This window comes from Xenopus tropicalis, chromosome 2 (genome assembly GCF_000004195.4).
Source record: "Xenopus tropicalis strain Nigerian chromosome 2, UCB_Xtro_10.0, whole genome shotgun sequence".
NCBI lineage: Eukaryota > Metazoa > Chordata > Amphibia > Anura > Pipidae > Xenopus > Xenopus tropicalis.
In genome coordinates, this window is record NC_030678.2 from 55,746,701 (window position 1) to 55,858,202 (window position 111,502).

Here is a 111,502-nt window from a genome sequence, read left to right on the forward strand (position 1 = left end):
AAATACCTGGTTTGGGGACACTGAGAGAAACATCCATAGGGTTGCTCACAAGCTACTGGTTGGGGATCACTGCTCTATGAGATGCCCAACAATTCCCCTAATCCCCTAAACACAGGGTACCTTGTTGCATCACTGCTGTTTACGTTCCTTTGGTTCCCAAGGGACACCACAACAGCCCCCACAATGGAAGTTACTGGCAGGGGGATAAACCATCCTTCAACATTCTATTGCATGTACAGTGCTGTTCATAATTGGAATTGCTACACTCAAGGTCACTGTCTAACACCTGGCCACAAGTTCGTACTGTGGATATAACAGAGGTAGCTAAGTTCCAAATAGTATTTAACAATGACTGGTTGGATAGAACATGAAGCTTCCATACCTACAAAGCTGGAAATTAATACCATTAACATTCTTTGAATAGCACCTGGCTCCCACCTACCTACCATCCACCTGCCTTAACTTAGGTCTCTGGCGCACTGATCTGCCTGCCTACTCTCCCCCAACCCAAGGAGAAGAAAACGTTTTAGTGCTATTTCAGTCTGTGTGTATCTCTACATACAGTACTGAGCAGAAGGCGGGATTGGAAAGTCTGCAAGGGATTATATATACCCTTTGTGGAATCATATTCATTTAGAAATAACTGAAGAAACAATATATCAAATAGGAGAGAGGAAAGCACAACAGGAAAGAGAACAGATAATGTATATGTGGAATGTGAAACATTAGAGGCAAATGAGATGTGTGGGAGAGAAAGAAAAAAGAAAAAAATAAGAGAAGGAGTGAGAAAAGAAAAAATAAAGAATATGGTGGATGAGGGGGACAGAATTAGGCTTAGGGCACATGCTTTCTATGCAGAGAAAAGCAGATCCACTTACATTTGCTCCTTCGTGTAGCTTCACTGACATGCACGGTGTCAGCTTGTGTGCAGCAATGGAGTGGATTTGTCCCGGAAAAACAAAAATATGTATTTTAAATACACTTGGGTGTATTTATTAACACTGAAGACAAACATCACTGGTGATGTTGCCCATAGCAAAATTGTTTTGTCGTCCGCATCCAATTTGACGCAACCGTGCCCCATTTGACGAGCAACGAAAAGTTTTATATGCGCTGAATTTTTCCACGCCAAATTTTCACAGAAGTTTCGCTAAACAATTTGCCGATGGCGAAATGTGGAAATTCACTGCAAATCCATGCCTGGCAAAAAAATTTGCTGATCACTAGGTGAGAGGGGGGTAAATATAAAAGAATGAAAGTGTTTAAAAATGGAAAAATTAAGTGATGAAAAAGTAGATGCAAAGCAGACGTACTGGAAGAAAACATACAAAGGTGCAGTGAAGGAAAGCAGGAAGGAAAGACAAATGGAAAAGCAGAGAAAAGAAGGGAAAGCAGGAAAGCATGGAACAATTAAAGAGAAGGCAAGGTTCTTTGAATGTTATTTACATAACACAGTTGTAGACATAGCAGTGCACATCTAGACTGCACTACACTTTAGTGAAGGTTTTCTAAACATTTAAAATGCCATGAGTTCCATAGTGCTAAAGGTGAATGCTGTGAACAAAACATTCTATTATGTAAATATCTGCAGTGCCTCAACTAAAGAAGTTGTAACCAGAAGATTGCACTACCTGTTATCACCACTTTGGTTTAGCGTTTTGCATTTCTTACTATGCAGGAATTATATGGATCAAGATTTTTAAAAGTGATTTCTATGTATATATTGTATATATATATATATATATATATATATATATATTTATATATTAATATTGCTGAGTTAAGCTGCTCCCCATAGCTAGGTCTCTGATAGAGAGGGAAAATTGAATTTTATTGTGGTTATCAGTTTGGTGTTATCTAATTAGTTTGTGGCTATAGTTACTTGTATGTTACTTACAACAAGAGGTATATACATTAGCAAGAATAAATAGTTACGAAGTAGATAAGGATGAAAAAAGACACTTGGTTGTTTTCATTGATGTTTTATTGATTATATTATTCTATTTTGATAATACTGCTAGGGCTAGGGCTTATATATTAACTCTTTATCAGTGTGGAACAGGGAGTCCAGCTATTGAAGGACATTATTATTATTATTATTAAAGGCCTATTCTAAAGGTCCTTTTCATCTGTTATTTTAGTGGTTTCATGCCTATTCAATTGGTCAAAATCAGCTGCAATGTGAGACATGGAACAAGTTGCTCAGCATATGTCATAGGTTACATATTTAAAAACATGTTGATAATTTGGGATTTTTGATATCCTCTTCCATTGTCGTTACCAGGAATCTACAGTAGGGGGCTGTAATGGATCAGTAGAGAAGGAGACACTGCAAATAAAGAAGCTATACACAGATTATGTGTCACCTAGTGAGGATCATGCTGTCTTCTTCTTTGTCATCTGTCTTATTAAACCATCTAGGATCCAGTACAGGGCAGAATACTTGTTCATTTGGCCCCAGGCTGTACCCCAGCTCCAACTCAGTCTGCCCCCATCCATAGGCAAAGGGTAATTTTTTTGTTTGGGGAGGCTAAAGATGGGCCATACATAGACTGACCTACGGCTAATGTGAGACTTAGTAGGTCCGCTGCTAGCGTAAGAAATGAACCTCCCCAACTACCTCTTGCAGTTCCCCCTGACTTCCAGGGATACTGTGCAAAAGTGCGGGCAGGCATGCTTTTTTCACCCTAAAATGCTTAGGTGTAAAAGTATTCATACATGCACTTCTGTGAGGGGTTTTCCAACCATTTGTGATCAGTTAGCTTAAATGTGTTTTAGTTAGTTTTATAGTGAGAAAGGCAGTGGGTACTGACATCCCAGGCACATTATACAGTCAAATGCAGTCTGTATTTACAAAACAAGCACATTATATGCAGTGAGATGCAGTGGGTATTGATGGCAGATATTGTTTCTTAGCTATGCAGTCTCATGAGGGCTCCACTGTAACTAACTAGAAATGAACAAAACACTGACAAAAGTAAGAGAAAAAAGTAAGTGCAAAAAACAACAACAAAATATATAAAAGCACAATCAGCTTTTTCAGGAGGAAAGAGTTAATTTAGGACAGGAGCAAGGGTGATAGGGATATTATAGCCACGTGACCAAAAACTTTTCAATTCAGCTAGTGATTCAGCCTTTAGAACATACAGTATAGTACCCGTGGGAGTGGGATCATAGGCGGAGGGTGACTTTTTTGTTTGGGGAGGCTAAAGATGGCCCATACACAGACTGACCTACAGCTAATGTGACACTTAGTGGATTCGCTGCTGGTGTAAAAAATTAACCTCCCAACTACCTCTTGCCGTTCCCACTGACTCCCAGGGATACTGTGCAAAAGTGCGGGTGGGGGGGATTTTTTTAACCCTAAAATGCTTAGGATGTAAAAGCATTCATACGTGCACTTCTGTTAGGGGTTCTCTATACATTTGTGTTCAGTTAGGTTAAAGGGGTAGTTCACCTTTAAATTAAATTTTAATATGATGTAGACACTGATATTCTGAGACAATTTGCAATTGGTCCTCTTTTATTTTTAATGGTTTTTCGGTTATTTAGCTTTTTGTTCAGCAGCTCTCCATTTGGTATTTCAGCAGCTATCTGGTTGCTAGGGTCTTATATACCAGGTAGTGGTTTAAACAAGAGATGGGAATATGAATAGTTAAGGGGCCTGCATGGAAAAATAAAACTGTAGCTTCACAGAGCAATACTTTTTGGTCAGTGACCCTCATTTGAAAGCTGGAAAGAGGCAGAAGCAAAAGGCAAATTATTCAAAAACTATATAAAATTAGCTAGGAAGACCAATTGCAAAGTTGCTAGAAATAGGCCATTCTATAACATACTACAAGTTAACTTAAAAGTGAACCTCCCCATTAGATGTGTTTAAGTTAGCGTTATAGAAAGTGAGGCAGCAGGTACTGACATCCCAGGCACGTTATATACAGTGAGACGCAGACTTTATATACAAAACCAGCACATTATATGCCATGAGGAGCAGTGGGTACAGATGGCAGATATTCAGGCCCTGGCACTATAACACTTACACTGATACACAACATTGGCCCCACTGTAACTAACTATAAATGAAAAAAACAATGACAAACGTAAAAAAAAAATAGAATGTGCAAAAAACCATAACAAATATATAAAAGCACAATGAGCTTTGTCAGGGGGAAAAATTAACTTACCCTCCATCTGTTAGGGTAGGGGATATTATAAATGTCAGATGACAAAAAACAATTTAATTCCAGCTAGTGGGTCAGTCTTTAGAACATATACAGTATAGTACCTGTGGGATGAAAACTGCAGCAAAGTTCAAAGCTGGTTCATCAACTTACAGTCTGCAGATTCTTCTTTTTTAAGTCTTCATTTCTGCAGTTTGCAAAATTTCCCGATCCCTGTCTGCATCTGTGTCTTGATTGGTCAATTTTACTGTCTGTCAAGAAAGCTGTGCTCTGATTGGAGAATATACAAGAAGAAAGATCCAATCAGAGCACAGCTGATTAGAGCAGAACCTGGAGCTTGCAGGGACAGGAGTAGATTCGCAGGACAGCGCAGAAACAGAGCCAGGTTTTTTTATTTTATTTTTTTATTTTTAGGGTGCCAGAGCAGGTTTGGGGAGGCTTAGCGGATCTTCCCCCCGATATCCCCCAACTACGGGTGGGCGATATCGGGAGAATCCAGGCTAATTTGATCATTTGGCCCCAGGGCGGGTATAGGCAAAGTTGCTCCGGGATGCGGTCCCCGATCTGACTAGATTTGTTAACCTGCCCGATTGATTCATTGATTGCCTCAATTTTAGGCCAGATATCGGTCGGGCAGGCCCATCGGTAATGCCCATACATGGGCCGATTAGCTGCCGAATCGGTCTAAGGGACCGATGTCGGCAGCTAGAATCGGCCCGTGTATGGGGACCTTAAGGTAAAGTTTACAGCCCGCAGATCCTTCTTATCAGTCTTCATTCCAGCCTTCAGTTTATAATATCTCATCAAGAAAGCTGTGCTCTGCTTGGAGAAGCTACAAGAAGAAAAGATCCAATCAGAGCACAGCTGATTATAACAGAACCGGAGCTTGCAGGAATTCAATTTCCCAGATGTTAAAGGTTCTAGAGCATTGCAGAAATGTAGTGAGTTTTTTTTTTATGATGCCAAGCAGGTTTGAGGAGGCTTAGCCTATGCTCCCATCCTCCCCAGCCCTGCCCTGATCCAATACGTATAGAACACAAATAGGAAGCAGCATATCCTTAAACTGGTGTAGGGATCTCCAAGATTGGGCCCCTAGGATGGGTTCTCCTTTGACAGGCACTAGAGGGTGGCCTTAGGGAATTGGACACCTAAAGGTGGTCCTAGTTGTATTTGTGTTAAGAAAGGGAGTATCCCTGCAATTCAGGGTTATGGCCACAGGGTGGTGCACACAGTATATAAGGCTGTGCAGCCTTGTGCAGCCAGGTCTTCCTGCCTGGGACCCCTCTGGCAAGAGGCCAGCTACAGGCCAGGAGTAGTTAGTGAGCTAAAGGTTATAGGCCGCTCTAGGAGTGGTAGATAGGCTATTTAGCTGGGCAGCTTGGCCCCTACAGGAGATTTAATGAGATTAAGATCTCCCAGCACTGATTGCTGGAGTCAGGGAACCAAGTGGTAGTAATAGGTGATTTGCCTAATCCGGGGGATAGCCGGGTGATATTCCGGGGTGAGGTCTCAAGGGGGTGTCCGCTTGGCGGGAGTACCGGGAAGTGCCCTAGAGAGGGGCTTCTGGCGTGAAGTACCGGAGGGAATCCCAAAAGAGGGTCATCTGGCTGGAGTATTGACGGTATCCCAGGAGAGAGGGTCCCCTAAGGAAAAGAGTGTTCCGTGACGTGTTCTGTAACTCCTGCAAAGTCTATCTGTCAGTCATTCTGCAAATAAAGAAATCACTTAGTTCATCATACTATCTGAGTGCATTGTCTTACTATCTGGAGGATCCACACTGCCGGGTAAGCAACTACCCCAGGGAGGGGGCAAGGTGCCAGGAGTGCTGGGAGTCCCCAAAGCAGAAGTACAATATCAAGTTCTCAGGAGGGGAGTTATAGTTCAAGCTATCCCTATCCTGGGTGGAGGCACGCCAAATAGTACAGCAACATCTGTTCCCCATAGTAAGCGGGGCTCAGGATCCCTGTAAGCGCCACAAGATCTCAGCAGGTAGCAGCACATTCTCTAAAGTGGGCTACACTGGTAAAAGGAGATTCAGGATAAGGAAGAGGTGTCAGATCTTTAAAGCATAACATTGTGCCTGGTCTAGCAGTGTCTGAACTCATTTGACTTGAGATACAATCATTTTTAAACTTTCTTTCCTAAAGCTTTTGAAAACTCATGGCCATCCCCTTTAATTTTATCACTTGTCGGTCTCTTTTGATCAAGCCAATCTTCTCAATTTGATAATGCTGGGTTTCCAACATACAATTTTCATTATTACTGTCTAAAAGCTTGACTGTTTTTAGCACAATTATATATCATTAGTTTTGCTTGTCTCAGAAATGTTATAAAATGCTCTTCGTTCTCTTGGATTCCCTTACTTGGATCACCTAAAGTTAAGGCTGAATAGTGCTTTTATGTGAATCACATTTGCAACAAGCAATTACTGCTGCTGAATTTATCCCTGTGAAGAGTTAGTGAAGTCTACTGCTCATATATGGCAGATATGAACTTCATGGAAATGATATGCATTGTACTAAAATTCCACTTTGTGTCACAGAAGGATTAACAGACTTGCCATGGGTGCCATACATATGCAAATGTAAATTGTACATGGTTAGTAAATAGACAAATTCATAGTAAAATATGAATAAACCACATATTCACTGGTACAAAAAATAGATATAAAACTCGACAGAACTCCTCTCTCTTCCCAGAAACCACTTTGTCCTGATGAATTAATTCTCAGTTCACCAACATTTACAAAATCTTGAAACAAAACGATTTTTTAGTGTGAGTGAAATGTATAGCCCACTCCAGATACCTTGTGCTTCGGTTTAAACAAAAAACACTTAACTCTGGAGCGCCCTCCTCTGTCCAGACTTCCCAGATGAGGTCTTATGGGGTAAAATAAAATAAAAAAAACATATAGCGTAATACAGTAATATAATATTAATAATCACCCCTCTAAATGTGTTTGTATCTAAAACAAATCTTGTGAACACCACTACCAAATTTACTTCACTTTTCTGTGAAAACACATGAATACAATAAATTGTTTAAAGTTTGTGTCTATTTAAATAAGTGAATTTCCGTATTTCACAGTCTTCCGTGACTTCCTTTTATCCTTAACCAATTGTGCATATATTTACAGACCAACACTATGGTCTTGGAGCTTGTAACAAATTCCATCGTAATAGAACTAGAACTCCCAGATTCTCTTTTTTCACTTTCTCCTGCTGCTGGACATACAACGGACATGTGTAAAATCCTAAAACTTTATTCTAAAACATATTAAAAGTTTAAACTCACAAACGCCATAAAAATTGCGCCCATCGGGAGTCCTTTTATTAACAGCGTTGGATCCTTGCTTGCTTATCAGTCTCTTTATGCGATCTGCAGTACTCGCTTCAATCCTGGCTTGCAAATCTCTCCGTTCGCGTTCTCCCTTTGGCGTCTCTCTCCACCGCTGACGCTTTTCGCCGACTGGCTTCCTCTGAGCGATGATGTCATGTCCCTTGGTCCGTGTATTTAAGGGGTCCCACAGTTTAAAGTCTGGACAGAGGAGGGCGCTCCAGAGTTAAGTATTTACAATCTTGTTGTAATTCCCCCATCCCCACTAAATTTAGATTTTGAGTATTCTACAAGTCAGATTTGAAACTTTATCAAGAATGATAAAATGTTAAAAGAAAGATCCACCTTTACCATCTGCATGTACAGCATCATCCCCCAAAAATAAGCATCATCAACTATACTTTACCAGTATTTCATAATTTTATAGCAAATGAGACTAGTTATTCCTGCCTTCTAAACACATCAGTTAATAGAGCTGTTTCAGCAGAATCCTGCATTGAAATCCATTTTTCAAAAACGCAAACAGATTTTTTTATATTTAATTTCGAAATTTCACATGGGGCTAGCCATATTCTTCATTTCCCAGGGTGCCACAGCCATGTGAACTTCAGTACTCAATAGTAAGAAATCCAAGTCCTGCTTGGGACTCCTCCAGTTACATGGGAGTAGGAGAAACAATAGGTTACCTGAAAGCAGTTCTAATGTGCAGCGCTGTCTCTTTCTGAAAGCTCAGACTCAGGCACAATGCACTCAGATGGCTGTTGTTGGTTCAAAAATTAAATTTTAATTCAGCCAAAATGCCCAAAATCTTACCATGTTGCCTTCAGTTATGCATGATGAAAACTGTGGTTTAAAGGTGAATGTAGACTGTTCTGGTTCATGTTTTGATTATGCTCAAATGAACAGGAAGTAAAATATGAACCAGTTTAGTGCGAAAAATAACACAAACCATATTTCCTAAATAAGACAGCAGGCAAGAGGAATCACAGATTGACAACGTGTTGGGCTTCATTGATTGTATGAATATGCTTGTTGTACTTCGGAAATTGTAAGTGGAATTTGTATTCATTAAATTGTTAATCTTGGTTTTACACTATGGGAGTGCGCCCCTCTGTTCTTATGGACAATAAGTTTGTTTGGCCTTATTCATTGAACCCATATTTGAAAAATAGTGCACTGTCCCCTTAAAACTGATGCATTATTGTGCATTTTAATTCCTACTAGTAGCAATAAATATACCAGTGACACACTTGATACACTCCCCTTGGCATAATGCAATCTCTGGTTGCCCTAAACTCAAATATGAGCAATGATTTTAGTGTAGGGTGACCTGCACATAACACCTAGTGGCACATTAATCAAAGTGTAAAGTTAGAGTTCACTACAGAAAAAACTCACCCACTTTCTATTCATTCCTATGGGATTGTTAAAAGCATATTAATGCAAGATTGAGCAAGATTTCAGGATTAGTCCTAATCATTTGCCTGTCACAACAATCATGACATTAAAAGGAAAGCAAAACATTTAATTATACATGCTATTCTCATTTCTAGTAGCAACTCTCTGTATTTCTAGTAGCAAATCTCTGTATTTCTAGTAGCAAATCTCTGTATTTCTAGTAGCAACTCTCTGTATTTCTAGTAGCAAATCTCTGTTTAACAGACTGTAGATACCGACTAAATATAGTTTCTTGCTTAACTGATATTTGAAACATACTTGTTACTGAAGCTGGCGGGATGTATGGAGTTTCCCTTTTTATTTAGATTTCAACTAATTTAATTTCAATGGATTAATTCCCAACCAAACTGTATGACCACCAGTGTGTATGTGCCTCCTTAAAGTGATCTGATTGGCAGTTCTGCCTCAGAGACAACTGCAGTTAAAGGAACAGTAACACCAAAAAATGAAAGAGCTTTAAAGTAATAAAAATATAATGCACTGTTGCCCTGCACTGGTAAAACTGGTGTGTTTGCTACAGTAACACTACTATAATTTATATAATAAGCTGGGAAAAAGGAGAAAAGGCACAGGTTACATAGCAGATAACAGATAAGTTCTGTAGAATACAATAGTGTTTTATCTGTTATCTGCTATGTGCCTTTTCTCCTTTGAATGGCTGCCTCCATGGCTACATAGCAGCTTATTTATATAAATTATAGTAGACTTTCTGAAGTAAACACACAACTTTTACCAGTGCAGGGCAGCAGCACATTATATTTTAGTTACTTTTATACACTTTCATTTTTTGGTGTTACTGTTCCTTTAAGTTGACTATTGGCTTAGTTTAAAAAATTGGACCAACTGGTGAATTCATTCCATGTATGTATTTGTTTAGTAGATCTACATGACCCAGAACCTCCCTCTGCTTGATACTGAGGTGTAAAGCTGCATACACTGGCTGTGACTGCCTGAACTGGTTGATATTAGTGCAAATTGGCATATGTCACCAGTCCCACAGATCTGTCAGTGCCAGGTAGGGCATCAGATCCCTGGGGTATGGAGGGGGGGGGGGGGGGGGCTTCAGTGCCTAGTGCAACTCCAGTTTGACTAATAACCCAAAACTAGAGTGAAACCTACTCATCTGTTCATTGGTTTTTTTGTTTTGGCCAATGGATGTTAGTGCAGTTGTTCCAAAGAACTAATCATGCCACAGGGTCACACACACACACAACCATGGGCATAGAGTTTGAATGGAGATTGACAAAATTGAGGCATCACTTCAGCGTGCATACTATAATTATGCCATTTATTCTTGCCATTCTGACAAATTTGTTCAATTCATGTCTAGTAAATATTTTGATTGCTGTTTACATTAAATCTGCATGAAAGCCTTATGGTAATTGCCGAAGCAACTAATGAGCACAGGGAACAAGAAGTAATTAACATAATCTTTGAAGAAGCAAAGAGGGTGCATATTACATTTTCAGGTTGGCTTTCTTGATGAGACTAGCTGCTTAGTTAACAGCAATTAGCTGAAGATGAATCTGCAATTCAAATAGGGCTGAACAATGCGGTTATAAATGAGGGTGTTAAACATTCCAAATAAACAACATGAGGCATTAGCAACAATTAGCAACAAGATGATATTGCAAGATTGAGAGGCAGGATACCAAAATCCATTACTGCACAGATTGAAGAATCTCTCTATTCTAATATAAAATAGAAAGATATATTTAAAGAACACGGTATAATTATGCACTGAAATATAAATTAGTAGAATATATTAACTGTTTAAGTGCCAGCAGAATCTGCCATTGCATTTGCACTCTGTGCCAGATGGGTTTTTTTGTTGAACATGTGTGGCATTTCCTGGAAAATAGTCACTTTTAGTTTACCTACAAACTATACAGTTTTTTTTTCAGGACAACCTTTCTTTCTAAATCCCCTAAAAATGGCAACAAATATGGAAAAAATGTAAACATTTTAATGTTTTCATATTTTAGAAACATTTCATTTAGTGCACCACAAAGCTTTTAGTTTGCAGCATCTGATCTCCCTAGTCACTAGGTATCAATATAAAACTCTAAATATGAATGCAAGGTCTTCTGAGCAGTTTCATGCTCAGTGTGCATAGGATTACCAAACTTTGTGCCCCAGAAAGAAATGAGTGCATACAAATTGTGATGGAGGTTCATATTTATAGGACTTTGCAAGGGGTGGACATCCCCCATTAATACTGTACAACGCCCAAATTGCTGCCCTTTCCTGATGCTGAGTAGCATTACTTGCTACGGCTAAGTTTATTAGTAATAATAGACTGATAATATTAGAAAGAAGAGAGACGTCTCAAGGGCCTTATGTCATACATAGGTATTGCAAACACTTCAGTATTTTCCCACTTTTGTCTGACTTGCACCACATGCACCTACCTTAGCAGCACATTCACAAATTATAACCAAATACGTTAATGCTAATTTTATTTCCCTTTATGATTTAAATATGCATTCAGCTTTCTTCTAAAAGCTAAACTATAACATGTAATAAGACTATAATATTTGCTAGTTCCGCTATATACCAAGGAAAACGATTAAGCTTTAAATAAGAAAAATCAGCTACTCTGCACTGCGGCATGTTTGACTTTGTACCCTTGGGCATTTATAAGTTTCTGTGCTGTGCAGTTTTGCACGTTCCACAGCATGGGAACACCTTTTAATCCAACTCTGGATTGCCACTCTCTACCCACAGGGATAGTGATTAAAAGACTCATCTTGGAAAAATGCACTTACTACTGGCAAATACCTAGGTTGGTGGGGTATAGCTACAATACATAACTCATAAAAATGTGCACCTCAGAATCATCCCTCAGCTGATCTTTCATGTCTGCACAGACCCTGTGCTGGGGGGAGGTGGGTCAGTGCCCCCTATAAACACTACAGTTGCTTTTTTTATTTTCTTATATGCTGTGACACACAGTACTGGCAGCAGACTTAACTCCTATTGGCTGTGTCTCCCATCTGTCATAGGCACAGGATGCAATGTCAGACAAAGTGCTGCAAATCTAACATAATCTAACATCTAATATAATTGCCTATGTGATTGCAAGGGACATATTAACCAATGACCTTTCAACTTATGCAATTAGTTAGAGTGCACACGCAACCAATCAATTGGTCCAATAGGAAAAAAGTCAGGGCAAAGCCTGGACATCATGATTTCACCATATAGGAAATTCTCAGTGTGTCAGGTACAAAATAGGCCGCTTCCATTCCTTCAGAAAACTGATCAGAGACAGGACTAATTTAACAGGTATAAAATGTAGCTTTTACAGTGGCCTTTTTACTTTTTATGGAAAATACATTTTTTAACACACTGAGCATTGTTGGTGGTTTAATAAGGACACTGAAGGTGAACAACAAGGAGGACATAAGGAGAACAAAAAAAAAATCTGAAGCTGCCTATAATTTGAATAAGAATATGAAAAATGGAATTCAATAGAAAGGGTACATCATTTTTAGATCAAAATGGTACTATATTTACAAGTATTGACAGTTTTTATTTACTAGCTTGCCCAAAACACATACATTTAGGGGGGCATTTACTAAAGCACAATTTTTTGGGTTTGGGCTTTTTATCGATTAATTAAACCTCAATTTTGTTGCAGAAAAAAAAATCTTACATATGTCACAATTTATTATGCAACAAAAACACACTTCTGAAGGCTAAAATACGACAGCAAAAACCTTTTGAGATCACGTAGAAGTCAATGGCATATGTCCCTTTTACAGTTGGAAGAACTTGGTTTGAGAGGTTTTTGGGGATTTTCGACATTGAATTCATGCTTTTTCAATTTGGATTTTTGATAAATGACTGCCATTAGTGGAAATAAGTTTAGCTTAGATTTTAAAAACAATATCCAAATGTTAATAAATCTCCCTAAGATATAAGAGTGTAACTATATACTTTTTAATTATGTTGGTATGCAATTGGTACCAGATATTTATGCATGCCTTAATAGTTTATTGCATTTCCCTCAATCCCACCTGTGCGCCCAATAAAACACATGTGTGATTATTTTAATTACTGTATATACTCGAGTATAAGCCTAGTTTTTCAGCACCCAAAATGTCCTGAAAAACTCACCCTCGACATATACTCGAGTTGGGTGCCATGGGTCCCTCAAGACTAGCACCCTCTGTCTTTTGTGTGCTAATTAGGCCACCCGCAACCAGACCCTCCAGTGCCCTGGTCCACTCCCAAATTCATCTTCATCTACTGTTCTCACCTGTCCCATTCTGCACTAGACATTGCACTTTATATTCTATATATAGTTTTGAATGATTTTTAACTGTGTTTTAGCTTGGTTGCTGATTGAGCTAAGGGGGTAGTACTCTTAAGGTATCATTATTGATACCATATGGTTTTTGTTGACCCTCTTCTCCATTTACAGAGCTAATTTACTGTTTTTCTTTGAAATAAATATTTAAAAACATATACCCCATTGATGCCTCATTTAATGTAATTGTATTGGAATTTATTTTGATTATTGAAACTTAGCAATAGCCACTGCATTTCCCACCCTATAGGCTTATACTCGAGTCAATACGGTTTTCCAGTTTTCTTAGGTAAAATTAGGTACCTTGGCTTATATTCGGATCGGCTTATACTCGAGTATATACGGTATGCTCGGATTGTATTTTGGAGCTTTAGATATTGGTGCAAGATCATTTGCAACAGCTTTCATTGGCAGGATTTCTTAAGAGGACAGTATAATTCATGGTCAATATGAAGGAGATTTGTGCTGTTACCTGTATAAAGTCATCTAATTTTTTGTTGTGACTGTTTTGTAAGCAGAAGTCCATTATGCAGGGGGCAATCTGTTCACTTACAGATAATTATCTACTGTGCAAGGACTAAACATGAAGTAGCTACCAATTTTACATTTGCACTGTTTAGCCCATGAAATGGGTTTGTGATTAAAGTAGGCAAAAAAGTATGTTCAAGTCATTCCACGCATGTAAAACAAAATGACATACTGACTGACATGGCTCCTGAAAACAAGCCAATGTAAAAACAGACATAAGGAACATTAAAAAAAAAAAAAAAAAAAGATGGACAGCTTCTACTGGTAAAATGGAGCAATGGTTAGCACAGTTGCCTTCCATCACTGGTGCCCTAGGCTCCCCAATTCCATCTAGGGCAATGAGTTCAAATGTTCTTATGCATTTTGTTTGAGTTTCTCCCTGGTAGTTTAGTTTCCTCACATTAAAAAAGGATAACCATAGTGTTGATGAATGCAATAGAGCCCTTAGATTGTAAACTCCACTGGGGTAGACTGATGGGAATGATGTGTATAATCTCTGCAAAATATGTTGGTACTGTTTAAATAGTTTAAAAAAATGCACCTTATGTCTAGGAGACGTGTATTTTATTCTGCTATGAATTATGGATAGGTGGGTAAGAAATGATTAAACAAGAGATCATTTCCAAGCCCAAAAGTGGAGGATTAAAGATCTGAATACATTTTAAGTCTATCACGAAGCTACAAATGTGCAAATATTTCCACAATAGCAGGATCCAATTTACTGTATGGTCTGTGCATGACTAAATATACAAAGAACAATACAATATGTACAAAAGTACAGGGGTGTAGGGACAATAGGCTTCACAATAAATAGTACATAGTTACCTTGTGCTTGAAGGACTCTACAGAAATGTGCTTGTACATCTTTTACAATCCTCAAAACAAAGCTGGGACCATATAAGTTTACGTATGAACAGGGAATTTTTGGTATTATTGGTATTTAAACTGTGTATTGCACAATGTATAAACACTTATGTAAACAGTATAGCAGTGAGTATAACAACCTGGCTTAGGCTTTAAAAAATATATATTTATATTTTTATTTACAGTATATTTGATTACTGTCAATATGAATTTTATGATGTTCTGTACATTGTATTCTTGAGAAAAAGTGCTGGGCGCCTACAATTATTTGGAATATATTATGTTCTCGGAAATATATAGATTGTCCTCGGTCTTCTTGCAGTTTTAAAATGATTGATTTGGATTTTGAGAATTTTTTTTTTTTTTTAATCTTTTTCTGGAGGAACAAGTCTAAGATTCTCTTTAGATACAAACATAAACTTGTGCAGATTTAATGGACAGTCATATCTTTCCAGCAAAGCATAACAAATTATTTTTGTTTTATTGCATAATTACCATTTAACATAAAAAAAGGATAGAACAAATCTGAAGGACACCGCAGATCATGATCACGTACTATATATTTAAAAAAAAGGTTTTGTAAGCAATACTTACAGTAGACACCTCATATCTACTAGTGATATAGACCTTATATAAAATGTATTTCCCCCCAACACAATATTTGATACTTATATACATATATACACACACAAGTGTATATATAAATATAGATGCAAGTTAGATTTGAACATGAATAAAAGAGTAAATCACTGTACATAGATTTGGGTAAAACTCAAACAGGAAAACGCTTTAAACATTAAACAATTTTAATAAAAGTTTCTGTACAATGCTAAGCAGTTTTATTTACACATAGAAAATGTAACAGGAGTAGTGTTTCAAATGACAGAACTCCTTAAATTTCAATGGCAGGTAATCTGGAAAAAAATAACAGCATTCCATTCACAAATATTTTCAAGCAATAAATATGTATTTATAAATAGTGTAAATTTACATCAAGATTAGAAACAAAAATCACAAATCTGAAGTTTATTCCTTAGTCTATGTGCAACCCATTTATCTTTGTGACTTGGCTGTTAATTTTCTTTTTACAGTTTTTTTCCTTTAATATTTTGTTTTTCTAGGAAACATAAATTGTAACCGTCATGGTTTCCAAAACAAGACAGAAAACATAAAAACAGAATAAAGCAAAACTGAAAAACAGGGGAAAAATAAAGAATTCCTACTCTTCACATTAAAAAAATTGCCCAAAAGACATAAAACTTCTAACTACTTTACAGGTGGCCAACTAAATTAGTACTTAATGCAAATAAATCTGAAAAAGGGGTGTAAGGTGAAAAAAAGACATTTCAGCCCCAAAATGCAGGGATAAGGAAAGTGATTTTCAAGTCAGTAGTCTATATAATGTTGCCAGTTTTGTCAGATATATACAAAACATGGATTGTTTTAAGGAAAAGCTGGAACAGCATTATAAATAGTAAAGTCCTGGTTAGGAGGTATTTCTCCTGTCCAGCTGGTTGACACTCTGCACTTGGAAGGTTGCATAGACGCAGCATTCAGCCAGCAGCCTTGTGGAACAGCTATGTAACAAAAAAAGGAACAAAACAGAAAAAAATCTCCCCTAAAGAAATCAAAAGAAAACAGTGGCGCAGAACTGAGTCACTTCCTGAATATCAGAAATATTTTCATTTACTGTCCACAGAATAATGTCAGGATGATGGTGAAGGCATTGGAGGAGCCTGGAAGATAAAAACACACATTACATATGATGTATTAAAGGTTTGCAGACAAAAGGTTTGCCTTTGCCTGCCACCCCCCCCCTCCCAATCGCATACATAAGTTTAACCCTTTAACCATCAATGATGTAGGTACTATGTTGTCAACAGCGGAAATGACATATTTGTAATGTTGTATATATGTTTCCGGGTTGGAAACCCATTATGCAGAAAGTTACGAATTATGGAAAGGCCATTACCCATAGTATAATAATTCACATTTTTAAAAATGATTTCCTTTTTCTTTGTAATAAAACAGTACCTTGTACTTGATCCCAGCCTCTTATTGGAGGCAAAACAATCCAACTGGGTGCATTTTGTCCATAATATTAAATATTTTTCTGGTATAAATCACTATATCATAAAAAATAGCAATTTTTCTTTTTGGTATTTAGAGCTCCAAATCTTAATCCAGAAGTGTAAATTCATGAAAACTCAATATATGGATAAACAAACCCTGTTTTGCTTAAAGGGGAGGGCATTTCTTGGTAGCTTAATGCACAAAATGTCTTAATGTCCTATATATATATATATATATATATATATATATATATATATATATATATATATATATATATATATATATATATATATATATATATATATATATATATATATATATATATATATATATATATATATATATATATATATATATATATATATATTAATAATGGGTGAGTGCAGAGGACCTCTTTTGGTTGTCTATATGTATTTTGTGGTCACAACCTCATTGCACAGCTTTCCCTTTTTTGCTAAACAAAAACTCAGCAGATTTAGAAAGCTCAGGTTCTCAATGTATGTTTTTTCTAGGTGCACTAAAAATCCCTCCCAGGAAATGTCCATATATTAAGAGAGCGCAAAATGTTTAAAAAACATCATGTGTAAATGAAATGTGACATTCTGCTGGTACTTAAAGGGTTAAATTAAAAGACAACATTTTTTAAGTTACAGTACAGTATTATATTTGTTCCATTAATATGGGATTGTTCCAACATTGGCAATTTCTAGAAATAAATGTTTTTTGTATTTCCTTGCCTATGCATTCCTGAGGTTTGCCTACCTGATTAATATTAATATTTAACTATATTCAATGTCTATAACTGGTGAATAGAAAAAAATCTTTTATTAAAAAAAAAAAAAAAAAAATGATTTGGTTATAAACTAATCCCACATCAGATGTTAGATGCATTTGTTGTCACCTATTTGACAATCTAGGTTATCTCCTTAAGGGAGAAAAAAAGGTAAAATGTGATGGGATGTCAAAATGTTAGGCACAACCCCAGTGATTGTAATCGCTTACCTTACACCGCAGGTTGGTGCTCCTGTTAAGAGAAAACTGCACCAGCTCAGATAGCTGTGAATGAGCTCTTCCTTCTCTCGTCTATCTTTGGAATCCTGGGGCCGGCACACGCGCAGTACAGTGAAAAGGTCAGCTTTTTTTTATTCTACTGCACGCGTGCAAGCGGCATGAAGACAGAAGGAAGAAGATTGCTCTCTTGGGCTGGTGAGGTTTTCTCTTAACAGGAGCACCAGTCCAGAGTAAAAGGTAAGCAATTACAATCACTGGGAGTCACCCCCCAGTGATAGTACCTTTCCTTCTCCTTTAATAGGTATATTTATGGTAAATTTACTTCTTTATATACCTTTTCCATTCATTTTGTGTTGATATTGTTGTATTGCTTGTTTTAATTACTCAGACTATTGTCAAAAAAAACCAAAAAACAGAAAACCCAGTAATGTATATTTGATAAGTCAAAATTTAAAAATATATGACTTTTTATATACCAGTTCTTCTTTTCCTCCCACACTTTAAAAACGTACAGGCAGGTTAACTGAATTCTGATAACATTGACCACAGTGTGTGTGAATGTAATAGTAGGGACCTTATAATGTAAGCTTCACTGGGGCAGGGACTGATTAATAATTGGATGATCCCTGCGTAAAATATTTTGGTGTTAAATAAAGTTTTTTGCAGAAATGCAATCAGTGCTAAATACTTACTAATGTAAATAGGTCATAGATCTGCATCAGCTCCTCCATTTTGAACTGTTCTAGCACCACAAAATTTTCTAGGTTTGGGCATGATTTTCGTGAGCAGTCATGGCAATGAACAACATAGGTCTTCTGAGAATTGCTTTCTTTTGTCACAAAAAGTAAATTGAAGACTTCCACCTACCAAAAAAAAGGTAATTCAGAATAAAAAAGTTCTCTGTATCAAAAAAACAAACAAATTAAAATATTCTACGTTTCATTATATTAATCTCCGTATTAAAGTCTCTAAATTAAGGGGATTATAATATTATATATATATATATATATATATATATATATATATATATTATAATAGGAAGGCATAAATGTATGTATAGATTAGTATTCGTAGAAGATTCCAGGGGAAGTTCACCCTTTCATACACTTTGAATATGTTTCAGAAGGACCTATTCTAAACAGCTTTTTCATTGGTATTCATATTTAAATTTTTATTTTATGGCAGAGGTTCCTAAACTGACAGTCTGCCGAAAGCAGCCGCCTGATCAAAAATTTGGTTTTGGTTACTCGTGTTCTCTAGAAAACCAGACTGAAGGTCAATTAGGGGCACTTAAAAGAAATAGTCTTATTTCATTACAATATTGAAACTATAGCAGTATGACTTATACAAAAAGTGTTTTCATATACAAACTGCTGCTTGGTTGTTAATGACTCTGGTAACCAAAAACAGACTGAATGTGGTTTCAGTTGCATTGTTATTCTTGTTTTTTTTTATCATTCTATTCTGGACCTCAACTATTCATCTTCTATTATGCCTTCAAAGCGGATACCTGGTTGATGCTTGAATTTTTATTTTTGATAAACTGCAGAAGGCTATCTCCTATCTGGTAAGTATTGCCAGGATTATGTCCACTGTCCCAAAGTGGCATAAGTCAACTGAGAAGACCTCTGTATACTGAATTTCTTCAAGCCTAACAGGCTGCCACTGGTGTGGAGGGGACTGTGCTCATGCCAACAGAAAGTAGAATATGGCTTTACTGTCAAATTCAGAATTCACCATGTTTAAGGCACAAAATAACAAAAACACATGTATGTGTCCTAATCAAAACAATAGGCAAAAATGATATCCAGCAAAAGCCATTAACTGAACGATTGTTAAAAAAGAGGGCATAATGCCCCATTAGCTGGAAATACAGAGCTACCTCCTCATCTCCCATATTACATAGATTTTAAATTAGCACCTTTTAATTATGGAAAAAAGTTATCCCATAGCCATAAGTCATGAAAAAAAAGGTAAATGGCAAAATAGCAGCAAGCACACTCTTCCTTTAATTTGATAGCTTCTCTCATTGCTGTTGTAGAACTTAAATCTAGCCACACTGCAAGGTTTTCATGCACAAACTGCTTGCTTCGGCTTCATGTAGGCATTCAAATATTTATATGCTTGGTTCAGTCCAATTTGTAAGTAAAATAGTCATGTCATGTTATGCTGAATCATAGCAAAATGTATTTGTAGCAAAATGGAGAGACATGCTTCATATAAGCCCTGTCTAAAGCAGTATACAGCTGACAATGGTTGTTTTTTAAATTGTGTATATTTATTTTTTTTTAACTATACATGAAATATGAACTTCAAAATATTTCGTTACCTTTGTTAGGAGGTTACTCATGTGACAATAGTATCCAATTAAGGTAATGACATAACCAGCAATTCTGCTGGTATTGCTACTCTCAAGCTCTTTTCCAGGTTTGCAGAAATGTATTGCTAAATACACATTGCAAAAAACGTTTACATAATTATTCTGGTTTTACCCAGCAAAAACACCACAGATAACAAGTAGTGTGTTCTAAATCCATAATGATACCATGAATTCTGTTAATGGATTTCCTTAGTAGCAAAAAGTTTACTAACCTCACAGTTGCTACAGTAATGAGCAGGCTCATCTTTCGTTCTGCCATGCCACACAATTTCAATTCCAGAAGCATTAAGAACTTCTCTCAGTGCTTGACAGTGCTTCAAGGTCCTCAATAAGCAATATCTATTGCAGGAAAAAGTTTATGTAATTAAACAGACACCATGTGTATACAAATTAAACATGACACATGAAACATGTATTCATATACAGGTATTGGATCAATTATCTGAAAAACCCATAAGCAAGAAAGATCTAAAATACAAGAAAGCTATTCTTATTTTTATAATAATGACAGTATACATAAATTTACATTTTCTATTGCTTTTGAAGTAATTTGTAAATGTAATTGCAAGTGAAAACAGGATTTGTTTATCCTTATAGTATTTTTTGATCCCTTTCTGTTCTCTAGTTCCGATTAGCAGAACCAAGGCAAATGTCTATTTGTTTTCTGCTACATTATTTCAGTATATTTTTATTCACAGCCAGTAATTTGTTGAATGTAAACATTCATTTAGACACTACTTTCAGAAGCAATTACATTTACAAATAACTTTAGAAAAAGTGAGCATGCTTCATTAATTAATTCATTTTTTAGAGTTCCTTAGAAGCTTATAAAATATCAACAGAAGTACCCAAGACACTGACAGTGAATAGCCCAACTGCGGAGTAATATACAATGCTCCTAAAACAAGTGATACTGAAATGGTTAAAACGATTGGACCACAAAGTAGGCGAGAGAGAGGGCCACTTGTCTCCAGAACATCAATATGACAAAGAGAGGGCCTGATTATAGAGAAAAACAGCAAAAAAAAAAAAAAATCTTTCTGCAGCATAAATCTGCTTTAAATGTCAGCAACCAAAAAGCAATTTAAATTTTAGGTAAGACAGAAGAAAAAGGCATATAATTGAAAACAACAAAAATCAAATATAGGTATGGGATCAGCTATCTGGAAACCCCTTATCCAGATGGTTCAAAGTTATGGGAAGGCCATCTCCCACAGACTACATTATAAACAAATAATTCTTATTTTTAAAAATGATTTTCTTTTTCTCTGTAAAAATAAAACCGTACCTTGTACTTGATCCCAACTAAGATATTATTAATCCGTATAGGGGGCAAAACAATCCTTTTGGGTTTAATTAGTGTTTAAAAAAATAGTTTTTAGCAAAGGTATGGAAAACCGCAAGTCCCAAGCATTCTGAATAACAGATCCTATACCTGTACCAATACAGGTATGGTATCCATTGTCCAGAAAGCTCCAAATTACGGAAGGGCAGTCTCCAACCGGCTGCATATTCATAAAATAATTTAATACCCTTTTTTCTGAAATGATAAAATCGTACTGTGTACTTGATCTCAACTAATACATAAGCATTGCTGCAGGCAAAACAATCTTATCTATTTTATTTAATGTATAAATGATTTTTTAGTAGACTTAAGGTTTGGAGATCTAATTTACAGAAAGACCCTTAGCCAGAAAATATTGGCTACTGAGCATTTTGTATAACAGGTTCTATACCCATAGTACAATTGCCTCAGAACATCAATTTTTATTATTCTCACAATTTACTAAGCACAACATTATAATGGTAGTTCACCAGCCTTATAAAGACAGAGTAGACACCTTTGAATCTCATTATCTGCATCACCAGTATTAAAAGAATTAACTTTGCAGTGGTACAAATTATCTTTGCATTGGTGTAAATTCACCAGTCCAAAGAGAGAAAAGCACCATATAAATTATTCCCTTTCCTTTCTAAGTAAGTTTAACTTGCCATCCACAAATGCTTTGAAGAACTACAAGGACGCTGGATCAAGTGTATAAAAAAATTTCAGTCACTGTTGTGCATTCAGTACAATAAATAACAAATAGTACAGATATTTTTAAAACAACTTGACAATAGTTTGTTCCACAAGCCCTCTTGTTGAACAAACATCTATAAATACTTACTCTAACCTGCCTTAATGGATAAGGTAACCTTTTTACTAAAGAGCCTTAGCAACAATATCTTTCTTTTTTTTTTAATTAAAATTTTCTCTAGAATTAGCAGAAAGCCCTGCACAATAGCCCTGCAAATGACTCACATTATGTTGTGAGTTAACCAAACAAGGAAAGCAGTATGAGTAACAGGTGGACATATCCAGCATAACAAAAACAAAACAAAAATGGAAAATAAAAGTATTTAACTTACTTAATCATTTCAAAAAGCTTTGGATCTGAAACTTTGATATTCTTTGCCATATTCCAAGAGAGATGAACCATTGGCACAATAGACTTGACGCACTGCAATTTATTCCATTCGTACCGTTCCACTGCCAGTTTATACTGGAAGGCTAGAGTTAGGTGGGCAGAAGAATTATAAAAATGTTATTCTTGAATTGACTGTAACTTGATATTGTTTTTATGTGGATAATCATTACAGTATATTTATTCTGTTAGTTGTGAATGAGCATAAGACATTTCTTTACTCTGTATTTTGGGTACCATTGTCTGGAGCTTGCAGTTCTACATGTGGAGGACAACGTAATCTGAATCACTCTCACATCATCTGAAAGGCAAATCACCTCCAGGCAATTGTTGCGTGTTCTGAGTGACAAATGCCTGACACATGAGTTCCCCCACTACCGCATATGACTGATATTCAAATGCATGCATTTTATTGCCCACCCATTGAGCTATTAATTTCCTGGGCAACACTTAGAATATAAATATATCTGTGTGTTTAGGGATGCAAATAGCATGTGTGAGCATATAAGCATTTTATAACTGCAAGTCAGCTCTCCATGTCCCATAGTCACCCCAGATTGTATTTGAGGTAGAAGAATATTAGTTTGCTACACCACTTGTGAAATTATTTGACCCAGCATGCCGGCAGTCCGCTGTAAAATGCACCAGAAATTATTACATTTTGCAATGCAAAAACTACGTTTACTAGAGGAAGATTTTCTAAAGGATTGGCTTATTATATGAAAACTACTGCAGTACAAGGGCAGTTTTGAATATAAAATGTAGCAGAGGTAGACATGAGCTGCACTGCGAACAAGTATTTTTACCAAAAAGTACAGAATGACACACCAAATGCATTCATTGCTTATAGCTGCAGTACTTTCCTGCTGCACTGTGTACTGTTCCCACGCTTCAGATATTTACATAATGTAATACTGCTTTCTGCTGCTGGCCTATGACATCTTATAATATATATCCACTGACAGTCTATATAACCTAATGCAAGGCGGTGCAATTTGGAGGCCAGCAAATTGGGTGTGAGTTTTTTGTTTTTTAATCTTCCCCCAGCATGCCCTTGATCTTTACACACATTTATGTAGAACATCATTGTTGTACAAGTATCCAAGTCCCCCAATACATGAAAAAGCCAATCACTGGCCCCCAACATGGAATAGCTTGCACAGCATTGCTCTAATGCAGTGCTGTCCATCTTCTGTTGTACCGAGGGCCGGAATTTTTCCGACCTACGTGGTGGAGGGCCGATAATGGAAGCCAGTTTTGACCACTCCCCTTTTTGAAACCGCACCCACTTGAAACCACACCCATGTTATCACATGACCATACCCATATTAATGGTTGTAGTACAGCAAAAACCTGCCATACTCTGCCTGCCCTACCCTGCCTGTGTGCCATACTCAGCCTGCCCTACCCTGCCTTTGTGTGTGCCATACTCTGCCTTCCCTACCCTGCCTGTGTGTGCCATACTCTGCCTGCCCTACCCTGCGTGCCATACTTTCACTGTGTGTGCCATTCTTGGCTGGTTTGTGCCATACTTGGCCTGTGTGTGCCATACTCTGCCTGCCCTACCCTGCCTGTGTGTGCCATACTCTGCCTTGCCTACCCTGCCTGTGTGTGCCATACTCTGCCTTCCTTACCCTGCCTGCGTGTGCCATACTTTCACTGTGTGTGCCATTCTTGGCTGGTTTGTGCCATACTTGGCCTGTGTGTGCCATACTCTGCTTGCCCTACTCTGCCTGTGTGTGCCATACTCTGCCTTCCCTACCCTGCCTGTGTGTGCCATACTTTCACTGTGTGTGCCATTCTTGGCTGGTTTGTGCCAAACTTGGCCTGTGTGTGCCATACTCTGCCTGCCCTACTCTGCCTGTATGTGCCATACTCTGCTTGCCCTATGCTGCCTGTGTGTATGGCACACACAGGCAGCCTACAGTGACACAATGCTGGCACTGCTCCTACAGTCTGCACAATAACTATATATTAAAAAAACTTTTTAATTGCAGTACCACCTCAGAATATGTTCTTTTTGTAGTATGCAGTGATTATTTGTGGGTTTCTACTGCTCCTGAGGTGTGAACAGGGGAACAATGGGGGTGATTACAGCCTGAGCCTGAGGTGTGAACACTGCAGGGGGTGAACAATGCAGAGATTAAAAGGTGTGAACAGTACAGGGGATTACATATTCAAACAATACAGCCTGATTACAGCCTGAATCTGAGGTGAGAACCATGCAGGGGGGGGCAGTTAATCACAGTACTGATACCATTTAAAGCTTACACAAGAGTAAGCCATCAAAGCAGCCAGACAGATGGGGGGCCACACAGAGGGGGGTCGCGACCCTGCTCTAATGTATAACATAATAAGACTGAACATTTAAAATATTTACAGAGAACATTATAGACTATACTGTGATTTTGGGGGCAATTACATATCCCAACCTAGTTTACTAGGTATAGCTCATATGAAATACTTTTTTTATGCACATGCATCTGGCAACAGTCTATACATAAGAAGACCTACTTATTTGAAAGGTAGGCAATATCAATATTTATCAATTAATTTCATTCTATTTTGTAACTACAGTTGTCGACATTGTGTAACTACCTATGTCCACATAAAACACAGATATAAAGCCTAACATCAGAATACCTGTGAGAGGGCCAACATTCCATGCAATGTTGTTACACCAACCAATTGCTTGAACCCAATGCACTGTGCCAGCATTAATCCAAACTAAGTCGCCAGGCCTTTGAATAAACCTGTAGACTGGCACATTTGCTTCATATAGGTCTTCAAGATTGGGCCACCATGATCCCAAAAGGAAGTTTATATTATTCCTAGGGGAAAAATGATAAAGACAGATAAAAACCTTCACCAAAAACACACAAAAATTACCCCTTCATCAAGTTAACTGACACCCCTTAACACCTCAACATGAAATTTTAGAACACCTTTATTACTCTGATGAAGTGCTCTCCAATGCTTTATTCTATACATGCTATTAGAATAATTAACACACAGTAAGTTATTGTTTTAATAAAACAACTTAGTCCCAACACAAAAAAAACAGGAATAGTATTTATCAAATTTACTTTTCACAGAAGTCATGCATTACGCTCCAGTACGTCTCAGGTACCACAAACCATTCACAATCTCCCGGACCAATATTAATATTAACCGAACAGAAGTTGTTGTTCTCTTGATGGCCTAAAAACAAATAAATAGATCAATAAATAAAATAACATTGGCTTTTGCAATTCCTTAGTTCTGACTCCTAAGCTAAATGCTTGCAATTAGATCAGATTTTACACATAAATATAAGAAACCAAAAGGTCACGTTTTACACAATTTTTAAATGGAGCCACAAAAGGATTTTGTGTCAAGTAAAGTGATTCATATATAACGGACATGTTCAAAGACAGACATTTATCAAGTGTTTAATAGGTAGAAGGTGTCGGGTACAACAAATAGACTAATCAACAATTTAAATGGACAGGGTTTTAAAAAGTTAAAGGCGGCATAATTTTGAAACTTGAAAAGGAAAGCTGATTTTAGTCTTTTTTTTTTATTATTATTTGTGAATATTTTCTGAAAAAGAAAGCATAATGGGAGTTGACTTATTGGAGTGCCTGTCTTTCAAAGATTGACCTGGTTTCTTAGCTAAAGTATCAGTGATGATGCATATAGATTGTCCTTGTACATTGCTTTATTAAAGAATTGTCCCATAGAATCTTGTATACAAATATTTTTTGCCCAAGAGAAAAAAAATTGTCTTTTACAGGAAATGTATGCTTAACTATACATTATAAAAATCTATACAAACAAATCAAAAAGTCACTAAACAAAATCATTATGATCATACTGATAAGGATAAAAAATAGAAGTTCAGAGTAAAAAAAATCATCAAACCTGGTGTCCTACTGCCTGGAACCTTCATGTAGAGTTGAACGGTGTTCATTCCTAGTATAGTATGGCCAACATGACTCAGAAGATTTCCAGCTGACACAACACGTGCAAACGCAGGAAGTTTGGTCAGTTCATGAAGCTGTAGTTTCCACCTTTAAGTCAAAGGCATGTTGATGTTAAAGAAAGTAAATTCAAAGTTTTCAAAAACAAAAGGATTATAAAGTGTTATAAACACAAAATAAATGTTTCATCACTTATACTCAAATTATTATTGTAATCAACAACTTACTTTCTTTCATCAGACAAATCAATATTGGTCCCAAATTTAATGGTTTTAAAAGGGCCTTTACGTCTTCTACCAGAGCTGTTAAGGAAAGATTAAACAAAATAAAATTATGCCTAAAATATACAAACAAAACACACTTATGTTTATATTATATAGTGCTATCTGTATATAAATCTCTGTATATTTTTACAACACAGTAATAGTATGGACAGGTGAGAAACAGCCATAAATATATACCCAGTTACACAGTGCCAAATACGGAGACATGAAGGAAGCCCTTGACCTGTAGAGCTTTACTTATATTTAAGCATACTAGCAAAGGGAACGCATATCTCAAAATACATAAAAATATTTAATTCAAGTTGTTACTTACTTATCTGAAGATGTGGATTCACTATCTGAATGGTCTTTGTGTTGGCTTTTCTTCTCATTTTCCTCCTATTGAAAGGCAAAACATAACTTACTCACACAAATCAGACATTTTTCTGCCATCACATGCATACTATGACAGTTATGTGAAATGAGGATAAAGGGGTAATATGTAGCAGTAAAAATGACAACTATACAAACAAAAATACAAAAAAAAAAAGTTAACAGCTTCAGCTAATGATTGGATGAAAACTATAAACAAGATTGTTTTACCAATATATGCAATAAAAAAAAATATGCCAAACTAATTATAAACTGATAAAATGTTAAGATATGTCTTATTACATTTTTTAATACACATATGAGATCTTCTAGCCGGAAACAAGATACCCAAAAAGCTCCAAATTATGGGAGTCAATTTTAACTGAACAATTGCAATATTTCCTTTTTCTCTGTCATAAAAACAATATTTACTGTAGCTGATCTGTATAAATCTATAGTGGTGGCTATGTTAGCATGCTTCTTTAACGTTCATTTTTTATTTTTATTTTTTTGGTAGATTTATTGTATGGTGACCCATATTACAGAAAAAAAAGGCCCCAAGCATTCTGTATGGCTGTATGATCACAATCATCTTACTCTTAATGATTCTTGGAATGAAGCGGCCTGATACTGTGCATATTTTGCAATGGTGGTATGAGAACGACTGCTTTCACAGCGCCAGATTTTCTTTGTTCCAGTGGGGTCCCAGTTTTCGTCTGCAGGCTGTAATAACTGTGTCCTCACTTCAACTATATGTTCATTATTCGCTTCTACTAGTGTTTTTGTAGAAAATAGTCCTAGATCTTAACACAAATATGAACAGAATATTTAGTATAGATATGAACAGAAAACATACATATAAACTGATACAAATACTTGTCTAAAGCTGGGAATTCATTTAAGGCTAATGGCCCACAGAAAGATTTAGTCACACCTGATTGATATCGGGTGACTGACTGCTCCAAAATGAGATTCCCTTTGTGGCTGGTAGAAAGGCTTACACATCACTTTGGTTTTCTAAAGTAGCAAAGTTTCCTCTTACAGGCAACTTGGGAAAACCAAAACGATATGTAAAACTTTACACCGGCAATTCCCTTTGTTACCAGTAGAGCAATTGGTCACCCAAGGTAGCAGATATATTGTGGGCGACCTCTTGTCATTTGAGAAGGTTAAGAGGTAAAACCAAGGACAATCTAGTAAACAAATTTCTGTGCTTTTTTGGTATAGGACAGCCCCTGCTTTTCTGCTTTTTTTTTTTTTTTTTTTTTTACTAAATCTGGTAAAGATCAGTCTCCTGCTTCTTTTTTACATCAGGATGGCCATCGGGCCTCTAAGTTTCCAGGAGCTGTGACAAGAGCTCGTTTTAGGGGAACAGCATAAGATATAACAATATACAAAGACTTCTATGTAAAAAAGGTAAGGAGTTTTTTATGGGTTTATATTGCAAATGTATTTCATTTGGTCTAAATAACACATACAAGGATTTTTTACTTTTCATCCCCTTAAAAAATGAAAAGGTAAGAAAGATCCTGAAACAAATCATTTCAATACATTTTGTATATTTACCTAATTTAAGAGCTCCAGCAAGGCCTCGTATGACAGTAACAGGGTTGTTTGGATTTGTGCAGAACTGATGGAGTGGTGGGAAGAAAGCATCTCTCTTGTTTTCTAACTAAAAAAGAAAAGTTGATTAATAGTTAGATGTATTAGTTTCTTAATACATTTTTAAACAGACAATTTTGCCAGAAAGGGACAATCCTTAAAGGACAATGAAAGGTTAATATAAATTAAAAGTAAGTCTAAAGGCACTCTTTTTAAGTACTTACTGCATATCTAAATTCCCAGATCCCTGCTTGCTTCTCTGAGATATGGTGCTGGCAGCCTACAGCAGTGTGAAGCCTACAGTGACATCACTGAAATCTCTCTCCCCTTCCTGCAGGCTGCCAGTGGCAGCCTTCCTATTCTCTGAGCATGTGTGTAACTTGATCCTGTCTCCTGTTCTGAGCTACACATGCCCACCAGCCAATCAGAAGCGGATCTGGCAGAGGGGAGGGGGGGGGGGAATGAAACACATGTGCAGTATGAAGCAAGGAGGGAAAGGAAGGGAGAATACCTTTTTAGAGATGGCTGCCTGTTCTAGAAAATGTGAGTAAGTGTGACTGAGTAAATATTTGATTAGGTGAGCCAAAAGTGTGGCGTTTTTACTAAACAATAGGAGGACTATTGGGCAGTATGCTTTTTAAATTTTGACTTGCATTCTCCTTTAAAGAAAACTACATAATGCTCTCATGAATAGAAAAACAGTGCAGACATAAAAAATGAATACAACCAACAAACAGCCATTACAAATAACAAGACATATTAATGAAATTAAAAAGGGAGTGTCACTTGTTTTTTGACACTTTAATCAGTAGGTCATACTTACGTAAATGCTCGGTGTTGGAGGATTTAATTTATCTGTTGGTAAAGGTGGATAGGGTGGAGGCGGCGGCCTTGGTGGTGGGCACTTGTCCAGTAAAATACTACTGTTCGATAAACCATTTCTACCCAGATTTCTAGTGGTAAAGAAAGAAATCAATTAACAGCCCCACAGAGTATTCATAGGCACAAAAGAATACTTGCCACAGGAAATAAAAAAAAAAATCTGGACACATTTTCTAGATGCCATTTTCTCTGTATGATAAACGCAAAATACATTTTTTTTAATTTAACCATATAACACAAAAAAGTAATTAAAAAAAAAAGTGCCTGCTCTAAAATATTAGAATATTACAATCACATTGTGATGGTGTTGCGGTGTTTCAAAACCTATAAGAGTGGATGGCCTGCAGTTGTCTTGCACACTGTGCATTGCTAGTAAACATTATTATTAACATTTATTTATAAAGCGCCAACATATTCCACAACGCTGTACAATAAGTGGGTTTCATACATTGGACATACAGAGTAACATATAAAGCAATCAATAACCGATACAAGAGGTGAAGAGAGCCCTGCCCAAAAGAGCTTACAATCTACAACATGAGGTGTGGCACAGATTTACCTGAAAAATTAGACTGGGTAGAGTTACCAGCCAGTATGTCTGACAGCTGACGACTTAAGTGTTCCCCTTTTCATGCACCTAATTGCCAATTCAGTTGAATTTTTACAGAATAAAAATTAAGGACAAACTGGCCAGATTTAATTGTGAGAAGTGCTATAGTTTAACATGTTTAGCACCAGTCTGCCCCTAAGGGTGATAGCATGCTGGCACTTTGTTGCACATGTTACAATCTCTTTTCCTGCAGGTAACAAAGTGCCCAATAATAACAGTACACAAGAATAAATGCAAACATTGATAACTGCATAATTGCCAAGGTTGCTTTCAAAGTCAAATGCGGCGATTTTGTACTTTGTCCGAGGGCAACAAAATATTTGCAAATCAAAGTTTTTAAGTTAGGATTTATGAAATTGAATGTAACCTAGAAATTCACCAAACCCATGATTTAATTTGGCTAAATACTGCATCCTCCTTAAATGATCAGGCCAAATACTGACGTCAAACCCTACATCACTTTAGAAAAAAAAGTTTTTTTTACTAAATATCCACTAATATCAGTGGATATAAGGTTATTTGCAAATATAAATATTGAAAGCATAATCTGTCTGGATGTTGACATTCCCTGAACGTCTGGCTGTGACTCTTGAAACAAACGTAGCAGAAGCCAATTGATTAAAAGGCCTAAGGGCAAAGACACAGGTGGCAATTAATCACCGGTAATTTTAAAAAAGTTGTGGTGACTAATCGGCATGCCGCTAATGATGCGCAATTAGTCGCAGCGATTTGTATATTAATCTATGGCAGTTAAATTGCCATGATTAGTCATTGGTACAGAGTGGTAGTCACAGAGACTACCACTCCATGTGTCTTCTGATCTACTGGGAGATTAGCTGTCCGTGGTAAATCTCAGTTGCCAGTGGAAAGGCAAATGTGTTGCTTCATTTTCCAAAGGGAAGCAAAGTTTCCTCCTGCAGCTAAGTCGCCCGTGGTTACATCTCTGCTACAACGGGCGACTCAGGTCTAAAGGAGTACTAGTGTCTGCTGCATTTTCAAAAGAAAGAATCAGAACAAAAAGCAATAAATAATGCTTTTGTTTGCAAATACAGGTATTGCTCCTTATCCCGAAACCCATTATCCAGAAAGTTCAGAATTACGGAAAGTCCATCTCCCATAGACTCCATTATAAGCACATAATTCTAATTTTAAAAAAATGACTTCCTTTTTCTTTGTAATAATAAAACAGTACCTTGTACTTGATCCTAATCATTAATAATTTTTTGTGGATGTGTACATTATTTTTCAAAATATTGTCATACAACAGCACAAGATTTTGTGGGAATGTACAAAATCTGGTCCTCAATGCTGTATCAGGATCAGATTTTGCAAATTTTGTAATATAACCCTGTCAAGCATTCACCCATCCGTTCTTTACTGAAAACCACCAGCCTTTCTATGACGAGAGTTGTTAATAAACAATATGGAATCAATATTGCATGGTTTCCAGTGCTGTAAATGAAAGAGGCTGCAACATATTAAAATGTATGCCCCAAATAACAGTGATACCAACTGGGCAATATTTCCAAGGTATGTTTCAAGGTAATAAATCAAATATATTTCTTAGTGAAACTTTTTGTGAATCCAGTCTACAGAAAAATAGACCGCAGAATAAAATGCAATGCCATCTTCATATTTAATGCCCCCAGAACACCATGCAAAATAAAAGCAGTGTAATTAATTTTTAATGCCCATAGAACAACACCGCAAAAGCTTCATGTTTAAGTTAAGTTTCTGTTTAAGTCAACCTTTTAAATACATAATCAATAACAAAAACCAATAGTTACATCAGCCCTATCGTCATTTTGTTTTTTGGAACCTACCAATGACCGGTACCTCCGAGTCCAACTCTGTTCTGTTCTCCTATTTTTAATATTCGAATATATGTTCCATGTTGATTAAAAGAACACAACATACAAGGCATTTCATTACTGAAGAAGCTCAGCAATTGTAAAGCTATATGAAGCGTGTGCCTGCTTTGGGGAGCAAACCAAAGAACTACTGGCTAGGAAGTTGAGGAACTACCCTTATATGCCATCCAAGCCGGTCTCACTGCCAACATGAATGAGAATTCTGTTCAAGTTTGGGTCTAAATCTATAACTTAGCCTAAGTCATTGTGGCTTTTTATTTTATTGAATCAAGAAACTACAAACATTCCTTAACCCTTTTACTGGCGTACGTCGTTGCAGTAAAAGGCTTTATCTGCCAACAACGTGCGCCGTGCGTTGTTTGTCAGATAGATACTCTTTGCATACGCTGTATGTGCCACTTCTGCAGAGAGTTTTTAGCGATGACAGCCCCCTGGGCAACGAGCTTGGTCCCGCTTCCTGCTTCTCCCCCAGCGCTGGCCCACTGACTTCCTGCAACATGGAGGACCAGGACTGCAGCACCAGGACCAGGCAAGCTTCAGGACAGGTGATTTTTTTGCTTTTATCCACACTTACACTCACTTACATACATTAACAGACATACAGCACACAATTTTGCAGTTTTGTTTTTTAAATTTTGCACACTTATATACACACATGTATACACAAACACTTTTTTAAAAAATTTTTTACCACTTTGTTTTTAGTTTCTTTTCCCTAAAAACAGTTTATTTTGACAGCGTGACTATTGGATCAGATATTCTCAACACTAGTTACACTGTTGTGGGACTTATTTTGTCGTTTCACTAATTTGCACAATTTTTGTGGTTTTATTGCATTTTTATCCCTGTATTAGTATTCCTGATCTGTTTTTAGCATAGCTTTGCCTGTGTAACTTTGGTGTAGAAAAATAACTTTACCTATTTTGAATTCATCAGAATGTGTACTTTCCAAAAATATTTGGTTTTCTGGGGGTCTCTGTATAGTTAAGGGGGTGTTACTGCACATAATACGCTGTCAAGGGGCTCTGTGCAAAAGCTGAGTTGGCAGGCGAGAAATCCATATGTGCTTTTTTCATTTTGGGGTCAGTACACACCACAGACTTTGGTATATCTATGCATATTGGGCATCGAACTGGTAAGTAGACCTTAGGTGTTCCTATTTGGGGTGATTTGCCTCTGTATGCAAGAAACTGTGCGAGATAAATGCAGCAAAGGATGTAAATGTGTTGATTTTGCAGGAGTTGAAATGACAGATCATATGGGGGTATGTTCCCATCCAAAGTGCTTCATTTAGAAAAGATTTGCGGCTTGGTACTTTGGAGTAGAAAGACATGGGTACCCATTTTAGATCCGGGGGAATGTGTACTTTCCAAAAATATATAACTTTCTGGGGTGAGCGTACTTTATACTAGCTTTATTCCACATATAATGATGTAAATGTGTTGATTTTGCAGAAGCTGAAATGACTGATTGATCATATGAGGGTATGTTCACATTGACCTATAGCAGTGCTGTCCAACTGGCGGCCCGCGGGCCGACCCCCCTCTGTGTGGCCCCCCACCTGTCTGGCTGCTTTGATGGCTTACTCTTGTATAAGCTTTAAATGGTATCAGTACTGTGATTAACTGCCCCCCCTGCATGGTTCTCACCTCAGATTCAGGCTGTAATCCCCCTGTATTGTTTAAATATGTAATCCCCTGTGTTGTTCACACCTTTTAATCTCTGCATTGTTCACCCCCTGCAGTGTTCACACCTCAGGCTCAGGCTGTAATCACCAATATTGTTCCCCTGTTCACACCTCAGGAGCAGTAGAAACCCACAAATAATCCCTGCACACTACAAAAAGAACTGAGGTGGTACTGCAATTAAAAAGTTTTTTAATATATAGTTATTGTGCAGACTGTAGGAGCAGTGCCAGCATTGTGTCACTGTAGGCTGCCTGTGTGTGCCATACACACAGGCATCATAGGGCAAGCAGAGTATGGCACACACAGGCCAAGTATGGCACAAACCAGCCAAGAATGGCAAACACAGTGAAAGTATGGCACACGCAGGCAGGGTAGGGAAGGCAGAGTATGGCACACACAGGCAGGGTAGGGCAGGCAGAGTATGGCACACACAGGCCAAGTATGGCACAAACCAGCCAAGAATGGCACACACAGTGAAAGTATGGCACACAGGCAGGGTAGGGCAGGCAGAGTATGGCACACACAGGCAGGATAGGGAAGGCAGAGTATGGCACACACAGGCAGGGTAGGGAAGGCAGAGTATGGCACACACAGGCAGGGTAGGGCAGGCAGAGTATGGCAGGTTTCTGCTGTACTACAACCATTAATATGGGTATGGTCATGTGATAACATGGGTGTGGTTTCAAGTGGGTGCGGTTTCAAAAAGGGGAGCGGTCAAAACTGGCTTCCATTATCGGCCCTCCACCACATAGGTCGGAAAAATTCCGGCCCTCGGTACAACAGAAGTTGGACAGCACTGACCTATAGGATATAAGATACTATAGACTGGAAGCTTTGAAGTGATTTTTTTTAAAAATTTCACAAATTTTGATAAAAACCTATAACTTTAGGAAAACATTGCGACTTGATAGTTTGGAGTAGACAGACAGTTGTGCCTACTCTGGATTCCCCAGAATCTGTTCTTTCAAGAAATGTGTAATTTTCTGGGATAAACCTTCTGATAGTGGAATTTTTGGCCTTGAAATCTTAAGTTTGCTTTTCTGAAGCAGTGCTTTGGAAATTTGGTAGTGTACTGCTGGGAGTTTTTGACCTATACAAGTGAGAAATCTCCATAAAACTATATATATATTTGGTATTGGCACGTTAAGGAGACATGGGACTTTCCAAATCAGTTGTATTTTTGTGCATAAAATAATTTGTTTCTGGTATGTGTTTATATTATGGAAAATATTTTTTACATTTTTTTTTATACATTTAGAAGCCTATATCTTGTTACAGAATAGGAATTACACCAAAATTCTACCATATTTTGAAAGCTTAGGTTGTCCTGAAAAAAAACGATATATTGTTTTCCTGGGTAAACTAAAAGACCCCCCAAGGAAAGGCCCCTAAAGTGAAACAGTGCAAAATGTTCAAAAACTGTCTGGTAATACAAGTTCCACTTTGACCAAAACGGCTGGCAGTGAAAGGGTTAAACCTAAATTTAAACCTAAATCTCCCATAGACTCTTGTACTTGATCCCAACTAATATTTTCACGGTGAGGGCAGTGAGGTTGTGGAATGCCCTTCCTAGAGATGTGGTAATGGCAGATTCTGTTAATGCCTTTAAGAGGGGCCTGGATGAGTTCTTGAACAATCAGAATATCCAAGGCTATTGTGATACTAATATCTACAGTTAGTACTAGTGGTTGTATTTATAGTTTATGTATGTGAGTGTATAGATTGGTAGGTGTGGGTTGTGTGTGCTGGGTTTACTTGGATGGGTTGAACTTGATGGACTCTTTTCAACCCTATGTAACTAACTATGTAACTATGTAATATATAATTAATCCTTATTGGAGGCAAAACAATCCTATTGGGTTTATTCAATATTGAAATTATTTTTAGCAGATTTAAGTTATGGAGATCCAAATTACAGAAAGATCCCTTATTCAGAAAACCCCAGGTCCCGAGCATTCTGGATAACAGGGCCCATACCTGTACTACAACATATGCACAGCAGAAGTCCTGTATTTATGTACCCCTGAATTAATGGTCCATGCCATATATGTCAAATTATTATAATTAAGTTTTAATGTACATTTAATTGATTTGTAATGATGTTTGTTTAAACAAACTAATGCTGAATCAAAGTAAACAAAAATACAAACCTAAATTTGCTTTTTAATATAAATGTCTACAATATCCTAAAATGTATTGTTGATGAACTTCCCCTTTAATGGCAATAACATTTAGACTTCAAAGTAAAGGTTTTTAGGACAAAATAATGTTTGTGGGTTTGATGCAAGAGTAAGGCTGATGCCACACGAGGCGTAGGGCTGATATTTTCGGCAAGCGGAAAAACGCTTGCCGAAAAAATCAGCCCTACGCCACGTGTGGCATCAGCCATACATACATGTGACTGGATTACTACACCAATTAGAAGTGCATTAATGCCCATGTGTGGTCCATTACTGATGACTTTTTTTGTTCATCTAATAGGCAGCCATTTTTTGGCCCCGCATAAGAAAATTAGGTGTCTAAAATTGCCAAGTCAGAAACTAATGTCAGTTCCTGAATGGCCACCTCTAGCTATTAGAGTGATATCCAGCAAATCCACTAAACAATGACCTTTGTAAACATCACTACTAAATACAGATTTCTTTTGGCAAGCACGATTAAAATTATCAGCAAAAGCAACAAAGCTCAGAAATCATGAGGATTTTATCTGGAAACCCATTATCCAGAGAGTTCCAAATTATGGAAAGGTCATCTCCCATAGACTCCATTTTAATCTTTTTATCAAATAACTTACATTTTTAAAAATGATTTCCTTTTTCTCTCTAATAATAAAACAGTACCTTGTACTTGATCTCAGCTAAGATATAATGAATCCTTATTGGAGGCAAAACAATCCTATTGGGTTTAATAACTGTTTAAATTATTTTATTAGCAGACTTAAGGTAGGAGATCCGAATTACAGAAAGATCCCTTATCCGCAAAACCCCAGGTCCTGAGCATTCTGGATAATGGGTACTACAAAAGAACACAATGGATAACCCCTTCTGGTAATAGCAATTCTACTCCATTCTGTCACATGCAACACATATACAGACAGAGATGTATATGGTACATAATCTATATTCTTTGATAAAACAAGCAGGTCTGTGAGAAACTAACAAAATCACTAAAAGGGATTCTGTCATTTAAGAACATGTGTTTTAAAATGCATCAGTTAATATATTTAATTATGAAATCTGATTTGGGGCTAGACATGTTCTCGGTTTCCCAGGTGTCCACAGCCATGTGACTTGTGCTCTAATCAACTTTAGTCGCTTTCTACTGCTGCACAGCAAGTTGGAGTGATATCACCCCCCCCCCCCCCCCCCCCCAAGATATCAGCTCCCTGGCACCTGTTTTGCTAAAAATGCTTCCATGCCCTTAGTGGTAAACATCAAAATAGCACTCAATAGTAAAAACCCAGGTCCGGTCATGACCTGGTCTGGTTACTGTTACGAAAACTCTACTTATAAGTTTGGTATGTTTTCCCTTTGTTCTCTACTGGGAACTAAACCAATCCAGTTAATGCTTACAGGTATGAGATCCCTTATGCAGAAACCCCTTATCCAGAAAGTTCCGAATTACGGAAAGGCCATCTCCCATAGACTCCATTATAAGCAAATAATTCTAATTTTTAAAATGTATTTTCTTTTTCTCTGTAATGATAAAACAGTACCTTGTACTTGATCCCAACTAAAATATAATTAATCCTTATTGAAGGCAAAACAATCATATGGGGTTTATTCAATATTTAAATCAACAGACTTAAGCTACAAATTATGGAAAGATCCCTCATCCGGAAAACCCCAGGTCCCGAACATTCTGGATAACAGGTCCCATATCTGTAATGTCACACAAGATGAATTAAAACTATACACTGCCTGTTAACCCTCTATTAATCCTTACTAGTTTCTCACAAAACACCAGCAAACGACCTTAGCAAAAGGGTCTGCCTTAAAGAATATTAGAACTGCAATTATAAACACAGTTGTTCAGCATTCTCTGAAAAATCCTGCATGGTATCCAGCATTATATAAAGAATAGTAACAAATCTGCAGATTCATATATGATCCTGTTAAAACAAAAGTTTTGTTTGCATAAGGTAAGTCAGAAAAAATAAATAAATAAATATATATATATATATATATATATATATATAAATATATAATATATATATATATATATATATATATATATATATATATATATATATATAAATATATAATATATATATATAAATATATAAATAAAAGTACTTACCGACAAGCCTTTAAAACCTCTACTGAGCTAGGGTAAATGGATACAGACATGGATGGTATGGTCTGTGGACTTAATTTGTGGCTAGGTAAAGAGTGGTCCTTTTTTGTGGGGCTCTGAGAGTCCTCCGTTTGCTCTCCATTCACTTTATCATGTCCACTGAGAGGGCTTTTAAGGCTGACAACACTGTTGGTCATAGTCTGTTCGGTAGATTTTGGAGAAGGTGTTGCTGTGGAAATGGCTGAAGATGGAGAGGAGGCAACAGAATTCTCAGTTTTTGTATGAACAGCTGGATGAACATTGTTGACCTTGTCACAGGTTCCAGGACCTACATTGTTATTGGCTTTTCCCATCAACAAGGCAGAGAGCTGAGGATTGTCTGAACTAAGTAAACCTGGTGACTTTGAATCTCCATGGCTAGGGCTAGGAACAGTATCTGCCGTCACCTGATGGACATGATTAGGAAGTCCCTCTACACCGGCAGTGCTGTTAGGTGTCCCCTCAGAATGCCTGCTTGTTTCAGGCACTGATCCATTTCCTGAAGGCTTGCTCTCTTTGGTTAAAATAATGCCTTGTTGTCCACCTGAGGTAGCAGTGTGAGAGGAGAGGTGATTGAGAGCAGCCCCCTGTGTTACTGAATTGCTAGGCATGGTAGGATGTCCAACCTGATTTTGTATACCAGTGCCAGCTGCTTGGAGATGCTGGGAAGGCCCAGTGGAAGAAGGAGGTCGTTCACAATTAGGACCTGCCAAATGTGAACTCTGACCTTTATGAAGCCCCTATTAAAAAAAATGTAAATCAATGATAAATATAGTACAAATGTTTACATGACACCATTAAAGGCCACTATATTAGTTTTATTTTATATTACATTATTATTTTACATTTATTAATTTACATTTTCTTTTGCTTTATTTTTCCAAACTTGCATTAAGACATTACTTGCCTTACAAACCAATAGCTGGTTGATTAAAAGCCCCCTCATTTTCCACAGAGCTATTATTATTACTAATATTGTGTGTTCAGTCATATTTTACCTGTAGTCTAAACAAAGCCCCAGGTGAAATCAATATCTCTGTTCTGTGCCAGTTCCTTGGAAATTGTTAAACAGATTAAGGTAAAGAATAGATTATATCATACCATTGCTAACATCTGCATAACATTTTTCAGTGTTATTTTATATATGTATTTTTATAGAGTAAAAGAGCATCGTACTGCATAAGTTTTGCTATCTTTTTAACAGTGTTGTGTTCTCAGCTGTTCTACTGTGCATATGTGGTTTCAAACATCAACCTTTTATGATGTGTAAGCGGCCTATCAGTTTTTAGAACTAAGAAGAATATAACCTTGTTTAAATTAGGAATTAATTTTTATAACGTGGGACTTTTTTTTCATTGGGTTTTGCAACTGTCAACACACTGTTTTATTTGAGAAGTGTGAATTTGCAAGAACAAGGCACTAACAGTGTGATCATACTTGCACCAATGTTGTAATTAAAGTTTAACCAATGGTAGCATGTGCACAAATGCTACAACAATTATTTACATGTGTTTGAGCTGACATGTTATTAGTTCAATGACACAGTTATCACCTGAATATTAGTCAAATTTTTTTTTGTATTTGTTAGGGTTACATGGTATTTCAACAACACTTCTGTGCATAATATTAATAAGTACAGATAAAAACATACCACTTAGACTGATTCAGGGCACATTGGTTTATCTATAATATAAAGTTTTGTACTGTTTTCCCCACTGGGGTCTAAGGAAATACAGATTACCTGTGCAGCTAGACCTTAATAGTATTACCTAATTTTAAGCACATAACTGGTTTGCCCTCCATATCTTTAGTATTGTCTGAACAGTGTTAATTACACACGTGTATAAGTATTAGAAATATTTTTCCATAATCTCAAACAAAAAAAAATCTTGCGCACCAACAAATATGCAGTGAGGAAATGATTATATAGAACACACAATTCTCTCATAATAATTTATTGTCTGTAGACTGAAAAGCAAAAGTTAAAGGAACAGTTCAGTGTAAAAATTAAACTGGATAAAATGGATAGACTATGCAAAATAAAAAATATTTGTAATATAGTTAGGCAAAGACGCAATCTATAAAGGCTAGCGTGAGCAGATGTCTAACATAATGGGCAGAACTTTACATCTGCTTAATAATATACCACTGAAGCACTACATTAGAAATATTCTGAAAGCTTATTTCCTTGCAAGGTACAGAAAGCTCAAGATCTCTTACCTGAGTGGAGTTAGTTAGTTGGTTTTTCCACGGCTCCTCTGCGCTGCTGGTCAGGTTTGTGCGGTTATGAGGTAGTGCGAGTGCGTTTCGCTGCGGGTAAGGCACATTTCCATTACTTCCATTTCCCGTAATATGATTATTGCCTATCAACATAGTGTCTGCACTGCCCACTGGCCCTGTGGTACTGCAGGAAACTTGGCCTACTGGAAATGGTCCATTAGCCACAGGCTGCGCAGGGCAAGCCGGACGGATTCCAGGCTGAGCGGCATTAGGCATCCTGGTTAATGCAACCTGATGTTGCTGACCAGTGAGTGAGTTTGTAGGCAGTGTTGAGTCAGCAGTTGGCCCGTTAGCAATTCCAGTAGAACGTACCTGTGAAAGTCCAGTTTGTCTCATCTGTTAGAAAAAAATATAAAAAAATATGATGATGATCATTTAGGCAAATGGAAATAAATTCCTCTAATCAGTAAGTAAACCTAAAAGTCACTACTGAAATAAAGTGCTGTATGAGTGCAACACATTTGTAATCCTTTTAGTGATAACTGTGGTAAATAAATCTAATGGCTTAAATGCCAGTTTCGTATGGTTGAAATACTTAAGAATAATGGAATAAGTTAAGGATTAGATAAGGCAAAGGAAAATACTATTCTGTCAAATCCTAAAAATATATTTTATGCAATTATACATGGCATTGTAATTACAAAAAACTGTATAGACCTCCATTATAGATTTGCAAACTGTGGGGCTGGTCATTTAGGGTGCCAAAATTTTTGCCAAAATCCAGACTAAAATTAGACCTAGATCCTAAAGGCCTGACAGGGTGGAATATCGAGTAAACCCTTTAAATAGATACTGACAGCACTATAGCAGTATGACAAAACCACTTATATTTTCAAATATCTAACTTTGAGAGGAGTCAAGCAGGCACTAACTAAATGCTGGGCCTCAGAGGGACCAAGGTGTTGAATGCAAAAACTTTGGAAAATACAGCTGCAGTAGAAATCTGCAGATCTGCATTATTTGAGTACAGAAGCATCTACCTGCTGTTGCTGCTGCATTAAGACAAACTGAGCCTCCAACTGCTCCAACGCCGCTTTTTGTGCTGGATTCAGATTATTCCTGTTTGCTCGTAGCTGTTCCAATTGCTAAAATCAGATAAGTTAATTTTACATGGTGTAAGACACAAAATCTGCACGTGAAATGCTAATCTTTAAATCAATACTATATTGTAATATGTTTACTATAAGTATTCCATAAAAACTATTTTCAAACATCCTGAGGTCTAAAAGATCAACTGGTGTGAAGATAAGTTTAGATACACAGGGTAGTAAACATTGGTTTTAAGCATTATTTTTTTAGAATTTTAATAAAAAATGTGTTTGTGTTTTCAGGCTTTAAATGTAAACTGCTATTCGGTTGCTATTAGCTGAATTACCCTACCAATAAGACAGAAATATGATAGGGATTTAAATAAATTAATGAAATTGTAATCTCATACACATTACTTTTTGGTTGCTAGAATGCAGCGACCCTGACAGCAAATAGTGATGCACCCATAGATTTTTTTGCTTAAAAATATTTAGTTCTAGCTCTAACCCACCCATTTCTGTGTGCATACATTTTTTGTCCACACAGCCAAGAAATTAGGGGGAACTTCTGACTTATAACATCCTTATATTTTACAATAGAAAATACATTTACTACATATTTTGGCTCGTCTTCACTTCCTCATCTGACTGCAACAAAACACGGACTGGTCATCTGTAAGCCACAGGACCACAGGATTGTCTATAAAAGTTGACCCTTAAGCCGACATTCATGCTCAGATGGTCTTGCAGTTTATATCCCCCAAAAACTTTAACCAAAGCTGGAAATGTACCTCATCTAGCCTAATATAGCTTCAGTATACACTACATGCTTTTAAGTGCACTGTCAATACCCCATGCTCACCCCATGCTTGAGCACTTATTTAGAATGGATTTTAGCACAGTAATGCAAAAAAACAAAAAAAAAACAAAATGCACTTTTGTGCCAACACATATCTACACACCAGCAAAGAAAAAAACCTGTGTACAATTAGCCTTAACCCCTTGTATTGCTTATCAGTGTGTGACCAGTATGTTCAATATATACACCATTTTATTTTACAGCACTGAATAATATGTTGACATTTTATAATTACATTAAAATATGCCCACATTTCCACTTTAAAATTGCAAATATTTACAAGGATCTTACCATGACAATATAGGAGCAGAAAAGTGCTTATTGTAGGGCAAAGGTTAGGGCAAAGGTTACCTGGCATAATATAGAAACTTTGGTTTTGGGAGTGTCACTTTCAACCAATGCCTTCTCTAGTTTCTTGTTATGTAAACCCAAATGTAGGTCAGAAGATGATGCTAATGAAGATTGTTTGATTTTCATCAAAGCCAATAAAATATCTTAACCTCCCCCAAAAAACAAACAGTTGTTTGGATATTGCATTACTTTCAGTGCTTAATTCAAAACTAAAACAACCAAGAGAGAGACAGAAACAGCATAGGACTATTCATACCTGTACTTTGTGTGGCGGCAAACACCACGAATGTACTTGTTGCTGTCCTGGAGTATGTGACGCCAAATGGCCACTGCTCCAGGTATCAGAAGTATTCTATTGAAAAAAGAAATTATTGAGAACTCTTGATAATAGAACACTTTTAAACTGTATTCCAACTGCAATATGTTACAGGCAAAACAATCTATGTTCTTCAAATATTTGGTGCAATACTTAAGCACATTCATATGAAAAATTATTTGAGCGAACTTTCCTTCATTTTACATGTAATTAACTTAAATGAAGTGGATGGTTTAAAAAAAATAAATAAATAACAGCATGGGCCACATACATTTTTGGCATGTGAAATACCTTTGCTGGACTAGATGTTCTTTTCCTCTTGGCAGGACTTGACAGTTCATCTACCTGGCTAGAAGGAATCATGTGTAATGGCAAGGACTGCTGTGAAATTGGTGTTTGACTGAGGCCTAGTACAGATTCAGCATTCTGATGATGAGGTTTACAGGCCTAAGAATTGTAAGAAAGAAAATATGGTTCTGTGTAATATTTAATAGACACCCTACAAGGATAGGGTTTTGACATTCTCTGAGGAATAAGAATGATGTGGCTCCACATAAAAATTATACTGGTCCAAATGAATACCAGTATTAAAAAAAAATGAACTGATGAAAAAAATATGAGCTTGTTTAAGTAACAAAAGTAAAACAATTTAAAAAAGAGATCCACAAAGGTTCTTTATTGGTACCCAAAATGTAGGGATTTTATTTATTTATTTTTTTAAATCATCTCACTGTATTTATATTGTTGTACAAAAACATAAGAAAGTTTGGTGCTCAAGTAAGAGAATTTTGACACTTAATAGTGAAAATGAACTTTTATAAGCTGGGCATCTGTAGAACATAACCCAACTTCTCACCTGCTGTGCTGAGTTCATGGCACCCTGCCTGGAGGTAAGCTCTGCGGGGATTGGTAGGCTCCATGCCTCCTCAATACTAGGAAGCAATTTAGTTTTATTCTGTAGACTACCTTGTGGAAGGTTACACAACTGAGCCTAGGAAAAATTATGTAAGAAGGAAATTTAACACAGGCCTACTTTAGTAAGAGCATTATCACTACAACTTGCTGAGCTTTTGAAGCAAGAATTTATAATTTCCTCCATTTTAAAAAAAAATATAAAAGAGGGTAACCAGGATATAAACCTTTGTGATAAAAGATCAAGATCTGTGGAATATGAACAATTGCTTTGAAAACTTCAAACAATCGTTATAAACACAGTTGTTTGACTGTTTCCAATCAATACTGTAACTGCTGATGAAGCAAAGATGTTTACAAAAACATGTAACACAGAAAATGGGTGAAATGACTTTTTGGCCAGCTATTCATTCCACACACTTAAAAGCCATGAAACACATACAATGCATACAAAAAAAAATTATATATATATATATATATATATATATATATATATATACATATATATATATATATATACATATATATATACATATACACATATATAGTTATCATGGCATATACGCAAAAGACCTTTGTATTTCATATGTGTCTAACAATATTGTCATATATAGACATGTCAATGTAAGTGTGAAAAAATGTAGGTCTACCTGTAAGTATTTGATCCTTGCTGCAAGTGCAGAGGTATTGTTACAATTTTTGCTCCTTGTTGCATTTAGGTAGCATTTGATAGCATCCTGAGGCTGATTGCAGGATTCATATAATGTGCCCAAATCCATCCATGCTGCAGCATGACCATGGTCCAACTGAACAGCACATATGTAAGCCTGCAGAGCATCCATAGGTTGGTTTTGCTGCTGATAGAGCACACTAGAAAGAAAAAAGTGCCAATTTTTTTTTTAACTGTTTATCTGATTAAATAGATAAAAACTAAACTTTATTATTGCTTTAGCAATAAACTAGAGCACTAAAGCTAAACAAAAAAGAAGGGTCTGTAATCTAAAATGGTAACAAACAACTATACATGGGGTATATTTATCATGCTGTGTAAAAAGTGGAGTGAAGCGTTACCGGTGATGTTGCCCAGGGCAACCAATCAGCAATTAGATTTCAACAGTTAGAAAATCAAAGCAACGCATCTGATTGGCTGCTATGAGTAACATCACCGGTGATGTTTTACTCCACTTTTTACACAGCGTAATAAATATACCCCATAGTATCCTACAAGGTTTTTTTCAGATTATACTTGTCATAGTTTAACTGTAAAGCTCGAAAGCCATTGATGAAGCAGCCTTCCAGCATGGATTCTTTTGAGTATGCATGTACAACAAAATGATAGGTAAGAACCCTTAGTGCTCATACACTTGTACATTTCTTTTTGGTGCCGCTTTAATGTGTTCCATCACAAGGGTTATGTTCCAACTAAATTCTGGGCATGTGAGTACAATCAGAAATATACAGGACTGCATGCGTTTCCTTGTGGTGAAATGCACGAGAGCTTAAATGCAAGGAAACACACAAAAAAAGTCCTAATGCATTATTTGATACAAAGGATTCTGATCTTCTAAAGACAGTGATCACCAACCAGTAGCTCGTGAGCAACATGTTTGGATGTTGCTCCCAGTTGCCTCAAAGCAGGTGCTTATTTTTGAATTTCTGGTTAGGAGGCAAGTTTTGGCTGCATAAAAACCCAATGTAGTTGCCAAATAGAGCCTTCTGTATGCTTCCAGTTAATATAGCAATTATAGCTCTCATTGGCACCTCCAGGAACTTTTTCCATGTTTGCGTTGCTCTCCAAAACTTTTTCCATTTGGATTTGGCTCACGGGTATAAAAGGTTGGGAATCTCTGTTCTAAGAGAAGAAGCTTTTTGCTGTCAATCAGCGATTCAACTACTTGCTATTTAAAACAAACATCAGATGACTTTAAACCAAAGCTGCAGCAACCTGTCCCTCTCTTGGGAGTCTAATATCTCAAAAATATTAACAGGTAACTATTATACTATTATCACTATTATAAAAAGAGACTAAACTGGGGGTGTATGTTTAACTAAAATGTTTCACAAAAGTTTTCTTTTATTAGTTAACTAACTTTTTTCCAGGCTGTCACTGACTGATTTCAACTTATCTAACAGACTTATTCCAGCAAGTCAGCATTACTGGCAAACTGCACTGTCAAGCTATTTGCAATAGGAAAAAAAGATTGAAGAAGCATATTAACATTTTTTATAAAATTTAATAACTTATCGGCAATATTTTTGTAGATTTTTTTTAATAAAATCTGGTTGCACAGCCCCTTTAATAGTAAAATAACCTTCTTTAAGAAACTGTTTAGGAAACTATTCTTGTAGCAAACATACTAACCAAAATTACAGGTATAGTATCTGCATATAATTGCAGCCAAAAAACAACAGCCTAGAATTTGAGCCTTCACACTGATATATACACACACCAACTATTTTCTAAATATGCTGGCAAAATAGGTTATTTTGAACATGCATTTGATATTAGAGACCCACTTAAGACACATTGAGGATTCGGATGCATCATTACATGTACAGTAATCATTTTTGTCATTACAATCAAATCAGTTGTTCCAATAGTGTGAATGTTTGGTAAATGTTAAAATGCAGCAATACTTACCCTATAGAACACCAAGTATCTGCACTTGCCTCAGATTTATCAATAGACTGCCTATAGGATATGAAGGCATCCTGAACTTTGCCTATACTGGAATAGCACCTAAAAATAAGATGGGGAAACATTTGATAGAAAGGATTTAAATAGTTGCTTCGAGGGAAAAAAAAAAGTCTGACTGCTACTTAAGTAAAATAACCTATGCCAACATATTTCACTTTGTAATAACAAAACAAAATTTACACATTTGTAGGATGACCCTTCTATTACTACTAACCATGCTGTATTTCTAAACAGATGTATCAAATAAGAGCCTTGGACTTCAATGGACTTGTAAATCTTCAAACTTTTTGTTCAAAAGAAATGCACACAAATCACCTATCACTCTGAAGCAGCCTTTTCTATAGACATTATAATTAACTATGCCTGATGCATGGCACCATGAACTACAACAGCATGAAAGAATGACCATAATGTCCTGCCAGAACTTTGAGCAACACTAACAGTTTGTTCATAGCTTGTAATGAGAAATTATTAAAACTCTTACTGGGTTATGTATAGGAGTGGGGGTGTCAGCTGTTTGGTTTTAAACGGAGATCCGTTTTTAGTATGTGCTCTCCAGTTCTATAAGGGCTATCTATAGACTTGTTTAATGTGTTTGATAGTTAATTATGGGATTACAATCCCCAGGAATAATGATTCTTGTGTCATGGCTAGCCTCAGGCTGACTGTATACAGCATTACCACTATAGTACAATCTTTGGTACTGGTCCCTGGGGGTAGCAGTGAGTAGACACAGTTTTACTTAGAGATATATTATCTGGAAAGTCACTTGCAGTCTAATATACAATTTTGGTTATGCTTAAGTAGCCGCCCAGAAGGTAACCAATGTAAGCGTGAATTTAACATCTACATTTTACAATGTAGTAAAACACAAACTGAGGAAAAGCATTGTAATTAAGTATAAATACTTACAAAGAATAACCCCGTATGTAATAAAAGGCACTACATTTGCCCAGTAGTAATAACCCATAGCAACCAATAAGATGTTTCTTTTAACAGGTTAACAAAAAAAATCTACCCGTTAATTGGTTTCTAGAATTGGTTACTGCACCTGGGCACTAGCCTTTTATTACATAATCCCTTAAATGCCAAGTGGTAGGAGACAACAGTAAGGAGGTCCCTACCCAGTACAGCTTACAATCTAAGAAGGCAGAAAAATACAGGCACATAAATGAGTGACATGGTGCTACACTAAACACCTATCTTAGATGTATATTCTATCTATCAAGGAAAAATACAAATCTTACCTTCCAAGGAAATACCAGGATTGACCAGAGTTGGGATCTGCTTCTAAAGATTTCTGTAGATACTGAATAGCATAGCTTGCCTTTGTTGCTTTGTCTCCCAGCTGATCAACTGTGTGATGCATCCAACCTATTAAAAGTGAAAACTAATTTCACTGAGTAACTCCTAAATAGGCACAATGCACAACAGTCAATAGGTTATAAGTCACATATTCTGTAACACTGTGAGCTAACAAGGTTTCCAGCCTAATGCTGGCCCCCAAAGGTGTGCATGGACCAATAAAATGTCATAAAAATCATTGCTGCAGTTTTCAGCTATATATAAATTATGAGGGGAATTCAGAGCAATTTATTTTTGACCACAGGGCTGCTATTTAACTTAAAAGTATTTAAGTGATCTGCTAAGGTGAGAGATGTCACTACCAATTATCAATAAAGGTTAATAATGTTGAGACAAAAAAATTCATAGACCTACTTAGCTATACTCTTATACTTAATTTAAAGACAAATAAAGGTTACTATTGGCCATTAAGAAAACGTAAAAAAAATATTAGGTTATTAAAATGTAGTACAAACCTAACTGCTGTAAAACCGTAGCTTTAACTTGAGTTGGAAGGTTTTCGGTTTGCAAAAGTTGTTCATAAGCTTCTTTTGCAGAGTGATACTTTTTCTGTTTAAAAAATAAATACATAAATAAAACAAAATAAGCTATCAAGACAAAAAAGCTAGTATAGCACAGACTGTAACGCTTTCCAAAATTCAACTAAAAGACTTTGTTGAGTCATTTTTGTCATAGAAATTGGGCACTTATACACTTGAGCATTGTCACAGGAACCACAAGAAAATAATAAGTCTAAGCTTACCTGTGTTTCGTACAAGTGAGCAATATGAAACTGAACTGGAAAACAAAAGAAACAATGTGTTAGAAGCACTAAGGGAAATAAAAGGATAACTGTAACTGATACATAGTTCAGAAGTATGTTGCCTGGCCACTTAAACCTATGGCACAGAAAAAAATGAAGGTTTTGCCAGATATGTTTTTGTTTTTTTACAACACTTCAATTGTTTAAGCACTCATCTTTCTATTCAGGTCCTCATTCATTCTTCAGTCTCTAATTCAAACCACAGCCAGGTTGCTAGGCTAAATTTGACCCTAGCAACCAGATAGATGCTGAAATTCAAAATTGGAGAGCTGCTGAACAAAAAGCTAAAAAGTTTAAAAGTAACAAAATAAAAAAGGTAGACCAGCTGCAAATTGTCTCAGAACATCTCATTTAATTATTTGCTCCTGCTAATGCTGAGCCTGCAGAATTCTATCACTGGCCATTATGGTTGACCACATACCCTAGAGTTATTGTTAGAGGACTACAATCTAGATAAGGCAACAGGAAAATAATGTAGAAGCTGAATCACAGAGGTTTTTAGAAGTAAGAAAACAAGAGCTACTGCTTCTGGTTAGTGAATCATTTTCAATTGGTTAATTTTAAGAATTTTTGCCCTGCCACATCAAGCAAAAACAGACACTAAACTGCCTTCTCTTTCATTTCCCTTTATACAGACAGTAGAACAGTGCTATTAAAGCACCCTGATTTTCTGTAAACAATTCAGATTAATATGCTGGTGAAAGTGTTGTTAAAGATTCAGAGGAAAGGCTACTGTAATAAACTTCCTGGATGTCAGGAGCTAGCTATCAGAACCATTTTGAGGGCGTATTTCCATACTTTCTTTATATTTTCTGTAGAAAAGTATGCATAGTGTTAGAGCGCTTTAAACAGATCATAGTACATATATGGGACCCATTATCCAGAATGCTTGGGACCTGGGGTTTTCCAGTTAAGGGGTCTTTCCGTAATTTGGATCTCCTACCTTAAATCTACTAAAAAAAATTATTTAAACAGTAATTAAACCCAATAGGATGGTTTTGGCTCCAATAAGGATTAATTACATCTTCGTTGGGATGGAGTACATGGTACTGTTTTATTAATAGTCTATGGGAGATGGCCTTTCCGTAATTCGAAACTTTCTGGATAAGGGGTTTCCGGATAATGGGTCCGATACCTGTACATGATGCACTGCAAAGTTCAACAAAAAGTGGCTCATATAGCAGATGTATGAATATAGAAAGAGAAATAATAGAGAATTAATAGAGAAAGCCTAAGACGTTGACAGAATCCCATAATATATAATACCTGTCTGAATTTGAAAAATTAACATTTTAGATTTATAGATTTTTTTATTACAGACAGTACACTTCAGAGATACAATACATAAGAGCAGCAAAATGGTATTCCCAAATTGCACAAATATTGTTAGTACCCATCAAGCAAAAAGGATTGATGAGAAAAATAGATATGATGATGTATAGAGGCCCTGTTCTGCAAATGTTTGACTCACATTTCTAGCATGACATGACTTTCCTTATGATAACACCAAAATATGAACATGAATATAAAAGGTTAATCTTAGTTTTTAGAAAAATGAACACTGGCATCTTCCTTCCGGTGATGAGATGCCAGAAACAAAAGTGAGAAGATACCCTAAAGTGGTCCTTCTAGAAGACCAGAACAGCATTCTCTTGTCAGCAGTTCAGGATGCATTTCATTCTATTCCACATAGGCATATTCATGGAATGTGCAAGAAAAGAGTGTCAACAAACACTACTGAGTTGTGAAAGTCACTATTTTGTACATCACAGTGTTCAAAAATTTATGAAAGTTTGGTCGTTAACATTTTAAATTAACTCACTATAAAGCATTAAGCTTATAACACATAAATACTTACTCTCAGCTTTGGACAAAGTGCAGGGATTACAGTCAATCAAAGCCAGCTGAAAATGCTGTGAGAAAATGTAAGAGGGTTCATTATTTTTATTTGTATATGGATACTTTTATTTTTACTGTATAGTACTTAAATACTGTAGTGCTTACAATTTAAATGTTTGAAATTCTTCATGCTAGTAAGGCACTGAGAAAAATATTTGCACATGCTGTAACTTTTCCCTCTCAGTATCTATACTAAATTCATGTACATCATTAACATATTCTGTAATACTAATATATTCTTTAAGATTCTATAAGATTATTCAGTATGGACACCAGCCCCTGTCCCAATTGAAGCTTACAATCTAAGGTACCCATCACACACATACTAATCAATTAAACTGCCTGTATGTTTTTGATGTATGGAAGGAAACTCAGAGTGTCATGGGGAGAAAAAACATTAAAAGTACCTTATAACATAACCACATATTTAAGAATTTTCAACTTTGCTTAGCCCTATAAGAACCTTTCAACATAAATATACGGTTTCAAATGTGCGCTTTTCCTTGAAAATGAATCAGCATTAAATTAGGTCTTTTCCTCATCTCAAAATTGATATTCAAATCAAAATGCTAATAAATTCAGCAACAGAAAACAAAACTGTAATTCAGCATTCATACCTGTAAATTTCATTATCCTTTGTGTATTGATGCAGATAACTAGACTGGGTTGCTTTTGGGGCTGTTACCATAGCAATATTACTGAGGGAATTTGAAAAATCACTAAATATAAAGTAAATAATAGCACAAATGATGGGTGAACATTATTTAAATTCATCCAGAATAAAAGGCAGCAAGTCTACATATGAATAAAAAATTAACAAATAACATATCTGTTAATAGAAAAGCTTAGAAATAACGTGTTATCTTTTGCAACTCAATACTTTCATCCTGAGTGACCAAAAGAGGACAATATGGAACATTTATGTGTATACTAAAGCATTCAGCAAATAAAATTCAGTTAACACATATAAACTCATTAAAAATAAATTTAAGCAAAACCAAAATACAAGGGATTTGCTTAAGAAGAGCATCTAATTAAAATATATGAACAATGTACAAGAGACTAAAATCTAAGAAATTCCCTTTAAATGCTAGAAACAAAACAAAACATGATTTTCTCTAGGTTTTACTAACCAGAAAAAAACCTAAAACGGTATCAAGAAAACACAGCAATAGCAATAAAATGTTAGCTACAAATTACTAGGTGTAATCACAAACACTACTCACCAGCAAAGAAACACAAAAAGCCTTCTTAAATTCACATTTTGCAGTCTGCAACAAGCAGAAGCAGCTAGAAAACATCTGCACCTCATACAAATATTGCGGTACTGAAGCTGGCTACTGCTGTGTGAAATGGTTATTATGCAGGAGAGGCCACTGCAGTTCAGAAACGACACACAATACCTCAAGGCAGACAGCAGTCTATAGAAATTCAAATCCACTGTAAGAGGATTTACCTAGAAGGTGCTGCACTGAATGTTAAAAAGTAATTGTGCCTTGAGGGGGGGAAAAAACTGATAAGCTAAAATGGAGTAATTTGGACCGTGCGCTTTTTTTTCCAAACCAATATTTTTTTTATTTACTGCTGCAATCTAAAACATAGCTTACTGTATTTATAAATTTAGAGAACAATTTCAAAATAAGGATGGTTCATAGAACACTGTTTCAAGGACATCTGATGTTTAGAAAAAGCAATGTATAAACTAGCGACATTAAAAAATAAAGCAAATACAGAATGGACTGAATTGCTAAATTGCATAAATTGCAACTCATGTTCACCTGAACAATAAAAGTTAAATTTAATGACCGGAAGCAGTTTTAGCAGGTACAGGTATCGGACCCCTTATCCGGAAACCCGTTATCCAGAAAGCTTCGAATTACGGAAAGGCCGTCTCCCATAGACTCCATTTTAATCAAATAATTCAGAATTTTAAAACTGATTTCCTTTTTCTCTGTAATAAAACAGTACCTTGTAATTGATCCCAAGTAAGATATAAATAATCCTTATTGGATGCAAAACAATCCTATTGGGGTTAATTAATATTTTATTGATTTTTTAGCAGACTAAAGGTATGGAGATCCAAATTACAGAAAGACCCCTTATCCGGAATACCCTTGGTCCCGAGCATTCTGGATAATGGGTTCCATACCTGTATTCTCTAATAAAGCATTCAAAATACTAAGTGGTTTGCAGGATAGGGCAATTATTGGAGCAGGGTAGAATAGATTTTTTACTTAAAAATTTTTTAGTGTTACTTTTCCTTTAAGAGCCAAAATTCCAGCTAGCAAACTGAAATTTAGTCTCTCCTAGGGCAGAAAGCGCAACTGCGCTCTTTGCACTAGCAATGCGCTTGTCTCGATCCAACGCTGAATTTCTCAGCACTTTGGGGTAGGAGCGGCAGCATTGGGAAGGTCACCTCAGGGAAGCCTGGGGCCCAGAAATGCCAGTGTTCATCTGTATTGTTTATTATACATATGTATACATCCGCACTTTTCATCATCAGCCCCAAAACAGGCTTTCTGGACTGGTTACATTGATAAAACCTCTCTGCTAGTAGTTGACTATATAGGAATAGCAACATGCAAATCTGAGGGTTACACATACCCTGTGTGCCACAGTTCTCAATTAAGAACTGATGCTCTTAACAATAGAACACAGGGTGATTGGTGATACTTTCTGCAAACTTTAAGTACACCTGCTACCAGCAGGGCGAATTGCGATTTTTTTTAGTCACTGCCACATTTTTGTGCAAATGTGATTGGCGCCCTGTTGTGCTTCTCATTATGGCTATTGGGTCAATGCTTAGGTTTTTCTTGTCCAGATGCTTCTGTCGCCAGAAATAACGGGCACTTCTCACAGGCAACAAAAACAAATGCATGACTCTGCATAGCCAGGTTAGTGTACTTCTGCCACTGCTGAAGCCCCCACAGATTCATATACCAAAATGTTCAGTGAGCAGCTAAAAATGAAGGAGTATGAAAAGACAATATATTAAAAAAAAACTAAAAACTTTTTTTTTTTGAGTACTAATAAACCACTGAAATCAGCATTACAATAATTAATATATATGTAGATATTAAAATATATATGTAAACATAAAAACATAGTTCCAAAGGAGTAGTTCACACATCAAAAACTGTAAAAGCAGCTTGTATTACATTCAACAATCTACAGCCCTCTTAACTACTTGCAACAACATTAAGCACTAGTTTGCAGGTTTATGTTTTAATAAATAAGCATTTACCTTTAAACTTGACTCATAGTCAGTATTCACTTTAAACATCAGTCCAAGTCGTAAATGAATTTCCTTGGCGCGACAGAAGCTGGGTTCGACGTAAAGCACTTCCTGAAATGCTCTAATTGCCCTGAGGAAAAAAGTGTTATTGCATAGAAAAGTTGGTATGATAAAAAGCAAATGGAAAAAAAAAATTAACATTTAACTACTGGCACAATGGGCATTTGGTGCACTCAAGCTGTATGTAACAAATGAATGTTCGTTACCTGGCAAATCCTGAATAAACTCAAAAAAAAAAAAAAAAAATTATATATATATATATATATATATATATATATATATATATATATATATATAATGTATGATCTCTATTTGTTTTAACCACTATTTATTCACTTTTTAATCACGTTTTTTATTAATATGAGGGAAACGCTATGATAGATATGTATATAAATTAGCACTGTTATTTCCCCTTTAGATGGGAGGGCATGAATTTAGATATATTATCATGCTTAATTGGGTATGTATAATGATTGGTTGAATGCACTATTTAAACACCGTGGTCACTTCTGGGTATTATCCTGACGACGGTCCCTTGTGGATCGAAACGCGTCGATCTGAGTGTGGATATTTTAACAGGGGGTGTATTATTGATTAAGTCATTTGACAAATCTCTAAGCACCATCTATAAGAACATTATAAGGGAATATTATAGGGATATTCATGGCTCTTCTGCTTTATATACGGATATTAAGTGAGAAAAACCATGTATGCTTACCAGTGAAATGCATTGTAATGGAAGTAGACCAAACCAAGGCCATAAAGAAAGGCAGCATTCTGTAAAGTCAATATAAAACAAGGAACATTTTAAGCGTTAGTTTAAAACCAATAAGAAAAAAAACCTGTAGCATTAATGTTTCTTATGGGGAAGATTGAAAACATTCCCTATCACATTTTCTGCAAATTCTCAGCACGTCACAGATTCTACACAGACTTTATTATTTATTGACACTATTATATCTTACATAGCAATGATATTTTATGCAGTACTTTAAAGAAAGAAAAATGATTCTGACATGGACACTTCTCTTCAGGTAAAAAAAAAATAAAAAAAATCATCTACTCCCACTGGAACACAAAAGCATTTTTAAAGCACCACCACAGAAAGAATAAACAAAGTCAAAAAACATCCATATGAACTTAAAACATGTCGTCAAGTACTGTTGTGGGTTGGTCCTAAATCCAAAGGTTGGTTCATTTGAATCAGCACGTTACTTCTTTAGCGGGTCATGGGCCAAACTCTATGCACAGGCCCACCTTATCCACGTGTTTTTCCTTCCTGCTTTGGTTGCTTAATTATATTAGTGTGGCAGCATGTCAGGTTGGGCACCACTAATCTCAAAAAAAAAAAAACTAACATAAATGATTATGTTACCACATTTTTACCAAATGTGTCTTTTCCTGCACAAAAAGCCACATAAAAAAAAAAAATCTCAAAACTACATGGGTTTTCCTGTAAATTGGACCACCATACCGTAAGCCTACATAAAATAAATAAAATATAAACATTAAATAAACCCAAATAGCATATTTACAATAAAGGACAAGGTACTGTTTCACAATTGCAGAGGAAAAGTAAATACCTACAACACTCACAAAAAATTAAAAATGCTTTGTACACAAAACATTTTTGTAACATTTAATTTTTTAGTAGCAAAGCAATACTGACAGCGAATTAGGAAAAATTTAAGCAAAAGCAGTAGTGCTGTGACTAGGACCTAAAGTCCTGGGAATGGTGCTGTTTAATGGAAATCTTAGCCCAGAACACTGGTCTTAGAAACAGCACTACTGCATCAAGGGTGCTACTGCATTAAGGGCAAACTTTTTTACCTGAGTTAAAAGGGACATAGATTCATGAGGGATGGGGGGTCATTCTTCCACTTTAGAGAGCAATGTAAAGCTCTATCTATTCTAAATTAAATGCCATGCAGTTTTGGTCTCCAGTGCCCAAATGGGATATTACGGAATTCAAGAGTCCAAAGAAAGGCGACTAAGCCAGTAGGTCCTTCTGACAGACATGAAGCATCTATTCAGGTTAAAAGAAATGAGGGGAAGGTTTTTTTACGGTGAGGGCTGTGAAGATTTGGAATTCTCTCCCTGATGGTGTCCATACACACGTTAAGATCTGCTCGCTTGGCGAGGTCACCAAGCGAGTGGATCTTCTCCAAATATCCCCCACCTGCGGGTGGGCGATACAGGGGAAAATGTAGGCTAACGTTGAAATTATAATGGCGGCAATCGGTCGGGGACCACACCAACAAACCGATGTGGTCCCTGATCAGACTAAATCTTTTAACCTGCCCGCGTGATATCAGGCCAATCTCAGGCCAGATATCGGTCCGGCATGCCCCTCGTTCCTGCCCCTACATGGGCGATAAGCTGCAGAATCGATCCAAGGGACCGATATCAGCAGCTACAATCGGCCCGTGTATTGTCACTTTTAATCAGTGGTACTGGCAGATTCCTTAGATAGCTTTAAGAAGGGGTTGGATTGGCTTTTAAGCAAGTGGAAAAATATATTGTTAATAAAAATAGCACTTAGGCAGGTTTTATTTAGACAAAAAAGGTAGAACTTAATGGACGTGTTTTTTTTTTTTTCTTTTTCAACCTAAGTTACTGTGCTACTATCACATTCACTTAAAATTCTCATAGCTGGCTAAACCATTTTAAAGAGATACGGACACCTGAATTTTTTTTTTTTTAAATACATCATAGCATTGTCTTTGCATGAGCTTTATTATTTTGCTATAAAATATCTCTATGAGGGGACTGCCATATTTCTGCAGCAGTAGAAACTATAACTGACAGGTTGAGAAGCATGTCAGGTTGGCAAAAGAGTCAGGTTAAGTTAAATTACAAAAGCTGGCCTATCATGAAAAATGATCAGTAAGACCTATAGGTAACTTTTAATGTACACTAATATTTTGAAGAGTAGCATTTCAGTGTCAGAATCACTTGAAGGCATGGTGCTCCACAAAACATTCCCCATAACCAGAAGATTCCAAGCATTATGAATACTGGATCTCATATAAAAAAAAAACAGGCAAACAATAAATCCTGAGTTGGACAAGACTCTTCACAAGAACTTATGCTAGCTTAGTTAACCCCAAGAACAAAGCACTATATTACAGAGATAAAACAAATTGGTCAAAAATAAAGCAACTGGAGCCAGCTGCATTACCACTGTATTGATGCCTGTATTGACCACTGTATTTGATGCCTATTAAAATCTGTTGTCTTCACAGGAAATATGAAAACCTGGGAGGACACTTTGGGCAAAAATGAGGCAAGGTCACCAAGGAAGCAGGTCTTTGAGTATAATGCAGCTTAAGGACACTGGCACACATTTATTTTGGTTATTGTGTTGCCCCAGCAATTCTGAGAGTTACCATAGTCCCTGGAACAGTTTCCCATTGATTTGTTTGCACATCAAATGACTTGCTTAAAAATGTAGCCAGTATTTGTCAGAGGCAATCAAATGACACAAAACTGGTCTTAAATGTAAACACCTGTTGGACAAACCGAGCCCCCAACATACTATACTGATTATATTAGAAGCCTCTATGCCGACCTGTCAGGAAAGGACTGCATTTATGCAATTGCCCAATGCACCAAGATGATTAATAAACCTGCCAGATATCTGTTGGACAGGCCATAGGTTTTGAGTCTGCGGTCTAACACATAGAAACACTTGCATATGCAATGTTTACCTTAGCTGCTGCATTTTTTATGTGAATTGCCATTCACCTCATGTTGTTCTGCACAAAATCAATGATAAATAACTGAACAAAATATGTACCCAACTTAGGATATATAAAAAAATGTTAGACACATGTCTCTACACACACACACACCAAGCCAATCATCATTTAAACTGACCTATAAATGAATATTTCAAAAGATTTTTCTACCAAGGCTAATGTCACAAGTCTGGTTCTTAACAGCCATTTCAAGCAGATCTGCACCCATTTGTTCCTTGTACTGCACTGACCTGTGTGCACACACATGGAGCACCAAAAGTCACTCTGTGGGATCACAAAGGAAAACAGTGCACTTAAAACAAAGTGCACAAAAAAAAAACACGTATAAAATAATATCTGTACCTTCCACTAGATAAAATAAATGCCAAATAAAGTTTTTTAGAATAGAATATATTTATGTGATTTTTCTTGGAACATGATACATTTTTGTAAAATCTACATTATTCATCAATTCAAATATACTAAGTAATGCATACGTTTTTCCACTGGTGATTTATAATATTGCCTGTGGGAAAATATTTTTAGCTTAGTTGCTCATTGTAGAGGACATGCACATTCCCATACTTATCATGTGGATGCTGTAATAGCATCATTAAATGAGAAAACTTTAGTCATCCTTCTAAAGATTATTTGATAAGACTAAAAGACTTCGCTACCTGCACCACTACCGGTATCATCTACATGTTAAAATGCCTATGTGCAATCGAAATATATATATATAGGGGGGAGCAAAACACACGACATAAAAATAAAAGCACTTTTTTTGCAGAAATTTAGCATTTTGTCTCGTGCTCCCCCCAATATATATTTTTCGATTGGACATTGGCTGAGAGTGCGGCTCTATTGCTGGGGGTTTGATGCATGAAGTCTGGAAGGCTGAGCGCAGAGGATTTATCTATTCGAAAATGCCTATGTGGTAAGGCATATGTGGGCAAAACTAAAGGTGGCCATACACGCACCGATATTATCGTACGAAACCTCGTTTCGTACGATAATCGGTGCGTGTATGGCATGTCAGCGAGCCGACCGATATCGCAGGAAGCTGCTGATATCGGTCGACTCGCCGATCGGCCAGGTTAGAAAATTTTGATCGGGCGCCATAGAAGGCGCCTGACCAAAATTCTCCCTTCAGAGCTGAATCGGCAGAAGGAGGTAGAAATCCTATTGTTTCCACCTCCTTACCTGCCGATTCAGCCCTGAATGGTGTGTGGCGGATCTGACGATGTTTCGTGCGACCGACGGTCGTACGAAACATCGTGAGATCGCCACGTGTATGGCCAGCTTAAGAGAGATCAGGACCAGAATTGGCAAACACGGAAGAACAATTGATAACTGTGATCTAGAAAAAAAACGAAGTAACACCGGTGAGCAAACATAGGACATAATAGAACACAATTAAGATGGTTGGTCCTACAGGTGGCGAATAATCCCTCCTGAGGAGGTGATTACAATAGGGTGTTATTACAAAAGGAAATGTGGATTGACAAACTGGATACCATGGCTCCTATAGGCCTTAGTAAAAGTCAACATTTTTATTGCTTCTTCTAATATGTGTAACCTTTTCATTTGCATCTGGATATTTGTGATTTTTTATTTTGTTATTAGTGACATCTCTCTCCTTGTACAGCCACTACTGTATGTTCACGAATTGGAAATTTCTGTAAGAATGGACTATACCTGAATATTGGAAAATTCGAGCTATTTTTTCCTGCTTATAACATGTGTGTCACGCACAGGTATTTTTTCTTCACTATTATGCTAAAGCAGTGCCAATATGTTAATGTTTGGTTTGTAACAGCACCTAAGGAAGGGAAAGCATCCCCCAAAACATTGTGTGCAGAGATCTTATTAAACAAGAACATTTCTTAGCACATTTGCTGGATTTGAGTGCCATCTGTTACAGTTTTATGTTGTTGCTACGTATTGGGTCCTGGGCAAAAGAGCTTACAGACTTAAGCACCACTTCAAATCATTGAACATTTTTGCACAAGATTGGGAAGTATCAATTAAAATGGTATATACCTTCCAGTAGTCAGATTGTAAACTGTAGTACCTCTGGTATGCAGATAATGCTGTAAGAAAACACAACAACAAACCAGTTAAACAACAAATACTCTTAACTTACTATTTAAAGTAGTTCTTTATAGGCACCTATACAAAGACTGAAACCTATGAATTGATGCTTTGCCACTGAAATTATTCCAAAGACAGACAAAACGTGCTAAGATAATTAGAGCAGTGTTATAATGAAGTCATGCAAACTTTCCATAAGCACAGATTTTTTGTGTGTTTATCTTTCAGCTTCTAGCTAGCTGTACATTAAATTATGAGGCAGGATATAAATCCAGCAATTAGTGTTTTACTAACCTGCAGCATGGGTAGATAAAATAAGGGGAAACAATTATATGTAGTAAATGTTTACCATCATTAATTGCTGCATACACTATTAAAAAGCTTGGCATAAGTTATCTTTTTCAAAAGTTTTCTTAACTTTATTTAAAGGAGAAGGAAAGGCTACCTCACTGGGGGGTGCAAAAATGTTAGGCACCCCTAATGACTTTAACCGGTTATGTGAAACTACCGGGCAGGGCTCCTGGTAGGAGAAAACTGCACCGGCAGGGGTGTATGCGGGCAAAAACAGAGCGAAAACCTGCTTTTTCTCTCAACTTCGCATGCGTCGGATGCCTAACATTTGGCACACCCCAGTGATTTAGGCTCTCCTACTTTAAAATGCTCTGCCACATATGGGTGGGCAGAACTCTGCTCAAATAATACTCACTTGCATTCCTAAGAAGTATGCCTGTTACCATGTATCCTGCAGGCAATGCGTTCCTCATCATTTAATTATGTAACACCAGCAAGTTATGCAGCCTTTTACATGAATTTATAACAAATAGATGTCTTACAGAATAAAAATGGGATCAGATGACCCTGCTCATTAGTGCTTAGTCCATATATTATACAAATTGGGAATTGATGTAGAGAAAGTTTTTTGATAATAGTGAAGGTTACAGATGTTTTAACCAATTATCTTGAGAAAGCTTATTTCCGAACAATAAAAGCTATATAAAAATATTTTCATGACCGTTCCTCTTTAAGAAATGTTTGTTATTTATTAAACAGGACAGAGTGAAACTGAAAGCAGTTTCACTTCTCAACTTCCTGTGGTTCAGGCAAGTTGGAGAGGAGGAGAAAGTATATAAAGCAGGAGGATACAACTATGATAGCTTTGCTACAAACATAAACAGCACAATAAAGTACAAACACAAGTTGAACGTGTGGTAAAATGTATTCTGTCAAAATAGGGGAAAATAATACCATCCTATTTTGTCGTTAAAAACACAAATTATTTTTTTAAAAATGAAACTTAAAAGCCCACTGCTTTAACACAACAAACATATTTTGCATACATTTAAGAAAATGGGATTGACACATAATGCCATTCTGAACCCGGCACGTACCAGCCTGAATGTGTAAGCCTCAAGATGATCAGTTCGCTAACTTGAAATTTAAACTCTACTGTATATTACAAATCCATTCTCTCCCATGAAACTGCACATTACGGGTGAAGACATGAGGAGGTTAGTCGCCCACGATTAGTGGTGGCAACTTATCTCCTCAAATGCTTTCCTACCAGCGCAAATGTAAATTATCGGTAGGAAAACATGTCTGTGTATTCAGCTTTCCAAAGTTCCCTTGCAAGGAAACTTCGGGTGACATCAAAAAACCAAAGCAACACTTATGTTTTGCTATCTGTGATCTACATTCTCGAAGGTAGGAGAGCATTTGAGATGATAAAACCCTTGTGTCATCACCCTAGGTGGGTAGGCTTAAAGGTGGTGGGACTAAAAAATGTTGGTGCACATACCATTTCTCCACTACATACAAGTCACTTAAAAACTGGGGAATGTCTAAATAATAAACACTGAAGGCAGCTGTGTAAAAGTAGATAATTGATACACTATGTCACCTCAAAATACACTGTGAATCAAAGGCATTTAGAAAGTTATATAATGCATTTTGGCATATCACAAAATAGAACTGTTATTCAAGAGAGGCAGAGCTGTGGAGTCAGTACATAAATCCTTCAACACAGAGTCTGAGGTACTATAACCTAAGGAGTCAGACTCCTCTCTTTAATATACTAATGCTGTCCAACAAGCGGCCCACAAGCCCCCTCTGTGCGGCTCCTCACTTGTCTGGCTGCTGTGACTGCTTACCTTTGTGTAAGCTTTAAATGGTATCAGTACTAAAATTAACTGGCCCCCTGCATGGTTTACATCTCAGATTCAGGCTGTAAAACCCTGTATTGTTTAATCATGTAATCCACTGTACTGTTGAGAACTTTTAGTATCTGCATTGTTCACACCTCAGACTATTAACGCCCACATTGTTCACACCTCAAACAGTAAGAGCACTGTGTCACTGTATGTACTACCTTCCCTATGTTGCTTGTGTGTATGGCACACACAGGCAGCATAGGGCAGGCAGAGTATGGCACACACAGGCAGCATAGGGCAGGCAGAGTATAGCACACACAGGCAGGGTAGGGCAGGCCTCTGCCTGCCCTACCCATGCCCTGCTGCATGTAGGAGGTCAACCAGGCAGGGGTTTTGGGAGTTTGTTAGAATTTGAAAATAGTCATTATATAGTCCCTAAGGTGTTTAATTATGTTCTGGGGTTTGTTGTGCTATCCAGGAGGGGGGAGTGGGAGGCATATGGATTTAAAGGTATGTCTTAATATGACATAATATAATTTTCAAATATGAATGAAAGGTGATACCCCTACAGTGAGCACAAACCATTTGGATTTTTGCTGCACTATCACCATTAATGTGGGTTTGGTCTTAAAAGCTCTTGTGATAGCATGGTTTGAAGTGGGTGCAGTTTTAAAAAAGGGGGAGTGGTCAAAACTGTCTTCCATTACTGCCCCCCCCCCCCGACCATCTAGGCCAGAAAAATTCAGTCCCTCGGTACCACAGAAGTTGGACAGCACTGTATTTTCAACGTCGACTGAAAAAACACAACATACAAGGCATTACATTACTGTCAAAGCTCAGTAATTTTAAAGATATATGAAGATGGTGTCTGCTTTTTGGAACAAAATACTGGCTAGGAAGCTGAGGCATTACCCCTATTGGCAATCCAAGCCTGTCACTGCCAACATGAATGAGGATACTATTTAAGTTTGGGTCTAAATCTATAATGAAGCATGTTATTTTGACTTTTTATTTTAATTTAAAAAACTGCAAACATTCCTTAAATACAGTTTAAACAAAAGACAAAGAAACAACAGTAAAGGTATAATATCTTACCTGAAACAACTATGTACTAAGCTTTAATACAGCAGAGAAGTAATTATGACTATTATCTGTGAAATAGGTACCCAAAATTGCTTCCAACTCTGACTACATCTCTTAAGAAAAGCTGCATAAGTATGGTTCGCCACCACATTTTTTAAAAATATTTTTCACAGTGGAATTTTTGCTATGCCTTGTCCCATCGCCTACAGCAGGTCTGAGGTGGTTAATAAAAAGGCACATATATTCGGATGTTCTGGTGGTCTCAAACAACATACATGCATTTGCAAATACTAAAATTCCACACGCACTTTGGTAGTGATAAATGTAGCAGACAATAAGCACAACTCAGTGGTACCACTAAATTAGGGTGTACACAGCATTTTATGAGATATATGACCATGAGCCAATGGGGAGGTTAGTCACCCTCGGTTAAAATGAAGCACTGAGTATGCATTCACACCCACAATTAAATTTATTGCCAGTGAGAAGACATTTCAAGGAGATTAGTTGCCCACAGTAGCCGAGATCTAATCACGGGCAATTAATCTAACCATGGCATGGCCATATAATATAAAAATGATGAAAGTGACAAACTTACAATGGAAATGACTGCTGAATTTTGAAATATAATTAATCTGCACAGTAAAGGAAATGTAGTATGTGGGATCTCAACGGACAGTTATCAGTGGCTTTCACACATCAAACATCTAAATACTTGCATGGTCTGTGAAAGAAAGTAAAAAGACTATCCTAATTTTCCACAGCATGTAAGAGATACCACAATAAAAACCTATGCAATAAAAATGGAGAAAAAAAAATGTAAACTTCATATAAACGTAATCATGGGAAACTGCCTCGCTTCACAATTTCCCTCGATAAAAGCCAGATTGCTGTGAGTAATATGTTTCATTGCAGTGATCCCAACGCTGGCTACAAATCTCCAGCTGTAGTGGTTTTTTTGTTTTGTTTTTTTTACAGCTGGCTACAAATCTCCTTGTGTGTCATTGCTCTAAAAGGGAAAACATAGCACCCCCCCCCCCCCCCCCCCCCCCCATCCAGACGGGCGCATGTGGAAAAGGTACATATAAACATCTGAACTTCCAGAAATTCAGATGTTCACAGGGCAACTAATTCCTAGATGTTGCACAGCAAGCAGAAGGACTTTAAGTCCCAAATAACATCACTTCATAATGAAACAAGACATGGGTGAGGTTTAATTGGGGCTGGGGATATAGAGGACTTTCATGGTTTCCTTTCCATCTATGACATCAGGTATATCTGTGTAGGAATAAAATACATTTATATTTCTGGAAGTTCAGATAGTTTATGCACCTTTTCTGCATAAGCCCAACTGAATAAGCTCATGTCCAAACCAGGGTCCCCAGCCCAAACCATGTCATACCATTATTCCTCCTTTAATAAACTTTATTGTTAGCATCATCCATTAAAAAAAATAATGCTCTTCTAGCATTTCCAGCCCCTAACCCTTGTAATAGACTGTCACATACTAAAATCCCATTTATCACTTGTCTAATGGTGGAAGCCTTTACACCACTGCAGCAGACACTTCCCTTTGCACACTGTGCTTTTTGGGTTTCAGAACCCCACAAGTAATTATTTTACTGACATTGCTTCAAAGACAGCTATGCACTCAATGTTTCAACTGTCATTTTAGGAAGTCTGTCCAAATACTTTTTGTCAAATTACACATTTAATTAATGTTAAGTGGAAAGTTACAGCAGGATAAAAGGCTACATAACGGCAAATGTAAATAAATAAAACAAAAACCCTGGCAAGATCTAAAAACAGAAAGACATTTTTCAGAGAGAACTGCTCGTATGCTGGCCAGAAAGGCCTCCAATACAAATGTCAACACATGAGATATGTAAAAGAGATTCTAGACAAGCAAGAGGCCTTTTGGAAACAAGCACTATATACAGATGAAGATGTTAAACACTTTGGCCACAATCTCCAAAGGTTTGGAGAAATAAAGGTGCATCATTTGATAAAAAACTATTAAAACTTGCCAACTGTTTAACATGGGGGTGCATTCAATATGTTTTGGGGTTGTTGGCAGCCAGTAGCACAGGAAACACTGTACCTGGACATTCTGGGTAGCAATAAAAAAAAAAAGTCAGCCAAGAAGCAAAAGCTGATAAAGATTTGTTCCTCCAACAACGTAATGATCCTAAACCTATCAAAAGGCAAATCTATTTAAATTAAAACAAGGTAAAGGTTTAGAATTGGCCAGAGCACTCCCTTGACAAACAGTTTTGCAGACCTTAAAAATGCAAGATGGCACAAGATCTCTGAATTAGAAGTTAATTGCAAGGAAGAATCCAAAAACTTCCTACTAAAGAAGTGAAAAACTTAGCAAGATACAAAAGGAGTTTACAAGTTTAAAATTTAGTTAATTTTAGATTTTCAGCTTGTAGACATGTTCCTCACTCCAACGGTGCATATGTCCGCTGTTTTAATCCGATTGCTTGGCCCTAGGTGGGCATATCGGGAGAAGATTCGCTTCTTTGTCGACCTCGCCAAACTAGCAGATCACAACATGAATGGGCACCTTGAGTTATAGCGTTAATTAGGTGCGGGTATTTATCTTAAAGGGGAAATATAATACAAAGATAAAAGACATTTCTAACAACTTCTGTAAAGTTTAATTGTAACCGATTTTAAATACTATTCTAACAGCGTAAAAATGTTTCTTATAGCCATCTTGAATGTAAAAATAAAATGTTCCAGAATAAACGTATATACTATAGTATTATCAAAAATAGCATGGGTTGACAATTTCTGATGTATCACATTTGTCAAGGTCTTAAAAAAAGAAAACAAAACTTACCTTTCGGATAGTCTTCCAACAAGAGGTTGAAATGACCTAACTGACAGAAGAAATCTGACTCCACTTTTCCCTCAGATTTCAATATTAGAGCCTCATAACAGCGAATAGCCTAAAGGGAGAAAAAACAGTGTAACTCAGTATAAACGGATATTTGTAGTTCCATGTTCATTTTTTTCATTATAGATAGCATTGTATAGTTGAAATTTGAATGCCCATAGGCAAAACAAAATTCTTTAAATAAGTATTATCACTATCAACATAATGCACAAGGGCAAAGCACAAATTAATAGGGCAATTACATTTTCCTTAGAATGCCTATCAATGCTAAGTTCTGGACTGCAAAAAAGACAAGACAAGCATGATGCTTTCCTGTGGTCCAGAACTCACAATTTCGCTGCAGCCATTGGTAGGTCTGTATGAGGCAGAAGAAGCAACATGATGTAAAAACAATATGTCCACAAAAAGCCTACGCATAGCTGAGGCTTTCCAAAGTCGCATAAAGTTGCCTTCTACCACGGGCAACTAATCTCTCCGTAGCATATTACCCGTAGGAATCTGGTGACACAGATATAAGACAGTTAACTTTCCAGACATAAAGAAATGACCTGACACAGACTGAAATCAGATTAACCCTATAGCTTTAGCTTACCAAAAGCCTAATTCAGATGTAATAGAAAAAATGTAAGTTATCACAACAGATTTCACAATTTTTCGTAAAAGTGGGCTGCAAGCTATTATTGGCAATTCCTGTCACAGTCAGTGGAAAGCGATCATAGATATTTTTGGTAAGCCTTAGGAAATCACATTATTTATGTCATGAAGCTACAAGCTAAATATGTTCATTGTGGGGTGCTAAAAGTAAACTACTGGTAAGTTTTTCCATAAATCAGTGTTTCTTTTTTACTCTACAATGCAAGTGTCTCAGTTTATGTTAGAGAAATCTGGTAAAGGTAAGTAGTATTGAAGTGGTGTGTTAGTTTTTCCAGGGGTTAATGCAATTATTTCTTAAAGGAGAATGCAAGTCAAAATTTAAAAAGCATACTGCCCAATAGTCCTCCTATTGTTTAGTAAAAAAGCCACACTTTTGGCTCACCTAATCAAATATTTACTCAGTCACACTTACTTCATATTTTCTAGAACAGGCAGCCATCTCTAAAAAGGTATTCTCCCTTCCTTTCCCTCCTTGCTTCATACTGCACATGTGTTTCATTCCCCCCCCCCTCCCCTCTGCCAGATCCGCTTCTGATTGGCTGGTGGGCATGTGTAGCTCAGAACAGGAGACAGGATCAAGTTACACACATGCTCAGAGAATAGGAAGGCTGCCGCTGGCAGCCTACAGGAAGGACAGATATTTCAGTGATGTCACTGTAGTCTTCACACTGCTGTAGGCTGCCAGCCCCATATCTCAGAGAAGCAAGCAGGGATCTGGGAATTTAGATATGCAGTAAGTACTTAAAAATAATGCCTTTAGACTTACTTTTAATTTATATTAACCTTTCATTGTCCTTTAAAGAAGCACTGGTCCAAAGTGGTTTCACAGGGGGTTGCTAACTTGGGTAGGGGAAACCTGGGTAAGATGATGGCAGCCTGCTCTGTAGAAAACTAATCCAGCCCAGTGTGCCTTTTAAAAAGGAGGAGTGCCAGCTCAAGGTAGAAGATGAGAGTCTAGTCACTGAGGTTCCTACGATATTGGCAGCAGCCCCCAGTGATTTGGAATTACAAAATTGACATGAGATTATTTTATCTTTTATCTAATCTATCTGATTAGGTAACATTTACTGACCAAGATAATCAATCCAGATCATCTGACATCCAATTATTAATGAATCACCACTCTACACTGGATGGACAAGTCAGTACACATGTTTTAGAGCAGTTGGAGCAGGGGTACCCAGAGTTTGTCACCCTGTGATCTACTCTTGCCACCTGGCCTCCATCACGATATCTACTTTAATAAAAATAGTGCTAAAAATAGTACTAAACGTCTATGGTTTAGAAAAAGTATCGCCCTTGATGTTTAATACCTAAATACAAATTGGAATATATAAATTAAGTGGCAAATTCACATTTAATGCCCAAATTATAAAAGTGCCAACACAGCAGTTTTGGTGCAGTCAAAAGCTCTGGTATGTTGGTGGGATGGGGGGGGGGAGGCAGGATGGCATCCCGCCTTGTGGTCTAGGGCACTGCATTAACTGAACAAATCCACTTTACAACACAAACATTGGTTTAGAGCCAGTTATGTACGTTCATTTGGGGAAAAAACACCTGATTTACATATAAGGCATGAAAGACTCAATTCATCACAAAAAAGTGTGTATGGAGAAGCAAAAGAAAAAATGAAAAATTAAATAATGAAAGTGAAGAGTTTATCATGACAATTCCCTTTGAATTTTTCTAATAGAAATATTAAAAGGTATTCTTGGTTTGGAAAGGTTTTACCGACTTAAGGTGGCCATATAACATCAAGATCCGCTCGCTTGGGTGGGCAATATTGGGGGAATTTAGGCTAATCAGTCAGCGAGCCGATGCGGCCACCGATCCAACATTTAAGATGTCAGGTAGGCCCGTCTTTGCTGCCCCTACACGGGCAGATAAGCTGCCGAATTGATCTAAGGGACCGATATATGCAGCTAGAATTGGCCTGTGTATGGCCTTTAAGGTGGCAATACATGTTCAGAATTTAGTTTTTCTCCGACGAGATAACCTTCAGATATCAATCACATGTTTAAATGCAACAATCTACAACTATAGGGTAAAGCCCTAAAAATTACAAATTGGAGGATGTTCTGAACATGAAATAGTTGGCAGACACCGATCATACGAAAGTGACTTCCATTGTAGGTCGCCCAAGGATATTGTAAGATACAAAATACATGCACAGATTTTATTGTGATCTGACCAAAATTTTCTAACCTGGCTGACCGAGTTAGTACAAAAATTAGTGAGATGATAATTCTGAGCCAACACACAGTTCGAAAATCGGAGGTTTCCTATGATTTATTGGGTGGTGTCTGGCCTGCTTAACCTGCAGTTTTAACCATGCCTAAGCTGTCACAACCTCTGTATTGCATTAATATCCACTAACTGTGATTCCCAAGGTTTAAGTAAAAATAAAAGTCAGAAAGAACCATAGTATGAAAAGAGTTATACCTAAATGATAAATTATACTAATAGCATTTAGAGGGGAAGTAAACTACCCCCAGACAAAAACCCCCATCCACTGCCCCCTCCCCACAGAGCCTTTTTCAGTGAAAAGTGTCTGTCTGTAAAGATGACCTATAGATGTAGAATAGCAGTAGTGGAGGTAGCAGACACCTTCTGTATCTTCGGCTCAGTTCAGCAACACAGATCTTGCTGGCGTATGCGCAGCTAGAGGTAGCCCAAGAGTTTTTTAAACCACTGAACTCAATGGAACCAAATAGAGGGCAGTGGATGGGGTTTTTGTCTGGGGTGGATGGGGTTAGTTCTACTTTAGAGGAATACTGTCACGGGAAAATTATGCATTTAAAAAAAACAAAAAAAAAAACATTAGTTAATAGAGCTTCTCCAGCAGAATCCTCCATTAAAATCCATTTTTAAAAATGCAAACACGATTTATTACATTTAATTTTGAAATTTCACATGGGGTTACCCATATTCTTCCGTTGGAGTGAAATCATCACCAAACCCCCCCCAGCAGATGATCAGCAGAACAATGGGAAGGTAGCAAGATAGCAGCTCCCAATAGATATTAGAATAGCACTCAATAGTAAGAAATCCAAGTCCAGCTTGCAACTCCTCCAGTTACATGGGAGTAAATAAACAATAGGTTATCTGAAAGAAGTTCCAATGTGTAGCGCTGTCTCTTTCTGAAAGCTCAGGAACACAATTTTAAATGGTAGAGTGAATTATTTGCTATGTAAACAGTGTAATTTAGAAATAAAAAGTATACCAGAAATATCATGACAGTATCCCTTTAAAGGAACAGTAACAGCAAAAAATGAAAATGTTTTAATTTTCGTGTTTGCTACAGAAACACTTCTATAGTTTATATAAAAAGCTGCTGTGTAGCCATGGGGGCAGCCATTTAAGCTGGAAAAAAGGAGAAAAGGCACAGGTTACATAGTAGATAGCAATACAATACAATGGTGTTTTATCTGTTATCTACCATGTAACCTGTGCCTTTTCTCCTTTGAATCGCTGCCCCATGGCTACACAGAAGCTTTTTATATAAACTAAAGTAATGTATCTAATGCAAATACACCAGTTGTACCAGTGCAGGGCAACAGTACATTATACACTTTGGTTTTTAGTGTTTCTGTTCCTTTAAAAGGAAAAGTAACACTAACATTTTTAAGTAAAAAATCCATTCTACCCTGCCCCAATAATTGCCCTATCCTGTATACCATTTATTATTTTGAATGCTTTATTTGACAATACCTGCTAAAACTTGGCTTCTGGTCATTTGAAATAAGGCGATACTGTGATGCAGGGCAGAATCCACTATGTGACGATCGATCCTAGCGGATTCTTGCCCTGCATCGCCGTATTGCGCTATTTCAAATGACCGGAAGCCAAGTTTTAGCAGGTATTTTCTAATAAAGCATTCAAAATAATAAATGATGTGCAGGATAGGGCAATTAATGGGGCAGGGTAGAATAGATTTTTTAGTTAAAAATTTTAGTGTTACTTTTCCTTTAAGCATAGATTGCGGTTAAAAGTCTACAGAACAAAAAAAAGTTAAAAGTTAACATTTCTTGAATAGGAATAAAATATTAGCCCAGATAATATAGCCCCACCCAACTTCCATCTGCGCTGCAAAAGACTGCACACTGAAGTGGAATCTGTGGCAAAATGTGTTATATTTTCTTATAGGACAAGAAATGTTTATATAATTCAATAGGAACTTGGCAGAAAGGACTCTTTAATAGAATCTGTTTAACTTTATTGCACAGCTTTATGCTGTTTTTAAGAATCAGCAAATAACTTCACAGTGCTTCTGTTGGACTAGAATTAGGGTAATGCAAGCACATTTCCAATCATGTATAGCCAAACAAACCCTATGCATGCTCAGTCCAGACGTTTTTACGGTTAATGTTTAAAGGAACAGTATAACATACAAAAATGAAAGTGAGTGCCAGCTCTTTTCATGCTTAGGGCGAAGACAGGGTGATTAGTCGCGCAGTGGGGTTTTCCTAGACGTTGTGCGACTAATCACCCCGTCTGTCTTTGCCCTAAGCAGTAAAAGAGCTGGCACTCCTCTTGTCACGGCAACTAATCTCTGTGCAAAATATACAAGTTGCAGCAACCGCACAGGACAAGTCACTGCTATGTTTATGCTGTCCACTAGTGATAGTTATCCTACACCTGTGGGTCATATGTATTCGGGAAGACCAATTGCCCCCAGTGACGCATTGTAGGTGGATGGTGAGCTGCATTTACCAACCTCAATGCCAATCTACAGTGTCCAAGCCTCACTAGCGATAAGGTAGCACCCGCTTATACACACATGCTTGCAATACTCCCGTTAATGATGGGGCTGGAACGGAAATATAAATCGTCAGGCAGGAGAAGCTGGAGCGATTTAGGGTTGTTCTGGTCAAATTATTTTTCAACCCATAGTTCACCATTCTACAGCATAGCCTGCTCATAAAAAAAAAAAAAAAAAGACAGTGCCATATGCAAGAACATAGGAAAAGCCCCAGACGTGCTGTAAAACAGCCTGTCCCCAAAATAGCTCCTGTGCTCCTATTTAAAAAGGGATTGAGATCTCAGCCTGGCAATTACAGGCAAGTTATTTGAAGGCTTTTTAAGGAATCACATTCAAAATTAGGATCTGGAAAAAGGCATTATGAGCAGCAATCAGCATCGCAGGTCACGTCAGACAATTTTGATAGCTTTTTATAATTAGGTTATCAAGAAGCTGGAACGTGGGATTATAATCCATGTGATCCATTTCGATTTTGTCAAAGCATTTGATACAGTGCCCCACAAATGACTGCTTTCTAAACTAAGGTCTGTTGCTCTTAGCAAAGTAAATACCACAACCAAAAATGTAATCAGTGAACAGCCTCTTTGAAATCTTTGGTTGCCCAGGTAGTAACGCTGCAACATCCCCTTAAAGGAGAAGGAAAGGCTAGTAAAGAGTTAATCTCAAGCTGCAGGCATACCTTCAGTTGTCTCAATAGTGCCCTTAAATCTCCCCATATTTCACCTGTTCAGAAGATCTGAAACCAAACAGGAAGAAAAAACGCTGAGCTGTGTAAATAAAGTTCCCATGATGCATCGGGAGTGAGTTCTTAGCATTCTAGAGGGAGGTGGGAGCAGGAAAGAGCAGAGAACAGAGAGCTGCGTGTATCTGGCAGAGGAATTACAGACACATCTAATCTTTTTTCAGAGAAGTCAGTGCAGCTTTTCTGCGAGTGCTTATGGCTGTATTTACATAGACCTTTCTGATAAAGCTTACTTAGTTTTTACCTTTCTTTCTCCATTAATTGCTTGTATTTCCTTCTCCTCCACTAACCTACTCAGCCCCCTCCCTCAGGAATTTGCTTTGGCTGTTGGCTGCTGGGCATGCTCAGTTTTTCTGAGCTCTGATTACTAAACACACCCTCCATTCAATAGAAACTCAGCTCTAGCTGTCGGCTCCTATTTTTTTCTCCTAACCTCCTTTGCTGAACTCAGCTTAACCATTAAAGCGCTCAAACAAAGCACTTCTGCTTGTGTGAGCCTGCATTTGTGATGAAATGTATGCTGAATAACTGTCTTTGTGCAAGTATGCTGTTTGCAGATTCAAATGTAACTGATGATACGTCAGAGGAAAAATGGCCACTGGGTGAAAGCTGCTATTTGTTTAAGGAAAATGTGACAGTGCTGGCAAACGGAGGGTATATATGCAGTAAAATTATGCCATTTGGGTGGGGGAGACATTGTAGAAAAATGTAGGCTTTACATGTCCTTTACTGGTACATTTTCTACTTGGAGTAAGGTTCTTAGTGGGTTCCTCTGGGTTCTGTAAGTTGTTCATTAATGACTTAGGGGAGGGTATTACAAGTAATCACTTTTTGCAGATGACAAAACTCTGCAGCCCAATTAATTTATCCAGGATGTGGCACCCTTGCAGCAGAATCTTGCCAAACTAGCAATCAGGGCGGCTAAGTGGTAGATGAAATTTAATGCGAAAAATTTAAGGTCATGCACCTGGGATGTAAAATTATATAAAACACTTATACCCTTTATGGGACTGCACTAGGTAAATCCATAATGGGATAATAATAATTGGGAACAGAGCTGTCCAACTTCTGTGGTAGGGCTTGAATTTTTCTGACCTATATGGTGGAGGGCCAATAATGTAATTCAGTTTTGACCACTCCCCAGCAGCCACACGGAGGGTCGGCGGGCCACCAATTGGACAGCACTGTTGTAGATAATAAACTTGGCTTTAGCAAACAATGCCAGGCAGCAGCTGCAAGGATGTACAAGGTTTTGAGATGTATTAAAAGGGGCATAGAGATTAGTGAGGCAACTTCGACGATTTGCCGAAATCACCTGCGCAGCGTGTGCCATCCCACCGGCGACTTACATTTTCTCCGGTGGGATGGTAGTTCGGGGAGATTAGTCACCCGTGACAAGGGATATTTGTCGCGGGCGACTAATCTCCCTATGTGCCAGAGCCCTAAGGGGATAGACTAGCCAAGTTAAGGTTGTTTACACTGGAGAAGAGGCGCTTAAGCTGTGATATGATAACTATGTATAAATATATAAGGGGGTCTTATAATGATGTCTCAAATGCTTTATTTACCAGTAGGTCCTTCCAACTGACACAAGGGCACCCATTTTGAGTAGAAGAAAGGAGCGTTCATCTAAAAATTCTCTCCCTGAGTCATTTTAGATATCTTCAAGAAGTGGTTGGATGACATTTTAGCAAGTATAGAAATACAGGGTTATGGAAGATAGTTCATAGTAAAAGTTGATCCAGGGACTAATCCGATAGCCATCTGAGTCAGGATTGAATTTTTTTCCCCTCCAAATTGAGGAGACTTTGCCTTCCTCTGAATTAACTAGCAGTTAGGCAGGTTAAATAGGCATAAAAGGTTGAACTTGGACATTTTTTTTTTTCAACCTAACTTAATAGGACTGTGGCACACGCTAAGATTAGTCGCCCGCGACGAATCTCCCTTGTTGCGGGCGACTAATCTCCCCAATATGACATCCCACCAGTGAGAATGTAAATCGCGGCAAATCATTTGCATTCTCGCGGGTGGGATACCACATCGGGGAGATTTGTCGCGGGCGACTAATCTTAGTGTGTGCCACAGCTGTGGAGTCAGAGTCGAGGAGTCGGAGTCGCCAAAAAATTAACCGACTCCTACTAAATTTATATGGGAATAAAAAAAAAAAAGCAAGTTTAAATGTCCCAATTCACAAACAGTCATAATTAATTACTTCTCTGCTATAAGAATAAAGCCCAATGCCCAAAGCAGTGAATAAACGAACACGTTGAGTGACCATGAAGCATGCTTTTCATTGACTATATGCTTCACTAAATGGGACGTAACGCACAGTTAAGGTGCGGCAGCTCCACTGCGTCGTGTTCCTCTGTTACAGGGAACACAATGCCCACTGTGAACCTAGCCTAACTCTCACTGATAACTAATTAAGTAAAAAAAATTTGCAGGACTAGAAATACTTGTATACATGAAGGGAATGGATAGTCAATAGTTTAAGACTGAAGCTTTAAAACATTTGAAAAACTGCTGTAATTCAGCTGTAATGTTAGCTTAAACTTTAAACATGACTATGGGATTCTAGGGAAATCATTAGGATTAGGATCAGGTTAGCCTCCCCACTCCTCCCACTGTACAATCTCAGAAGCATGCCCCACTAGCACAGCCATTCAAACATAGCAGGAGATAATACGGCCTCTGTTGACCATCCCTCTGCCTGCACCGGCACTGACAAAGCTATTATCACTCTGAAAGCATTCTTCCTACTTACTATAGCAGCGTTTTTCAACCACTGTTCCGCGGCACACTAGTGTGCCGCGAGATGTTGCCTGGTGTGCCGTAGGCAGGGCACCAATGTACTAGGGGGGCACTGCTCTTGGCACCAATGTACTAGGGGGGCACTGCTGCTGGGCACCAATGTACTAGGGGGGCACTGCTCTTGGCACCAATGTACTAGGGGGGCACTGCTGCTGGGCACCAATGTACTAGGGGGGCACTGCTGCTGGGCACAGAGTTAAATTTTTTAACATTTTCTAATGGTGGTGTGCCTCGTGATTTTTTTCATGAAACAAGTGTGCCTTTGCCCAAAAAAGGTTGAAAAACACTGTACTATAGAATGCGAGTAACTAACTTCCAGTTTTAACCGGTAGCAAAGCTACTGTCCCCTATCTCCTATGCCCTATATCTCCAAGGAAATTATTTATTCCACAGCCACTTATGATATTGCAAAGTGTTTAAAAGGTAGATTTGCAAAGTGGAAAATGTGCTATTTTTCCTTTAATCAGAGCATTCAAGGCATTGTGGGAATTGGATTCTTGACTGGTAAAAGAGGATCATCTATGCAATGTTTAAATGGTATAAGTAAGCAAGACAAACTTGAGGAAATTGTTTGTTAACAAACATTAAAATATTTAATAAGCACAGTGTATGTCATGTTACAACAACAATCCTCTAAAATCTCAAGCTCCAACAGGCCAGATATAGCCTTTTGAAGGGACTTATTTCTTGGTACTTATATAGAGAGCAAGAACTCCACAGATAGTCTTTGAGGGTGCAATTACACAAACAATCGAAAACAAATGCAGCAACTTCTGGACTGGATGCCATAAAAAGTATTTACTGGCATACATTGAAAAGTATAGGACATGAGCAGGAACTGTTACTGCCTGACATGCTTTGGACATTCCCAACATTATACAAACAAGCAGCATGAAAAATAATGGGGAAACAACTTGTAAAAGGTTGCAATTGCACTTCTCCTAGACATTGCAAACAGGTTCTAGTAAGAGTCAAGGATGTGCTACAGTTCAACCCAAGCAGGCTGTACTAAACAGCCAAAAAAGCATACTTAAAAGAGGAATTCTCTCTTACTTCCCCATAAAGAGCAAGTATATTATATAACACAGACTGATATGCAGTAGTATATAGGTGGTTTACGTATCGGCAAATGAATTGCAGATTAGAATCCCCTAGGTACATATTTTGTCCTATGAAACGCATCACTGTGTAGTTCTTTCATAATTTGGAGTAGTACAATCTCTCTGGTCAGACATAAAAGCAGTGTACAGCTGGTGAAGGATGGAGCAGTACCCCAACAAAGAACAGTCTTTAATCCCCTTTTCCCCAGAAACATGCATGGCCTTTGAAATGTTGTTAAATTTGGCATTCCCCATGGAATGTTAAAATATGATGGGTCAGGCAGACTGTAGGCACTGTAAGTAAAGGGTCAATAATAAGTATTTGATTACCTTTTTCTGAATAAGAGGAAACAACCTGAAAGGTTTTGCTGCATTCAATGGTAAAATGATATAACACCACAGAGTTCCAATATACGCAAGGCTACCGCAAGTGGAGGCTCGTATGAGGGGACCATTATAAGAATTTAATTATATCCATTCACACCATGCCCAAATACAAAGAACAAAGCTACAAAAAGATGAACTTACATCTCCACATACAAAATAAAAGTTCCTAAAGATATACACTGGATATAAAAAGTCTACACACCAATGCAAAATGGCAGGTTTTTCCTCTGCTAGGAAGCTGAAGAGAAACTTCACCTTTCAGCTTGACAACAACCCAAAGCATCAGTGCTGTCCAACTTGTGTGGTGCCAAGGGCCGGAAACTCTCTAACATACATAGTGGAGGGGCGCTAATGGAAGACAGTTTTGACCACTCCCCCTTTTTAATCCACACCCATATTATCACAAGAGCTTTTAAGTTAATGCCCACACTAATGGTGGTAGAGCAACATAAAACGCGAAATCGCAGAAAAAAGACTCGCGAGTCTTTTTCGGCGATTTGCGCGAAATCGCGCCGCCGCGTGTGCCATCCCGCCGCCGACTTACATGTTCGCCGGTGGGATGGCAGGGGAAGACAACTCGGGGAGATTAGTCGCCCGCGAACAGGGAGTTTTGTCGCGGGCGACTAATCTCCCCGTGTGCCAGAGCCCTAAATGTTGGTGGTGGTTATCTTAAGGAGATTCTCAGTTCTGACCAAAAGACTTTTGTTTTTGTGGTTGCACCAGGGCACTATATCTTGTTTTCCTCTCAGCATTTAAAAAAGAAATGAATAACAGGAAGTTTTGTCCGAGTTCTAAGATAAAAAGGGTTTTCTTACCATGCCAGATAATGAGGAGAGTTTAAATTCAAGGAGCCTTCCATAAAAAAGAAACAACCCACATCTGGTATGGTATGCAGTACGTTCAATAAGTATCAGATGGTTGAACCACTCATATATGAGCTAGGGTAAGTGAAGGGAATTAACATAAAAGAAATTAATCTGAAATATGATGAAAAATGTAAACAATTGTTTAACCTTATTATCTGGGGTTAAATATTTGACAACTACATAGTGCGAATTATCCCTTAAACAAGAGTCAGTGCACCAAAAATATCATATTCATGTTTTCTAAAAACGGAATAAAATTAAAATCCTTAGTTGACTTTTGTCAACTAAGGAAAATAGGCAATAGAGGCCGACATTAATATTATTTCTGGGCATGTTTCCAAAATCCACATGATGACCTCCTGATTTAAAAAAAAACAAAACACACACTAGTTTTAGGAATAGTTTAAACACTGGGGGTTATTTCAAGTTCAACTCTTCTTTAAATTACAGGTCATCTAGTCTGAACACTAAAATAAACAGATATTTAAATGTAAAATTATGAATCAATCAGATAAAAAATATTATGCAACTGCCTAACAAAAAACTGAACTAAAACATGAGGGATAACATATTTGATCTAAAAAATAATTAAGTGACCTGTTAACTGCTTGGAGATTGCGAGTGCAAGTAGTCTGGCAATGTGGACACTCTCAATATAATCTATGGCACATAAATGGCTAAACATTTATGCACTACCCAGATTACTAATGGGATATGTACAGCACTACTTTTTGGTTTTATGCCAATAGCCAAGAAATGCATGTCATTGTTTGCGACATCTGTCATTAAGGGCAGAACCCACCCATATGAGGTCAATGTCACGTGGCATGAGGGGGTAGTATTTCTCTGATGAGAAAATGCTTAATTGCCATTAGTGTTCTGCCCAAGAGCATATAGCTAATAGGAAACCTTTGCTTCCAGAAGGACATGTGAACAAGCATATAGCTAATAGGAAACCTTTGCTTCCAGAAGGACATGTGAACAAGACTACAGTTAAGCCATAAACACCCAGGAAGATTCCAGGACTTTTGGAACAATGTTCTTTGGATACACAAGGCAAAGATAAAAGTAATTTGGACATAGTTTGTCAGAAAAAGCTGAAGACATAATTTCACCAGTACAACCCGATACAAATTATATAGCATGGTGGAGGAAATATTATGGTTCGGGGCTCTTTTGCTGCATCATGGCCTGGGAAGCTCAATATGAATTTACTGTACTAGAGAGTGTTCAAGGATATGAGACTAGCAACATGACTGACCCTAAACATTCAAGTAGATCCACTAAGGAATAACTAGAAAAAAAAATACAAAAAGTAATGAAGGGTTCTGGAATGGCCAAGATTAAGGCCAAATCTAAGCAACATCAAAATGCTTTGGGGGATTTAAAAAAAGACGGCATAGTTAAAAATATTCTGTGTAGACAAGCGCCAAAAATTTCTCCCAGTCGACATAAGAAACTGGCAGACTGTTAAAGCTGTGACACACAGGGAGATTAGTCGCCGCACAACAAATCTTCCTTGTCGCGGGCGACTAATCTCCTTAGAATGTAAATCTCCGGTGGGATGGCATACTCGGCAGCTCGATTTGCCAAAGTCAAACTTTGGTGACTTCAGCAAATCGCGCCGTCACGTATGCCATCCCACTGGCGATTTACATTCTAGCCGTTGGGATGGCATTTCAGGGAGATTAGTCGCCCGTGACAAGGAAGATTTGTTGCACGGCAACTAATCTCCCCATGTGTCACAGCCCTTAAAGGAGAAGGAAAGGCTAAGGGGGTGCCAAAATGTTAGGCACCCCCAAGTGACTTAAATCGCTTACCCTGTACCCCGGGCTGGTGCCCCTGATAGGAGAAAACAGCACCAGCCCGGGGTAGCTGTAGCGAGCGCTTCCTTCTTTCTTTCTCCTTCTGCTGGTGAAATCCCTGGGCCAGTGCATGTGCAGTAGAGTGAAAAGCCGATTTTCTTGTTAAAGTTCTGTTTTTCACTCTACTGAGCATGCGCAAGCGTGCGAAACAGGAATGAGGAAGTGTTTGCTGCTACCCCGGGCTGGTACTGTTCTCTCCTAACAGGGGCATCAGCCCAGGGTACTGGGTAAGCAATGTAAGTCACTTGGGGGTGCCTAACATTTTGGCACCCCCAAGTGACTTAGCCTTTCCTTTTCCTTTAACGCTAAAATAACAACCCTATGGTTATTTTGCAAAATGGGACAAAAAGGTATTTTAAGGTTCATTTACCTTTATATACTGTTTAAATCTTATTACATTATTTCAGTTTGGTCTGTAATAGAAGACAATACCTTGCACTTGATTTTAGCTAAGCTGCAGAAATGAATATTTGTGTCAAAACAATGCTATTGTGTCTAGTTAATGTTTAAATTATATGTACTGTATGTATTATATCACATATAAATGTATGTATATTATTTTTGAACAGTATCCACTTTCTACACAACTTTCAAAAACAGAAGTATATTAACATTCTTTTATATGCATAAAAATACAACCAATTATGAAAGCACATCTCTCCAGAGTGTGCCAATACCAAATATGTATCATTTAATACAGGATTGATGAGTTAAATAAATTAAATACCCACAGCAAGCCAAAACTGAATTTTCAAAGCACAGTACTAGAAAAAAATAATTTTAGACTGTAGTACCAAAAGATCCAACAGGAAGTCTTGCCCAGAAATATATATTAGAAAAAATATACAATAATACAATACAATAAAAGTATATTGAAATGCCTATACTGACCAATTCAAAATTGTTAAATGTGCTTTTTACACTAAACTGTAAAATTAGCAGTTTGCGGCCAGACAATTTTTGAACATTTTGTGAGCTCTCACTTTTCCTGGTGGACTTGGATTACCTAGGAAAATTATTTGATTTTTCAGGACATACATAAGCTTTCAAACTCATGTATTTTTGCAATTCTGCTTTGTAACAAGATATTCCAAAAACAAAAATGTTTTTCATAAGAGACGAAGCAGAAACATTTCATTTATGAGTGGAAAGCTTCAGGCCAGTGGTGGGGCCACAGCAACTTTTTAGGGTCCCCAAAATGTTTGTAAGTTGACCTATTTTACCAAGACATACTGAAACTGCTCATTGTTTATAGCTATACTGGGCCCTCAAAACTCCTCGGTCCTTGCAACCGCATGGCCTGCTTCCTCTGTAGTTACACCCCTGCTTCCTCTGTAGTTACACCCCTGCTTCAGGCCTCCCACCCATACAATACCAGATAGTAGGTACAGCAGTAGCTTTATTAAGATTTATGACTTTTACGGGTCAAAAACTCCAAGCAGTAAAACACCAAATTTCAAAATCATTACTGCAGAAATCTGCATACTTTAGATTTCAAGTCTGAAAATTAAAAAACTAACAGAAGGCTAACCTCAAGAAACCATACATTTTTGGAACTAACACATTCTACTCCAAACTACCCAACTGAAATTCTTTCCTCAAGTCATCCCCCACATGTTATTAGGTACCAACATAAACATGCCAAATATGAATGTCAGGGGTCACCAGAACTTCTTGATTCCCACTGAGAACAGGTTTACAAGAGTGTGGCATGTAGATGCCGCAAAACAAAAATAGTGCCAATGAACTAGCACAACTGACATTTGAGGTACTGCAAAATGAACACATTTATTGCATTTTGTGAGGGGGTAAATCCATAACAATGTAAGTTAACACCATGAAGTTATATATTTTTGGAAAGTACACATTCCACCAAATCTAAAATGTGTAAATAGGCTTTTCAAGTCTAAACTGCAAATCTTTCCTAAAGCTATACATTTTGATCATGTATGTATAACTATTTATAAAGCGCTACTTATGTACGCAGCGCTGTACAGTAGAATACATTAATATAAACAGGGGTATTAAAATAGATATACAAAATATTACAATAAGCACGAATAAAAAAAAGATACAATTGTAGTAAGTTAAGAGTGAGAGACAAGAGGATGGAGGTCCCTGCCCCGTAGAGCTTGCAATCTACATAGCCTTATGTACCAAGATCAAACATCCTAAATATGAGTGCCAAGGGACTGCTGCCCAATGTGTATAGGTTAACCAATGTGTATGGTATGAAGATAAAATATAAGCCATTATATTATGCACAAATTGACTACAAATACATATACGGATTGTTTTGAGTGGTACAAAAATTATACTGACTCCAGAAAACCAAAGAGGTTACACATTCTTCGAAATCCAAAATGGGTAAAGACTGCTTTCTACTCCAAACTGCAAAATTTTGCTAGTTAGCATCTTATATACCATGTGCCACATTTCCTAAGGCTAATGCCATATTTCTTGGCCTGCAGAATAACACAGGCAGAAAATCAGCCCCTAGGATACTATCGGCTTTCTTTGCCTACACCTGTAACCAATGTATCAGCATGGGTGTAGGCACACGTGGCAGATATCAGCTTTGAAATGCAAAATCTCACGTTTGAGTGCCGATATTCGCAACATGAGACTGCACCTAGGCCAATGCAATGGTTCCACGTGCAGACAAATCAAAAAGCTTATGCTAGCTTTGGTGCTAATTGTCGGCCTGTGTTTTTCCACAGGTCTAGAAGCAACCCAGTGTGGCTTTAGCCTTATGTACAAAAATAAAATCCTAAATAGGTATGCCAAAACTATACTGAACAGTTTAATGTCCAATAGGCATAGATATACCAAACTATGTGCCATGCAGAGGCATAAAAATTAAAAATTAAAATACTGCACAAAATTTTTGTGGGAAGAAAAACATAAGTAAAACAAAGAGTAGAATAGAATAGTAATAATATTACTAAAGTCAAATAAAACCAATCAGTGCAACACATTTTACTTTCTGGTTAGTAAGATCTAGCAGTGAACCTCTTTTTGACATTATATGGATGTAATTGCTATTTCTGCACACACTTGTGTGATTCTCTGGCTCTGAGTGCATTGCTTAGAGATATCATGGGTTGCAGCTGACTCATTCATCTATCGGCCCCCCATGCATATCTCTTCCCTGGCTCCCAATCTCCTCTAGAATGAAATTTAAATGACTAAAGGTGGCCATACACGGGCCGATCGTAGCTGCCGATATTGGTCCCTTAGACCGATTCAGCAGCTGATTGGCCCATGTAGGGGCAGCAATGACCGACATCTGGCCCGAATTTGTCCAGATATTGATCGGGCAGGTTAAAAGATTTAGTCAGATCGGGGACCGCATCGGCTCGTTGATGCGGTCCCCGAACCGACTGCGCCCATTGCAGTAGTTTTAATTCGATAGTTTGGCACTCAAAATTAAAGTGGAAAAGAACACTACAGGCTGATCCAACTTTGATGTAAGGTCCTTAAAACAAGTCAAAATGAGGCTCAGTAGTGTGTGTGGCCTCCACGTGCCTGTATGACCTCCCTACAACGCCTGGGCATGCTCCTGATGAGGTGGCGGATGGTCTCCTGAGGGATCTCCTCCCAGGCCTGGACTAAAGCATCCACCAGCTCCTGGACAGTCTGAGGTGCAACATGGCGTTGGTGGATGGAGCGAGACGTGATGTCCCAGATGTGCTCAATTGGATTCAGGTCTGGGGAACGGGCGGGCCAGTTCATAGCATCAATGCCTTTGTCTTGCAGGAAGGATCTCATCTTGGTACCTAATGGCAGTCAGGCTACCTCTGGCAAACACATGGAGGGCTGTGCGGCCCACAAAGAAATGCCACCCCACACCATTACTGACCCACTGCCAAACAGGTCATGCTGGAAGATGTTGCAGGCAGCAGAAAGTTCTCCACGGCATCTTCAGACTCTGTCACGTCTGTCACATGTGCTCAGTGTGAACCTGCTTTCATCTGTGAAGATCACAGGCGCCAGTGGCAAATTTGCCAATCTTGGTGTTCTCTGGCAAATGCCAAACATCCTGCACGGTGTTGGGCTGTAAGCACAACCCCCACCCGTGGATGTTGGGCCCTCATATCACCCTCACGGAGTCTGTTTCTGACTGTTTGAGCAGACACATGCACATTTGTGGCCCTCTGGAGGTCAGTTTGCAGGGCTCTGGCAGGGCTCCTCCTGTTCCTCCTTGCACAAAGGCGGAGGTAGCGGTCCTGCTGCTAGTTGTTGCCCTCCTACGACCTCCTTCCCCGTCTCCTGATGTACTGGCCTGTCTCCTGGTAGCGCCTCCACGCTCTGGACCTATGTTGTCAGACACAGCAAACCTTCTTGCCACAGCTCACATTGATGCGCCATCCTGGATGAACTGCACTACCTGAGCCATTTGCTAATTGCCTATAGTTTCCACCTGTTGCCCCTCCCTATATTTCAGCTCTAATCCCAAAACTCACTCCCTTAGGCAACCTACATTCTGCCTCTGACTTTCGCCTCTCTTCTCCTCTCATCACTTCCTTCCATTCCCAACAGCAAAACTTTTTCCAGGCCTCTGCTTGTCTCTGGAACTCTGTGCCTTGACCCATCAGACTCTCTCTTTCCTTCCAAACGCTCCCTAAAGACTTTTTAGGGAAGCATATTGAATATATCTAAACTGAGCAGACATTTATAAATTTATAATAAATCATCCATCAGTATCCACATTCCTTTTGTCAATGTTCTCTTAACACCTGTTGATTGCAAGCTCTTATGAGCAGGGCACTCTGATCCTACGGATACTCTGTATACAGTTGTTTGTTAACCTTTTTAGGATCCCTGCTTGTTTAAATTTATTGTGAAGCGCTGCGTAATCTGCTGGCGCAATATAAATAAATGATGAGGATGAAGATGGCAGCATTGTATATTACTACGTCAAATTCAAAACAGAAATTGTGTAAGTTTCTGCACACAAACACCACATGGGGTCGGTGAACTCATGCAGTGTTTTGACTGGATGTTTATTTGTGCATAACATGCGCTTGAGAAAAGGTTTGTAATCATTTTTTGACAAACCAGTTTTGTAATCCTGAAAAATGCTCATAAAAATAAAGCTTTAACAAAAATTATGATGCACACACAGGAAAAAGAAAAAACTTTGTTTCACAAAAAACATACTTAAGCCAGATGAATAACAAATAGCGAAAGACAAGTCCTACCTAATATTGTATACAAACGGTAGGAACCCTGAGAAGGAAGCAAAGTTTCACTCCAATGTGTCCTATTTTCATGGAATATCCTATAGGCTGCAATGGGTTATAAAGTACATACCAGGGTAGGTGATGATCAGAACCAAAATACCAAATATACATTTCTAAGACACTGCAAACATCAAACTGAAGTCCCTGCAGCTATCAGACACCACAGTACCAACAGCTCACACATTCTTTTAGGTGGGAATTAAAAATAGCTATGATATAGAGCAACAAGAGTAACAAAATGAAACGTCTAACAGACTATTGCTTGTTAAGAAATACTGTATTTGATATCTCTAAAACATGAGGAGAGCAATGGCTAAAGTCATGTTTTTACATATTCATGAATGCTGCTCATTAACAAGAACTAAACCCATTACTGGTCTTTAAAGGAGGGCCTGAAACCAAAATGTCTGAAGTCATCTGAAGATATATGTGTCTGTTTTTGCTGCACCAGCAAATAAGATATCTTGGAAGCAACCGTTCTACTTTGCAAGAATCTTTTCAATACAAAGTAGAGTCAAATGACAACCCAGAAGCATTAAATAAGAAAAGCCATTTCTATGTGTCTATAGATAGGAGGGAGAAAAAAAAAAAAAAAGAGCTGCCACCTTTCTTCATTATAGGGCTTAACTCCACGGGAGATTGAGGGTCAGATTTGATCTGATCTTCTCGTACAACAGCACAAGATTTTGTAGGATCCTACAAAATCTGACCTCCATAGTCGGATCCAATGAAGTTGGATGATGGGTTTTGTTCATGCACCTACTACATCCAACAGTCCATGTGTTTCAAAGAAGAAAAAGTCTGCCAGGCACCACCAGATTTTCTCTCAGATGAAGACGCAGCATGCAACATTACCTTCTGACAGGTGTTGTCGTGTTGGATGACAATTCTTTTACGTAGTTTACACATCAGATCAGTCCAATAATATTTTGACCCATGCGACTACATTGGACTTGTAAGGATGCGTTTTGACGATCCAACACCTTAAGACAAAAGTGCCCATAGAGAGTTTAGCTTACAGCAGTTTTGCTAACAGCAATCCCTTGCAATAGATTGGTCTATTATGAAAAGCAGGAGCTAATGCCCTACTGGGATCTTCATGGCAGTCCCTAAGGATATACAATGCTATTATATATAAAGTATGTTAGATCTTTAAAGAAAGAAAAAAACACACAGAATATGGCAAGAAATGTAATATTTTACAGAATTTACTGTACCAACCAAAATATTAAAAACAGTGGTCCTCCTGCTCCAAAATCAGTGAGGCATGAATTACATTAATTTGTACACTTACATACACTTTTTTTGTACACTTACATACACAGACACATTTTAGAAGTTGCACACATTCAAACACAAATACAGAATAACTGTATTGATAGCATATGACTAATATAGACACCTTTTGTAAGTTGGAGAACAAACTAACACTCTTTTTTTTTTTTAAATGTTGACACTTTATAATATGCCGAGTCCGTAATCACAACAGACCCAATTACACATGCAAAAGTTATGGTACTACTAACTGTGGTGTCTTAAAGCTGGTAAAGGTGCTCAAAACAAAGCACAGCACTTCTAGACAACTTTTTGGTGGTTTTGTTCTCTTAAGTCAGATAAAGAATTAGGGTAGAAATGTGCCACCTTATGTCTTGGATTTACTATGTCAACCCATAGGTTCAGCAGCCTTGTGAAAAAAAAATGGTCCTTACCCAGGAGAAGGCCTTTAGCCATCATTACATAAACACAACCTGGAGGACCTCTAAGAGGATGTGTGGCCAAACTGAAGTAAGCTTTATTTCATCATCCCATAAAACATGAAAACTTGAAGTGACACTTACACCATCCTTGTGCTGGCAATTTAATGCTAAATAATTGTTGCATGAATACATAAGTTTTCCCCTTGACCTTTGGTAACATTTTTAATAGCACAGCCTAATGCTTTAGTATATTTTGGAAATGTCTGCAAAGTATTTTTGTCAGCCATGCAACCTGAATACATGCTGCAGTGAAGATTAGTAATTAGTTAATATATGTATTGCATAGCTGCATAAAAATCAGTTTGCATTATTACTGTAGCACAGAATATAATGACTATTGTAAATTGATAAGATGCAGTACAGTAATTGTTCAGATATGGACCCTTTATATCAGCTGAAAGTTATGTAAAACAATAGTTTACTTTCAGATCAGTACATTGTAGGGAGCAACAGCCTCATGTGATATGTATTAGCAGAAAATAAAGATGAAGAGCAACAGGGAGCACATTTGCAAGAATAAACATTGAATAACACTGAAAGGCAACTTCAACTAATGTAATATTTAAGTGCACACAGCCCATCTTGCACTGGTTAGAATACATGATTATAATATGTATTCAGTGTATTTAGATCTAATTTTTTTAGGGATTTTTTAATTTTTAAAGGGAATCACATAGAAGTAAAACTTTATGTAAATTTGGTAATTTCACCATAATTCCATAAAAGATAGATGGTGACCAGATTGCTTGTGTGAATTATTAGATCAGCATAATGCAGTAATCTAGTACATGACAGGTACTGTAGAATTTGGTACAATGTTAAAAAATGTATAACACTTATCTTATATTAAACTCACCCATTTGGAATTCATGTGATTTGGCAATCAACAATTCTCCTAAAAATGCTTTCCTACTGTCAATTATGTAACTTGTCAGTGGGAAAACACACAAGTTGCTTTGGCTTTCCGAAGTCACCTGAAGTTTGTTTCTCAAGGTGAACTTTAGGCGCCTTTGGAAAACTGACTTTTGTTTTTTCACCAGCAATTTACATTATTGCCAGTGGGAGAGCATGTTTGGGAGAGTTGTCGCCCCATGTACCATCACCCTAACACTACAGTGAGCTGCATTCTGGAATGCAAAAGCAGGGAAGCCTTGTACATTAAGGACAAGGTAAGCAAAAAATGCTTTCCCTTGTACCTGAAAGGACATGAAATGTTGCCCAATTTTCTTTAACAGTTCCCATATTAATCTAGTAAAGGTGTCTCTCCAAGTAGATTGGTGCAACATAATTTAACCCCTCTTGCTGCCCCCTATTGCCTTGGGCATTGATCATGTGCAGTTCCCCATGCTTCAAGTGTACATTCTAGCATTGTAGAGAAAAATATGAATGTCATCAGTGGTGCACAGGTTGATGAAAAGCCAACATGAATATGCAAGATGACAGAGGGAAGCTTGTCAAAAACAACGATGACATTTTGCATAGTAATTTACAACAATTTAGCAAACACATTGGTATACTTGCACAGTTTATTGCCTTGTCTTTTCATGTTGGCTAAGGATCACACATGAAGCAGAAACACTTATTTGAGCAGCACTCAGGAAAGTTATTCTCGAGTGTCATTCAGAATTTGTCGTCATCTTGCCTAAAGGTGGCCATACACGGGCTGATAAAAGCAAACAACTTGATCCCAGATAGAATGGGCAGTTTATTGTCCCATGTATTAGGGCAGTGATCCCCAACCAGTGTGTCATGAGCAACATGTTGCTCCCTAACCCCTTGGATGTTGCTCCCAGAGGCCTCAAAGCAGGTGCTTATTTTTGAATTTCTGGTAAGTTTTGGAGGCATAAAAACGAAGTATAATACCAAACAGAGTCTTCTGTAGCCTGCCAGTCCACATAGGGGTTATGAAATAGGCAATTATAGTTCTCATTGGCACCTCCAGGAACCTTTTCCATACTTGTGTTTCTCCCCAACACTTTTTCCACTTGAATGTGGCTCATGGGCATAAAAGGTTGGAGGATCCCTGTATAAGTGGCACACAGATGGGCTTGCCTGACAGATGCCTGGTTGAAAATCTATCGAGGACCACATTGGCTCATTTATGCTGTGTTCATTAAAACTGTTTTCAAATCTATTGTTTCTCCTACTCTGGAGGAGTTATGAACTGTACTATTCGGATATCAAAAATATATATAAAAAAAAACCAAAAAAAAAACGGTTTATGTTTTTAAAAAAAACAAATTTCAACGCAGAATTCTACCGGAGCTATTAACTAATGCGTTTTGGAAAAAAAAATAATAATGTTTTCCCATAACAGTATTTCTTTAACTTTTTGGATACCTGCAAAGCCACAAAATTGTTCCTTAAAAAAGTTATAAAATACATTTGATGTTAGCATATAATTCACATCTAATCTGAAAGTATTTCTAGCAAAGTATGTTTCTATACTGCCAAAACCAATAAACTAATGCAGTGCTGTCCAACTGGCGGCCCGCGGGCCGCATGCGGCCCGCGACCCCCCTCTGTGTGGCCCCCCACCTGTCTGGCTGCTTTGATGGCTTACCTTTGAGTAAGCATTAAATGGTATCAGTACTGAGATTAACTGGCCCCCTGCATGGTTCTCACCTCAGATTCAGGCTGTAATCCCTCTGTATTGTTTAAAAATGTAATCCCCTGTGTTTTTCACACCTTTTAATACCTGCATGGTTCACCCCCTGCAGTGTTCACACCTCAGGCTCAGACTGTAATCACTCCCATTGTTCACTTCTTCACACCTCAGACATAGGTACTGTAGGCAGAGTATGGCACATACAGCCAGCATAGGGCAGGTAGAGTATGGCACACACAGGCAGCATAGGTCAGGGAGGGTATGGCACACACAGTCAGGGTAGGGCAGGCAGAGTATGGCACACACAGGCAGGGTAGGGCAGGCAGAGTATGGCACACACAGGCAGGGTAGGGCAGGCAGAGTATGGCACACACAGGCAGGGTAGGGCAGGCAGAGTATGGTACACAGAGGCAGCATAGAGAAGGCAGATTATGGCACACACAGGGAGGGTAGGACAGGCAGAGTGCTGCCTGTGTGTGCCATACTCTGCTTGCCCTATGCTGCTTGTGGGATGTGAAGCTGGCAGGGGTTTGTTGTGGGAGTTTGTTAGCAGTTGGAAATAGCCATTAAATGGTCCCTAAGGTGTGTAATTATGTACTGGGGGTTGCTCTGCTATCCACAGGGGAGGAGGAGGCATATGGAATTTAAGGGTATATCTTAATATGACATAATTCTTTCACATATGAATGATGGTTGATATTCCCACAGTAAGGACCAAGCATTTGGGATTTTGCTGTGTTCCCACCATTGTGATAAAATAGGTGTGGTTTGAAGTGGGTGTGGTTTCAAAAAGGGGAGTGGTCAAAACTGGCTTCCATTAGCGGCCCTCCACCTTGTATGCTAGAGAAATTCCGGCCCTCGGCACAGTAGAAGTTGGACAGCACTGAACTAATGAAACTTAGGGTGAAGAGAGATGGAGCTACTTAGTAGCAGCTACTTGTCCCGGCAACCAATGGTTGCAGGAAAGATCATAATTGCTACATGTATGGCCACCTTTAGACAAGTCTCTAGTCTGTGCAAACGTCAACGATCAAGAAAAAAAGAAAACTCAATGCAAGAACTGAAAAAGTGCAATACATTATGGTATCTTAACAGAACAATGCAATTTATCTCTAGTGAATAAGTAAAAATGGGCACAGAGTACTCTGCATAATTTCTGTGCCATTTTATGTATGCCGGTGTTGTGTCTGGATCCAAACTGTACTAAGAATAAGTCTGGGAACTGTATCCACATACAGTGATATAGAACCACTTATTTTGTTTTAAAAAACTGTTTTTAGAAAAAGAAAAACTATTTTTAACATTAAATATAGGGCTATAACTTTTAAGAATCCTCAGTTACAAAAAAAAAAAAAAAACACAACAGGATTCAAATGTCTCTCCCAGTGTCATGGAGACTAGAACATAACTGAACTTAAACAAATGCTATAACATATGATTTAATGCATTAACAACTCAAATCATCATTTCATTACTTATTCCATTTCATCCCTCTAACAAAAACTTGGTATTAAAAACTATATCTAGGCATACAGAAACACTTTCTGATCATTGTAAAAAGTTACAGAAAATGAAAAACCACTACTGTATTTGTTGCTTAGAAAGCAAACCATTTCTATCTGACATGGAACAGGAGAGTAAAGTTAAATGACTGATTGCAATCCATTAAAAATTCTGAAAGGCTTGTATATATTGAAAAATTTGTGGGGACCCCTTTTCTAGTTTCTGACCGTAGTAACCTAAAAAAATAAATCAGAACCAATACAAGTCTCTAAAAATGTTGAATGCTTGATGTATTTTAGTAATATGCATTCAAGAATAATGCAACAGGGCAAAGAGGCAACTTGTATTAAAAAGAATACAAACATATAAACAGAAAGATTTTAAATGATTTAAGTTCCTTTTGCAGAAGAGACTTTAGTGTTTTATAGACATACAATTATCTTTTCAGCTAGCCATTAAAACACTATCATGAAATCTCATTTACAGACTTTTGACGTACTAAGCACAAACATTCTATGGCAGAAAATAGCTCTTTTGATAACAGCCAATGCAACATAAGGAGAAAAGCATACAACTCAAATCAAAATTCAGCTGCAGGCAACATCTTTTTGAATCTGCAAGTCACATTAGTATTTAAAAAATGATCAAGGTTAAAAATAATACCTTAATAGATTTAAGCACTTCTTAAAGGGATATTCCACCAAAAAATAATTTTTTGCAGAATGACAGCAGATGTCATCCTAAGCAACTTTCAAATATACATTATAAATGTTCCAATTTATATTTAAATTATTTGTAATTGAAGTTAAAAGCAGTGTATGTTTATCCCTTTCTGTTCCCTGGGTCTGACTCTTAAAGGACAAGTCAACCCAAAATATCAAAATATAATTTTTTGCTTAATAAAAAAAACAAAATTATAAGCAACTTTGAAATATACACCGTACAAATTTGCAATGTTTTTTAGTTATTTGTATATATAACTACTATTAGAAGCAGTTTTTGCCAGTCCTTTTCTATTCTCTGCCCTGGTGGCTCTAGCATTTTAAACAACGTAACACAAGGCAGCAGACTGACAGACCTGCCTTGCTAGAGGAGACTGACCTTTGCAACACTGTATAAAGAGAAACAGCCAGGATCTCAGCTAATGCTGCTTTCAACAGCAATTACATTTACAAATAATAAATTCATATTGTAAAGTTGCTTAGAATTAGGTTTTCTTTTATTAGGCAAAAAATTATTTTTGGTGTTGACATATCCTTTAAAACAGTGTGATAGAATTCAGGTCTCCAGCATGTAATTTAATCAGATTGCTTGCACCAATTGTTTCAAGAGACAGATAAGAGTGCAGAGAATGTAAACAGGCAGATAATGCTTTCAAAAGCAAGCTACAGTTACAAATACCTTTAAGGGCTCTGGCACACAGGGGAGATTAGTCGCCCGCGACAAAACTCCCTGTTCGTGGGCGACTAATCTCCCCGAGTTGCCATGACCCGCCATCCCGCCGGCGAACATGTAAGTCGCCGGCGGGATGGCACACGCGGCAGCGCGATATCCCGAAATCATGGGTCATGGCAACTCGGGGAGATTAGTCGCCCACGAACAGGGAGTTTTGTCGCGGGCGACTAATCTCCCCCGTGTGCCAGAGCCCTAAGGCTCTGACACACGAGGAGATTAGTTGCCTGCAACAAATTTCCTTGATCGCGGGCGACTAATCTCCCCGAAATGCCATCCCACCGGCGATAATGTAAATCGCCGGTGGGATGGCATATGTGTGCCAGAGCCCTTAGGGTGAAGACACACTGGGCTGCTACTAGTAGCAGCTACTTTAAGGCTACTGAACTCCAGAAAATAACCTGCCGTAGACAATACTGAGAATTTCCTCTCCTTAAACACACATAGAGACTATTATCAGTATTGTCATTTTAGTAGCCACAACAAGTATCTGCTACTAGTAACTGTGTCTTCAACCTTAAAATGTTTTTTTAATGTATACTGAAAAGTTGCTAAGAACTACCTTTTCTTCACTACACATAAAATAGTTTATGGGTTGAGGACCCCTTTAAAAGCAAGATAACCAAAAAACAAACAAAAAACAACAAAAACCTGCAATATCCATTAAACACCACAAATGTTACCTTTAATAAAAGAAAAAAAATCATTGTAGGAAACAATGCACAGATGATTACAAATCAGACCTTATTATATTATTAAAATGTATTTATAAAGTGTCAATGAATTCTGCAGCACAGTACAAAAACTAAGTGTATGCTACCTACGAAAAAACATCAACAAACTTATGCAGGACCAGCCTAAAAGAGTTTACAAACTAAAAACCAAGAGGGTATATGGTGTTGTGACCTTAATAAAAAAAATGATAGTCACTGACTACATATTAGATATATCCTACAAGCATTTAAATTAGTGTCACAATCTATGTATATCAGAAAATCTAATAATGGGTTCCTTGCATGATACAGTTAAAAACAGCATGACTTAATAACAGCAATACAGTTATAATGCATGGCTTCTAAACTGCATTTCTACATGTTCAGTGAAGTCTATGAAAACATAATGAAAATACTCGCAGCAGATGGAATGTCCTACAATGAAACAATGTATTAGGGAGTTATCAGAAGCACAAAATCTGCCATAACAGGCTGAGTCCGCGCAGCAGCGCTTGTGTGTACTTTTCAGTAGAGCCATTAGGCAGCAGAGATGTGTCAAACTCACAGACTTCACTGCACAAACTCAGAGCCCAGCAAACAACACAACATAAGGCATAAATCCATTCTGTGCACCTAAAGCCATGCTTGGGCAATCAGTATAAGCGGCCAGTTCCTGGCTTTGTTTAACTGTATCAGGCCAGAGTAGCTACAGGTTGACGATTAGAACCTGCAGTGCTGCTGCCGTGTTAAATCGCAGAAAGGCTTGCCGCACCGCTATTACCCCCATTGTAGTTGTTTCGAGCCGATCAAGCAAAGGAAGTAGTAGCTGTTACAAATAAAGCAATATAAGCAGCAGTTTGTGCACTGATGGTGCCTCCTTTCTCTCTCCCTTTCTCCCCTCCCCTCTTCTCTCTTCCCTGTCCCGCCATCTTGGGCCGGGAGGAGCAGCCATTACTTAAAAACTAAATGACAGCCGAGGGAAAGCTGAGGAGTGATGGAGAGGGAGCAGGCAGCGATAGAAGTAAACACTACTCCAGCACGAATAATGAACGGGTCACATAGCCCAGGCTGCCGCAGCAGCAAAGTCGGCAGAGCCGCGGCACCACTCCACGACTCCAAGAAAACTGCAGGGTAAAGAGCTGCACACACACAGCGTTAGCCATTAGTGCCATGGAGTATTTAAACAAGCATGGCTAAATGCAAGCCTGTTACTGCCTTCCCAATAAAACAGCATATGGCCTTTATATTTCAGCGGAAGCAGAACACTCTCACTCCAGTTAGTTAGTTCCAAATAAATACGATTCACTGCCCTCCCCACTTAAACAACTATAGTGACCACAGACATTCACTGCTATTGGATACCAGTCAGTCTATCAGGCCACAATAAGACTGCCACTAGCCCTATGGTCCCCATGGAACAGCCTGCTGCCAGCCCAACACTGACAAAATGAGTGGCAGGGGAACTAAATGGGTTAATTCAGGCATATATATAACATGGGGCCCTCTATGTACTATTGGGCTACAACTCCCAGCATTTCCACAGTGGCAGACACAAGAAGGTGGAGCACAGTAACTGGAGGGCCGCATGGTTGCATATTTCCGTGAATACATTTACAATATGTCAACTAAGCAAATTACCCGAAAAGTCATAATACATGCATCCATGGCGGATTTAAGATGCCTGGGAAATAATATGGGAGCCCGAGTGGGACACAGGTGAGAGCTACAGCGGGCCTTTCTCTGTTCATAATCACAGTACGGAGTGTGGAGCGGCCCGCAAGCTGCTCTCACTAATTCACACATAATATCCATCCTGTCAGCTTACCTTTAATAGCAAGGCCTTCGTTCTGGCGCCATCTTCATGAAGCCTTAAAAATCCATAAAGTCGGCTGTAGCCGGACAGTACATCCCGAAGCGAATGGAAGGAGGGAGAGAAGAGAGAAAATCATGGTGAAAACACTGGTGAGGGGAGCGAAATAAGCACAAAGAGCAGCACCCCCTGGCCATTACAGCAGCAGGGGAAGAAGGGACAGAGCCGCCGGACGGGTTCGTGGAGCTAAACAGTGTCCAGGGAGAAAGGGGGATCGGACAGCCCACAGCCAGGCCACTTTTTGCAAAGACATTTTTAAACAGAGAAAATGCAGGATTCCAACCTGTCGAGCCCGACCAGGGCTTCTCGTTCTTCTGCTGTCAGGTTGGGGAAGTCCTCCTCGGTCTCGCTCGCTTTTCCCGCCGCCATTTTCTTTTTCTCATCACCGAGGGAGGCGGCAGCAGCAGCGACAACAGCTGCGGCGGAGAGCGACACTCCGCACGATTTCATGGAAACGCAGCGTATAGCGAGGGAGTCACGGCGAGAAGTGCGGACTTTGCTGAGGGGGGGGAGCCCCGGCGGACTGGCAAGGGAAGGGGGAGGGGGCAGGATAACAAACCGCACGACCTCCGCGCCTCCTCCTCCAGCAGCGACAACACAATATGCGTGTGTATATGGACCAGTATGAGCCCGACAGTGTAGACGGGCGCTTTCAAAGCCTTATGGCAGCATTTGCTGGCTTTATATAAAAGAGGCCGCCACCACTACCAGCTGCCTGGTCATGGCTGCGCCGTATGTGATAGCAGGGTTACAGCGGCACTACAGAGAGCCTGCACATTAAGCATAACATGGGATATTTTACCGTGCACGGAAGTCTGCACGAAATTCTTTTCAAAACACCACGTCTTTAAGTAGTGCCTAAGCTAAATTAACTGGGGACAAGAAAGGGCAAAAGACAACTGAGTGTGAATAAACTTCCCTTCATTGGGGTCGTTTTTTACTGCCAGAAAGTTACTGTAATTGTGTCACCAACCATCACACACGCACTTCTCTCACACATACATACACACAGCGCACCCACGCCGCGCATCAAGATCCTCCCATTCTTCGCCCTAGCCCGCCCCTCACTGCGCAACCAATAGGAGAGCAGCGCTTCTGGCACGGGACCTTTGTTGACTTACGTCATCGTCCACTCCCGCTGGGGTACTTGGGACTCACGTAACTTTTTTTCCCTCTAATTAGGACCCCGCTGCGCTTCCAATAAGGGGCGGGCCGTCGTGATGTCATATATTGTATGTCGCTATTCATTGGGTTCGCTGTATGTCAGTTAACTTATAGATAATTATCACACGTATTGGGTTTGGTTGTGACCGTTTAAGAAAAATGGAACTGGGGAGCGCATTGTGTTAGGCTTAGGTGAATCCTATATTAAGCACTTTTGTTTAGTATTTATAGGTCGTAGGAAGAGGTATTATTATGTGGACATTGTTTAGCAATGAGTAAAATGTAGTGCAACTTTACTTGTAATTGTTTAAAACTCACCAAGCATCCTCTCATAATACCCATAGGATTAATAGCCCCTGTGGCTTTAAAACCCTACAGGTTCAGTTCCCTTAGTTGCTGTCAGAAAGGGAATGTATCTAAGTAAGTTCCTGTACATATGTATGCTATTGCTGGCAGGTAGGGTGACAGGGCATGTGAGGTATTTTCATTTTGGGGCCATACATTGCACATACATAAACCTATGTACAGTGGTCATCAAACTGTTTAGTAGGCCCCCAGCGTTTGTATATAGGATGTTTTTTATTAGTACCTAATGACCTGTGGGATAAAAGAACCTGTAAAATTAATGCCTTGATGAGTTGTTTTCATTGTCAGAACGTGTTGATAAATGTGTGGACATTTTTGCCCTTGAAATCTATATTAAGCTGATTTCTGGAACAGTTCTTTGGAAATTTAGTAGTGTAATGCTGGAAGTTTTTACATATGCAAGTCAGACATATCCATAAAACAATACATATTCTGTATTGGCACATCAGGGGACACAGGCCATTCCAAATCAGTTGTATTTTTGTGCATAAACTGATTTATGGTTCTGATGTACATTTTTATATTGAGGAAATTATATTTTTTAGGCATTTAGAAGCTGGATCTTGTTACAGATATGGAATGACACAAAAGTTCTAGCGGATTGTGAAAGCTTAGGTGGGAAAAAATGACAATTAGTTTTACTAATATGTAAAACGAAATGTTAAGCACATGAAAAAGCGTTTTCAGAATATGACAAAGATAGCGGAGTAAACAGGAGACTTAAGGTGGCTATACACGGGCAGATTTTAGCTGTCGATATCAGTCCTTTAGACCGATTTGGCAGCTTATCTGCCCGTGTACCACCAACAGGCCTCCCTGACCGACATCTGGCCTAAAATTGGCCAGATCTTGATCAGGCAAGTTTGATTTTTCTATTGGATCGAGGATCGCATTGGCTTGTTAATATGGTCCTTGAGCTGACGGTGCCAATGGCGCCATTTTAATTTGATCCTTTGGCCCTATCATAAATGTATGGAAATTCATAAATGTATGAAAATTTTTGCCCTTAAAATCTAAATTAAGCTGATTTCTGGAGCGGTGCTTTGAAAATTTAGTAGTGTAATGCTGGGAATTTTACATATGCAAGTCAGACATATCCATAAAACTATTTTTGTATTGGCACATTAGGGGACACGGGCCTTTTCAAATCATTTGTATTTTTGTGCATATAATGATTTATGGTTCTGATGTATGTTTTTATATTGAGGAAATTATATTTTTTAGGCATTTAGAAGCTGTATCTTGTTACAGATGTGGAATGACACAAAACTTCTAGCAGATTGTGAAAGATTAGGTGGAAAAAATGACAATTAGTTTTACTAATATGTAAAACAAAATAAAACTACACATATTTTGTATTGGCACATTAGGGGACACATGCCTTTTCAAATCAGTTGTATTTTTGTGCAGAAAATGATTTATAATTCTGATATATGCTTTTATATTTTTTTTAGGCATTTAGAAACTGTATTTTTTTAGAGATTTGGAATGACACAAAACTTCTAGTGTATTGTGAAAGCTTAGATTGTTCTGGAAAAAATTAGTTTTCCTAGGTAAACTAAAAGTTCCCCCCAGGAAATGCTCCTACATTGAAAAAGCATGTATAAAATGTACAGGGATATTTTTTTTAAAGCCCATGTTGTTCCAGTGCAGTGTAAAGATTTTCAATATGTTACGCACATGAAAAATTGTTTTCAGAATATGACAGATGTTGTAAACAGACTTAGAGAGATAATGACACCAGAAATTAAACCTTTTTTTACATCTATTATAACATTGTCTTTGCATGCTATTTATAATTTTGCCATAAAATCATTTTTCCGATGCTTTTACATAACCTATCTGATCCCCCATGTTCCTCTATGTGGGGGCTGCCATATTTGTGCAGTAGTAGTCCATTAGCATTACAAGCTATAACTGACAATCTGAGAAGGGACAGTCTGGTTGGCAAAACAGTCAGGTTTAGGGACTTCAAGTAACAATTACTTATAAAAGCAAACCTGTCAGTGAAAAACGACCAACATGACTTGTACATTAAAGTTGCCTGATGTTCCCTCGCAAGCATTTTGGGGAGATTTGTTGCCTGCAGTAGCACAGACATAACCACTGGCAACAAATCTCCCCATGTGCTATGATCCTTAGTGTTTTATTCCTTTGTTCTTCTTTAATTCAAACTTAATTGCATTTATTTGATTTATTTCATATTTACAGTATATATGTTATTATGCATAAAATGTTCCTCGCGGACATCTAATATGGATTTACCATCATTATAATTGATAGAGGTAGGGGATAACCCTGTTGACATTGAGATTTATAATTGTTGCAAAAAAATGTGGTGCAGACACACAAAATAATAACTTGTATGTATCATGCTGCAGCAGTGCAAGTGTCTGATTTATTTTGCTTTTTTTATTTGGTTATTTTTTCAAATGGGGGATTTTATATTTTCCTATGTAATTCATAAGATCAGGGAGAAGCTTGTTAGGAAACACATGTACAATTCAATGCCTGCCTGATTGTTGCATTGTATGGCACTTTTATACAATTCCTTAGATTGAGCAGCTCTATTCCATGAAACAACTGCATAGTGGTATCCAGCTGTGCTGGTCTGGAAACACAACATCATAGACATGAAAGCATTTGAACAGTAGCAGCTAGAAACTATAAAATGTAAGGGTTGTGAAGTAGCTAAAATATTTGCACTTAACAGCAACTGTCTCTTTGTATAAAAAGATTTCCTTTTGTTTTATGTTTTATTTTACATTTTGAAATGGTACTGTTTAAAAAAAAAAAAAAAAAATCCCAAGAACACCAGTCGAAGCTATACAGTTGGGTTTGGTCAGATTATAAAAAGTGCCTTTCCTTCTGGTGTGACCAACAGCTTCTAACTACTATTAATTATTTGTGATCTTTCCAAATCTTCACAATGGTGTATGATCATTTTACTGGTAAAAAGAGTGAAAGTGAGAATGGTGGCATATTCTTGACTTCCTAACCCCAAGTAACAATATGTGCGTAAAAAAAAAAAAGTAAGTATGCCTTTGAGTGTGTGTTGATCAGAAGGGAGTAACAAACATTTAAATACACATGGAAAAATATTGTTCTCATGCAGTGAACAACTTAAACCCCAAACCTTAACCAGTGGATTGAGGATCAGGCTGCTAAGTTTTTGTCTACCATTGTGCCAGAAGACTGGAGGTTAATGTGGTGCCATTATTTAGACCGAGATCACCTATTCAGCATGATAACTATAGGCCTGCTAATGCTGCTCAGGATGCACAGGTTGATCCTTGTTGTTAAAGGCAGCGTTGGATTTCTTATCCAGGTGCCCTGAGGCCGCCCCCATTAATCGACCCCGCCCCCCAGCGGATGCGCATTCACGGACACCCCTTCCCCCCCCAGCATAGGACGAGCGCAGATATTTAAACTCGCGGAGCAGGATGCCGCCCCTAAATTTGTGCTGCCCTAGGCCCAGACCTGGTTAAAGGATGAGACATTGGATGATTCTCAAATCATGGTTTCATACTCAGTAGATCTTGCCAGACAACTTTTAGTGCCAGAGGATGTTGCAGTGGATGTTATCTACTTAGATTTTATGAGCTTTCATACAGTACTGCACAGATTAGTTAAATCAAGGAATATTGGATAGACCACTTATGAATATATTAGATTGTTCAGAAATAAAACTGGCAATGCATAGGCTGAAAAAAACAGACTCAGACTCAGCAGCTTTTATTTGGGCCTGATGACATTTTCACCTAGTGGACCTCCATAAGCCTGGAGTATGATCTGGTCATTAGTCCACTTGGCCAACAATCACATCAGCCTGGGAGTGGCCAAATACATCCACTAATTTGGCAACCTTGTCAAATAAGCAGATCTCCAGGTATATGGCCAGCTTAATTACCATAAAGAAATTATTGCTTTAGGGCTGTGGCACACGGGGAGATTAGTCACTGCGCGATAAATCTCCCTTGTTGCGGGCGACTAATCTCACGAAATGCCATCCCACCAGCATTTAAATCACCGGTGGGATGGCATGCATGGCGATTTGCCGAAATGCCCTCCCGTGTGCCACGGCCCTTAGAGAACACAGCTGCTAATAAGGGTAAATACTGATAAATATAATCTTATGCAAAAGTAACATGAGTGACAGTTATAAAGTCAATTACATGTTGCAGGCCTCTCTAATTGAGAAGGATATTCGGAGGGTTTGTGTGTAACAGGTTTCTTTTTTTAACTCAGGTAACATTTAGCAGTGTCTACTAAAGCTAATAAAGTACTTTTACATAAAAAAGACCATTGTCATTATCTTGAGTACCAGACCTCAGGAAGCATACAAATAAGCTGTAAAGAGTGTTGAGACATGCAACTAAACTGGTAAAAATAATTGGGTTGAGTTTATTTTCTGTGCTGGAGAGCTGCATGCAAAAGGAAATGATTATTCTTAACAATTACATTAAAAGAACATTATAGACAGCAGGGAAGAGGCCACCTATTCAGGCTTGAAGGGGAAACTTTTCTAGAATAGGCAGACACTGAAAGCCAGCAAAGGAGAGACTTGCTCACCAGCTATTACACTCTCGCTTTGGCCACGGAAATATTAACAACATAAATTCCAACACAGCCATTCAGCTCACTGGCAAGGATGGGGCAATCAATATGTTCACATCATTATCATAAGATAGAAATCAACTTTATTAAAATTATTTAAAGTAACAAATATACTGCAGGGCAAGGAGAGATCAAGGCTTTATACATTTCGCTACTATACAAAATGACATCATCTGAAGCCAACTGACTTCACGTAAAGAATGGTTCTTTAACACAACGGGCAGTAATGGCTTAAAGGGAGGTTTGTATGATACTATATATATATAATAGTTGGCCAGCTTGAAGTATATTGCAATATATGGACAAACAATCCCTGTTTTGCTTTAAAGGGGGGGGCGTGTCATGGTAGCTTAATGCGCAGAATGTCTAAATTTAGTGATGAGCACACCTTCCCCTTTTTTGTTATAGTTTACACAGGAGAAGTGGCCAGCTCCATGTTGTAGCTCCTACTCTTCCCAGCTACAGTCAGGTGATCCCAGTGGAGCCAATAAAAAGGCAACCGTTTGGGAGTTTTAACCTTAAAAGCAAGCAATTTGCTGGTAAAACTCAGTCCCTTTGTTAAATGTATATTGAATCAATAGAATTCTTAATGAATTAGACAAAAGTGAGTGAAGGACTGGCCAGACCGGGGATGACTTTGACGTAGTTGGTCAGCTTGCAGTATATTGCAATATATGGACAAACAATCCCTGTTTTGTTTAAAGGGGAGGGCATGTCTTGGTAGCTTAATGCACATAGGGCCCGATTCACTAAAGTCCGAAATAAGGAGTGCTATTTATAGCATGCGTTAAAAATCTTATCACTTCTTATTTTTCACTCGATGCACTAAAAGGACACTTGTCATAATTAAGAAGCGATGTTCTTGGCGTTATTTATCTTACGATGACATATTTTCAAGCAATATATTACGCAGCGCACAAGATATTACGCAGCGTGCGATATTTTACGCAGAGCGCAATATATTACGCACGTAACCATTACTTTCTGAAAACCACCATTTCCCTGAAAACTGGAGGATGCATCACTCTAGGGCCAACATATACTTGAAAAAATACGACTGCAAACTCCACAATTTTCTTTAAGTACCGCCTGCCCCAAGTAGGGTTAATATTCACACAGATTAACACGATATTTTGCACGTTTAACGCTTCATATGTGTTTGTGAATCATGCGTTAGTACTATTTCTATTCGCTAATTAACGCAATGCGTTTTTTGTGTGCATGCGATATGCGGATTAACACATGCGAAATGACTTTGATGAATCGGTACTTAATTATCGCATGCTTTTTAATGTAGAAAACTATGCGATAAGCGTTATTGACCTTTAGTGAATCGGCCCCTATAACGCTTATCGCATAGTTTTTTTCATTAAAATATGTAATCGTAAGATAAATAACGCCAAGAACATCGCTTCTTAATTATCACAAGTGTCCTTTTAGTGAATCGAGCGAAAAATAAGAAGTGATAAGATTTTTAACGCATGCTATAAATAGCACTCCTTATTTCGGACTTTAGTGAATCGGGCCCATTATGTCTTAATGTCCTATATATATATATATATGCCACCATCAGCACCTCCATCGTTCTTGCACAGACCAGACAGCAAGTCCTACACTGTACTTCTGGTGGTCAGCTCCACGGTTAATAATGTAGCAAGGTAAACTATCACTCTTTGGCACCCCTTACATCTTTCTACCTTTGCTTCAGTCTTACTGCTTATGGAGATCCTACTTTTCATTCTTCTGCTTTTTAATTTTCCTGGTCCATATAGCTAGTTGGCTACCTGTATTTTGTGTTCTAATTATACCCATTGTTGCTCAGACTTTATTTCAAGTCTCAACATTTTATTGACACAATGTTTCTTTTAACCTTCATTACATGTGGTTTATACCCTTGTTTTTCTCCCTTTACTAACACCCTATTGCAGTAATACAGGTCCTTTTCAAAAAATTAGCATATTGTGATAAAGTTCATTATTTTCTGTAATGTACTGATAAACATTAGACTTTCATATATTTTAGATTCATTACACACAACTGAAGTAGTCCAAGCCTTTTCTTGTTTTAATATTGATGATTGTGGCATACAGCTCATGAAAACCCAAAATTCCTATCTCAAAAAATTAGCATATTTCATCCGACCAATAAAAGAAAAGTGTTTTTAATACAAAAAAAGTCAACCTTCAAATAATTATGTTCAGTTATGCACTCAATACTTGGTCGGGAATCCTTTTGCAGAAATGACTGCTTCAATGTGGCGTGGCATGGAGGCAATCAGCCTGTGGCACTGCTCAGGTGTTATGGAGGCCCAGGATGCTTCAATAGCGGCCTTAAGCTCATCCAGAGTGTTGGGTCTTGTGTCTCTCAACTTTCTCTTCACAATATCCCACAGATTCTCTATGGGGTTCAGGTCAGGAGAGTTGGCAGGCCAATTGAGCACAGTAATACCATGGTCAGTAAACCATTTACCAGTGGTTTTGGCACTGTGAGCAGGTGCCAGGTTGTGCTGAAAAATGAAATCTTCATCTCCATAAAGCTTTTCAGCAGATGGAAGCATGAAGTGCTCCAAAATCTCCTGATAGCTAGCTGCATTGACCCTGCCCTTGATAAAACACAGTGGACCAACACCAGCAGCTGACATGGCACCCCAGACCATCACTGACTGTGGGTACTTGACACTGGACTTCAGGCATTTTGGCATTTCCCTCTCCCCAGTCTTCCTCCAGACTCTGGCACCTTGATTTCCGAATGACATACTTTGGACCACTGAGCAACAGTCCAGTGCTGCTTCTCTGTAGCCCAGGTCAGGCGCTTCTGCCGCTGTTTCTGGTTCAAAAGTGGCTTGACCTGGGGAATGCAGCACCTGTAGCCCATTTCCTGCACGCGCCTGTACACGGTGGCTCTGGATGTTTCTACTCCAGACTCAGTCCACTGCTTCCGCAGGTCCCCCAAGGTCAGGAATCGGTCCTTCTCCACAATCTTCCTCAGGACCCAGTCACCTCTTCTCGTTGTGCAGCGTTTTCTGCCACACTTTTTCCTTCCCACAGACTTCCCACTGAGGTGCCTTGATACAGCACTCTGGGAACAGCCTATTTGTTCAGAAATTTCTTTCTGTGTCTTACCCTCTTGCTTGAGGGTGTCAATGATGGCCTTCTGGACAGCAGTCAGGTCGGCAGTCTTACCCATGATTGCGGTTTTGAGTAATGAACCAGGCTGGGAGTTTCTAAAAGCCTCAGGAATCTTTTTAAGGTTTTTAGAGTTAATTAGTTGATTCAGATGATTAGGTTAATAGCTTGTTTAGAGAACCTTTTCATGATATGCTAATTTTTTGAGATAGGAATTTTGGGTTTTCATGAGCTGTATGCCACAATCATCAATATTAAAACAAGAAAAGGCTTGAACTACTTCAGTTGTGTGTAATGAATCTAAAATATATGAAAGTCTAATGTTTATCAGTACATTACAGAAAATAATGAACTTTATCACAATATGCTAATTTTTTGAAAAGGACCTGTATATAGTAAGGGGAGCACTCACCTGAAGCATCCATCTGTGTCGGGTACCCGTGCTAACATGTCTCCGCACCCCCGATCCAGGCACAATTCAATAGTCCAAAACAGAAGTATAGACGGAGGACTGAGACCGTCTATACTCAGATGTCACTTTTATTAATAGCATTAAAAGCATGGCAAATCCTATGTAACAAGCTTAAAGGACAAGGAAAGGCAAAGTCACTTGGGGTGCCAAAATGTTAGGGACCCCCAAGTGACTTTAATCGCTTAACTTGTACCCCGGGCTGGTGCCCCTGTTAGGAGAAAAAACAGCCCAGGGTACCTGGAGCGATGCGCTTCCTGCTTCGTTTAGCTGCGACTATGCAATAGGTGCATGCACAGTAGAGTGAAAAGTCGACTTCTCTGTTAAAGTTCGGCTTTTCACTCTACTGCACATGCACACGAGAGCGAACCAGGAAGAAGGAAGCGCTGCAGCTACCCCGGGCTGGTGCTGTTCTCTCCCAAGAGGGGCACCAGCCCAGGGTAAAAGGTAGGCGATTAAAGTTGGCACCCCCAAGTGACTTTGCCTTTCCATGTCCTTTAACGCGTTTCAGAAGCTGCTGACTAACACCCTATTGTTTACATATGTTATCATGCTTACTGGGTTTTTTTGGGGGGGGGGGTGGAGAGGGTATTTTAATATATAGTTGCAAGTGATTCCCTGTAAGGCTAATGTCCCATGGAGCGATTAGACGCTGCGATTTTTAAAAAGCAAGTTCCAGTCGCTTGTTTTGTCTTTACATACAAAAGAATATAAATCGGCAGTACCTAAACCGACAATACTACTTCAAATCACTTATTGCTCAGAATCGCTATGAGGCCCTTTTTCAAACGATTTTACAAAGAAAGCATTGTTATTCAAAACTATTGGATCGCTGAAAGTAAAACCCACTGAGCAGAAAGTCGCTACGATTTCCCCATTGCACTGAATGTAATTTTTAATTGTGGGTGGGAAATATGACCCCTAGATTTGTGGGAAACTTTTTCCAGTTCAGTTTCTAAAATTGAAGTTTATACTGTAATGTTTCTCTCTCTTTGCTGCGTCCAACTAGCAGCTCAGTAATTCATGTACAGACTATGTAACATTTTGCTACAGTTGTTGATACATTTCTCAGCAGCATCTGTTAGCAATTATTTTATCAATTGTAACACCTGCCTTTCATAAAACCCAGGCATTATGCTGGGATGGTGAACATATCCTTTAATAAATGTCATTCCATCTAATGTTTTGACTGAACACAGTCAGTAGGGGGCCATTTATCTTAACAAAATCCAAAAAGGTGAAGGCCTGGATCATAACTGCTATAGAGATGCTGAAAGTTTGGGCTGGTGCAGTATGTTCAGTATATATAATATGACATTTCTAGGCATATTTGGTTTTAGGATTTCGTTCTTTAAATATCATGGCATAGTACAGGGAGACAGAATATGTAGCTAAGAAGAGCAATTTGATATTGATGGCAGGTATAGCTTAGTCATAGCTAAATTCCTCTAATGTCAAAAAAGATTTGACAGTAGTCAATGCAGAGTTGAAGTCCACCATTTTTCTTTTGGATAAAAAATGGAAGCCCATAGATTTCCAAATTAAACATTTGTCTACTTGTTCTTGGACACAGTCTTTTATAGCTTGGGTCTCAAGGATAAACAAAGGGCAAGTTTTAGAATTAGACAAGTGGCACAGCAAGATGGAACAAAGTCTGTCCCTGTAGTTTTTAAATCTTTTTTTAACAGGCCTACCTTACAGGTTCAAATCTTAAGACGCAAGAGATGTATAGTGAGAAACTAAAGAAAGACCTTGATCACAGACAAAGGCTTCATCAATGAAATACTCCCTTCAACACCCAAGTACAGAAATTTCTCACTGGAGAAATACTTAGGGGGAAATTTACTAATCCACGAACGGTCCGAAGGGGTCCGAATGCGTTTTTTCATAATGATTGGTATTTTTGCGACTTTTTCGTCGCCGTCACGATTTTTACGTATATTTTCCACAACTTTTTCGTCGCTGTTGCGAAAAAACCGGATTGGTTTTCCGCCGTTTACAATCGCTCAATACGAAAAAATTGTGACGGCGACGAAATAGTCGCACAAAATACAATAAAGTCGCAACGGCAACGAAAAAGTCGCGACAAATATGAAAAATCGCGACAAATACGAAAAAGTCGCAAAATTTTAGTTTCCAATACAATTTTTTCTCTTTCGGGATTCGGATTTGTGGATTAGTAAATCTCCCCCTTAGTATTATTAAATAGGACATATAGCATAACATATATATTATTGGTAAATTTAAAGTAAATTATTTAGCTCCAGTAAAACAGCTTTTACAAATTACTTTTGTTATATTCTGGTTCTTTGGTATGGTCTGTTTTGAAAGAACTGACTGGATGACTTCTGGTTATACAACATTTGATATTTACAGAATTAGCAGTCAGAGAAGTTTGGTGGAAGATGAGTCCCACCTACTGGTTAGTATATGGTATTGCTATAAAAAGTAACACCATTATGGCAGCTTCAATGGCCAAAAAGATAATGTAAACAGTATAACTTTCAAGGAATTATTACTGCTGTGCTTTTAATCTCTGGAGTGTAAGTAAAGCACATTTTATGTGCTTTTTTATTTATTTAAACACGGTGTGGATTTGGCATCTCCTTCCAGGAAACCAGATTCTTTCCTTTACCAACATAATCTACACCTTTAATGTATAGCTGTTGGAAATAGGGAAAATAATCAAACTGGGATCATAATTAGAAAAGTAATATCCCAGTGTTTGTGTGTTATGCAGGTGGTCTATACCATTTAAATTATATTGGGCATTAGGGTGCTGCTGATGATATGAAGTTCAACAGCAGCTCCAGGGCTTAAGATTGGAAATGTCTAAATTTTGTAGCTCTTTTTGTTTTGCCCTCTTCTCTAATTTTATTTTTGAAGAAAAATAGGAAACCACTAAAAGCCTGCAGAGTACTTTAACCAAATATGTTTTTATATATAAACAATAAATACAGTTGGTAAATATGTCACCCCTTGGCAGTACCTTGGTGACTTTATAACTTAGATATTCAAAGTGAAGTTAATCTTAAAGTTTACAAAGAATAAAGTTTCACTATGGTGTAGCAAACACACTCAATAATAATAATAATAATCATGGTTTAAGTGAAAAAAAAAAAATTCTAAGAGATTCCTTTCATTATGTGTTTTTTGCAAACTTCAGCAGTCCTTAGGAATAAAAGTTCAAACAACAAATTGCAAAGCAAAAAGCTAAGTTGGCTGCTTGCACTGAGAGGAAGTCAGTGAATTATCACTTAAGGATGGCCAACAGCAACTCAAATTTCCAAAAATCATTGTAAAGGCAGTACGAAAACAGATAATATTCCTAATATTATTTGTATTAATATTTCTTTATATACTGCCACATGTTATGCAGCTTTTTATTGATAGAGGCAGCTTTTCTGTGAGTGCTTATGGCTGTATTTACATAGACCTTTATGATAGAGCTTACTTAGTTTTTACCTTTCCTTCTCCTTTAAAATGATCTTGCTTTTTTATACAAATTCTGTGGATCAGCCTTCTCAAACGTTTCCCATGTATATCATTTCAATATGCAACATTTTGGTTGATAGGATTATAAATAATGATGTCATAATATTAAATAAATAAAAATGTCTTGGACGGCAACATCACATCCAGTTCAAAGTCTAAAATTTCGACAGCCTTGCTTTGAATAATATGCAAGACATACCTTATTTAACGTGAAACAAGCACAAACTAGTGAAATACTAGAATACAGTTAAATGGCAGACGTGGCAGATCCTGCCCTGGCATTTGCCACTGCCTCCTGCCATTCCCTTCTATTGCATCTCTCTATCACTGCACACACTTGAGTGTTATGGATCCACCACTAAGGGATTATGATTTCTTGAAGAGGTTCTGTTATGACCCATTTTAACACACTAATAAAGTTGCACACAGTAATGAAGCTGTTGTTTGGATGTAATAAACAAACTTGACTTAATGGTTAATACAGCTGGTGCAAGCTTGGATGCAAAATTAGACCAATGAAAATGCTTTACATAATCAAGCTTACTTGCGCTCATTAATATAAGTGTCATACCTACTTTGGTTTCATGAAATGCATTCTGGGAGCCCTGTTAAAAGGGAGCTATTACCAGGCAGTAAATACAAAGCTCCCTTTGCATAGCTGTCACCCAATTCATGCTTATTTGCACACAGTTTACTGAAATTGTTGTGCATCAAGAATTTTTGCTGATTGCGATGGCCAAAATTGCATTAGAAAAATATATTGCATTATGGGCATAACCAGATAGCATTTAAATATATAGTATGTTATAGATAGACCTCTAACTGTAAACAAAAATTGTTGTGGTTATATAGAAATACAGAAAGTTATTTGCAGATAAAATACTCCTTTAAATATTTAAATCAATAATTATCTTACACTTACAAGGATGGGATTCAACATTTAACTAAGAATTCAAAAACATAAAAAGCATAGTTTCATAATTTTTTAGTGTTTGTGATTAAAAAATTTTGTATGTAAAATCTGATATAACTATACTGTACATTATAGTATACAGGGGTACTTTTATGTGTCATCATGTACTTTTGTGCAGACAAATCTCTCAAGTAGCTACTCTCAAGTTGCAAGTGCCTGGTGAATTGAACCAGATTTCCAACGTCTTGTCATTTAAACCAGAGAGGTATGTTTCTTCTTTATATCATGAAAGTTAGGATAACTTTATAGAAGCATATTTATGAACACTGGAGACAAACGTGTGATGATAGTAACCAATCAGCAATTTGATGTGAATGGACACATACAAGTTAGAAAACAAAAGCAATCTTATTGGTTGCTATGAGTAACATCACCAGTGATGGTTGTCTCCAATGTTAATAAATACACCCCAAAGTTAAGAGTTCTCCTTCAGTTAACTTTTGCTGACTGTTGTGAATTGGCATTTCACCCTTTGATGATATATGCCCCTAAAAGAACTTCCCCTAATGAGCAGGCATTCAACATAATCAATATGCAGTAGCATCACAATCTTTATTACATGTAAGCACCTTTGCTGTAAAAAGACACAATACACACAGATGCAATGAACTTTTTTTCTCAGAGGTTCTCACAGAAATGGCAATTGTACAAACTTGTAGCACTATATTCACTCCTTCAGCACAAAGTCTCCAGTTCCAGCTGTAGTTTGGAATACTCTAGCATAGTACCTTTTAGTGTAGAAGAGGCCACTTACTGAATATTGTCTCTACTTCTCAAGGGGGTACAGCAATACATTGTAAATTGCAGTTTTTCCATAACTGGTGCAAAATCTGCTTGGGTCTCCCCCAAACAGTACTCATCTGGGCCACAGCCTTTCTAGCTATCACTGCTGCCCCTCACATTGAGGTGAATAAAAATAACTCCTATTAAGCTATGGAGCTTACTCATAAAAAGCACAATCACCCCACCTGGGTTGTCTTTCAATGTCTGTCCTGCCTTTAGATGTTTTAGGCCTAATAGGAAGCTCCTGGTCTCTACTTCCCTATAGAGGTTGGTGCTTTCCTAAATTTTAGGGGAAATACCCTAAGGGCCAATCTTAGGGGTTGGTGCCACCTGCAGGACAAACTATATATTGGCTGACCTATTTAAACTGAAATATTTTTTATACTTTCAGCACTTTTTTGTGTTTTTTTTCTTAATTGGGAACATTTTGCAATGAGAGTTGTGCATCATTGGACTTGTAGCCAAAATATCCATTTATCTTTTTAATGTTTGCTAAGCATGACACATGGCCATAAAAACAGAATATGGCCATATTCCCTAATCCCTAAAATCCCCCTACTGCATCATTGGGAACTAACCATCTGCTGCTTTTTCCCTAAATGTATGTAATGCTACTCATAAAAGTGTATTAGTGATAAACTGACCATAATTTTTTTTATCCCAAACCTGACCCTAATCCACTACTACCCTCCCCATCCAGCCCAAAGTCCTCTTCTACTTTATGACATGCACCCAACCCTTCAGTGACTCATACATGGCTCAGATCAGCCACCATAGGGGAGAAATCAGCACTATTACATCACCAAAGGAGAGGGGTCCTGCTTGAACTGGTTCCCTGTCCAAACCCACACCTGCTGCTCTTTGCCTGATCCCACCCAACCTACCAGTAAACTGCCTATATTGTAGTGACGCATTTAGCGGTGTGAAGTTAAGTGGACCCAGAGCAAATTCAAATGTATATAAGCAATAATTAGACACCTTAACTATTGTTACATATAAATACACTCTAGATTTAAAATCAGTTTGTTGGGGTTTTTTTTAGAAGAAAAGCATGCATGCCAGTCCTTGCAATTAAGATATTATATAATATCTATGAAAATAAATTCTGTGTCTGCAAATATGATATTTAGAAAAGAAAGCAACTGTTCATATTCACGAAACTGCAGAACTTTTATGAGGTCAATTTTATAATACACATATTCCTATCAGAACATATTTCTAATATTGGTCACAGTATTGAAAAAGCATAATATGTAAGTAATGGCAGTGTTGTTATATGGTATAATTAAAAAGAGAATATGGGCAATAGGGTAATTTGAGGGGGAAAAAGTAAGTTTCCTGGACCTCATAAGAAAGTGTTGCTGCACCAAGACATGTCTAAATACAGGATAAGAGTGAAAAAATGTTTCTGTACCCTGTCATAGTACTTTTAGCAGCAGCACCTTCTCTTTCTCATTTATTGTATATCCCTTCTGTCCAGACTGGTGGCTCTACAAAAGAGGGACACCATTCTCCTATAGATTTTGCAATTCTTATAAAGAGGTTACCTGTGCTAATGTTTTCAGGCCTTAGCTCCATCTTCCTGTTTATAAGTAATTTCTTTACTTGATAAGAGCTATCAGGCTGAGCCATCATTTTCTAGTAGATCCACAGCATAACATGATAAATAGTACAAGAGTACAGCACCCAATGTGACCTATGACATGGTGTCATTGATCAAGGCATTTTCATATTATTTTTACTAATTTGACCCACTGCAAAACTTATTTTGTTTATACTGTAAAACTTGTAAAGCTATACCTTTACTTTACAGATCTATCAGAGAAGACTAAAAATGTATGGTGTATTTTCTTTCCCAACAATAGCACATAAAGGTTTATTTGTGAAGTTGAAAGCAAGGGACAAAGTGCACACAGTGGGCGCAGGACTAAATGACACCTATACTCTCTCTCTTTGTTTGCTGATCTATTATTGATACTTATAAATGCATGCACTTACATGGGCAAGGTAGTAAATTATAGCAAACAATTAGTAGTAAGACTTTACTGGTCTGGTACAGCTGGAAAAGTGGAAGAAAACATCTAAGTGGCTACAAACTGAGTGTCAGGCTCAGAGTAAGCAAGAATGGTTTTGGAGGCCTTAAGGATGGTAAAAAACTTAACTAAGGTGGCAGACATGGTAAAAGCAGGACCCATGCTCAGAAATCA

General features: G+C 37.8%; 1 protein-coding gene across 4 annotated transcripts; it reads right to left on the reverse strand.

Annotated features, from left to right (window-relative positions):
• Positions 1 to 15,127: 15,127 nt before the first annotated feature.
• On the reverse strand, positions 15,128 to 95,428 carry kdm6a (lysine demethylase 6A). 4 transcript variants are annotated; one of them, XM_031895734.1, is made up of 31 exons: positions 94,587 to 95,428; positions 94,259 to 94,322; positions 65,911 to 66,019; positions 59,782 to 59,831; positions 54,717 to 54,775; positions 53,948 to 54,068; positions 50,663 to 50,717; positions 48,745 to 48,779; positions 48,458 to 48,551; positions 47,885 to 48,011; positions 46,581 to 46,679; positions 44,590 to 44,809; positions 43,884 to 44,018; positions 43,319 to 43,474; positions 42,968 to 43,063; positions 41,454 to 41,558; positions 40,786 to 40,809; positions 40,414 to 40,503; positions 38,158 to 38,933; positions 29,631 to 29,760; positions 28,772 to 28,877; positions 27,803 to 28,008; positions 27,168 to 27,232; positions 26,798 to 26,872; positions 26,512 to 26,660; positions 25,695 to 25,809; positions 25,252 to 25,439; positions 22,553 to 22,694; positions 20,356 to 20,482; positions 18,456 to 18,626; positions 15,128 to 16,415 (listed from the first exon to the last, which is right to left on the reverse strand). In XM_031895734.1, the coding sequence occupies exons 1-31, from the start codon at positions 94,751 to 94,753 to the stop codon at positions 16,386 to 16,388; spliced, it is 4,086 nt and encodes a 1,361-aa protein (XP_031751594.1). In that variant the 5' UTR covers positions 94,754 to 95,428; the 3' UTR covers positions 15,128 to 16,385.
• Positions 95,429 to 111,502: the final 16,074 nt, after the last annotated feature.

What these genes read in the sequence shown, in the direction of transcription:
- kdm6a (XM_012956542.3), bottom strand. Translation starts at nt 94,753, where the DNA reads ATGAAATCGTGCGGAGTGTCGCTCTCCGCCGCAGCTGTTGTCGCTGCT. An exon ending in TACAATCTGACTACTGGAAG is followed by an intron (nt 54,776 to 59,781) that starts GTATATACCATT and finishes TTGACTTTACAG; the next exon opens with AATGCTGCCTTTCTTTATGG. An exon ending in ATTACTGTAGCAACTGTGAG is followed by an intron (nt 18,627 to 20,355) that starts GTTAGTAAACTT and finishes TTTTTTTGGTAG; the next exon opens with GTGGAAGTCTTCAATTTACT.